Source organism: Lepus europaeus, chromosome 1, assembly GCF_033115175.1.
Source record: "Lepus europaeus isolate LE1 chromosome 1, mLepTim1.pri, whole genome shotgun sequence".
In the NCBI taxonomy this organism is placed as follows: Eukaryota; Metazoa; Chordata; class Mammalia; order Lagomorpha; family Leporidae; genus Lepus; species Lepus europaeus.
The window spans coordinates 168325586-168462875 of record NC_084827.1 but is presented as its reverse complement, the minus strand read 5'-3'; the positions used below and the strand labels follow the sequence as shown (position 1 = coordinate 168462875).

The 137290-nt window shown below is 42.0% G+C and overlaps 1 protein-coding gene and 1 pseudogene across 2 annotated transcripts; both read left to right on the top strand.

The window, feature by feature from the left end:
* The first annotated feature begins 23698 nt into the window (after positions 1-23698).
* AP1S3 (adaptor related protein complex 1 subunit sigma 3) lies at positions 23699-93771 on the top strand. Of its 2 annotated transcripts, XM_062202115.1 has the most exons (6): positions 23699-23838; positions 74567-74745; positions 76365-76473; positions 86671-86808; positions 87556-87626; positions 91793-93771. In XM_062202115.1, the coding sequence occupies exons 1-5, from the start codon at positions 23836-23838 to the stop codon at positions 87586-87588; spliced, it is 462 nt and encodes a 153-aa protein (XP_062058099.1). In that variant the 5' UTR covers positions 23699-23835; the 3' UTR covers positions 87589-87626; positions 91793-93771. The 2 variants fall into 2 exon arrangements, with proteins under 2 accessions (XP_062058099.1, XP_062058093.1); XM_062202109.1 differs by lacking the exon at positions 87556-87626 and having other exon boundaries at positions 91793-93769.
* A 14768-nt stretch (positions 93772-108539) lies between these two features.
* LOC133763523 (ELAV-like protein 1) lies at positions 108540-109350 on the top strand (annotated as a pseudogene).
* The last annotated feature ends 27940 nt before the right edge of the window (positions 109351-137290 follow it).

Below are 137290 nucleotides of genomic sequence, written 5' to 3'. Positions count from 1 at the left end.
TCTGGGTATATTTTAAAGGGAGAGCCTGCATGATTTCCTGATGTTGTGTATGTGAGGTGCAGGAGAAATCAGTGAATCAATGGAGACTCCAAGGTTTTCTTTAAGCAACCGGAAGGGCAGAGCTGCCAGAAAGCTCAGAACCTCTAAGATAATCACGGGTTGAGCTGAAGAATTGATGCAGTGGAACCCTGACCCAAATTTGTGCTAGCAAAAGAGACCAGCATACTCAGAACAGACCATACACCATCTGTATTTCATATGTGTGTCTTTTGTTCACACATCCACCCAACATACAGAGATGACCCCTGTTTTACAGACAAGAAAACTGAAGTTCAATAAAGTTAAGGAATTTGCCCATTTTTACTAAAGAGCCAGGATTCAGTTGCAGCCCCTATTATCTTTATCTGTCTATTCTTTCTGCCATAGCAGTTCAGAAACTGTCCTTTCAGCTGGAAGCTCATCAGCTGGTATTCTTACCATTTGCTTAATTGCTTTTTATAGAAGACACAATTTTCTAATTATAGATCCATTTCAAAGTAGGTATTTAAATATCTATGGTTTCCAAGTATTGTATACAAGTGAAGAATAGTTCCTCTGTTTTTTAAAAATTATCTATTTATGCATTTGAAAGGCATAGTGATGGGAGAGGGCAGGAGGGAGAGATTTTTTTTTTTTTGGACAGGCAGAGTTAGTGAGAGAGAGAGAGCGACAGAGAGAAAGGTCTTTCTTCCGTTGGTTCACCCCCCAAATGGCCGCTATGGCTGGCACGCTGCGCCGATCCAAAGCCAGGAGCCAGGTGCTTCCTCCTGGTCTCCCATGCGGGTAAAGGGCCCAAGTACTTGGGCCATCCTCCACTGCACTCCCAGGCCACAGCAGAGAGCTGGACTGGAAGAGGAGCAACTGGGACGGAATCTGGCGCCCCAACCGGGACTAGAACCCGGGGTGCCAGTGCCACAGGCGGAGGATTAGCCTAGTGAGCCGAGGGCCAGCAAGGGAGAGATCTTGTATCCGCTGATTCACTGTCTGGATGGATGACACAACAGCTGTCTGGCCCAGGCTGAAGCCAGGAGTTAGGTTCCATCTAGGTCTCCCACATGAGAGACAGGGGCCCAACTACTTGGGCCACATCCTGCTACACACCAGCAGGATCAGAAGCAGAGTGGCTGGACTCACACTGGGATACCAGCCTCACAAGCAGCAGCCTCAGTGGTGGGTACCAGCCCCAGTTTCTCTGCATTTTTGCTACGCTGAGCCATTTGAGTTTTGACATCAGGACTTAGCGTAGTGCCAGATTATGTTAATTAGGCATGCCTAATAAAGCATGTTATGTTCGCAAGAGCTCTGTTATATGGTGATATTTAATTGAAGGAAGATACTAATGAAATATGGAGATGTTAGCAGCTTAGTTACTGCCACGCAAATGCCTGTGCCCGTTGGGATCTTCAGCCCTAGGGGTGTGGTAGGTGTAAGGAACGGGGTGGAGACCTATTTGGGAATAGTTTGTTAGGTGTCCATAATGTTGATTGAGAAGAGAGGACTGCACATATTGTATTATCCCCATGTGGAACAGCCATTCTAAATGTGCTACTTTGGGAGGGTAAAGGTGTCCACTGATACCTTTATCATTTAAAAGTTGATAATACACTACTTGGTGTTCCAGCTGTGTGCAAACTTGCAACTGTCTGAGAAGGCCTGGAAGGTTCTTTAATCTGGAATTCCAATGAAAACTACAAGGAGGCGCTCACCGTCTGCAGCCTGCAAGGGCAGGCTTAATAGTGCGTGGCTTGGACTCGACTCTTCCACTCTAGGAGCCTCACTTTCCTGAACCCAATCCCAACTCTGAGTCCTGCATGGTATTTGTCACCCTCCAAAACTATCATTTTTATTTATTTACTAATGTCAGTATTACTATTTATCTCTCACAAGGAGCCATAAGCACAGTGAAATATCAACTCTGTCACAGGTAGAGCCCCTCCATGTGCAGTCAGCGCAGTGTCTAGGACCCAGGGCACTTTTAGGGACCCATAAACATAATTTCTTTTGGAAGAAACAGTAAAATAAATTCAACAAAGATAAATATGTAGTAATCTAGTCTGGGATTACTTGTCATGACACCAATAAAGTCATGAAATATATTTTTAATACGTTTTTAAGGAAGCAAGGGCTGTGAAAGCAAAAGTGGTGTGGGGCCCATGGAAGTCCTAAGGCATCCTTGGTACAGAATATGGAACCTCCTGGCACGTAGCAGATGCTCAGGGAGATGCTGATCCAGTGAAAGTAACATTCAACCAAAATAGAGATTCGGAGTTGCACTCAGATGTTGGGCACATAGTTTTGTCTTAAGGTTTTCCATTCCTAATATTGCCTCTAATTCCAGGTTTTAATCCGTGTTGAAAGGGATGCCCAAAACTCTTAATTCCATCTCACATTCCTTTATGGGCCTCACAAAGCTATCTGTGTGGTTCACAAAGCCTGCATGGGTTATGAGAACTCCTTTGTAGAGCAGCCCAGCATTTTCTGACATGGAAGATCATTATTTTTTCTGCTTTTGGTGAAAATAATTGGCTCCTTTGCTCTCTGATATTATAGGTTTTAGAGATTTGACAGTGAGTTTTAGCCCAGATGAAAACAATTTCAGTGGCCCTCTATTTTTAAAATGATGGAGATAGCTTTATTGATTAATTGATTGATTTGAGAAGCAGAGAGACAGAGAGAAAGGGTGAGCTCCTATCTACTGATTTATTCTGTAAATCCCAGGGCTGGGCTGGGGCTGAAGCCAGCAGCTGAGAACTCAATCCAGGTCTCCCACATGAGTGGCAGTGACCCAGTTACTTCAGCCATCAGGTCACATACAAGAAGCTGGAGTCAGAAGCTAGAGGTGCTTCTTCACCAAATTCTCTAATTATTATTATTCAGCAATATTGTGTCCCCTGTCCCCAAGGAAACCTGTACCTTAGTGGCACAGTTTAATGAGTTATTTGAAGGTATTTTTTTGCCAAAACTTTTGAAAGGGGATAAATGAAAATAAAGAAATGCATATTCTAACATACTGCTCTTTTTCAAATCTTCACATTAGATTATGGAAAAATGATCAATTTCTAATTATATAATGTTACATTTTTACCCGGTACCTTGGAATATGAAGTATGTATCTTTCACATGATTGTTTTTAAAACCATTTTAAAAAATCAAATATTAATAAATATTAAGCAGATTATAGTTACATGAAATTTTTTCCTTTCAAAAAATCTTGAGACAGGAAGGGTGCTCCTCTCCATTGCTTCACTCCCCAGATCATGTAATATCTGGCCAGGACTGGGCTGGTGCCAGAGGCAGGAGTCAGAAGCCAGTTCTAAGCCTTTCATGAAAATGGCAGGAAACCAATTGCTGAAGCCATCATGGCTGCCTCCCAGCGACTGCATTATCAAGAAGCTAGAGTTAGAAGCTGGAGCCAGGAACAGAACCCAGGTCATCTGAGGTGGGCCACAGTATCTTATCTGACAAGCTAAATGTCTGCTCCTATCTGTGTGACTCTGAGCCATTTAAAGCTTTAGAAACATAAAGAAAAGAGAGTAAGGAGAAAACTATATGTTTTTTCACATTTCCAAAAGGCAGTAGGCAAAGGTAGTTATTTTTTGAAAACATCTAATTTTAACATCTGTGTTAAAATGCATTAACTAAGGCTAGCACACAGTTAGGCATCTAATTGTGTTGAAAATGCAATTGCACATCTAGGAACATTCTCATGAGCTGCAGAAATTGCTTGCATTTTCTCCTATAATCATTTCAAGTGCTCTTTAATCTCTGTATTTAAACTATTTATTTGCATTCTCATGAATGCAGTGGAGGCGTCTAAGTTAAATCATAGTGCTGGGTTTATTTACACCTTTTGCCTATCTCTCAAAACCAAGTCACAGCAGGATCCAGAGAGGCAGTTCCATTTCAGAATCAAAGATACCATGGAAGAATTTATCTCAGTGTTTGTACTTAGTATCTAGAAATCAAATACTAAAGGGAACATAAAAGTAAGTGTACATTCTTCAAGGAAGTGTTGAAGCATAGTTACTGTTTCTTTCTGGCACCAGGGACCTTATTACAGTAAATTCAGTGAAAAAAAAATATGTCTCAGTATATCCATCACTGGTGAAGGAAAATTGGTTATTTAGAGCCAATTGGTGATTTTAAAAATGTCAAATGAAAGGATAAGGCATTGAAGAAACAAGTAGCAAGTATCAAGGTGTGTGAATATCTATTTTTCATTCATGTATTCAAATATCCTCTTTGAATTTCTAGGTGCTGACATGGGTTTAAGCAAAACACTAGTGCTATAGTAGTGAGCAAACCAAATGAATTCCTGTCCTTATGGCCACTACCTTGCAAAAATGAAACAGAGAGATATATTTAGCTAAAACATTGATATCAAGTGATTATTGATAATCAATCTGGACATTCATAACAATTCCAGAGTCCTTTCTTCATAAGAAAAAGTCCTGGGAAGCTGCAGTTAGAGGCAACTCCTTAGCTGGGCTGGGTGGGGAGCACTGAACAGGACACAAAGACAGTGGAAGACTAGTTGGATAGATTGGCGAGGAGGCCCTAAGGGTTGTGGTGGTAGTAGCAGGATTTATTTAAGAGGAACCAAGCAAAGTAGTAGATGGACCAACAGCTGAGGTAGCATCGCTGTGGTTTGTGCAGGCAGACAGAGGTTTGGAGGAAGAGGAGGAGATTTCTCTGCTGTGTCCTAAATGGGGAAGACAGCGAATCAGCGAGCTGTGGCCTCGCTTGTGCTGGATTGTCTGTTTGCTCTCCTGCCTCCCTCTTCCTGCCTGCATGGCTCCCTTGCCCCATCCACCTCTCCCTCCCTCTCTTCCCTCCCTCCCTCCCTCCCTCCCTCCCTCCCTCCTTCCTTCCTTCCTTCCTTCCTTCCTTCCTTCCTTCCTTCCTTCCTTCCTTCCTTCCTTCCTGTGGTAGAACATTTCTTCTAAGCTTCTTAAGAAAGGACGCACAGCAGGAGATCACCTTATCAGTCCTAAATGTCAGTGAGGAATATTTCCCATCGCATCTCACAGCATACCCAACTAAGAGCAACCTACACAGAGATGCATTTTTTATATTGTACAAAGCCCAGAGGCAGGCATTTCCTCTGTGCGACGGTGCAGCCAGAGACCCAGGTGTTTTTGGAACTTAGCCTTCACCATCCTCAACAAGTTGGGCTTTGTGTCCTCTGGCTGCTCAGCTCAAGGTTGCAGAGACCCAGCATCATCACTTGATGATGTGCTAATGTCTGACAGGGAAGAAAAGGTACAGGTAGAAGAAGCTTTCTCTTCATAAGCCCCTGCCATTCTCCCCTCTCTACCTTTCTAAGAAGAAAGCTGCTTTCCCAGAATAGCCTGAATTGCTTTCTACTCACAGGTCATTCACCAGAACTGGGTTGTACACTCATTTCCAGCTGAAACAAGGCCCAGGGGACCTCACTTTCCTGAAATCAAGAGATCTTCACACACTTCCTGAACCATACTAGAATCTATGGCCTGGAAAAAGAGCAATAATTGGTTTTTGAGAAGACAAAAGATAGGACCTATCATTCCTTGAACATGAGGAAATGTCTGTTTTCTTCCCTAATATACCCTATAAATTTTAAAAACTTACTTGTTTTCATTTTATTTGAAAGGCAGAAAGAGAAATCTATCCATTGGTTCACTCCCCAAGTGCTTGCAACAGCCAGAGCTGGGCCAGGCCAAAGCCATAATCTGAAACTCAGTCAGGGTCTCCCATGTGGGTGGCAGGGAGCCAAGCACTTGAGCCATCACTGATGTGTCCAAGGGTGTGCATTAGCAGGAAGCTGGATTGGAAGTGGAGCAGCTGGGACTTGAACCAGGTACTGTGATATAAGATGTGGATGTCCCAAGTGATGACTTAACTGCTATGCCAAATGCCCTCCCTTTTCTCTAATGTTTGAATGATTGGTTGGTTGAGAGCCTAATTTTAGGATTGAAATTTCTTTGTCAAAGTTCTGGAGGGATTTCTACATTGCTTTCTGAGTTCCCATGTTGTAATGACAGATTTAATCTATTTTTACCTCCCCTCCCCCCTCTTGGAGGTTAACTTGTTTTGTTTTCCTTGAAGATTTTAGGATCTTCTCTTTATTCTCAATATTTTGAAATTTCCCAATGAAGTTCCATAAGTGAGTCTTTTAGTCATTAGAGAGGACATTCAGTGGGCCCCATAACCTGACAACTTGTGTCTTTAAGTTTTGGAAAATTTTCCTGGGTTATTTCCTTCATAATTTGCTTCTAGACATTTTCTCTGTTCTTTCTGAAGCTTTCATTTTCAGACATATCTTGGACCAGTCCTATAGTTTTCCTGTCCTTTCCTGTTTTCTCATTTTTGTCCTTGGTTCTGCTTTTCAGATAATTTCCTTAATTTTACCTTCCAACTTTTCTGCTGAATATTTCAGTTTTTGTATGTATAATTTCCAAGAACCCTACATTGCTTTCTGAATTTTTTAAATGTTACGCCGTTCCAGTTTAGTGAATGAAAACTCTTCTGTTCTTCTGCAGATTTAAAAATTTTTAATTTGTTTGTTATTTTTTTTGGGGGGGGGTGTTACAGAAAAAGAGAATGAGCTCCCATCTCTGGTTCTCTCTTCCAAATAACCACAACAACCACCAGTTAGAATTGAGGCCAGGCACCCAGAACTCAATCCATGTCTCCCCTTCAGGAGATGGGGACCTCATGGACTTGAACCATCATCTGCTATTTGCATTAACAGGAAGCTGGCATCAGGAGCCAGAGCTGGTCATGAACCCAGGTGCTCTCTATGTGGGATTGTGGGTTTCTTAACCAGTAGGGCAAATGCCTGCCCTTTCCTGCAGATCTTCATGACAGCTTCTCACTGTGTTGTCTCTCCTCTTTGATTCCCTTCCTTATTTATTCTTGCGTGTTTCTGTTTCTTATTCACGGAAGAATCTATCCTGGAGGCTCTGGGGCTCCTAGTTGTCTGCTCACATTCAAGAACAAAGCACTAAGAAGTTGGCATCACTCTAACTGTATTGTAAAAAACTTTAATCAAGAATGTTCCAGTTGATTGTATTTTTTATAAAAGCAAACTTGAAAGTGTCTGCCTTCAGAGCATAGCCCATTGCATGCTGAAAAATGAAGAAAATGGGCACAGAATATGATCTCCTGACATTCGCTTTTTAATTCATCACTTGTGGGCAGCATGAGGGGCGTTAGGCCCATTTGCTTTGGCACATGCTCTCTGCAGTGCCCCATATTCTTGTTATTTGTTGCTTTCTCTTGCACTTGAGCAGGTTTTTCTGGTTGATTTTAGGTAGTTTGCTTAAAAATCTGAATCAGAGCTGAACTAACCCCTATTTTTAAAAAAGCGGGTGTAAGAATACGATTTAATTTAAACAGTTTTTAGTTATTTGAAATGGAGAGAGAGAGAGAGAGAGAGAGAGAGAGAGAGAGAAACCAGAACTCCACCTGGGTCTCCCATGTGGGTTGCAGGGATTCAAGAACTTGAGTTATCTCCTGCTATCTCCCAGGGTGCATATTTGCAGGAAGCTGGAATCAGGAGGGGAGCCAAGGCTGCAATCATCAATCCTATATATGATACTGGTGTCCTGAAGGGCAACTTAAACTCTGTGCCAAAGTCCCACTCCAGCAAATGGCTTTAGATTCTGTTCACTGAGTCCAACCCTGTGTGGGTTTGATGTCACCACATTTACCACCATGTGCTGCTGCCTCACCTTCCAAATGACCTGGCATTGCTGCTCCTGATGTGCAAGGCCCAATGGGGGTTCCCTGGGTCCAGAGTGGGGAGAGGAAGTCAAGGTGAAGAAGAAGATGGAGGAAGAGGATTGCTAATATGTATTATTCTTTTCTAATACTTTTCCTGGAATATTTTAGTTAATCTGTTTTAAACCCCTGAGGAAGGAATTGGTTTTAGTCTTCATTTTACAGGTTACAAAATCATCTTCAAATTCCAGTTTTTCTGCCTCCAAAGGACACCCTCTTACTCTCTGTGCAAACAGCAATTCTGGGATCCCAGAGGAAGCCAGCAGGAGGTGCTAACAAATACTGTGGAGACTGCACAGGGCAAAAGAGCTTGGACTTTGGCCCTAGCCTTATCTAGGCTTGACTTCCAGGGCTGCAGATCCAGTTAGCTGTGTTAACATTTGCAAGTTATACAAACATTGTGTGTATTCACTGGTTTCATGACATGTAAGATGTGTATAATAATATCATCTATGTAAAACAGCTAGCCTAGTATCCATGGTAAATAGTGGTTCCTTTCTTATCCCTTCTTTCAGTTAGAAATGATGGAGATCATGGTAGCTTGAGCCTGCTTTGGGAAAGGAGATGGAGGGGAAGAGAGGGCTGGGTAGGAAGAGCCGTGGGCAGCAAAGCTCACTCTTCAGGAAAAGCTGAGATGTGTGGCTGGGTCCCATCCTGAGCTCCTGGTTCATGGCTTAAAAAGAGAATGAAGGGTACTTTCACAAGTGGCCAATTCTAGGTAGCGAGACTCAAGAGGTCTGGAATCCGCTCCCTGGGGTGCTTGTCACTGAGGTTTTGAAAGAAAGAACCTATAAGGACTGAGGAATAGGGCTGCAGATGTGGTGAGGCCTCTCCAGAGTGGCCAAGATTGCTCAGCAGGGGAAAAACTCCACCAATGTCAGGGGATTTATAGAGCTGCTGGGCTAAGTTTCAGGGCTCAGAAAGGAAGGGAAGGCCCTAGGAGAGCTTGGAGCCCAGAAACACTCCTCTTGAAGTGAGTTCCATTTCTATCCATTCAACATGTATTCTTCGAGCATACGCTGGGTAGCAGCTGCTGGGAGGAGGAGCGGAGGAGCTAAGAGCAAGAGCCATGGAGACCCCACCGGATCAGAATCTCCTGAGGAACTGTGTGCTCCAGGGCTGATTACCAACCTCTGGTCTCTGCAACCGGGGGGGGGGGGGGGGGGGGGGATAATAACCTCCAGGGAGTGTGGTGGTGAGACTAGGTGATTAACATACTCAGTGTGCTTTCAATAGCACCTGCCACATACACAATGCCTGGTAAATTTTGGCTTTTTTTTGTGTGTGTACCAGATTGGGCCAGAAGATCAGAAATTTAAAGCCTAATACGTCTCAGAGGCCTGGAAGGTTCTCAGAGGTCTCTCCCCGGTGGCTGGTGGAGACTAAATATCCCTGTCTGAACTGAGCTTCCAACACTGCCTTGAAGGGTGGATTTTGAAATGTCCAAGTTGCATCCCGTGGTTTCCTGCCTGAATTTCTCCTCTCTGATGCCTGACCTTGTTTTTATGTCATCTCTTTTGGTGGAGTGCTGTGTAATAGGAGTGACCCCCAACCTCAGACTCAAGCTTGGGCAGGGCCATGGACTTGGAAAAGGTGCATTAGTGAACTCTTTCAAGCCTGTGAAGTTGGATGGAAATGTTGAATACCATACATTTTCTGTGCAGCAGAAGTAACCAAGGAAACACTCAATCCACTCTCCCAATTTTTCCATCTCAGGACCCTAGGAGCAGGTGAGGGGCAATACTGGATCACTAAGTCAAAGGCAAGGCAAAGGCCAAACTCTGGTTCTTACCACAGACTGCCAGGACTTTAAATCTGATAGCAGTTGTTCCACAAATCTACCAACTCCAGAGATAACACTTGGAGCCCAGTGAATGGACTCCTTGCTTATTAAGTTATCTTAAGAAAGCTGTCAGGGCCGGCGTCGTGGCTCAGTAGGCTAATCCTCCGCCTGTGGCGCCTGCACCCTGGATTCTAGTCCCGGTTGGGGCGCCGGATTCTGTCCCGGTTGCCCCTCCTCCAGTCCAGCTCTCTGCTATGGCCCAGGAGGGCAGTGGAGGATGGCCCAAGTCCTTGGGCCCTGCACCCGCATGGGAGACCAGGAGAAGCACCTGGCTCCTGGTTTCAGATCAGCACGGTGCGCTGGCTGCAGCGTGCCGGCCACAGCGGTCATTGGGGGGTGAACCAACGGAAAAACGAAGACCTTTGTCTATCTCTATCTCCTAAGAATGGCTCTGTGGCAAAAGAACATTTCCTCACATAAAACCTTTAACTTTCTTCTGACCAGGCTAAAAAAAATAAATAAAAAGGTTTTTACTGGGAGCTATTACTCATAGTGGACACAGGAGGTCTCCATTGCCATGTCTTGGCCTAAGATGACCTTGGTCTTCAGTAGAAGCCACTTACAAGGAACTCTTAGAAAACTGTGAGAATCTAATGTTAAAGTTCAGGAAGAAAACAGGAAAGGTTTATTTACTGGGATAGGTGACACCATTTAAAAAAGATTGCAAAGAGAAAGGGGTGGGGTAGTATATAAAGAGGGTCCTGACAATGAATTCTTTAATGATGAGAACTAATGAGATTTGGGCGCCATTTTGCACAGAAAGCTAAAATAAAGGTTTTTTTTTTTCCCTAATAAAATCCCACCTCTTTACGGAGGCCAGAAGACCTGCCACACCTAGGATCAAGACCTCCTACCACCTGTTCTCTCCTATGCACTACCCCCACCTGCCTCCACTCAGCCCCTCAAGCACCCACCTATCCCCCACCTCTCCCCTTGACCTGGCTTGTTCCCCTAAACCTTCAAGCTAAATCTCTCTCCATCAGAGAGTTTCCTCCTGGATCCCCTTCTCAGCCAGTTCCCAAGTATTCTTCATCAGTGATCTCCAGTTTTACCCATCACAGAACTTACTATCTGCAGTCATCCTATTTTTGCTTGTGTACTGGTCTGTTGGGCATGGCCATGGACTTGGATAACATGCAATGATGACTCTGCTGCTAGACCGGGATTTCACCAAGAGCAGGAGCAACTGTTTCATTCCCTGGTGCATATGTCCTTAACACAGTACTCAGCACATAGTAGGTACTTAACATAGAATTGCTAACTTGGGCTCAATAAAGAAATAAATCATGGTGTATGGATGTAGAGCTTATGAATAAGGAAAGTGGGTGTAGGACTTTCTAATCATTTAATAAATAAGCATTATCAATAAATTAAATGATCATGCAAGTTGTCTTGCCATTTATGTTAACAAGGTGCATCTGTTCTCTGCCTTCAATCTGGAAATCTGGGTAGCCTTTAGGAATTCCCTTCTTTTGGAGAACTGAATATAAAGCAATTCACTAGGGGTTTGGGACTGAACTGAACAGAAAACTAACTCCCTTGGGAGCCTGTTGAATGTGGTTGTCATAAGCAGAGTGAGAGTAAGCACTCTACCCTTTCCCATGGTCCCAGGACAGATGTAATCTAAGTGAGATCTTTGTTTGCCTAGGACAATAGTTCACAAACTTTGGTATCGAGAACAGTTAATCTTTAATAAGTGCTTACAAGGTACCTGGCACTGGGTTAAATGCTTCTTAGGTGTTTTCTGTTGTGGTTAACTCACACAACAAAACTATGAGTCAGGTGCTAATACCATCTCCATTTACAGATGGGGAAACTGAGGCATAGAGTGGTTAAGAAGTTAGGCCAAGGCTGCACAGGTGATAAGTGGGGAGGCAGGACTAAAACCCAAGCCCCCGGTTAACCTCTACATGGATCCCTTGAATCTGCACTTCTGAGTGGATAGGGCTGGGCAGTATCTGTGGGTAACAAAGCCTGAGCCCACTAGCTCTAGTTGGGGGAGCAGTCTGATGGGTCCCCCAGGACCTTAGCAGGGTGTTTCCCAGGTTCAGCTTCTCTCTTTTCATCAGAAGGGCCCTGACCTAGGTGCAGGTGGCAACTCCACACCTTGGGCTGGAAGAAGAGTGTGGTGTGGTGGAATGAGAAGGCCATGCCAAGATGGCCACTGGCAAGCAAGCGTCAGTTACTCAGGAATGGCTTCAAAACCCACCTGGCAACGGAACCTGCCTGGCAACAGGCTGTGATTGGATGGCTTTGGAAACCACATGGTAATGGAGCCTGTCTGGCAACGGGCTGTGATTTGTTAGGGCATAAACCGCCCCTTGACCAGATTGGCTGCTTGGCTATTTAAGCTGCTGTACCAAGTGAAATAAACAAATCTGCGGGAGGCTCGCCTCTGGCCTGCTTTCACCTGACTCCTGGGGTCTGTGTGGTGACTCCGTGCCTCTTGTCCCCACCACGCTCCTCCTCTCAGAAGGAATCCACAGCAACAGTGTGGGACAGGGACATTCTTCAGAATGTTGCCCACAAACTCAGAAAGGTTGAGGCAGCGTTAACACAGAAAATGAGCTGGGAACTGAAAGGACAAGAACCAAGGAAAACTCATACGATAACAACCCATGCAGGAGGCTGCAAGTAATAGCAGTAGAAAGACAATGGGCCTGGGGGCCAGGGAACCCCCAACTGGAATTCCAGCACTGTCCGCATTTTACTAGAAGGTGATTTTTCTATTGTTTAACCTTTCGAATCAGTTTCCTCATCCACAAAAGAGGGGTAATAAGTTACACAGAACATCTGGAACAATCTCAATAATTCGAGTGTGACAGAAAAGAATGTGCTTGAAGAAAATAAAGTGAGGATAAGTCTGCAGAGAAAGCTTATCCTGCAGAGTGAATTCCTGGCAACTGTTTGCTTCATCTACACCTTAACATTAGGTCAAAGGAGCAGAATGTTTGAAAGACAGATTAGCAGGGCCGGCACTGTGGCTTAGCCGGTTAAAGCCCTGGCCTGAAGCACCAGCATCCCATATGGGCACCCGTTCTAGTCCCTGCTGCTCCTCTTCCGATCCAGCTCTCTGCTATGGGCTGGGAAAGCAGTGCAAGATGGCTCAAGTCTTTGAGCCCCTGCACCCATGTGGAAGACCTAGAAGAAGCTCCTGGTTCCTGGCTTCAGATTGGCACAGTGGCCATCTGGGGAGTGAACCAGCGGATGGAAGACCTCTCTCTCTGTCTCTACCTCTCTCTGTAACTCTGTCTTTCAAATAAATAAAAATAAATTAAAAAGAAAAAAGATTAGCGGCTGGATGTGGTGCAATGAGTTAAGCTGTAATGCTGTATTCCCATATGAGCTCTGGTTCAAGCCCCAGCTGCTTTGCTTCTGACCCAGCTCCCTGCTAATGAGCCTAGAAGAGCAGCAGAAAATGGTCCAGGTACTGGGGCCCATGCCACCCTTGAGAGAGACCCACATGAATTTCCAGGCTCCTGGCTTTAGCCTGGCCCAGCCAAGGATTTTGCAGAAGTAAACCAGCAGATGGAAGATCTCTCTCTTTTGGTCTCTCCATCCTTTAATTCTGCCTTTCAAATAAATAAATCTTTTTTTTTCTTTAAAAAGATGTAACACCCAAGAATTATTACTTATTAACAGTGCTCTTAGATTGACACTATAAAAAGCCAACATGTATGTAGATTTCTATGACAGAATAAGACATTAGAAGGAACTGGAATGCCAAGTGTCTGATCACGTTAAACGAAGTAAATGAATGCATTTTCACACACATTCCTAAACATAGGAAACAGACAGCTGCTGACATTTTCACAGCTGACAATTAAGCCCTGCCTTTGCAGGTCCACCAACACCAGCGTGCACTCAAGGATTCTTGGATCGTGGACTCACCCAGATCCTGCTCTGCACACAGATCAACGTTGTATTGGAAATTCAAGCATGGCTAGCAGAGCTGGTGACAGCCTGTTCCATCCTGCTCAGCTCTCACCACTGCTTTCAAACCTGCTCCCACCAAGGTGCCTTGTAACATGCTTTGGAAAAGGCACTTTGATCAGTGAGGGTGCAGGGCAGCTTTTTAATAGGCTAATACTAACATTTACTACATGTAGTAATAACAGTTATAACTATGGAATTACTACTTAAATCTGCGGGCGTCTTCAAGAGGCATGAGAATTACCCTCATTTTATAGATGAGGACACTGAGGCACCATGAGATTAACTGTGTTACCTAAAGTCACTTGGCTGGTAGGACAGGCTGGATGGGGACTCAGGGTATCTGACTGCAGACAGCACCCTCCTCCTGTGAGACAATTCCAGGGCTCAGCACTGGTCTATGGAGCCTCGTTGTCCTGGGCAGGATCCCACCCCTTTGGCTGTTCTGGTTCACTCGAGGGCTGGATCACTGTTTCTACTCTGCTCCCTCCATGCTTTGGATTTTGAGCCACAGCCTGATATAGCTATCCATCCAGTGATTCTGGGCCTACACATGGGAAATTTATTTAAAACCCACAAAACCAAAGACTGTTACTAATTAGAAGCACCAGGGCTGGTATTTCTCTGGTTGATGTTGAAATGTAAAAACACCAAGGAGTCCAATATAAGGGACTTTGGAGGCTGGGAGTGTAGGACACCAGTATGACATAAAGCTTCAGACCAAACTGAAGGCCTCTCATGTGTGAAGCTCTCTCCTACACAGCTCTGAGCCTGGCCCCAAACATCACTTCTGTGTTTTGGGTGATTCATCAGCATCACCTGGAGCTTCATTCCTGGAGGTGTAGACCACTGGATCTACTAAAAAATCTCAAGAGCTTCAAGGAATGTGGCAATTGTTTGAGCATTCAGAATTCCAATGTAGAATGGATGAGGGTAGTGAGAAAATGGTAGCAAAAATCAGATGTAGCAGGCCCTGCACCCGCATGGGAGACCAGGAGGAAGCACCTGGCTCCTGGCTTCAGATCAGTGCAGCGCGCCAGCCGTAGTGGCCACTTGGGGGGTGAACAAATGGAAAAAGGAAGACCTTTCTCTCTCTCTCTCTCTCTCACTCTCTCACACACACTAACTCTGCCTGTCCAAAAAAAAAAAAAAAATCAGATGTAGCAGTCAGAATTGACACTAATCCTTTCAAATCAAGACCTGCCATAGGGCAGGCAAGTCTATGGACACCAACTAAGGGATTGTATCAAAGGCTGTTCTTACACATGAATACATTCTGATTGTTTCAAAGTATCTAATCTTTCTCAGTACCCTGAAATTTACTGCATTTTAAATTTGTGACTATAATGGCCTACTAGTCTCATGTGCACCTGCCTGTGCTGTCTTCATTCTGTGTTGCTGTGATAAGCATGGCACGCTTTGTTCAAGTACTTTGTATTCAACAAGACTAAGGAGATGAAAAACTCAGAGCTGATCCTCCTGGGTCTGTTTATCTACAGTTTAGTTAGTCTTTAACCAGATGACCATTGTGACCTGGCTGTGTAAGACCTGGTTCACTTCCTGACAAGTTTTCTTTAATGAAGCCAAGTAAGCCTTGTGTATTTGTAGACTCCAAAGTTACTGTTAAGAATTCAGGAGCCATCAGGAAGAGCTTTGCAAATGATGCAAGAATGCCCTCTTTGCCTTTGATCATGCACCCTTTGTTTCCTAAAGACAATCTAGTATTCAGAGTAGGACAAAAAACATTTGGATAGTATTAATTAGTATACACAGGTCATCTGGGTTGAGATGCCATTATACCTCTATAGCAGAGACGAAGGTAACTCTAGGGATATTGGCTTCATTCTTTAACAACCCACACTCTCATGGGTCTTCTATATCCGCACAAATCCTCCAGGATGTCAAGAACAGACAGTGCATTGTAATGGTGATATATGTATGTATGATTTATATATGTATGATATATATGTATATGTTTTATATATGTGTGTGTGTGTGTGTATGGGATTTTTTTCCTAGCAAATTTGTGGTCTCCATAGATAATGGATTAAAATTAATTTAAAGATGGAGCAACTAACCTGGATAGTCCAGACATTTCCCTGATGAAGGAGGAACCCACTCTGTGTATCCACCAGACAACATGCCTGGATGACTCCAAATCTTCAGTATTTGACCTGCTAGTTTTCAAACCTTCCTCGAGGAACTATCTCACTCCTACCATGTCTGGCTTTGGGGCTCGCATCTATCATTTTATAAATCTTAACTGCATGAAAAGCATGTTGTAAGCATAATCCTGTAGAAATGAAAACAACTCAAGGGTTGTGTACTGCTTTCCCTGTGGGAAAAGCCAGAGCCTAGAGGAAATGAGTTGCTCAAAGGGCACATATGTGTGTGCACATGCACATGCATGTCTATGAATGGAACCACACACACACTCTGAGTTTGCTTGCCAGCTTACCAGTTTCTTCTCCCATTTCGAAAATTCATTTCAAGTCCCACCATATTCGGCACACAGTTGTTTGAACCTTTCCTTCTGGGAGTGTGTCTTTATGCCCTGCACCCAGCTACCTCTCCAGTTAATCTCCTTTCAGTACAGTTTCACTCCAGCTATGCACCACCCCTTGCCCTGAAGCCCAATTTCCATTCTTCTGCTAGATCCTCATTGCTTAAATTATTGGATTCCATATATGCCTTTCACAGACTGGTCTAAACTAGCAGCTTTAAAACACTCAGTATTTGTACTAACTTACTCTACATTCCAGCTATGCTAGGACAAGTTTGGTACAAAGACTGAGCACTGGTATAACACATATACAGGTTTGGAGGATGAAGCAATTCTACAAGGCAAAAAGACAAGGACAGGGGCCCAGTGTGGCATAGTGAGTTAAGCTGGCACCATCTGTAACATGGGCATCCCATATGGGTATCAGTTTAAGTCCCATTTGCTCTACTTCTGATCCAGCTTCCTGTTAATGCTCCTGGGAAAGCAGCAGAAGATGGTGCAAGTACTTGGTCCCCTGCTATCCATGTGAGAAATACAGATGGAGTTCCAGGCTCCTGACTTTGGCCTGGTCCAGCCCTGGCAATTGCAGCCATTTGGGGAGTGAACCAGTGGATGGAAGAGCTCTCTCTCTCTCTCTCTACATATATATATATATATATATATATATATATATATATAATCCTGCCTTTTAAATAAATAAATAAATAAATCTTTTTTTTTAAAAAAAAGAAAGGCAAAGGGGAAAGAGGTAGAAGGGGGACTTCAGTTGCCTGGAAGTGGTCAAGAGCTGTTGCCCATTGGAATGGGCCATTGGAGCTCACTGTTGATCTTGTAAAGGCAGGTTGGTGGAGTGGTAGAGACAGAAGCCCAATGAGGTGGAGTTAAAAAGAATGTAGGGGTGACATCAAAGGTAGGGGGCCATAGGTAACTGAGACATTACTATAAAGGGAATCATAGATACACTACAAAAGGAAGCAGAGAAGTAGGGCAGCAGCTACAAAGGAAATGACGCCAAAGGAAGTTATGTTTGTTTTTAAAAGATGGGAGGATCTTACCCAATATTTAGATATTGCAGGAGACTGATCTCGTAGACAGGGAAGAAATGTCATTGAAAAAGAGCAGCAATTTTTAATAAGATCCTTTCTATGTGAAAGAGCATGGGACCTGGTGCCCAGTCCTACAGTAACAGGCAGGAGAAGCAAATGGGAGAGAAGGCAGGAAGGCTTGGACAGTTAATGTTTTAAATATGAGGAAGTTTTCTTTCGATTGATTTTGCTTTCTTGGTGAAAAGCTGATAGGGAGGCAGGGAGAGGCAGTGCTGAGGTATGAGGAAAGTAGAGAAGAAGACGGACAAAGTTGAGATTGCCTAAGGCATTTCAAACTCAGGAGCAAGAATGTAAAGTGAAACCAGCCAGCACTGATGTGAGTTTTCTCCAGCTAAACTCAATCGGAGCCATTTAAAATTGAAATTTATTCTTAGGAGTCATATGGGTTGTTCATTACTGGTAGGAATGTGGTGAAAAGGGACTCTTATACCAGTGTGAACTAGTACAGTCTTTCTTGACGGAAATATGGGTAAAGACAGTTAAATAGATATTGAGGCCTTAAAGGGCTTGCTTTTTAAACTAGTAATTTAATTGTTATGAATTTATCCTGGTTAACTAGAAGCTTGGGCGCAAATATTATATGCATTATTTCTGTTACAGTATTTGTAAAATGCCAACTGGAAACAATCTCTGCATTTAGTTATAGGGATAGACTCTAGGACATCTGTTACTATTCCTTTATAAGGTGACATATCATAAATGGATTATTAGATGTCCTTTAAGTATGACTTTTTAAAGGTAATTCTCAACTCTTGCTTTCTTTTTTTTTCCAAGTTAGAGGTCATTCATTTATTTGAAAGCCAGAGAGAGAGAGAGAGGGAGAGAGAAAGAGAGATCCCATCCACTGGTTCATTCTACAGATGACAGCAACAGCCAAGGCCAGGCCGGGTTGAAGTCAGGAGTTAGAACCCATATGTGGGTCCCTCACATGAGTGGCAGGAGTCCAATCACCTGGGCCATTATCTACTGCCTCCCAGGATATTCATCAGTAGAAAGCTGGATTGGAATAAAAAGTGAGACTCAATCTTAGGCAGTCTTATATGTGATACAGGCATCCCAAGTAGCGGCTTAAACTGTGGTGCCACAATGTCTGCCCCTGAGTATCATTTAAAAAAAAAATAGAAATTAAAATGGGGGAAATTCTCAGCATCTAAAACTAAGTGAAAAATCCATGACAGTCATCCTTGCTGAAGCCACCATTATCATCTCTTGGTTGAAGTATTTAGGCCTCTTAATGAGTCTCCCCTCTCTCATACATCCTCTCTCCTCTGCCACTCATTGTGCTCTCTGGACCACAGCAAGTGGATCAATAAACATCTCTAAAACATGATCTTGTCATGTTTCTGCTTGTGCAAGCCTTGAATGATTTCATGCTTCTTGGTCTCCTATTCTGGGGAGTCAATGAGACCTGCAAAGGCCTATGTGATCTCCCCCTGCCCAAACACTGATATTCTTGCTCAAGTAATCTACTCATGCATGTGGCTGTTCTGTTCCATGGCTTTCTGAACTTGCCTCCTGCCCTGGGCCAGCCTACCTATTACTTATCCTCCAGGTCTCAGTTTACATGGCCCTTCCTCAGGGAAACTTTCCATGACAGGGTTATGTTGCAAATGATCTTGATTTCAAGTAGCAACTCAAACTGGTTGAGGTAACTGTGAAATTCAGGGTTACCGTTAAGTTTGTCTCAGAAAGTGCTGACAGGACCTGCTCACCTTTTCACCTTTTGACTCGATTTTCTTGAAATTGGCTTCATAGGGAAACTCATCCATCAGGGAGATAAAATGGCAGTACCAAGGGTAGGCATTGGTGACTCAATGAACTAAGGTGTCACCTGCAATACAGGCATCCCGTATGAATACCAGTTTGAGTCCTGGCTGCTCTACTTCTGAGAAAGCTCCCTGTAAATGCACCTGAGAGGGCTGAAGAAGACGACCCAACCACTTGGGTCTTTGCCACCCATGTGGGAGACCCAGATGGAGTCTGGGCTCCTGACTTCAGCCTGGCCCAGCCTTGGCCATTGAGGCCATTTGGACAATGAACCAAGATGGAAGATGGGAGATAGAAGATCTCTTGCTCTCTCTCTTTCTTTCACTCTCCTCTTCAAACAAAGAAAATAAATAAATAAATAAACAAAACTTTAAAAAAGAATGTCACAGTAGCTCCAGCCTCCTCTTTCACATTTAAACCTAGTAGGAAGAGTAGAAGAACTCCTCAAATAAGGTCCTAAAAAATGTCCCAGGCTTTAGTCTTACAGGTTTGGGCTACTGCCTACCGCCTGTTCCTCTGAGCATATGCCCATTTCAGAACCAATCACTGTTGCTGTGGAAAGGCAGTCTTCTGCCCAGCCAGGACTGGGTCATGTGCCACTCCTAAAGTCAAGAGTTTGTGTGCAGATTGGTTCCTCAAATCCAAACTGGGAAGTGCCGGAAACAGAGAGGATGGGTCCTGGAGAGGCAAACAACAGGAATTCCTGTATTACTTGTTTGCACAGCACCTAACTTTTCCTTCCCTGGCATTGGTGACAATTACATCTGACAGGTACTATTTGTCTAATCTATGTCTTTCCCACAATACTGTACACCACCTAGAGAGGAGCTACATCTCCTCTTTTCCCTGTTTAATGTCCAGCACAGTTCTTAGCAGAGAACGGATGCTCAATAAATGTTTGTTCAATAGCTATGCTGCTAAAAAGCAAAACAGTAGGATGCCCAACGGCATACAAGGTAGTATCTCAGTTCACTGGGGCTCTTTAAAAATACTTGATACTAGTGATTTATAAAGAACAGAAATTCATTTGTCACAGATCTGGAGACTGGGTGTCCAAGGCACCAGTAGGTTTGGTGTTCAATGAAGGCCCAGTCACTGCTTCTAAGATGGCGCCATATCGTTGTGCTGTCTGGAGGAGATGGACATTGTGTCCTTACATGATAGAAGGGACGGATGGTAAAACAGGGGCTAAGTTAATTTAAAAAACCCCATTTTTTAATACCCACATAGTGGGGATCAGTTTCAATATGAATTTTAGAGGGTACACATTCAAACCATAGCAGTAGAATTCCAATTTTTATTTTAAAAGTGAAAACTCTCTCCCTCCCTCTTTCCCTCCCTCTCTCCCTTGCTCTCTTCCTCTCTCTCTCTTTCTCTTCCTCTCTCTATGTCTTCTGTGCCTCTAGAGGATACAAATCTAGAAGGAAACATGCAAAATATGAACATGGTTATTTCTCTTTAGTAGAATTAAGATTTTTTTTTTATTTTTTTATTTTTTTTATTTTTTGACAGGCAGAGTGGACAGTGAGAGACAGAGAGAAAGGTCTTCCTTTGCCGTTGGTTCACTCTCCAATGGCCGCCGCGGCTGGCGCGCTGTGGCCGGCGCACCGCGCTGATCCGATGGCAGGAGCCAGGTGCTTCTCCTGGTCTCCCATGGGGTGCAGGGCCCAAGCACTTGGGCCATCCTCCACTGCACTCCCGGGCCACAGCCGAGAGCTGGCCTGGAAGAGGGACAACCGGGACAGAATCTGGTGCCCCGACCTGGACTAGAAACCGGTGTGCTGGCACCGCAAGGCGGAGGGTTAGCCTAGTGAGCCGCGGCGCCGGCGAGATTTTTTAAGATAATACTTTTATGTATTTTCCAAATCCACCATGAATCTGTATTATTTTATAATTGGAAATGTTCTGAAAATATCCTTCAGATATAGGTAGGGTTTTTCCATTTGGAATGAAAATGTCCTATTATTTTAAAGTAAAGGAAGTTTTGAAAGAACAGAATAAGGCCTGATACTAAAAGTTTCACCATGATAAGAGGAATTCCTGAACACTGCAGAAAGGATTACTGGAGACTTTGATTTCTTAAGACATTAATGGGAGGGCACTGAAGAACACCAGGGCCAGGTTTCAATTAAATATGTGTACTGCTGGGAAGGCATTGCATAAGTTGACTTTGAAGTCAGCCTCTCCTTTGCTTCACTTCTTTTTTCAAACTTGTAAATTGATAGTTCTACATTGTTAATATTTTGGCTTAAGGCCTGTCATCACTTTACTATCACATCTCTAATTTGCCCATCTCCCTTGCTGTGGACTTGATGGTGACCTTTACTGCACTCCCTCTGTACCTCCTGTTACTATGTATTCATGGAATGATCTGCAGAGTGAAAAATTCTCAATCAAGTTGACTGGGCATTGTATTGTACTGTATTGGCATTGCATTGTACGTGTGCAAATGCAGAGCCACATGCACCGGCTCAGACATCCTCACCTGAAACACACAACACACTGTGCACCCATGGCAGCACACATTGAATCTGAAAGCCCATTCAGGATCTAATTGGGAACTCCTCTCTGCAGTGAGCTACAGAGCTACTGGCCCAACCTGTGCTTGGCCTACCTGCTGGTGAACCTGATATGGAACCAGGAGTTCAAAAGGAAGCAAAGGTAGCACAGCGAAGTCAAGACTCAAAATTACAACTTCCTCTGCTGACACAAACAGGTATTCAGAAGCCACTGCTTCCCCCACTGTTGTGTCCTCAGAGAGTCTGCTGGGTGTGGGGCCCCAAGGAGAATCAGCTTGAGTCTTGGTGCCTTGATTGCAGCCTCATTTCTACCTCTCATTAGTGATCTAGCCTACTTTGGTCTTGTCATCTCTGAGCCTCAGGTTGTCGTCTACACAATGGGCACCGTGCCTATTTCTTACAGGTTCTCTGAAGGGCAGGGGAGATAAGTATGTGAAGTGTCCAGCTCACTGCAGGCCTCTGTTTTAGGATGATTCTGAGTGTGGTGTGAGAACCTGGAGGGAAGAACTCAAATGACAGAAGCCCAGGAGAACTCTCACTGCTCACCTCCCCGAGGCTGGGAAGGAAAGCAAAGGTTGGGACTAGTTAAGTTCCCACCCTGTCTCTCCTTCTCCAGTCACATCCTCTCCCACAGGGGCCACACAGTGAGGGAACTTTCTCCTGCTTGAATCTTTGACTTACTCGACATGGCAAGAGCACTGGGATTTCTTTCCCAATGAAGCTCCCCTGCTGTAATCCCATCTCTGTCCCACTAGGGCTAAAACTCTCCAAGCAGAAGGCTCTGCATGTTTTACACAGGGTCAGCAAGGTGGGTGGCATGGAGTTGGACCTTTCCTGGCACCAAGGTTAGACTGCTCAGGTAAAGCCGAAAGGTCTGAGAGAGGGAGGGAAACAGCCTGCGGGAGAGCGTAGGCGTTTAGAAAGCAGCTCTCCTAAATACACTTCTCTTTCAGCAAAAATCACCCCATAGCTTGGGGTTTAAGAGTTGTCAAATAATCCAAATAATGCTTCAGGCAGATACCATTACACCAGGTGTGGTGACAAATGAGGACAGCAGGCAGCTGGACTTTTAAAAGGCTTTGAGGCTGGACTTGCTGCTGTCTTGAGTGCCTTGATGTAGAAAAGACTGATTGCCTGGGGCTCCTGCCTACCTCTCAGAAGTCTTTTAACTCCAGCACAGAGGTTTTCTTTGAGATCTTTCCAGAAGGCTGGCTCTCTCCTCTCTCTGACATCTGGGTGTTTCAGGCAGGATCCAGAAGTTCCTCCCATAGCTTGGCGCGGGAAGTCAGTACTGATAAATATTTGTGGCATGAATGCGTGGGTGGATGGATCTCCCCTTACATTCCGGTCACCTGAGTTGGCCCACCTCCTGCAGAAGGTGCATGACAGATCCCGGAAACACTTTCACCTGTTTGAGTGCCACGGCAGCCCAGGCAATTGTTCTTAACTGTTTCAGGGTCACCATTCTCTTTCTCCAAAGAACCTAAGTATGCATTCATTTTTATGCTCACAGTTCTGCTTAGAAATTGGGGCTTGGCGCCTCACCCCCCACCCAAAAATAATAATACTCCCCTGATATAAAAACCAGGGGAGCACAGAAAATGAAGAAGCAAGGCTCAACACCACAACTTCTTAGTGACAGAACAGTTTAAAGGAACTTCCACGTTCTTGGATTGCAGGGTTTACTTTAAAAAATCACTTCTAGTTCTTCTACCAACCGCTCGCTCCCTCCTTATCCTGATTAGGAAAAGACACAATTTTCTCCAAGTGTATCAGGAAGTTTTTTTTTTTTTTTTTTCAGGTCTAACAAACGTTTGTCGAATGAATGACGGGCACACTTGCACCGCCTCATCTGTGAAAGCTGATGACAGCTCCCAGGAGGTTTGGGTGCAGGTTGGTCCTGGTGGATACCTGCGCGATTCTGGCCCGCCCTGGCCACGGCCCCAGACACGGCCCCAGGCAAAGGCGCGCGCGCGCGCGCGCAGGTGCATTCGCACCTGCTGCTCCTGCAGCTGCTGGGGCAGCGCGGGGCGGGGAGGGCAGGAGGAAAGGGAAGGAGGAGAGGACGGGGAAGGGAGGAGGGGAAGAAGGAGGGAAGAGGAGGAGGAGGGATAAGAAGAAGAGGGGAGTGAGGGGGAGAAGGGAGGAGGAGGAAGACGCCGGAGAGGAGCGGCAGGGGAGGAGGCGAGCGGCGCGGGGAGGAGTCTGCAAACTTTCAGTTCGAGGGCATTGTGGGAGGCAGCCATGGTCTGAGGCGGCCGCCTCACCTGTCAGCCGCGCGGGCTCCTGCGCTCGGCTCCGGCCCTCGGCGTCCACGGCGTTCGCTCGTCACAGGGCGGGGACGGCGGCGGCCTGGCCACCATGGTGAGTGCGGCGAGCCGCGGGGCGGCGCCGGCCCGGGGCGTGCGCGCTCTCGGGAGGCACCTGCGGCCGAGTGGGGGTGCGGCGAGCCCCGCCCGGGCTCCCGAGACCCGCACGGCTGTGTCCCCGCCGCCCGGGACGGTGCGGGAGCGCGGGGGTGCCGGGGCGGCTGCTCGGGATTGCCTAGGCAACCGCGCGTCCTGGCTCCATTCATTCGTTGGCGGGGCGCGTAGCCTGCCAGGCAGCGTGCGGGGCTCTGGGGAAGTCGCGGGGGACCAGTCGGGATTCCTGCTCTCAGGGAGCTTGTGGTTCTAGGAGGAGGCAGGATGCCCTGGGATGTACGCGCCAAATAAAGGTAGCTTCCGAGAGTGAGGAGGGCTCCGAGCACAAGGATGTGAAAGGAAACTTTTGACTCAGGGAAGGCCTGCTTGGGGAGACAGCATCTAAACTACTGGCCGGTGGCTGCAGGTAGAGCTACCACCATCTGGTAGGGAGCCCGGTGGAGGCACAGCCCAGAAGCTAACGTAAGGACTTTGGTTTTTATTCCAATGATGTGGGTAGCATTTCAGCAAGCAAACTGACCTTGTTCGTTCGGTGCTTTGGAAAGATCCCTCTGGCTGTTGTGATTGGATTGTGGTGCGTGTGTGTATGGGGTGGGGGGCGGGTAGGACAAGCAGGGGAGAGATGCTGGGGGTGCGTGTGGGTGGCAGCAATAAGTAAACCGCCCCTGCCTTCTGTGGGACAGCGGTTTAAGAGTGCAGTGGTGTGACCTGCACCAATTCCACTTCCCAAACCCCAGCAAGAGACCCACTCTGCACAATGTAGGTTCAGCTGTCCCACCGCAGGCCCAGGCAGCGAGCAGGCGGGCCCTCGGGTTGAGTGATGATTGACATGGAGAGCGGTGGGGTGCCGAGCCCCGGGACAGGAAACCCACAGATGGTGATTCCCAGGGCACTTTGGCCACACACACAGGTGGTGCCGGTTTTGTAGGCTGAGGGTTTACAGCTTGATGCAAAAAAGAAGCTGTAAATATAGGGGCAGCTCTGCTGACTTGCTGAGGTTTCCCAAGGAACAGTGCGGTGGAATGCTCAGCCCACCTTGCTTGTCTCACAGAGGTCAAATAGAGCCCTGAGTTTCTGAATGGTAATAGGCTGTGGGTTGGGGAAGAGTATGGGAAAAAGGGTTCCATGTTCCACCTGCTGTGCAGTTTTTTCTTTTAAAAAGATTTATTTTGTTTATTTGAAAGGCAAAGTTAGAGAGAGAGAGAGAGAGAGAGAAAGAGAAAGAGGTCTTCCATCTGCTGGTTCACTCCCCAAATGGCCACACAGCTGTGGCTGGGTCAGGCCAAAGCCAGGAGCTTAGGAGCTTCTTCCTGGTCTCCTACATGGGTGCTGGAGCACTTGAGCCATCTTCCACTGCTTTGCCTGGGCAGATTTGTGGAGCAGCCGGGACTCAAACTGGCACCCGTATGGGATGCCAGTGTCACAGGCAGCAGCTTTACTCGCTGTGCCAAAATGCTAGCCCTAAGAATTTTGTTTCTTCTTGTTGCTGACATGTGATGAGTTGATTAGAAATGCAGGAAATATTCATGTTTCTGGACACTTGTGATAAGCCAGGAGTAGTGTGATATCTCTCTGCGTTCATGATCTCAGTTTGATCCTTTTGATAAGTGAATGACATTAAGAACTTTGTGCTTTGTATTTTGCCTACTCTGACCTGTTCTAGCTGTGTGACCTTGGACAATTCCTTCATCTCACTCTGTCTCTGCTCATTAAAAAATATTTATTTAGCCGGCGCCGTGGCTCAACAGGCTAATCCTCCGCCTTGCGGCGCCGGCACACTGGGTTCTAGTCCCGGTCGGGGCACCGATCCTGTCCCGGTTGCCCCTCTTCCAGGCCAGCTCTCTGCTGTGGCCAGGGAGTGCAGTGGAGGATGGCCCAAGTGTTTGGGCTCTGCACCCCAGGGGAGACCAGGATAAGCACCTGGCTCCTGCCATCGGAACAGCGCGGTGCGCCGGCCGCAACGCGCTACCGCGGCGGCCATTGGAGGGTGAACCAACGGCAAAAGGAAGACCTTTCTCTCTGTCTCTCCATCTCACTGTCCACTCTGCCTGTCAAAAAGAAAAAAAAAAAAATAAAAAAAAATAAAAAAAAATATTTATTTAAAAGAGAGGGAGAGAGAAATCTCCCATCTTCTCTGGATCCTGCAATGGCTGTGCTGTGGCTGGGCCAGGCCAAAGCCAGGAACCTGGAACTCAATCCAGGTCTCCAACGTGTGTGGCAGGGACCGAAGAGCTTGAATCATCCCCTGCTGCCTGTGAGGAGGTGCGCTGGGAGGAAGTTGGAATTGGGAGTGGAGGCAGACCTCAGACCCAGGCACTCAGATTTGTGATTTGGGCATCCCGAGCATCATCTTAACCTCTGAGCCAAACGCCCACCCCATTGCTCATTTTTAAGTGGAGATAAAAATTTCTCTGAACTGATAAGGTGGGGGTTTTCCCAATGTAACTCAGGTACCTTAGAAGTACATAAAGCCTTTTCTGAGGGTCACAACTATTTTTCTTTTCTTTTCTTTTTTTAAGATTTATTTATTTATTTGAAAGAGTTACTCAGAGAAGGAGAGGCAGAAAGAGAGAGAGAAAGAGAGGTCTTCCATCCGCTGGTTCACTCCCCAGATGGCCGCAATGGCCGGAGCTGCGCCGATCCGAAGCCAGGAGCCAGGAACCTTCTCCAGGTCTCCCACGTGGGTGCAGGGGCCCAAGGACTGGGGCCATCCTCCACTGCTTTCCCAGGCCATAGCAGAGAGCTGGGTCGGAAGTGGAGCAGCTGGGTCTCGAACCGACACCTGTATGGGATGCTGGTGTTTCAGGCCAGGGCGTTAACCCGCTGTGCTACAGCGCCAGCCCCTCTTTTTTTCTTAAGATTTATTTTTTTTATTTGAAAGGCAGAGTTACAGGGAGGCAGAGATAGAGAGGGAGAGAGAGAAGTCTTCCATCCACTGGTTCACTCCCCAAATGGCTGCAACAGCCAGAGCTGAGCTCGTCTGAAGCCAGGAGGCCAGGAGCTTCTTTACTTCTTAGTCGTCCACGTGGGTGCAGGGGCCCAAGGACTTTGGCCATCTTTTACTGCTTTCCCAGGCCACAGCAGAGAGCTAGGTCGGAACTAGAGCAGCATGCCCATATGGGATGCCGGCACTGCAGTTGGTGGCTTTACTCACTATGCCACAGAGCTAGCCCCAAAACTATTTTCACAACAGCACCATGACATTGATTTAGCCATTGCATTCTCACAAGACTAAGGTGAAATGTTCTTGAGCCTACACAACAGATTGAATGCTGAGATAGGTAGGAGAGCCCACTGTCTTCAATGAGGTCAGACATTACGAGATTTGTATAACTGCAAAACAATGCTCCTGCATTCACTGAAAAAATTTTTTTGGCTTTGGAACATATTGCTATCGGTCATAAAAATGTTACGTATAATAGGTTTATTATAACTTTAAATGAATTAATAAATACCTCCCTAGTTTTTTCCATTTTAATAATATCTAACACAATATTAATGGATTAATATATAAACAAAAAGTCTTTTGGGGTCTCAGCTCTGAAGAGTGTAATGAGTCCGAAATGTTTCATAATCACTGTCATGGAGTGTGACGGGTACCAGAGTGAATCCGTATGGAAGTGCTCTGAGCAGCTTTCCTGAGTGTCTCTCATCTGTCATTACTGCCATGTGCTAGGGAAGAATCAGTGGCCTTTGCCAGTGTCCAGTAGTTGAAGATCCTTGCTGAGGGCCAGTTTGTGGTTCCCTCTTACTCCTCACTCCTCTTGGTTCCTGACTATTGTCTGCTTTTACACTAGGGAGCTGGAAGAGGCTTCAGCTTGCTACCAGTGAGTCTGGTTTCCAGCACGGAGATTTCCAGTTTCATGCACACTGGGGCTGTGCTGGTATCTGATCTTACTGTTCACAGCAGCTGTAAACATCTTCCGCTTACCTTTGTTTCAGAAATCTCTACCTTGTTAAACAATGCTAAGAATCCTAGGGGCTGTGAGCCCCCTGTGCTTAAAATCTTATCAGGAAAAATTTACTTTGCAGTGGTTGACAACACTGATGGGTAAGGGGGGATTTTGTTATCACTGCGCCTTTATTTTTTTCCCTTAAGAAGATAGCTTGAGGATTGACAGATGGTTTTGGGAACACCATTTGGAAAAATGCAGGTGGACTTTGATAGATGCATCCCATGTGCTTTGGAAAAGTTGAGATGACTTTTTAAACCATGTTGTGAACAAAATAGAAAAATCACTCACTGGAAGAAACTCAAATGGCTACCCCTATGAAAATGCTTCATTTTGTGTTGCAAACCCAGTTATAATATGTTATTTATATGAAGTGAGATAAACATCATGCTACAAAGATCAAGTGTGTGTGTGTGTGTGTGTGTGTGATTTTAATTCTGAATTAGAACTTTTCAGACTAAACTATGAGGTTGTCTCCTATTAGCTGGATACAGCCTGTGTGTGTATTTTCCTAACTCAGGATAAAAACAAAAGCCTCCCCATTCATTGTAATCTCAGCACCTTACACAGAAACAGGAAAGGTACAAAGGAGTTGGGTGGAGCAATTGAACTATGGACCTGTAGATCCTGCCTCACCCCCTTCCCCCTCCAATTTATCAATTTTATTGTCTGAAGCTTGAATTCTTTGGAATAAGTATGTAGTTATTTTGGCAGTGTAAATTCTAGTTTGAGAGTGAGGGAGTTTATTATAGTAATGAGTGTTTTCTTCCTTTAAGGTTTGGTCTGGGCTGCTGGCCAGGAGTTGCTGTGGGGTAGGGGATTGGGAACAGGAGAGAACTAACCCTTTGCGGTACTCCGATGTCCCAAGAGGGCCCACCTGTAGCAGGGCCTTCCTGTTGGTCTCCTGACAACTCCACTGAGACTGTGTTTCCCCCTCACCAGGACTATGACTTCTGAGTTCCTTGATTCATCTTTTTGTGGTGACTATTGTCAACTGCCTGCAATTTTTGTAAGGTGTTTTACTAACAACTGCAGGAAGCAGACTATAGGCATGCTATTTGCCACACTGTGTTGTCAATGTCTGTTCTTTTGGGTCCTGTGAATTATTTTATTGACTAAGGTGTAATAGATGAAGTTATTTCTCATAGTTCCCCAACAAACACATACACATAAACAAACTCCTTTATCAGTTCCGAGAGACAAGGATTTCTTGACATCTCCATGAAACACTCTTTCAGTTTTATTTGGTTCTTACTATAGCCTGAGGCCTGAGACCACTGTGGTCCCTTTCTTCCAAGGGATATGTGGGGCTGGCCAGTGGGGCTGGGAGTCTGTGGGCTCCTTCAGACATAGGTAGAATGTTCTTCAAAAACAAACTGTCAGCTGTGGCTGCAAAGCCTGTCTCCAGGCCAACTGGCATCTCCCCCACTAATAGCTTCTTGGGCTGCATGTGTGACCTTGCAGCCTTCAATCACAGCTTCAGGGTGGCTGCAAACTTTTACCCAAAGCTAGCAGAGGAGGGGGTCTGAGCCCCTAAGGAGGCAGTCTCCAGGAGATCCCCCGCTATCTCCATGAGCTCCAAGCCAATCAACATACATATGTGAAATCCCCTGTCCAATGGGCACCCCCAACAAGATAACCCAATGAACAGATAGTAATGCTTTAGAAACCCGGACACTTCCTCAAAGCCAGTGTCTTGCTCCAGCACTCCGCCTGCTCTCCTCTGACCAGACGCTTTCTCTGTTGCTTACCAGTTATATAAAAGTGTCTGCCTCTTTGCAAATTGTTTCCCGGCTTTTTATTTCTATACTAAGCTGAGGAAAAGAACTCACGAGACTCGCTCCGGCAACTGCCCTCCCCTCTGTGACCTGTGACAATATGTCCTTGCCTCTACCGTGGAAGCTCTCTGTCTGGCAAACCTCGTGCTTCCCTGACACCTCTTTCTGCTGGGATTCTCTTGCGTAAGTATCCTAGGCACTTACAAAGAGAAACTGTGAACCATTGGGGGCCCCCACACCTTCTGGTGTAACATAACATCTTCAGCAGCAGAGGCAAGTGCTGCTCAATTTTTCTCCATGACGTGCTGTGGTATCCAGCCGGAGGAATGTGTTTTCAGCATGGTTGCTAGTTGCAATGAATTAAGAATTTGTTTTTTTTTTTGACAGGCAGAGTGGACACTGAGTGAGAGAGACAGAGAGAAAGGTCTTCCTTTGCCGTTGGTTCACCCTCCAATGGCCGCCGTGGCTGGCGCGCTGCAGCCGGCGCACCGCGCTGATCTGATGGCAGGAGCCAGGTGCTTCTCCTGGTCTCCCATGGGGTGCAGGGCCCAAGCACTTGGGCCATCCTCCACTGCACTCCCTGGCCACAGCAGAGAGCTGGCCTGGAAGAGGGGCAACCGGGACAGGATCGGTGCCCTGACCGGGACTAGAACCCGGTGTGCTGGCGCTGCAAGGCGGAGGATTAGCCTAGTGAGCTGTGGCGCCGGCCAAGAATTTTAGCAATGGCAAGTGTTAGGCGATCACAAAACACACCAAACACCAGAGAAGGGAAAGGGTTTATTGGGGGAAAACCCAGCAGACCAGAGGGAAGGGGCGAAGAGGGCAAAGAGAGAGAAGGAGAGAGAGAGAGAGGAGAGGAGCTAGCGAGGAGAGAAGAGAGCCACCTGTTCAGGAACAGGTCCTTTTAAAACTTTGCTAGAGGGCGGGCAGGGAAGCAGGAGCAGTGAATCCCATTAGGATGGGGATAGGGCTGACACCGGTGGTTGGGCCATGGCTTCCAGCAATGGTGAGGTGGGGTGAGGAGGGGAGGGCGCTAGAGCCTAGGATGGTGTCAGGGTATAGATTGCGCCATAGATAAAACTGCACCATTTTCCTAACAGCAAGGGACTATCACAAATCATTCAAGTTAGAAATGGGATGCCAATGACCAGTGGGAGGAAGCTGGCCTGGGAAAAATCTGTGTTCCAGGACTGTAGTCCTTGTGCCAGGCAGAGCTGGATTCTGAAGTAGCTCTCTCCAAGTAGTTTCCAGGGAAAAATAAGATGATCACATGTTAGCAACAGGACCTGGTGCAAAAATATGTTCATTCCAGTATTAAGAGTATTAAGAATCCTACATATATTTTCATAAATTTTTTAAAAAATATTTATTTATTTGAAAGACAGTGCAACAGAGAGGGAGAAACAGAAAGAGAGAGAGAGACAGATATCTTCCATCTACTGATTCACTCCTCAAATGGCCAAAACAGCCAAGACTAGGCCAGGCAGAAGTCAGAAATTAGAAACTCCACCCTGGTCTCCCATGTGTGTGATAGGAGGACCAAACACTTGGACCATCTTCCACTGCCTTCCTAGGCACATTAGCAGAAAGATGGATTGGAAGTGGAGCAGCTGAGACTAGAATATGTACTCTAGTTTGGGATGCCAGTATTGCAAGCAGTGGCTTAACCACAGTGCCAACTCTGGGATCCTCAATTTTAATGTCCTCATTGGATCTGCTCTACCAGGGTTTCTGGGCTCATAAGAAATGATTGGTGTGTATTGAAGCTCAGTGGACACCCAGATGCAGGAGCTTTCCTTCCACCCTAGGTCTACCAAAAAGGAGGAACTATGGCTGTGGTTTGCGAACTTGGGTGCCAGCTCACTTTCTGTACTCATCCTTTTAGAGGGAGATGCCAAAGAACAAACACGACTCATCCCTAGGGCACTGTTTAGATTTGAAAGTAAAGTAAAGTAAAGTAGATTTGGATCGAAGATACAAAATTCACATGCACATTAAAGGTAAAACCCTAAGGCATATCGTTTATGGTTAGTTGCGCAAGGTCAGACCTTCAGGCTTAACTGCCATTTCTGCTGTTGCTGTTCCCTGGAAAGGAAAATTTGAATGTTCTGAGACAGAGGACAGCAAGCTTTGTCTGTAAATATTTTAGGCTTTGAGGACTCTACAGTTTCTGTCATTATTTCTCAAGTCTTCTGTTGTAGCACAAAATCAGCAATAGACAAGATGCCAATGAATGGGGCTGTGTTTCCATAAAACTTTATGTACAACAAAAGGTGGAGGGCCAGATTTGGCTAACAGATTGTAGTTTGTTGACCCATATTCTAAGGTAACTTTCTCTGATTTGTATGGTGGGCAAATAAATTGGATACGTATACCTCACAGGCAGGACTGGCTATGTCATTTACAGAGCCCAGTGCAAAGTGCAAACGTAGAGTCCTCTGTTAAAAAAGCATTGAGAATTTTAAGACCATGACATTAAACAATAAACACATGTGCATGCACACACACACACACACACACACCCCTATCTGTTTATTTGTCTAGCCAGCTAACTATGCAGCTACCTACCTGTCTGCTTACCTAACATCAGCCATAAGCCTTTCAAAGTACTGCCTTTTCATTTGGTCTCATGACCTTAAGAATGCTGATAGTCTAATCTACATCAATGATCTTTTAAAAAATAAGGGCGAAAGGGAGAGGCTTGATCTATGACAAGGCAGTTTCATCTCACATGATGTTTGCAGTTTGTTGGTGGTAAGCTTTGAAAAGGTGTGATGGATATGGTTGCCTGCCTCTAAACACATTTTATTTGCAAATGAGGATGATTTTGTTAAGGTATAAAGGTCTTGGGGACAGATTTTTAGTGCTGAGTAGGTTGCAGTAAGAAGAAAAATTTAAGTTCTTAATAAACATTTAAGAGACCATCACCATACAGGAGTATAACCTCTTGAACAAAGCTTTTAAAAATTCAGATTAAGAAAGATCAAATAAGCATGCTATGAAATATGAGCAGGACCCTTAGTTATTAATGTTGTATTCAACTTCAAGGTCACACTGAAAATTGCCTGAAACTTCCTGCTCTCTATTACCAGTGTCTCTTTTCTCCTTGGATGATTTGAAACAGAACAAAACTCTAGTCTGCCTCTCACAGGACTCTAGGAGAAAATTCAATCAGAGCAAATTTCCCATTTTTCCTATAGGAAAAAAGTTAATAAATGAGGAGATGTCATTGGCATATTCAAAGTTGATTATTCTGTCCAGGGAACTTGATAAATGGGGAAATAATCTATTGGCCCCCATTTCAGGGCATTTTTTGCTTGTTCATCTTGGTATTCTTTTTTTTTTTTTTTTTTTGACAGGCAGAGTGGACAGTGAGAGAGAGACAGAGAGAAAGGTCTTTCTTTTGCCGTTGGTTCACCCTCCAATGGCCGCCGTGGCTGGTGTGCTGTGGTCAGCGCACCGCGCTGATCCGATGACAGGACCCAGGTGCTTCTCTTGGTCTCCCATGGGGTGCAGGGCCCAAGCACTTGGGCCATCCTCCACTGCACTCCCTGGCCACAGCAGAGAGCTGGCCTGGAAGAGGGGCAACCGGGACAGAATCTGGTGCCCTGACCAGGACTAGAACCCAGTGTGCCAGCGCCGCAAGGTGGAGGATTAGCCTGTTGAGCCACGGCGCCGGCCATCTTGGTGTTCTTAACTGCAATGGTTATTAGGAAAGGAAACCCCATGAGAATAAGATCTGCTTCTTGATTGGAAGAGACTTGTCATGCTGCTGGGGAGAAATTTCTTATATGCATAGTAAATCTAGACTAGCATAACAGTGAAAAACTCTGAAGGATGCTGTTCAAGTCATGTAATTGCTACAAGAGTTGAGGAGGAGACAGGAGGGACATGGGAGACACGGGCTTTGGGCTGAGCACAGCAGGGTGGGGTGATCCTGCATTTAGCTTTTCAGAGAAGAGCAGGTGCGTGAGTGTCTGGACATGGATGTGAGTGGGAAGGGGCTAGTTAGCAGAAAATAGAGGAAAATAGAGGAAGGAAGTGTAAATCCTGGAAGTGACCTGGGTGAGAGTTGACTGCAGACCATAGGAACAGCTTTCTTCTGATCTCCCACCTCTACCTTTTCTTCCTCTTGCTCTACCCTTCAGTCATCCCCATAAGAAATTATCCAGTATATGAGGGAGTGGTATTTCTCACAAGTGGATTTACCAGATAGCTAAAGAGCAAACTTTTGAAAATATGAAGTTCTTAAAATATAAATATTAATATTCTCAGGCATTTGGGGGAATGGATCAAAAGGAGCTTGAGGCTCGTTCAAGGAAGAGCCTTACTTGATTCAGCTGTGTTTGCAGATGACCTTGCCTTCTTACCAGACAAATTGCAATGCTACTGATTCTGCAGGTGTGTGCAGGGTCTCTGTGTGTGCATATTTTGTCTCTGAGTTCACTGGTTCCTCTGCATATCTCTAAAAAGTCATCTACTCTTATCTCCCTTCACTGCCTGTGTGTCTGCCCACACCATGTTCCTGTACCACTTCATTGTGTGGTTTTGACAAGAGGAGCTCAGTTTTTGTTTTTAAGTTGACAAATAAAAATTCAATGTATTTGTAAAGTACAACATTGTATTTTGATACATGCCTTGTGGAATGACTAAATAAAACTAATTAACATGCATTACCTTGTTGGCTTTATTTTTTTGTCGTGAGAACACATAAAATCTACTTTTTCAGCATAATTGAAGTATAGAATAAGTTGGTTTATTTTTAAGGTTTATTTATTTGAAAGATGGATTTACAGAGAGGCAGAGGCAGAGGCAGAGGCAGAGAGAGAGAGAGAGAGAGAGGTCTTCCATCCTCTGGTTCACTCCCCATATGGCTGCATCGGCCAGAGCTGGGCTGATCTGAAGCCAGGAGCCAGGAGCTTCTTCCAGGTCTCCCATGTGGGTGCAGGGGCCCAAGAACCTGGGCCGTCTTCTGCTTTCCCAGGCCATAGCAGAGAGCTGGATTGGAAGAGAAGCACCGGGACTTGAACTGGCACCCATATGGGATGCCAGCACTGCAGGCAGTGGCTTTACCTGCTATGCTACAGCGCCGGCCCCAGAATAAATTGTTCATACCTATAGTTACCATGTTGTACAACAGGTCCCTTGAATTTATTCCTCCTACGTAACTGAAATTTTATATCTTTGGCTGACATTTCCATAGTTTTCCTCCTCTCAGCTTCTACTCTCTGCTTTTATAATGTCATTTTCCACATATGAGAGAGACCGTATGGTATTTACTATATAATTACAGATTATAGATAATCCGCACCTCAATTATTTTGCTTAAAATAATTGGGGCCAGAACTGTGGCATAGTGGGTAAAGCTGTCACTTGCGACGCTGGCATCCCACGTGGGCACTGGTTGGAGTCCAGCTCCCTGTGCTTGAGAAAGCAATGGAGGATGACCCAAGTGCTTGGGCCCTTGCACCTCCATGGGAGATCCAGAAGAAGCTCCTGATTCCTGGCTTCAGCCTGGCCCATCCCCAGCCATTGCAGCCATTTGGGGAGTAAACCAGTGGTTAGAAGATTGTGTGCGTGTGTGTGTGTGTGTGTTTCTTTCTCTCTCTGTATAACTCTTTCAAGTAAATAAATAAATAAATATTTTTTAAAAATGTCTTCCAAGTTCATCCATGTTTTGCAAACAACTGGATTTCCTTCTTGCTAAAGGCTGAATAGTATTGTATTGTGTGTATGCAGCATATTTTCTTTTTCTGGTCATCCATTGATGGACGTTTATGTTGGTTGTATACCTCACATATGGTAATGCTACAGTGGACATGAGGGGTGAAAACATCTCTTCAACACACTGATTTTGTGTCCTTTGGGTATCTACCATGTAGTAAGATTGGTGGATCACTTGGTAGTTCTGTTTTTAATTATTCGAGGAGCATCTATACCTTCTTCCATAATAGCTATACTAATTTATAGTCCCACCAAGAGTGAGCAAGGGCTTGCTTTTCTCTCTCTCCCTCTCTCTCTTTCTCTGATGCAAGTTAACACTTATCTTTCATCATTGTTTTGGTAGTAAACTTTCTAACAGGTTTGAGGGTGTGAGGTGATGTTTCACTGTGGTTTTAATTTGAATTTCTTTCTTTCTTTTTTTTTTTTTTTTTGACAGGCAGAGTTAGACAGTGAGAGAGAGAGAGGTCTTCCTTCCATTGGTTCACCCCCCCAAGTTGCACCAATCCAAAGTCAAGAGCCAGGTGCTTCCTCCTGGTCTCCTATGTGGGTGCTTGGGCCATCCTCCACTGCCTTCCTGGGCCACAGCAGAGAGCTGGACTGGAAGAGGAGCAACCGGGACTAGAACCAATTTGCATTTCTATGGTGATTGGTGATGTGGAGAATTTCCTTCATCTGCCTTTGCGTATTTGTAGTTCTTCTTTTGAGAACTATATGTTTGGGTCCTCTGCTCATTTTTTAATGAGATTATTTGTTTTCTAGCCATCGCATTGTGAGTACCTTGTATTTTTGCACCTTAGCCACTTATCATATATATGGTTTGCAGCTATTTTCCCCTATTCCACAGGTTGTGTCTTCACTCTGTAGATTTGTTCTTTGCCATGGAGAATGTTTTTAGTTTGATGTATAGGGAGCTTAATTTAATAGCAGCTTAAGACAAACATCAGTAGACATGTAGAAGAGCAAGCTATTGCTTGGAAAGATTGTTGGACTGGAAAATAAGGAGTTGCATGTTCTGTTCTTGGCTGTGTTGATGGCTTCACCAGGTCACTCAGCTTCCTTGGGACCCATTCTCAGTTGTCAAATGAGAATTTAGGCCTGTGGTGCGGCAGGTTAAGCTGCCACCTGCAATGCCAGCATCCTATATTGCAGCACTGTTTTGAATCGTGGCTACTCTTTTTCCTGCTAGTGTACCTGAGAAAGCAGTGGAAGATGATGCAAATACTTAGGCCCTTGCCACTAAAGAGGGAAACCCAGAGGGAGTACCTGGCTTATGACTTTGGCCTGGCCCAGACCTGGCTGTTATGGACATTTGTGGAGTGAACCGGTGGATGGAAGATCTTTTTCTCTCTATCTTCGCCTTCCTCTGTCACTCTGCTCTCCAAATAAATCAAATAAATCTTTTAAAAAATCCTTTACAGTTCTGAAAGTCTATTACCAACTACAATAAGATGATAATAGGGGTCAGCATTGTGGCACAGAAGGTTATGGTATAGCTGGTGTCCCATATGAGTACCAGTTGGAGTACTGGCTGCTGCACTTCTCACCCAGCTCCCTGATAATGGGCCTAGGAAGGCAGCAGAAGATGGCCCAGGTACTTGAGCCTCTGCATGAGAGACCCAGTTGGAGTTCTTTGCTGCTGTCTTTTTCTGGACCCAGCCTCAGCCGTTATGACCATTTGGGAAGTGAACCAGCAAATGGAAGATTCATTCTCTCTCTCTCTCTCTGTCTCTCTCTCAATCAAACTCTGCCTTTCAAATAAATCAATAAATCTTTAGATAATAGTAATATATTTCCCCAAGCCTGGTATACATTATTTCCTGAATGGATCAGAATTGGAAGCAAGGATGGTCTGATGATAAACTGTTGAACATTGTGTCCTGCTGTTGCTCTTGCTCCAGAGCTAGGCTTGTGCGGCTTTCAGATAAGCGTTTTCAACTGGCATGAAGGTACAAAGGCTAAGCCAACACACAGTGCCTGTAGCTATATACCAAGTCCTTGTGTTGCTCATAAGGTGTGTGTGTGTGTGTGTGTGTGTAGGCATCCTAGGAAGTGCAGGTTTGGTTTCATCAGCTCAAGTGTTGCTTTGTTGTAGCTGCACATTTGTTGAAGACCTATTAGAACTTCTGATTATTAAGAGATATAAACAAAACTGATTGTTTCTGCTCCTACAAGAAAAAACCCATAAATAAATTATTTTGTATGCCATCCTGAGTGGTAGACTTGTTTCAAAAGCAGAGAAAATGAAGCTCTGGTCACAGTAAATGGGGAAACATGAATTTTAGAGGGAGCTTGAAAGTATATTCTGGACTTGGAAAGGGAGGCATGTTTTTTGGACCTGAGGGACGAGAAGAGGCTGGAGTGGGGAAATGGGTTCTAATAAGATGTGTTTGGGAGCCAGCAAACAGGTTGGCTTGGCTGTGTGTAGGAATAAATGTGGAAAACGTGCACACGCATCCCCAGGGCCCCAGAATTGAGTCCCTAAGAACAAACGAAGTCGTTCGGTGGAGGATATTGAAAGGCAGATGCCGTTTTCTTGTGTGATCTGCAGAGCAGTTGAGGAGGGTCTGGCTTCTCTCCTTCAGTTCCCAATCACCAGTTCATAGACGTGGGATATGAACAACTTAAAAGGCACAGCTTGGGACCAACACACCCAGACTGAATTGTCCTTTTGTGTTTTCTCAGATGGTAGAACTGTATGACGTGCACAGGTATTGCTGACTTTAAGTTCTAAGTGAAGCTAAATGTTTTAGGCTCATTTTGTTTTGTATTGCGCAAGTTAAACAACCACACACATCAGAAAAAAACTTGAGCCGCTCTTTGTCCATGCCCAGTTTGAAAGAAAATGCGGGTGATAGCTATTTATTGCACGGTTATATGTCAGTCCATGACTATTAACTTCCAAACTATTGAGCTTACTTAAGAAGGCAACATCTTACGACATAATGTGATGAAGATGAAAGCCATAGCTCTGGTTTGGGTGTAAAGTGTTTGGGGAAAGACCTTTATCCTGCTAATTGCAAGGCGAATTACTTTCAGTCTGAAGAAAAACTTTTTAAAGTGACTTTCCTTCAAACAATGGACTTGTCTGGTTTATTAGTAAAAATCAATATCCAAAGTGCCCTTTAAACAATGATAAAAAGTAATTTTTGGAGCAACTAGCTTAGCAAACATTATACCATTAAAATTTGCATTGGTGCAATTTTTATCCCACATTAATTAATTAGAGAGTGAAAACACTGGCATTCTAAATATCACATCAGATCTTCCTAACAAGAGTTCCATTGAGACTTTTTAGCAAAATCAGCTTTTAAAACACAAATCTCCAGAGCTCACTTTTATAGTTTGTGAATATAACTGCATTCTATCAGCTAAGAGTTTAAAGGCAGATTATATAATTAAAATTTCAGTTATCATATTTTTATAGTAATCTTTGCATCATGGATGCTTCTGTAATATCATTCCAATTTAGAATTCTATTCTGTAGTAGAGTGTTGGCTATGGAAGCTAGACATTTAAGACCTTGAGCAAAAGTGACCAAAAAGACAAAATATTTCTTTTTTGTTACCTGTGAAGTAAGGCAATCACAATCAGAGTGGCACCTCCCTTTCTTTGCAAAGCCTCTTGAAGCAGTATTTTTGTCGCACTCTTGATTTATAATTAAATGTCAGTTTTACTGCCAACTATGATTATTTATGGATGCCAATGATTTTATAGTTTAGTCAGTAGCTGCACATTGCTAAAATTAGGTTAGAGTTCTGAATTTTAAAATAGTTATTTAAAATGTTTGGCCAGAGAAAGAAGTGAGAAAATAGAGTGTGCTTTTCTCCTCTGAGTGACGTAAAGCACGGTTATTTCTATCAAGAAGAACCCCAAAACATCTGTTGCATTCTCTTTCAAAAGCATTTTATGCAAGTTGGCTATTTTGGCATGTCTGATTAAAACACCACCACCACCAACAACAAAAATCAAGTGTTCAGAATTGAACATGTTAAGTCCCTCTGCACTTCACTGGTTGCTGTGTGCCTCCAAATGGGCCAGGGCCAGTCCTTGTTTTGGTTGTTACTTACTGTGTGAATTCTGTGTGAAGAGCTGGAAGCCCCAGGTAGAGAACAGATGTATGTCTATTTCACTGCCCACCATTGCACTGTGAAAGTCGAAAACCTGCTGGAAGGAATCGCACAATGTGATTTGACCATGAGATGTGGTTCACTATCAAATGATTAGCCCTGGAGTTTACTTAATGGTGATTGAAATAGTTTTAAACTGTTTCCCCACAACTGAAACTTAAATGAATGCCTATTTAATAATGTTACCTGCAAAGCAGATAGTAGTTCTTAAAGCTTTTTGGGATGAGAAGAACTTGGAAAGTCCGCTAAAAGTTTTGGACATTTTCCCTAGATCAGTGCTTATAAATCCAGACTTTTTGCATATATTTACAGGAAGTTGACAGATTCTCCTTCTCCTTCCACATTGTCCCTGGGCCCTGGGCATTTCTGATAAGGCTATGGAGTCCAACCTGCATTTGATATACCTCATCCTACTGCCTTTACCTTGATGATTCTTGGAAAGCCATTTAGTTGTCAACAACTCAATTATATTTCTCCTCCTCCTCCTTGTTCTTTTTCTTCTCCCTCTCCTCCTCCTCCTTGTCTTTAACATGATAAATTGACTAGGTTTGTGGATTAAACAATATAATGCAAGCAGAGGTGCTCTACACCTTGCCTGCTGTGCAGTAGGGCTTTAGATTGGGAAAACAATTGTCTTGTGGAGTACCATGTCATGTGATGCGCAACATATTTGAATTTTCTGAAGGAAAGTCTCCCTGAGAAGTTAGATGATGATCAGAAGATTTCTTGGGAGAGCGTAGAATCAGTAGCAAGGGTTAGTGTTCCCTAACTCATTGCTTGTTGCATGTATTTCTACTCCAGGTAAATGAGTCAATGTAAGATACTCCGAGAAGACAGGGCACTTTTCTCCCCTGGCGATGTTCACAATTTCTTCCAAATCATCGTCTTTTCTAGCACTCTAAGCAGATCTTTGCTGCTAACACATTTTTCTTCATACAGCCTTCTATAGAGTAGATCCTAGCGCTACAGGTGTCATTCCAACCATGTCTTACTAAGATTATACCATGGTAGTGTTGATCTGTCCACCTCTTCTGAAGAGGACTAATCTCAATGCCTGTGGGACACTTTACAGATAGTCCCCTTAACTTGGCAATGAAAATAATCTTTGTGAATAGTCTGTAGTGTGTTGACTCTAGTGCTATGTATCTATTTAACATAGACCCAAGAAGTTCACGTTAGTAATCAACTGTCCCATTTACCCTGCACATATGTGAAGACTGCATTTGATTGGTGGGAGAAATTGGTGTTTGGATGGTGGGAAGACTTTGGCTTAAGAGTCAGACAGATCTGAGTTGGAATCCTCTCTGCCACTTACTAGCCTTTGAACTCCGTCATTGATGTAGGTTCCTGTCCATGGCCTTCTATGCATACTTGATATCTCCTATTGGATAATGCTATCATGACTGTTGTGACTTGTGGCTTATCACGTATCCTGCTTCTCTTAGCAATGCTGGATATTTTGACCTGGAACCCTGGTTTTGCTCAGAAAGAGTCATCTGATTTCTGGATTTGTTCTTGGCAAGTGCCCAATGGCAGTAGTTTTTTCCAAATGCACAGGGATGGAAGGAAAGGATAATCACGTACGGCCTGTCAAAGAGGTTTATCATCATATGTATTACTTTAGATTCCTCATATAATCCAACTGGTAATAAAGCTCATTCCTATAATGTTGTACACTATGAAATGCAGAGTAACATATGCATAAGCATTGTGGTTCATATGCTTAGATTATTTGCTCTGGCATTTAGAAAAATTACAACCCACTACTTCAGTTTTTCTTATGGGCCCACAGGTTAGGTTAGTTTTACAGATCAATGAATGCATTCCTTTTAGGTTAGTGAGCACCACGGTCCTCAGAAATCTAAGATGGTTCATAAACTTGAGAGAGAAAGTGATTGTTATCTTGAGAGGTGGGTCACACCCTAAAGAACCATTACTGGGGTCTGTCTGGAATTAATTAACTCAGTCTCTTTGCTTGCATTGGATGGCATCCAAAATCAATCCTGGATGGTTTCTCCCTGAATTAGCTCCTCCAAATTCTTCCTCTCAAAGAAATATATCATACACTGGAGCCCATGATTGAAATTTACCAAGTAAGGAGAACCAGTGGCTATGTTCTTAGACTGATAGCAAAAAAAAGGAAAATACTAAAAAGCTTTCCAATGTGGTTTATAGAGTAATGATATTTATTTTCAGAATCAGTGGTATTGTTTTACTAATTTTGTCAACACTATTGGTAAAATGCCACGGATACATAAATTAAATACTAAATCATATCTATTTATGATAAAGATTTGGGTCATTGTTCTGTCAGCTTAAAATCTGTGTAGTTTTAGAATTCATTAGTTTAATATGCAATCTTCATTTTGATTGAAGTGCAGCTAAGAGTTTCTGTGTTTGAAATGAAGCAAACAGTGATTGTCACACGATCGGTGAGGATATTGTTTGTGAATTTGTTAGGGTTTTTGGACAGCTAGTCTTTCATGCTCATGTACTGACAGTTTTGGCCTGGGAGATCAGGAGTGGTTTAAATGTGACCTGTTTTTGTTTTTGTTTTTTAAAGATTTATTTATTTATTTGAAGGGCGGCATTACAAAGAGAGGAGGAGGAGGAGGAGGAGAGAGAAAGAGAGAGAATTGTCCATTCGTCCGTCCACTGGTTCACTCCCCAAATGGCCACAACAGCCAGGGCTGGGCCAGGTTGAAGCCAGGAGCTTCTTCCCGGACTCCCATGTGGGTGCAGGGGCCCAAGCACCTGGGTTGTCCTCCACCGTTTTCCCAGGCACATTAGCAAGGAGCTGGATTAGAAGTAGAGCAGCTGGGACTTGAACCGGCACCCATGGGATGCTGGCACTGCAGGCAGGGTTTTTATGTGGTATGCCACAGCGCTGGCCCCCTAAATGTGACCCTTCGAGCATATTTGGTTTCAGAATTCAGTGGTATCTGATGAGAAGACACACTTTGTCATGCTTGCTTCCTTATTAAGCATATTAATGAGTGTCGGCTCTGCTGGGGCTGCCAACTGTGAAGTAGATGGGGCAGAACAGAAAATGACAGGCAGCTTCCCATTGTGAACAAAAGACAAAGAGCAGAGCGGGAGACACCCAGGGATGCCCAGCGTGTCCACCCCTTCTCTTTCCTGTGATTTTTCTCTGACTTACTTAACAAAGACTTCTTCCCACATCACAACGGTCAGGGCTCCTCAGGATTGGGAAGTCCAGGCCACTTCCTCTTCTTGAAGCCGCTGTATGTGAAAAACGAAGCATCCAAACAAGGCTGTCCATACTGTGGCGTGTTTTAAAGCTTTTTGCTTAACAAGTTCATTCTTACGTCATGCATAATATTCTGTGCACTTTCATTTGGCTACTTAGAAACTATTTTGAAGATTTATACAGATGTACTGATCCAGTGGGCATGCAAAGAGCTAGGGCTGCTAAAGGGAACACAGACAAGGACGTATGAAGAATGTCTTCCTGCCCCCTGGGGTTCCTGGGTGACAGCCTGAAGAATGTCACAGCTGTACTTTTCAGACGTTTCTGGACGTGAGGGCTGCTCTGTCCTTCTCCCCGCTTCCCTCAGAAGGGCTCCTCTGATTGAGGATGATTGCTCATCATTGACCCATACACTGGCTCTCACAGAGTCCGTCTTTTAGAAAAGGACACGCAGTGGGGACACGGGGCCTGTGCTGGAGTAGATTTAGTCTGGCCGTGTCCTCCACAGAGGGCTATAGTTGGTAAAATATTCAGAACTGAGTCTACTGCTAACCTGCTCGGCTTTTTAGTCCATTTCTACTTACAGCTATGGGAAGCTGTGCAAGCTCCTTAGCCCCTGTGAGTCTCAGTTGCTTCAGGTTAAAGGTGAAAAGTCATTGTTATTCAGCTCATGTTCTTGTTATGGGGGTTAAGTGATAAACTACTTAGCACGAACCTTGATGTGTAGTAAATGATATTCCAAATAACACATGAACTTAGTGCTGTTTGCTGTGCTTTTCATTCCTTCTCCACCATTTACGCTCTTGTCCTTTGGCTCAAACAGGCAGTTGGGGCCCTTGAGTGTATGGCGTGGAGATGCTGTCCTCCATGGTTAGGCAACAGTTCAAAAAGACAGACTTGGAAGCCAGAGAAATCATTCATTGAGGTTTTAAAAATGTGTGTTCTGAGATCAAACTGAGAAACATGAAGCAATAATGGAAGAATAGTGAATTTGTGTTGTGTTTTTTCTGATACTTTTGAGCTCAGTTTACCCATTTTTTTGTGAATTTACTGCACATGCCTAAGTTTATTTCTTCCCTTTCCCTGTGCTACTGAGTAACAAGATGCTGGCCTCAAAGGCAGTAGAATTGAGACCAGGCTCCATGAGTGCTCAGAAGCCCCCAGACTGTTTAACCAGAGCTGCTCCAATTTTACTTTTTACTCTTTGTACTTAACTTTTATTCAGCTCTAGAGTTTCTATTCTTTAAAAAAAATCCCCCAAACATGAAAACCACTTCTCTAAGGTCAAGTGGTAAGAAAGGGAACCAAAATTTACCGCCTTTATTGTACACTTAGGAACCAAAAAAGTCAGAAAGGGAACCAAAATTTATCACTTCTACTCTGTAAAGGATTACGTATCTACATACATAAACAGGTCAAGGCTTTGGCCAATAAATATGATGTTTGTGTTATTCTGTAATATTTGTCTCCTGACTGCTGACTTGAGAATTCTCTGTATTCCATGATTTTAAAGAATATATGGTTATTATTGCCTTTTGGGTAACCAACATAATGTCAGAGTTGAAAGGAATCTTGGAAGTCATCTCAGGTCCATACTCCAGAGATGCTAGTCTACTTACATAATGGCATAGAACTGGTTCTTGGCAAAATCTAGGCTGTGAAGCACATTTTATGCCACTGTGCCATATTGTTTTCTGTGGCTATTATTTTACTGGCTAAGTGGTAATCAGGCAGGGAATAACCAGGCCTTAAACCTCTTATAGGATACCTCAAAACTACCAAATTGCATTTTCTTATTATCTACGGCCTATGCCCAAGAGGCCTCAAGACACAATCACCACTCCTAAATCCCAAGTAACCATTAACTTAGAATGTCTCTAATGGAGATTGTTGTATAAGGGTGCTTCAGAATGTTCCTAGAAAGGTGGGCATTTTGGAGCAGTGAGTTATGCCACCACTTTGGATGCCCTCATCCCATATCTTCGGTGGCTTATTCGAGTCTCAGATACTCTATGCTTCTGAGTCAGATTCCTGTTAATGCACCTGGGAGGTAGCAGATGATGGCCCAAGTATTTGGGTTTCTGCCATCCATAGACCTGGATGGAGTTCTTGGTTTCTGTCTCAGTCTGTCCTAGCCCTGGCTGATACATTTGGGGAGTGATATTGTTTTTTCTTTGTTATTCTGCCTTGCAAATAAATACATATTCTTTAAAAAGTTCATGGAAAATAGAATTAAATGATGTTTATTTTGGTGCAAGAAAAGTTTGAAACATACATTATTTTTTCATAATATATATTTTCCAAGAAGTTTATGGAGACCCCTTGCATGACTTTCACAATTTTTTGGCACCAAAATAAACATAATAAATCTTTTAATTCCATTGTCCACAAACTATTTGAAGTCCCTTAGTACACAGATGAAAATGTTAAAAATGGAGCTAAAACAACATGATGAAAAACTGGGCTAAGGGCTTAGATAATTCTCCAAAGAAGATATGCAGATGACCAGTAGGTTCCTAGAAAGGTTCTCAGCATCACTAATCATTAGGGAAGTACAAATTCAAACTACAGTGAGATAATATTTCATACCCTTTGGCATGGCTACCATTAAAAAATTAAAAAAAAAACAAATAAACAACAACAACAACAACAAGGCAGGGGCCAGCACTATGGCCTAGAGGGTAAATGCAGTGTTGGCCTCCCATATGGTTACCGATTCTAGCCTCAGCTGCTCCACTTCCCATCCAGCTCCCTGCTAATGCACCTGGGAAGGCAGCAGAGGATGGGCCAAGTACTTGTGCCCCTGCACCCACATGGGAGACCTGCTGAAGCTCCTGGCTTTGGACTGGCCCAGCTGTGGCCATTGCGGCTGTTTGGGGAGTGAACCAGCACATTGAAGATCTCCCTCTTTCTGCCTCTTCTCATCCTCACTTCCTCTCTTTAATTCTGCCTTTCAAATGAGATAAATAAACCTTAAAAAAAGGCAGAAAGTAACATGTTTTGGCAAGAATGAGGAGCAATTAGAACCATTGTACCCTGCTGGTGGGAATGTAAACTGATATAGCCACTGTGGAAAACAGTAAGGCAGGGCCTTAAAATATTAAACATAGAATTATCATTTGATCCAGTGATGCCACTTCTGGGGATATGCCCAAACATGTTGAAAGTAGGAACTTGCAGGTAAATTTGTAAACCCAAGTTTGCAGCAATGTCATTCACAATAGCAAAAATGTTGAAGCAACTGGGGCATCCATTGAGTTATGAATAAACAAAATGTGATCTGTACACGTGAAATGGAATGTTATCCACTATTGTAGGGAATGAAAATTAGCAACCACTTTGGAAAACAGGGGAGATATCTCTAAAAACTAGAAATAGAACAGTCCCACTTCTGGGATATAGCCAAAAAAACCATGAAAGCATCATGTCAAAGAGATATCTGACTCCTAAGATCATTGTAGTGCTTTTCACAATACTCAAGGTATGTACTCAGCCAAGGGGCCCATCATCATTGAGTAGGTAAGGAAAATGTGATATATATGCACAATACAATGGAATACTATTCAGTCATAAAAATAGGAAATCCTGTCCTTTGCAGCAAAATGGATAGAACTGGTGAGGGGTGGGGGGAGGTTATCACTTTAAGTGAAATAAGTCAGAAAGACACATCATGTGTTGTTCCTCATATGTAGGAGGTTAAAAAAATCTTCAATCTGAATGCAGAATGCTAGAGCCTGGGAGGGTGAGAGAGGGATAGAGGAAGTTTGGATAAAATAATAAATGAAGCTGGATGTGGCTCACTAATTGTGACAAATATACTAATAGAAGATGTTAACATTAGGGGAAGCTTTGAGTGTGGTATATGGGAACACTGTACTACTTTTTGTTTTGTAAATTTAGAACTATTCTGATGTAAAGTTTTTTTAAAATTCTGCTGCATGCTACAACATGGATGAAGCTTGAGGACAATGTGCCAAGGGCAATGAACCAGACATAAAGGACAAATACTGTACAGCTCCATGTGCATGAAATACTTGAGGGATCAGATTCATAGAGAAAGAAGGTAGAGTGGTGATTGCCAGCTGGTAGGGGAGCGAGGAATTCAGTTTGAGAAGAGGAGCAACCTTAGAGATGGATGGTGGTGAGAGTTGCAGAACCGTGGATGTGTTTAATACCACTGAGAACTGTACACTTACAGAGTTTAAATGCTAAATTTTATGTATATTTGACCCCAATAAACAAAGCACTTTTAAAAATTGGGCCAGATCTTAAAATATAATAGATAATACCATCCTTAAAAGAATATTACAATGAATAAGTCTATAAGGGGAGAATTTGTTAATACCATAAATAGTCTATTATAAGTAATAACCACCTAATTGATTAGGAGTTCAATTTTCATTACAAGGTGTTTATTCACCCTACTGTTTTTCAAGAGGTACAGCACATGTTTGCATTCATATATGTGTATATCACTTCATGTGTTTTTTCCAAGAAAGGGGAAAATATTGTTTCTTTGGACCAGGTAAAAACTTAAGAGTGGTGTACGATTTAGAAAACTGTTAGAGAGGGGGTTGAGATGGGACCAGGCATCATTTGTTTCCTCTATATCATGTATTAAGCCACCAAGTCTAAATTTTCACGGGCTTTGCTATTTTCTTTGGTCAGAAGATAACTGGTTTTGAGGTCTGGATCCCCACGTCCTCATTCTGATTCACTGCTTCCCCAGCCATGCAACTCTGGTTACAGATTTTTCTAGAACTGTGAGAGAGCAAATTGTCGTCCTGTAGAGCTCACTTTGTAGAGTATGGAATAATGGCAATCACGTAGTAAATGAATAAAAACATGGGCCACAAATGCTATGAAAAATAATGGGGGGAGTTGGATGAGTCGGAGTGTTGGGGTCTGGCAGTTAAGCTGCACTGTACATAGGATGGTGGAGGTAGTCCTTACTGAGAAGCAGGTATGAATAGATTTGATGGAGGTGAAGGAGTGTGACCAGTGAGATATCTGGGGGAAGAGTTCTGAGCAAAGGGCATCGCTGGTACAAAGGCCCTGAGTTTGGGTGCCAGGAAGGCTGAGGAAAGGTGGGACGAGGAGCAGACGTGTCGAGGGGTACAGGGTTTTGTAGACCATGGTAAGCGCTTGACTCTTCCTTGAACAGAATGTTTTCAGCAGGGGAGTAATGTGTCTGACCAAAGACAAATCTGGTTGTTGTATTAGAGGGCATTGGTTGAAACAATTATTTTCCCAATGCAGTCTCTTAAAACTTCACTAACCTGCCAAATTTTAGTAAATAATAATGTATTAAGCATTTTGAGTGGAACTGAGTATTTCTAAGGAGGCACAGTTGTCTAATTTTTTTTCTATTGCATTTGCCTCATGTGCCAGAGTATTAAAAACTAGGGGCCTGGGGCCGGTGGTGTGGTGTAGCTGGTAAAGTTAAGCCTGCAGTGCCAGCATCCCATATGGGTGCTGGTTTGAGTTCCAGCTGTTCCACTTCTGATCCAGCTCTCTTCTTGCCTGGGAAAACAGTAGAAGATGGCCCAGGTCCTTGGGCACCTGCAGCTGAGTGGGAGACCTGGAAGAAGCTTCAGGCTCCTGGCTTTGGATAGGCCCAGATCTGGCTGTTGTGGCCATTTGGGGAGTGAACTAGTGCATGGAAGACCTCTCTCTGTCTCTCTCTGCCTCTGCCTCTATAATTCCGCCTTTCAAATAAAAAATCTTTAAAAAAATTAGGAGCCTGTTTAGATCTGCCGAAATGGGCTGAGTCATTTAAAGTTAGGAGTCACACACCCCACAACTTAATGTAAAAAGGATGGCAAAGAATCCTTTCTACAGTGTTTGCAGTTGGCCTGTGGATCGGCAAAACACAACAAACCTTTCATGTCATGTTAGCTTAACTTCCTTTTACTTAGCCCCAAATTAAAAACTCAACCGAAGGGTGGGCTACTCAGGGAGCTGCAGAGAAGGCCTTTATCAGCCACCCACTAGGTCCTCGGGGGTCATGCTGGCAACAAGCTGCCTGTGCTGCCTTCAAGAAAGATGGGGCTCTGAGTCCTGATGTGCTCCGTGGTCTTATAGCAGTTTGAGAAGAATTTATGTAAACAGTCTGTTCGTTCTGATGCAGGGAGTGCTTACACACAGGGCTGCTTCTTCACCCAAACCCAGGATATCAGCAAAGCCGTATCCTGTTGGGGTGGGGTATATTGGGGCAGTGTCTCTGGGCAATGACCACCTCTAGCTGCCAGCAATTCGCACAGCCCAGTTCTGCTCAGCCTGTGCTGGAGTAGATACTGTACTGTGCGTTTCTCTAGCAATCTTTGAGTTTTGGAAAATTATGACAGTAATACATAATTTTTACAAGAAATTTGGAAAAAACCAGAAACATAAAGAAGAAAATAAAAATCAACTCAAGTTATGCCTTGAGAGAGGTATAAAAGTAAACATGAGTAATATCTCCAATTATTTGCCCTCAAAAAGAATTTATAATCTCAGTGTTACACACATGAGAATGGATATTCTAAATATACATCTTTTAACTACTGATAGTATAAAAGCAACCTCAGAATATAAGAAAAATAAAAGGGAGAATTTAGTTTATATACAACAGAATGACATAAAAGTAGTCCTTTGTTTATGTCAAAAACTGAAATGTGCCCATGAGTTTCACGTAGCTTGCATGTTGCCTTTATTGGCATAATTACCAGGAGGGGTTATCTGGGCACGGTGCTTTCAGTGATGAGTGTATGTGGTTGTGTACTCAATTGGAAACTGTCTGGTTTCCTTTTAACTTGTCAGACATGTCTGCTGGAGAGCTATGCTGCTTTTCTGGTGTGAGGCACAACTTTGTATTTTTATTTTTCTAGAGATTGAACATTTGTTATTCTTGGTTCTCTCTGCAATTTGGTAGGATCTCTACTTATTGAAGTGCTCACTCTCTAGTCCACTTGACCAATCAGAAATGGAATAGTCTGAAAAACTCAGATTGGTAAAGGTATAAACAGGTTTTAAATTTGCCTCAGAATTATTCTTTGCAAAAATTTTGAAAAAAAGATAACTAAATTGTGTGCAATACATGGATAAAAGTAAATTAAAAGGAATAAAAACTCATCTCACTGAAACTTTAAAGTGAAACACTCTGAGGACCAGTCTTCAAGAAACATCACCTATTTGCAAAATATGTTTTTGAAGTATAAGAAGTTAGACCCGAATCTGAACTGCAAGGAGGCATGGGCAGATATTGGTTAAAATAATTTGGAACAGTGTTGGATAAAGCATTTACCTCTCAGAATAAACTTGGACTAAATAATATGTCAGAAGTGTAGCACCAAATATTGTAAGATAAGGCAGAAAACACAATCTTCTGGAATATTTCAGGAAATAATACATAAACATATTAAAGCTGCAGTAGTTTCTATTTCATTCTTCCTAAGCCTATGGACAGATTTTGAAGGCTTCTGCCCAATGCCGACGTTCTCTTTGCTGGGCCCTTCAGAGGCAAGTTCGTTTCTGCTGTTGTTTCACCATGAATGTTTGCTTACGGGTTCTTACCATTTGACTCATAATTATACACTCCTGAGTTTTAAGCCTAGATCATCATTTCAGCTGATCGTGCAAGGTGGTTTCAACACATTAGAACCAGAACTGCCTATTCCCTTTAAAGCTGCTGGGAAATTAATTTTTTCCTAAATACAGGTTATTGAGGTGAACACACAAATGAAATTCACATACTTTAATGTTAATAGTAAAGCTCTCTTTTCTTTCATTTGATCTTTTCTGTCTTCCCATAGTTTGGAATCCATGACCTGGAAAACTAGAAGAATGGAAATTATGGCATTGGCAGAACAAGCATGCTCACTTGCAGGTGCATTGTGAAGTTAATTAGTGGGTCCACCTCTGTGCTGACAACCTAGGTCTACAGCCAGGAGTCTGCAAGGCTTAGGATATGTGCTTGGCCACTGCCTGCTGATGTTCTTTCATGTAAGAATCAGGCGTGGGACTGAAATTTAGCAGTTAAACCTGGCCGTCGATTGGGAGGTTCCCATGTCCGGCTTTACCTGACTCTCATCACATCATTTTCTTCCCTCCATCCCTCCCTCCCTTCCTTTTTTTAAAGATATGTTGTTCAACCCATGAGGAACACAGATGTGGGGTGGGATGGTCGCAATCCAACATTCTACAGCGATCCTCCTTTATCCATGTGGATACTTTCTAAGACCCTCAGTGGATACCTGAAACCTCAGATCATATTGAACCCTATATATTATACTTTTTCCTATACATAAATGGATGATAAAATTTAGTTTATTAATTAGGCATTGCAAGAGATTAATAATAAATCATATGCTGATTTATTGTAGTTATATGGAGATGTTCATCTTTTCACTTAAAGTGAGCACTTTATAGCTTCCCTTTGGCATGCTTTTGATACAGTATTAAATTAACTAAGGGGGGTTGGCGCCATGGCTCACTTGGTTAATCCTCTGCCTGCAGTGCCGGCATCCCATATGGGTGCTGGTTCTAGTCCTGGCTGCTCTTCTTCCAGTCCATCTCTCTGCTGTGGCCTGGGAAAGCAGTGGAGGATGGCCCAAGTTCTTGGGCCCCTGCACCCGCATGGGAGACCAGGAAGAAGCACCTGGCTCCTGGCTTCAGATCGGAGCAGCTCCAGCCATATCGGCTATTTGGGGGGTGAACCAACAGAAGGAAGACTTCTCTCTGTCTCTCTCTCACTGTCTATAACTCTACCTGTCAAATAAATAAAAAAAATTAAGAATAACTTGAATGCACACACTGTAATACTTTGCAAGTCACTCTGATAGCCAAGATGGCTACTCACTAACAGGCTGGTAACATATGCAATGTGGATACAGTGTAGATAGGCTGGACAAAGGGATAATTCATGTTCTACTTAGGATAGAATTGGATGGCATGAGATTTCAGCATGGCGCCCAGGTCAGTGAGCACTTTTAAACTTTCGAGTTGTTTATTTCTGGGTTTTCCACTTCATATTTTTAGACTGTGATAAACTGCAGGTAAGCTTGTAAAAAGCAAAATGATTAAGAGAGGTCTTCTGGGGGATGGCACTGTGGCATCACTGGTAAAGCTGCCGCCTGCAGTGCTGGCATACCATATGGGTACCAGTTCAAGTCCTGGCTGCTCTACTTCTGATCCAGCTCTCTTCTATGGTCTGGGAAAGCAGTAGGAGATGGCTCTAGTCCTTGGGCACCTGTACCTGTGTGGGAGACCTGGAAGAAGCTCCTGGATCCTGGCTTCAGATCTACTCAGCTCCGGCCGTTGTGGCCAATTGGGGAGTGAACCAGCAGATGGAAGACCTGTCTCTCTTTCTATCTCTCCTTCTTCCTCTGTGTAACTCTTTCAAATACATAAATAAATATTTTTTTTTAAAAAAAGAGAGGTGTACTATATATGGAAGTTTCCACGAACACATCCTTGCACGCAGACATTTATGCTGTCCACTTTACCTTTCAAAGGTTGGGAAAGCTGCACTTGTTATTACCTATCGTTTGGAGCCTGGACATCCATCTTCATGTTACTGGGTGGTGTTTTAGTCACTCAAATTTCTCTCATTGTTTTCTAAACCTGGGTGAAAAATTCTCACCCGAAGGTAATAAGTGACCTACCACCATTTTTTAAGGAAAGATTTTTTTTTCATTCCTCCACCTCTGATACCATCATCTCAGGTGCCATGCTGTGAGGAGAAAACAACTTTGTTGTTACATGCAGTTAAAAGCAATTACATATGGAATTCTGAGCAATAACATTTAGTAACACCGAACTTGTATCATAGGATCCAGGCACTGTTAATCTTATTAACAGCATTCAATTTTTGCATGCCCCTTTAGTTCCTTTTCACTCATTAGGATCTAAGTAAATAATTAATTGGCTGCATTTGACTTTGAATAAATCTCAGCATTTTCATTATTGGTGTGTAAAAATGCTACTGACAGGGCAGATGTTTGGCTCAGCAGTTTAGATACCATCCGATGTCTGTGTCTCCTGTAAGAGTGCCTGGATTCGTACCTGTCTCTGCTCCTGACTCCAGCTGTTTTCTACTGCAGACTCTGGGAGGCGGTGGTGATGGCTCAAGTAATATGGTGGCTGCCACCCTTGTGGGAGACCTGGATTGAGTTTGCTCAACTTTGGTTCCTGCTGGGGACTATTGTAAGCATTCTGGGAGTGAACCAGAGATGGAAGCACCCCTCACTCTGTTTTTTGGCTCAGACTCTGTTTGTTAAATAATAATAATAAAATGTGCTCGCTTCGGCAGTACATATACTAAAATAATAATAATAAGGAAGCCACTATTTTTGTATGTTAATTTTGTATCCTGCAACTTTACTGAATTCATTTATCAGTTCAAACAGTTTTCAGATTTTTCCATGCATAAAATCACATCTTCTGCAAACATGGATATTTTGACATCCTCCTTTCCAAACTGGATGCCTTTGTACCTTTCCCTTGCCTAGTTGCTGGTGTTAAGAATACAATACTATACTGAGCGAGAGTGGTAAAAAGTGAACATCCTTGCTCCAGAATAAAGCTGTTCCTTTCTGAAAGAGTGAATTTAGAAGTGAACTTATGACTGCTTGAGGATGGAACATCATGGAGTTGGGGTGCACCGCCTTGACTGAGTAGCCATGATTCACAAGAAGGAAAACGATTCTTCCTTCTTGGCTGCTGGTAGATATGTGTGTTCTCAGTTGGTATCATCATTACAGTTTAAAGTTGCTTTAAACAGGGTTCATGCAGTCATAGAAAAAGGTTGGCCTGTACTAGCAATCATTACAAACATTTTGAAAAATAGAAATATTCAAATTTTAACACAATTAAGCAGCTTAAAGTAATGGGAAAAACATCTTTCTTTGGTTCTAGTGTATACTGGCTTAGTTAGGAATAATATAGATTTATTGAAGTTTTATTTATAAAATTTCTTCTTTGTTCAAAAATATTCCTAACCTGTATGGTTTTCAGAAATATACCTTTTCTGGGACCTATGAATGGCGGCATAGAATCAAAATTTCAGAAAAAATTTCCCTTCCCAAAACCACTGAGGAAACTGTTAAAAATTTGCAGTGTGGTCAAACATGCTTCAAAGTAAATGAAGGGGAAGTGTATTATTACGTATTATACTTTAATGCATTTGAGGTTCATGTGGTTATTAAAATTGCTTTACTATATCTTTAGCATACTTCCATATATTGCCTAGAAGTATAGTTTATAATCATAAGAGTTCTTTTTTAAAGACAGGATTCATTATTAGGGATCAAAAAGGCAAAGTACTGATGAAGTTTATAATGTGCTTTATTTTACTTTTTAAAAATATGATGTGTTAACTGTTGTGGAGAAAGAGCCCATCAGTTTAGCCTATGTGTTTTCTTTTTTAAAGATGTATTTATTTATTTGAAATTCAGAGAGATAGATGAAGAGACAGAGAGAAAGAGAGATCATCCATCTGCTGATTCACTTCCCAAATGACCTCAATGGCCAGGGTTAGGCTTGGCCAAAGTCAGGAGCCAGGAGCTTCTTCTGTGGATGCAGGTGCTCAAACACTTGAGCCATCCTCTGCTGTTTTCCCACTAACAGGGAGCTGGATAGGAAGTGGAGCAGCTGGGACTCAAATCAGCGCCCATACGGGATGCCGGCACGACAGCCGGTTCTTGACCTGCTGTGCCACAGCACCAGCCCCTATAATGTGCTTTATAAGGAAACATATTTATATGCCCTTTATTTGAACATCTTTGAAATCATTAAAACAACCTAGTGTATTATTGATACTAGCTTTTCCTATACTATTAAAATAATATTTATTAGAATTCACTACCGCCGGCGCCACGGCTCACTAAGGTAATCCTCCGCCTGTGGCACTGGCACCGGATTCTAGTCCCGGTTGGGGTGCCAGATTCTGTCCTGGTTGCTCCTCTTCCAGTCCAGCTCTCTGCTGTGGTCCAGGAAGGCAGTGGAGGATGGCCCAGGTCCTTGGGCCCTGCACCCGCATGGGAGACCAGGAGAAGCACCTGGCTCCTGGCTTCGGAACAGCACACCGGCCATAGCGGCCATTTAGGGGGCGTGAACCAATGGAAGGAAGACCTTTCTCACTGTCTCTCTCTCATTGTCTAACTCTGCCTGTCAAAAAAAAAAAAAGAATTCACTATATGAGTAGTTCTGATTACATGATTTGTTATGGGAAAATATTGAAATACTCTCAATCTACATAGGATAGATACTTGTTGGCTTAAGGTAATGTGATGATAAATTGGAAATATTGTTAAGTGGGGAATGCATTAATACACTTAACCAAGTGAGCACCATAGCTTTACCAACACAGCACATTGTGAGTTGGTTTCTCTTGTGATTGACTGGATGACTGGGAGTTGGGGCTCTCTGCCATTGCCCAGCACTGCAAGAATAGTATACCATATATCACAAATTCCAAGTGGAAAGTACAATTTTTATTGAATACACATTGGTTTTGCACCATGATAAAATAAAAAATTAGTAAGTCAAACGAAAGTGGGAGACCATCTATATGATTTTTTTTTTCTAAAAGGTTTAGAAATGCTCTCCTTTAGTGAATTCAGTATTTAAAAGCAGACAAACAACACAGGGTGAAGCTAATGCTCTTCTCGCCAAGTTGGACAGGTTTGCTCTAGGGAGGTGAGGAAAAATAAGAAGTTTGGCTCTTGCTCCATAAGAAGCAGTGTAGGGTGATGAGTATGGGCCAGAATCCTACATAGGGTTTTATTCGCTTCTTTTGTGATCTTGTTGAATCACTTTCCTTTTTGTACCTCAATTTCCTTATTTATGAAATATGGGATTCAAGGATATGATTTATAAGGATCTCTTCATATTAAATATATATTGTTTTTTTAAAAAGATTTTAAAAAATTTATTTGAAAGAGAGAGAGATTGATCTTCCATCTGCTAGTTCACCCCCCAAATAGCTGTAATGGCTAGGGCTGTGCCAGACTGAAACCAGGAGCATGGAACGCCATCAGGGTCTCCCACGTGGGTGGCAGAGGCCCATGGACTTGGGCCATCATCTGTTGCTTTCCCAAGTGCATTAGCAGGGAGCTGGATTGGAAATAGAGCAGCCAAGACTCAAACTGTTGCCCATATAGGATAACAGTGTTTCTGGCAGCAACTACAATGCTAGCCACAGCTTGGATATATTCTGATCTGCTGTTGCAGGATGGTCTCTGTCTTCAGACATCCCCTGATAGAATATTCAAGCTTGTTAACCCTGCATAGGTGCTCCCTCCCTATTATTTTATCTCCAGTAGCTTCTTGTGCCTTCCATCATGCTCAGATATTGTTGAACTGTTTGTCTCACCCCATTAGAATGTAAGCTCCTTGAGGATAGGAGCCCATCCATCCTGTTAGGGGACAGCCTAGCTTTATCTCTTGGCACAGTGCCAGCATTTGGGAAGCATTAGTAAATACTAAGTAAACGCATGAAAGCAGAAAGGAAAGGAAGAGAGAAAAGTAAAACTAAATGCATTTTTTGTAAGAAAGGCAGTGGGTGTTGTGGCACAGTACCCCACTGCCTGGAACTCCCACATCCCATATCAGAGTGCCTAGGATTGAGTCCTGCCTTTGCCTCCACTTCTGATCCAGCACCCTTCTAATTGCCCCTGGGAGGCAACACATGTTGGCCCAAGTATTTGGGTTCCTGCCACCCCCTAGAAGATCCAGATGTAGTTCTTGGCTACTGTTTTCAGCCTGACCCCATCCCATCTGTTGTGGACATTTGGGAATGAATTAGTGGACGGATATCTGCCTCTCCCCCTCTTTCTTATTTACTCTACCTTTCAAAAAATAATTAAAACTTAAAAAAAAAAAAAAAGGAAGGCAGCCCAGCAGGCAGCAGCTGTATCTTCTCCCTTTCCTTTCATCCTATCTGCTGGCTCCGGCTCTGTTTTAGTTAGTCACAGAGTCTTCCATACCAATAAGGGGCCTGTTTAGTTATCTTCTGATAACAAAGGAAATAACAGTTCCTCTTCTCATGAAAGTTAGAGACCCTTGGGAGACTCAGCAAGTCTAGCTGAGTTACTTAGATGACCTGAGATATCTTTTTTTCCAGCAAAAAGTTGTCAGTTCAATAAATTTTGCTGAGAGCTTTTCTTGTCCTCTTACTGTCACTTCTGTGATATGTATATAAATAGTGGTGATTCAGAGCGATTTAGTGCTAATGCCTTTATTGTCTTCAGCTGAACTCTTAGTTCTTCTTAGTCTCTGCAAGCACAGGCCTTTTGACATCTCCTGGTTTTTTTTTTTTTTTATTTATGATTGGCATTGAAACCCTTGGTATTGACTGGGGCATAGGAGCTTTAAGAACTATCCTCTCTGAATGGCTCAGTATCATTGACTTTAAAAGCAGAGGAGCCGGTCTAATTAGTGCCAATGTATATGTCTTTGCTTTCTCTTCAAAGAGGCTAAGTTTTGTGTCCCATTAGAGAGTGAATTCTGGAATTAAACACTTCTGCCACTGACCTGGAAAAAGCAGCTTAGCTTTTTTGGAGGGTGGAGTGGGGATGGATGTGGCTGAAGTTTCTTTATCCATCAAATGTGGTAATAGTGGTGCGTCCCTCTTCCAGTTTTGAGGAAGATTAAAATGGACCGGGGCAAATGTTTGTCGCAGTGGTTAGGACACCACTTGAGTTGCCTGCACCCCATAATGGGATGTCTGGTTTGGGTCTGAGGTCCTCCAATTCTGATCCAGCTCCCTGCGAATGTATATAATAGGAGGCAGAAGGTGGTGGCTCAAGTAGTTGGGTCCCTGCCACCCACCTACATGGTAGACCCAGATTGGAATCTAGGTTCCTGGCTTTGTTCTGGCCCAACCCTGGCTGTTGTGGGCATTTGAGGAGTGAACCAGAGGGAGGAAGATCTTTTTGTCTTATTCTCTTTTGCTCCTAAAATAAATAAATACGTTATATACAGATAGACAAATATTACATGTGAGGTGCTTGGTGTAGTGTCTGGCATTTGCTCAGTCCATCAGCCATTATAAGTAGGTCTCTAGCATAAGACTAGCCTGGCTATAATTATCTGTATAAATGGAAAAAAAATGAGGAGCAGAGTAGTTTTAGTTTTGCTGGACAAGGAAAGATAGTTAGGCATTGTAAGCAAATAGCACAGGACTGGGAGTGCAGAAATGACTTTAACTCTACCACTTAGTGGCCACACTACTGAGGGTACACTACTGAGGATGGCCACACTACTGAGGGTACAGTTTTCAGATTTGTGGGTCTCCCGTTTTCTCAGGCTTTTTCCTTCCCAATATGTACACCTTTTATTTCATTTCTTGTCCTGTTGCATTAGGTAAACCTTCCAGGATAATGTTGAAAAATAAAGGTGAGGGAAGTCAGCCTTGCCTTATTCTTGCTAGTTTCTCACTTTTCAATATGTTAGCTGTAGTTTTTTGTAAGTACCTTAACAAGTTGAGGGTGTTCCCTTCTATTTCTAGTTGCTGAGAGTTTTCCTTTTGTAATTTTCTTTTTGGTTTTTGTTTATTTGAGGGACACAGAGGCAGCCAATGAGGTCTCCCACCTGCTGGGTTCACTCCACAAATGTCCACAATAACATACCTTGGTCATGCTGAAGTCTAAGACGCAGATAATGCTAGCATTATAAAAGAAAATAAAGCTGAGTTAACCCAAACTTTCTCATGTCAAGAGAAGAACTCCTCTCACAACTTACATGCAAAAGTTTTTAAGAAAATATTAGTGACTTTAATCCAACAATATATAAATAGATTTCTACACCATTTAGAACTTATTTATTCTGGGTGTACAAGCCTGGCTTGACATTCTAGATTAATGCAATCCATCAAATCAACAGGCTAAAGAAGAAAAATCACGTGTAGATAGGTACAGAAAAAGCATTTGGAAGGGCCTGCATTGTAGCACAGTGGCTTAAACGACCACTTCCGATGCCAGCACCCCATGTTGGAGTATCAATTCCAGTCTCAGCCACTCTGCTTCTGATCCAGCTTTCTGCTGTTTTGCCCGGGAGGGTAGTAGAATGTGGCCAAAGTGTTTGGGTCCCTGCCATCCATGTGGAGACCAGAATGGAGTTCCTGGCTCTTGGCTTTGGTCTGGTCCAGCCTGGTTATTGCAGCCATTTGAGGAGTGAACAGCAGATGGAAGATCTCTCTCTCTTCTTTCTCTCTCTCTCTCCCTCTGTTGCTGTGCCTTTAAAACAAAGCTATCTTTAAAAAAAAATTAGCAAAATCCCAAGCTCACTCATGATAAAAATTCTCAGTGGTGCAGGCATTTGGCCTAGCACTTAATTTACCTTTGGGGACACCCACATGCCATACCAGAGTTCCTGGATCCAAGGACCCATTCCACTCCCCATTCCAGCTTCCTGAAAACCTGCATCCTGGGAAGCAGCAGGATTAAGGATTAAGTCCCTGTGCCCACATAGGAGACCGGGATTGAGTTCTTGGTTCCAAACTTCAGCTTGATCTCTTCCTCTTCCTCTCTTTTTCCTGATTCTTTTCCCTTCCCCATTCTTATTTTTCCTTCTTCATGGAATATTTCACTTGTTCTAAGCAGACAGTTCTGCCACCAGATGGTGTGCAAGGATTGGGAAAAGGCTTGAAATATGTCAGCCAATGAGATTGCTTTTCTACATTTTGTTTCAGGAAAAAGGTTGATAAAAGAGGCTACGAGTAAGATGCTAAAGTTGTGTAGGTGTTAATTATTCATATAAAATTTCTTTTGGTTTATTATGGAAACAAAAACCTAAATTGGAAATCTGGGGACCTTATGAAGTTTGGTGAGTAAATATTAATGGGATAATTTGACATTAGAATAGATTTGACAGTAATGTTGGGCTGAGATGTGGAAGCAAAGTTTTGGGTCAGAGGACCCTTCCTTGAATAGGCAGCTTTAGAAACCACAGAAAGGTGAGATTGTGAGAGCCCTATAAAGCTGTAGAATGCAAGTACAACAGGGTCTGTAGCCATTACCTAATTCAGCAGCCTCAAAGGAGACCTGAAGCCAAGTGCAGCTCTCAGACCACAGTGTGCTTTGCTTAGCTTGAACATTTTTTAAACTTATAATAATAATTAACTGCCAACATTAAGACAATCACCATATTTCACATCATCATCCAGACTGCAGGCTTCTTGAAGACCTGGCAATAGTGTCTGCCGAGCTTTGCCTTGGCAGCCACTTCCAGTGGCTGAGTTGCGGCTACTGTTTTAGTTGGAACTTATAATTTATAGTCTGCTTCCATCTCTTCCACCCCTCATTACAGTACAGTGAACCTTTACTCACATTTAATATGTTACCTGCCTCTGCCCAGCCCACGAATGGTATTTGGATTTGTGACCCTGCTCTTGTACTTCATAGTTGGTGATATGAGGTCTGGAGGGGAGCTGACATTGGGTCAGTGCCACACCTGTTTTCTGACTCCCACGAACCCATGCTGCCTCTGTAAATAGAAACGAGTGGGGGAAAGAGCCAGTGATTCACTATCGAGGAATGATGCAGTTCAAGTACAGAATCAGAAGGGAGGGTAAAAATTAAAAATTAAACAAATAGCTGCTTTTATTCAATGGTAGAAAAAGACACAGGAAGAAAACACACATATACCTGAACAAAATGGGAGCCTTAAAGTCAAACCCTTTACAAGGAACTTAGAGACTGAATATATAACCTGATAAGAACACTGCTGGTCCACAGTGAGAAGAAAGGAAGCTTAAATGGTTTGTCTGAAAGCTTGGGCTGCTTCTGGGGTAAGCTCCTTCTCTGCACATGGATAGGTGATTGAGAGAGGGGTTTGCAGAGACAAGGCACAAGGCTGACTTACTAGTGACAGCAAGCATTTACGGAGTGCTGATTCTGTGCCTGATGCAGAGGTTGATGTCTGTAATATCTCTTCATCCTCCCAACATCACTGACGTTGTGACTGTTGTCATCCTGATTTTCCAGATGAGGAGACTGAAGGCCAGAAACATCAGGTAACTTTTCCAAGTCCTCTTAGCTCACAAGTGATAGAGCTAGGATTCAAATGCAAGCTCTCAAACGACCCATTACCCAAGTCTTCCCACTTAGCCAAGCTGCTCTACACTCCCTACCCCTTGCCCCACCAAAATGTGGCCTGGTTTAGTGAAAAATGATCAGATCTGAAACAGCAATTGAGTTAACTGGTAACCAGCTTAGAAGAACTAAAACGTTTATGTGTGGCACGGAGGAAGTTTGTTTTGAAGGACCATTAAACTAGAGGACGTGCAGAGAGTGTCGGCAAACCTCCCACCCAAGAACGTGTGTGAGTGACATCTGGGAAACCTCGATCTGATGAATCTTCTTTCCACTCTGAGCATGCTGGTAAAACCTATAACAGATCACAGAAGGCTTACCAAATGGCTTTATTTTAGGGAGAAGGCAACTTGGCTTAGGCCTAGCCTATATATGGCTGGAGCCCTTTGAGGAGGTGTTTTGGTTTTTTATTTTTTAAGATTTATTTGATTATCAGAGCTACACAGAGAGGGGAAAAGTCACAGAGAGAAACAGATCTTCCACCCTCTGGTTCACTCCCCAAATGGCTATGACAGCTGGAGCTGGGCCAGACCAAATCTAGGAGTCAGGAGCTTCTTCAGGGCCTCCCATGTAAGTACAGGGGTCCAAGTACTTAGGTCATATTCCATTACCTTTCCAGGCCATCAGCAGGGAGCTGGATTGAAAATGGAGCAGCCAGAACTTGAACTGGTACCCATATGGGATGTCAGTGCTGCAAGCATTAGCTTTACCCACTGTGCCTCAGTACCAGCCCCATGGGCTACTGCTTCTTTACCAGCATAGTATAAACATCTTGATATTCCTGGCTTTGCACTGGCCCATCTCTGGCTATTGTAGCCATTTGTGGAGTGAATCAGCAGATGGAAGATCTCTCTCTGTCTCGCCCTCTCTCTGTGACTCTGACTTTCAAATAATTAAATACATTTAAAAAAAAAAAAAAGGAACAGTAGCCCTCCCATCAGAAAAACCCCTCTGATAGGGCCCAGCCCACTGCAAGGATAGTCTTGTGGCTCTCAGAGTGGGTGTAGAGAAAGAAAATCAGGATCACTGTTAAAAGGCTTATCTTTGCAAGCAAATATAAACTCGAGTCATGAAGGAGTGCATGCTCCGACCTGTCATGTGTGACATTTTTATCAGTGATTATTTTTATAATTGATCTAGCAGAAAGAAGAGAGCAGCTGACCTCTTGGTTATGCAGATTCTGTTCAGCTCAGAGAAGTCAGAGTCAGAATAAGCCGCTGCGAGATCTGGCAGGTGCAAGCCCCAGGCAGGGTTATTCCCCTGGGGAAGAGTAAGTGCAGTTGTGAGTTTATGATGCCAGCAGGACCCTGTGCTTTTGAAGGAAGACTGTCAGGAAACCCAGTGCTCACCAACCCAAGGCAATTTTCTGCCCAGGCTCTGAATATGTGATTATTTGCCTTTGCTCAAAATTCAACAGTTCCACCAATATTTGAGTCCCTTTTGTGAGCTAGCAATGGAGTGAGGCCCGATTCAAGGAGAAACATACAAAACGGTAAGGGAATGAAGAACCCCAGGACAGGAGAAGCAGCTTAAGAGGCAAGAAGTCTTTAATCCAGAGGGGAAGGCTGAGGGGAATTTGTGGTGACTGACAGAATCAACAAGAAACTTCTGTCAGTCCCCTTTCCTTCTAAACTGTACTGGGGTGGGAAATGGAGAGATACTGGTTTAAGTGTACACAGTTTCAGTTACAATGAACAGATCCTGGGCACCTAATGGATAGTTAGTACTCATGCCTTATATACTTGAAAATGCCAATATTCTCAATACTCAAACTCTCACACAGATAATGATGTGAAGTGATGGTCATGTTAATTAACTTGATATTGGTAAGCATCTGACAATGAATATGTAAATCAAAACCTGTGTATCACAAATATGTACAACTTTTGTCAAGTATACTTCAGTAAAGTTGGAAAAATTGTATTAGAAACCCTAGAATTCGTGCCAAAATGAAATGATGCCTTGAAGTAAAATCAGGACATTTATTAAAATGTATTATTTCTCCTGGAAGATAGAAAAACAATGGCACCCTTATTTCATGAACTGGATAGTTCATAATAATTGATAATTGATGAATAATTGATGCATTTAAGGATTTTCCCTATAAACTTTTGAGTTTAATTTGGGGAGAGAGAGGAGATAATAACATGCCAGGAAAAGTTTTTAAAAGATTTATTTATTTTATTTCAAAGTCAGAGTTAAAGAGAGAGAAGGAGAGACAGAGAGCGAGAGAGAGAGAGATCTTCCATCTAGTGGTTCACTCCCCACGTGGCCACAATGGCCAGGGCTGGGCCAGGCTGAAGCCAGGAGCCAGAAGTTTCTTCTGGATCTCCCACATAGGTTCAGGAGTCCAAGCATTTGCGACATCTGTTGTTTTCCCAGGTGCATTAGCAGGGAGCTGGATCAGAAGTGGAGCAGTGGGATGCGAACCAGAGCCCATATGAGATGCTGGCATAGCAGACAATAGCTTAACCTGTATTGCCGCAGTGCTATCCTAGAAGAAGTTTTTAATGTCACTGTCAAATAGATACTCCAGCACATCTTATTTATTCTTTTTAAAATTTCTTTTTAATTTTTTTGAACATTTATTTATTTGAAAGGCAGAGTTACAGCAAGGCAGAGGCAGAGATACAGAGAGTTTGTCTGTCTGCTGCTTTACTCCCCAAATAGCCGCAACAGTCAGAGCTAGGCTGATCCAAAGCCAGGAGCCAGGAGCTTCTTCTATGTCTCCCATATGGGTGCAGGGGCCCAAGGACTTGAGCCCTCTTCCGCTGCTTTCCCAGGCCATAGCAGAGAGCTGGATCAGAAGTGGAGCAATCTAAATTCGAACCAGCGCCCTTATGAGATGCTGGTGCTGCAGGCGGTGGCTTTACCTGCTACACCTTAGTGCCAGCCCATCCTTTTAAATTTTTTAATCCAAGTAATATGTATACATACACATGCACACATACACACTCACACCACATAGTTTCAAAACATTGAGTTAAACAATTAATAGTGAAAACAGTAACTTCCTCTCATTTACCAAGTTTTTCACCCAGAGGCAATTACTTTTAATAATTACAGCCTTTTCTTTGACTGTTTACTTCTATATTTCTAAATAATAAGCTTATGCTGATAGTCTTCCATTCATCATGTTTTGCCTTATCTCCTGAGTTCCTGTTATGGTAAATGAACATTTACTTCAGTTTGTTTTCTCAATTTTTAAAATTTTAATTTTTAATTATTTTTAGCAGATTCAACGTGGTTTGTAGGTACAATTCTAAAAATACAATGATATTCTCTTCCTCCCTGCCTCACCGCCACCCTCTTCCTTTTCCCTTTCTTTTTCTAGTTTTTAAGATAACACATTTTAAGTTTACATTACAGTAAAAAGACTTAATACTTCCCTGATTGGTTTGCCATCCCCAAGCCAACATATAACATACACGTGTGCACATACACACACACGTGCTAATGCACATACCTACTTCCTCTCTTCTCCTTTTCTTCTCCAAAAATAGTTTTAAGAACCATGATTATAACTTTTGTTGTGTTATTTCTTTTCCTTTCCTGGAGTTCATGGTTTCCTCATTTTTCTACTTGCCCAGCTTTCTCTAAATCTATTATTATCTTTTTCTTAATCCACTAGCACAGCTTTCAGAAAGCCCGTCAGGACATTTCCCAACTATACAAATAAATCAACTGGTGGACACATTCTATTCCTCCCTCCCCTTCACAATGGATCTGCTCCTGCCTCACCACTTCAACCGCAGTGGTGGCCTTCCTGGCCTGAGCGCTGTCATTCAGGACTTTCCTTTCATTACCTTTTGCTTTGCCCCAGAGGACGTAGCTAACACTTTCCTGCATTTACTCCTGCATTTATGAGGTATACCCTGCAGTGGCTTCTTAAGAAATATGCCACAACGCTGGCTCCACTTTTTACCTTTTAGGAGCTTTTTCTGGTCTCTTTTTAAAAAACAGGCCACTATTTTTTTGTATTGTTAGAGGAACTCTTTTACTCAGAGTGTGTGCGTATGCGTGTGTGTGTAAATGTGTATGTGTGAGAGTGGGGGTAAGTACGTGAGTGTGTATATGTGAGTGACCTATGTGTGTGTGCCTGAATGTGAATGTGTATATGTAAATGTGTGTGCATCAGCATGTATATATGTAAATGTGTTTGTGCATCAATTTGTTCTGGAAAAATGCTTTCCTACTGTATCCTGTGCCTTATTTTTTTCCTATTCTTTTTTGTCTCTTTCTCTCTGTCTAGAGTCTGTTCTCAAATGTGCAGTGACCTTGGCCTCTGTGAGTGATTAGAAGCAGTGCTACTGTGGCAACAGACAGTTCTGAGGGCACAGGCAGCCTGCCTGGTTGACTTCACTGTTAGTATGTAGAAGTCTTTTTTCTGCTGTTTGGTGTCATTCAGTCTCTCAAATGAAGAGAGAGGTTTGTTTTTGTACAACAAAGCTACAGATGGAGCACAGGAGCATGTTTATGTCTTGCTTGAAGATAGATGACTTTGTAGGCTCTGAATTCCAGGCGGACTGTGGGCATCTATAAATATTTCTTCTACAAGGCACAGATGAAGTCCTCTGAGTGGTAATGAAAGCCAAAAGTGTGTAAGAACTGTGGCATGGCACAGATTTAACCTTCTCAGATTAGGTGAGACCTTGATATCTGTGGACAGTGTCAGAAGCACCCACCTGCTGCCCATTACACTGGGGCCAAAGCAAGCTGGGCTCAAAGTTGCTCTAGAGTTTAACCTTTGCTAATTTTTTGTGTCCTTGAATAAAGCAGTTGGAAACTCGTGTGCGTGTGTGTGCGTGTGTGTGCGTGTGTGTTGTATGTATGCCTATGCACATTCATTCTCACTTAGCCAAAGCACCTGAAAATGCGGAAAGTGGCAGGTGCCACTACTCTAGAGGTAGATTTTCAGCTGGTTTCTGCGTCTTCAGAACATTGCATTATTCTTTATCTTTTAGAGATGTGGTACCCATAAGCATTGCACTGAGACATTCTCTGGGGGGAGTTAACTTATTTCTCTTTCCCTACTTTGCTAATTCACTCATTATATTTCTGTCTCCCTTCCATCTTCCAAAGATTGGTAGAGACTTCTTTATTTTTTTTTTAAGATTTATTTATTATTTATTGGAAAGTCAGAGTTACACAGAGAGAGAGGTCTTTCATCCGCTGGTTCACTCCCCAGATGGCTGCAATGGCCGGAGCTGCGCTGATCTGAAGCCAGGAGCCAGGTGCTTCTTCCAGGTCTCCCACATGGGTGCAGGGGCCCAAGGACTTGAGTCATCTTCTACTGCTTTTCTAAGCCATAGCAGAGAGCTGGATCAGAAGTGGAGCAGCCAGGACATTAACCGGTGCTCATATGGGATGCCGGTACTGCAGGCAGCAGCTCTACCTGCTTGCCACAACGCCAGCCCCTGGTTGAAACCTCTTAACAACTGTTGTCTTGGGTGCCATTCTCTTTGACTTTGGGGCTTCACATATCTTTGAAAATTATGCTATGATAATAGTATTTTGAGAGGGAAACGAGATCAAGGCTGGCGCTTAATTCAATATGTTGACCTTGAAGTTTCTTTTGGTTCCTTTCACAATTATAAGGCCTTAAAGGCATAGAACCAACTCTTACATTTGTGTTTTATGGTGCACATACCAGGAACTCAGTAGATACTGATTGAAATAAATGATCTGTGCTGAGAAGTCTCTTGGAAAGATGATTATTTTAGCTGCCGATGTGATGATTTCCCCTGAGATCATCTTTGGTTAATCTTGAAATGGGGGAGGAGTATTGACTGCCAAGTGGAGGGTTTCAAACTGACACCCATGGCTTTGGGAGATTTTAGTTCTTCATTTGGTTTGTCGGCATTAAGAGAAAGAAATTTGAGTTCACTCCTGTTTAAAAAGAGACAACTTTCTATTTTTCATAAGTGTTCTTGGCTGCCTCGTCTCATTCTGCTCTTCTTGAAGGTCAGCTTTCTGTTTAAAATGCAGTGGTTTGACACACCCAGAGTCCCACCCAATTATTTCTAATACTTGGAAAAAATTATATATATGAACATTCTTCCTGGTAAACAACATTCCTTGAGTGTTTAAATATTAACACTAAATAAAAAGCTGATTTTCTGTTAACATTTATTTACTGACCAGCCTTGGTTCTGCTTGTTTGACCTCATGAATGGCTTCGTCACTGGGCCCATAGTTGCTGTCCTTGTCATCTTCCTTCTTCCCTTCCTCCTCCTCCTCCTGCAACAGCGAGAAATGTACTTTAAACCACTACCCAGTAAAAGAGATGCAGTTGAAACGAACATCTTGGAATAAACTAACCTTAATATATGTGATTGCTTTAAGTATGCTGTTCTGTTCTGCTCTATTTCATTAAAAATAGGTTGATTGTGACCCATTGTTTGTTTTACAGTCTGCTGGATTGCAGCCTGGTGTTGCAAAAACAATGCTCTAGTTGGTGTAAATAAAACCTAAACCATAGGGCGTGCTTCCTTGCCCTCTTACTTTTGTCACTTAATTGCTTTGAAACTAGAGAAAAATACCATGGCTCCCCCTGTTTAAGTCAATGACGATCATTTCTGTGTATGCCTAACCTACCTGTTTTATTGTCAGCATAGCAGGCTGGCATCTCAGCTGGCTAGGAGACCTTTTGTCTTTTTTGCATAGTTCATACCCTTTTAGTTTTAAGGCTTTATTTTTATTTTTTTAAAGCAGTTTTAGGTTCACAGCACAGCTGAGCAGAAGGTACCAAGACAGCCCATGTATCCCCTGCTCTGCATGTTCATAGCCTTGCCCCTTATACTATTCCCTACAAGAGTACTGCACTTGTTAGAACTGATGAACCTACACAAAATCATCACTATCATCCACAGTCCATGGTGTACATTAGGCTTCACACCTGGTGTTGGACTTTCCATCGGTTTGCACAACTGTATAATTACATATGCCCACTATTACCTTACAGGGTATTTTCATTGCCTTAAAAAGCCCCTGTGCTCTGCCTCTTAACATGCAGGACATCCCTCGACAACAACTGGCTGGCAAAATCATGACCTTTTTGTCATACTCTAGGGTTTCCTGGACAGTGTGCCATCTCTTTGAGGTGTAGTTTTATTGAAAGAACTTTGGCATTTACTTAGTATTAGGTCTTCAGATAGAAAGCTGACTGATTTTTATTGAACTCATTCATATCCTTTGTTTTAAACATTTTTTCTGATTATAGAATCATACGTATAAACTTTGGAAAATCCAGGTAAGAATAAAGAAGAAAGTAACATTTATAATTCCACTATTCCAAGATGCCTGCTATTAAAAATTAAGGTATTTTCTTCATGTAATTCCTTTGCAAGTATGATTTTACATTGTTGTATAATACTGTACACACAATTATGTATACATATATTTAACTTAATATTATAGCTGAGGAACTCTTTGTTGAAATATTACTTAACAAATATTACTTAAAATGTATTTATTATTGGATATTTAGGCATTTTCCAGTTTTTTGTTTGTTTGTTTTATGTAATACTGTAAAGAACTGCTTTGAGGGGCCGGCATTGTGGCTCAGTGGGTTAAGCCACCACCTGAGATCCAATATGGGTACTGATTTGAGTCCTAGCTGCTCTACTTCCAATGCAGCTCCCTGCTAATGTGCCTGGTAAAGCAGCAGAAGATGGCCCAAGTACTTGGGTTCCTGCCACCCATGTGGCAGACCTGGATGGAGTTCTTGGCTCCAAGCTTTAGCCTGAGCCGGCTCTGCCTGTTGCGGCTTCTTGGGGAGTGAACCAACAGATGAAAGATCTCTCCTCTTCTCTGTCTCTCTGTCTCTCCCCCTTCCCGTAACTCTGCCTTATAAATAAAATAAATATTAAAAATATTGCCATGGACATTGACTGCCTAAATATTTATTTGCATTTTAAGGTACATTTTAAATATATATTTTATTTATTTTTATTTGAGAGAGAAAGAAAGGAGCTCCAATCTGCTAGTTCATTCTGCAAATGCTCATAATGGCTGAGCCTGTGCCAGGCTGAAGCCAGGAATTAGGAGGAAGCTCAATCCAGGTCTTCCATGTGGGGTGGAGGGATCCAACTACTTTATCATCTGTTGCTTCCCAGAGTACACATTAGTAGGAAACTGGAATTGGGAACAGAACTGAGATTTGAACCCAGGCATTCTAATACGAAATATGAGACCACTAGGCCAAACACTTACCCCTAAGATAGATTAAACAAATAGACCTACTAAGTCTAAAGGAATAGACATTTTAGGACTCTTAACATTGTTGAATCACTTTCAGGAAAGTTAGAGTTCTAGAGAAAGCTATTGTTTGTTTGCTTATTTATTTATCTATGTAAAATTTATTTGCACAACAACCAGACACAGAGATGTTCTATTCACTGGTTCACTCACCAAATGCCTGCAACAGCCAGGGCTGGGCCAAGCTGAAGTCAGAAGCCAGGTCACCCATGTTGGTGTTAGGGACCCAACTACCTGAACCATCACCTTCTGCATCAGAGGGTGCACATTATCAGAAAGCTGGAATGCAGGGGGCGGATGGAACTGGGACTCAAATCCAGGCATTCTGATATGGGATGTATCAGAAGGCCACTTGTATGGGATGTATCAGATGTATCAGCTAGGCCACTGAGAATTTTTATCATGAGTGAGTGTTGAATTTTGCCAAGTGCTTTTTAAGAAGTATTTATTTATTTATTTTAAAGGAAGTGCAAGAGAAGGAGGGAGGGAAAGAGGAAAGGAGGGAAAGAGAGAGAGAGAGAATCTTCCATCTGCTGGTTCACTCCCCAAATGGTCACAACAGCATATGATATGTAGCAGATGTCTCAAGAGCAGGTTAATGGCTGTACCAAACTTCAGCCCCAGAACACTATTTTTTCTAAAGTGAGCAAAACTTAGCATTATTCAGCATCTGCATGCATGCCTCGGGAGTGGGGTCACGGATTGGCAGCGTGGGAATGATGAAGGTATAGTCCTGAAGAAGTAGGTGAGAGTTGAAAGCCAAAGCATAAGATTCTGGTTCCCCAGCACAGGAAGACAATACTTCATCTTGAGGGGTAGCTGTTTGTGTGCACCAAGTTTGTGTGCACAGGTGTGGGAGAAATTCTGGGGATATCCCCTGAATGTCTGAGTCAGGGAGTGAGGGTGGAGATAGGGTATATGAGGGGCATGGTGGTCATGGGTGGATTAACCCATGAGGGAAAAAAACGGGACAGTGCTTGGAAATCCTATGCAAGTGTCCAGGTAAGCTGAGCTTGGCCATTGTGCATTGATGGTACTAGCAAGGTGCAAATTCCTCTACAGTTTTTCTCAGGAATGCTTGTTGCCTCCTTTTAGAAACGAAGATAAGAGTTTGTTTTTGGGTAAGGAATTTACAAAAGTGCTGCAGAGGTTGGAAATGAGACTGGGGAGGTAAGGATCACAGAAATTAGGCCGTTGAAGTAAAATATCATGTGGTCTGGACCATATCCGGAGGGGCCCATCTGGTTGATGGAACTGGAGGAAAGGAACATATTCTGTGTATTTATATTTGGGACTCAGATTCTGAGATCCATGTGAACCCTGAGAAAGTGATACTCATAATGTGACAGTGTTGGGGACTGGAAAAGGTTCCTGGATGCCTCTCTTCTTGAATCCTGGTTGTGCATCCCTTTCATTGGTCCAGGCAGGGAGCAGAAGGAACCGCAAACACTAAGAACCAGTGCTGCTGTCAGAAGCCTTAACTCTGCACCTCGTACTAGAAGGAAGATGCTAACACTGGACAGTTGCCCATGCAAACGCATTGGTATTAGCCTGTCTTGCACTTCCCTCAAAGGCCTAAAAGTATCCCCTGGACATGCTTCAGAGACGTATGATTGATTCAGGCTATGCCCACTTAGGATTTCTCTGGTGGATACTTTAAGGACGGGATGTTTGGTGCATATTTGATTTGAGGGATCATCTGTGACTGAATTAGGCCCCTCCAGGTGGCAATGAACCCAGTGACTCCTTCTGAGGTGGGATGAGAGGCATTGATGGAATCAGATGCCCACCTGGGGCCAAAGCATTTGGCCCAAATGTAAGAAGTCCAACTCTGCTCAACACACTTTGCAGGATTTAAAGTTATTGCTGGGGGCCGGTGCTGTGGCGTAGTGGGTAAAGCTGCTGCCTGCAGTACTGACATCCCATATGGGCGCTGGTTTGAGTCCTGGCTGCTCCACTATCCATACTGCTTAGCTCTCTGCTAAGGCCTGGGAAAGCAGTGGAAGATGGCCCACGTCCTTGCGTCCATGCGTCCATGCATCCCTGTGGGAGACCCGGAAGAAACTCATGGCTTCTGACTTCATATCAGCTCAGCTCTGGTTGTTGCAGCCATTTATTTGAAAGACAGAGTTACAGAAAGAGGTAGAGACCAAGAGGTCTTTCATCTGCTGGTTCACTCCCCAAATGGCTGCAATGGCCAAACTTGAGCCAATCTGAAGCCAGGAACTAAGAGCTTCTTCTGGGTGTCCCATGTGGGTGCAAGTGTCCAAGCACTTGGGCCATCCTCTGCTGCCTTCCCACATGCATTAGCAGGGAGCTGGATTGGAAGTGGAGTTTCCTGGACTCAACCGGTGCCCACATAGGATGCCAGCACTGCAGGCCAGGGCTTTAACCCACTGTTTCACAGTGCCAGCCATGATATTAATTTTAACTTAAGGTGACTCTTGGAAACTATTCAAAAAAATCTTCTGATTGCCTCTTTTTCTACTCAAGTTAATGCTAATCAAGAGTGTTATTTGACTAACCTCTTGAAACGTCTTATTCAAGTGTTCCCTGAATGACTAAGCTGATAAATTGGATAAAATTAATTGTTGTGGGTGATGGGCTGTTCTGAATCATTGTAGCTCATTCTGCCAGTTCACTCAAGCTGCACTGTTAAATCAGGGGAGGCCACAGATGCCAAAACAGAAGTTCTCCAGCACAGCAGAACTCAAAAAGACTTTCAACACTGTCTTATGCAATGCAATTATTGGGTAAATGAATTTATTTGTTGCTCCTTTTGAACTTGGAACTCATTTTTATATTTAATATGAGCTTATACAGGGTGTATTATGTTCCTACTCATCCTTCGTCTTTGAATTCATTGTAAGAATGAAAAATTGTTTGACATTGTTGACTCATGGTAGGGTGGCAGGCATCTGATCCCGAGATAAATTTGCAGCTCAGATGAGCTGAGTAGTTTCAGCCTCTCCATGAAGCTTTGAGCATCAATTTGGGTACCCTGAATTTAAAGTAACACTTAACCTATGGAGAAATCCCGCAAGACTCTCAACAATGATGGTTATGAAATCTAAAAATGGAACAAATAAGGAGACAACATAGAACCAGGGATTTTCCTCTGCAAGGAAGAGTCTTGGGAGGACTTAAAAGCTTCAAATGTGTGAAAGGTTAGCTATTATTTAAAGGATAGTGATTTTTCTCCTTTTATATACACTGTGGATAAACAGGGAAAACTGGTTTAAGTTGTAACAGAAGAGATGTAAGTTAGTTGGGAAGAAAAACAATTGTGACTGGAAATGCACAGTAAACATCAAGCAAATGTGTAGATTTCATTTCTCTGGTAATAATCGAACATTCACTGGACATTGGATTTAGTAGTCTTGTCTGATGGCAATGATCCAAAACTGAGCCTTATTCTCAAGGTCTTAAGGTTTTGTGTTCCTGAAATCACTCAGTTTTGCACTTGTAGAATGTTACTTTTATGAGGACCTCTTTTTAGAAACAAAATTATTGTGTCCCATTATTGAATTATTCTAAACCAGCACTGACAGTGAAATGGGCATTTAAGAAATGCTGCATTCTAAGGAGATACTTAAAACTAGACTGAGAATGATTTTTCTTAAGGCTGCTGGTTGGGCAGGGCTTTTTAACTTGATTTCTGTGATGTCTTGGTTCTCACATCCTCCTTGAACCCTTGTTCCCTTTCTAAGACAAAAGATGAACTATTAAGACCTCAAATTGTGTCATTGGGGGCAGAAATAGTGCTGAGGAAGGATCCTGGGGTTGGTGGCCCCTCAGATATTGCCACCTGATAATTTCCTATGGCTTAGCCGCAACATTCAGAACCAAACCTCTCCACCAGAGTTGAAGATTTTATTTGTAAAAAGTTTTTTTTTTTTTAAATTAAGTATTGGTTACCACTATACAAGCATACTTTAAAATATTCATGGAAAATGGAATCAAATGAAAATGCCTGTTTTCCATGAACTTCTTGAAGACCATTCACATATCCCTCCATACTCCAAATAACTGCAACAAAGCATTTTACTTATTTATTTGAAAGACTGAGTTATGGACAGAGAGATCTCCCATCTGCTAGTCCACTCCTCAAATGGCTACCACAGCCAGGGCTGGGGCAGGCTGAAGCTAGGAGCCAGGAGCTTCATCCAGGTCTCCCATGTGTGTGGCAGGGGCCCATAGTGCTTGGGCCATCCTCCGCTGCTTTCCCAGGCACATTAGCAGGGAGCCAGATCAGAAGTGCAGCAGCCAGGACTTGAACTGACACCATATGGGATGTTGGCATTATAGGAAATAGATTTACCTACTATGCTACAATGCCAGCTCCTATTTTACCTTTTTAAAAAATCCAAATATAGTTATGATTCTAAACCTGATCTTGTAATATTGTGAGTAGAGAAAATCAAAGCTCTCAAAATAAAGTTCAGACCATCTGATACTTTCTGAAAATCAAATTTACCATACTTCTCAGGTACTGAAGTAAAGCTCTAGATGTTACAGTCTCTTCCTTCATTTAAAATTTATTAAAATATGAACTTTCTTTTCAAATGCACATTTTAAACCTTACTTGAAAATAAAATCAGGTTGCTTCCTCCTGTAGCCCACACCTTCTCACCTCTCAAAAATCTCTTGTGGTGCCAAAGACAATTGTAACTTGAAGTGGTTGATTCTCAGGATCTCAGCCAGGTAATCCACAGAGTAAGGAGTTTATACTTAAGACTTAGAATATGGCCCCCTTATTACTTTCTATTTTTAAATGATTTATTTATTTGTTTGAAAAGCAGGGAAAGAGACAGAGACAGAGAGAAGGGGAAGAGAAAGAGATGGGAAGAGAAGAGGGGGAAAGGGGAAGGGAGGAGAGTGGAAGGGAGGGGAGGGGAAGTGGGGGAGGAGAGGAGAGGGAAGGGTGGGGAGGAGAGAGGAGACAAGGATATCCTCCTTCTGCATACTGCATTCTCCATATGGCTGCAGACAGCCAGGGCTGGGCCAGGCCAAAGCTAGGAGCCAGGAACTCTATTTGGGTCTCCTACATGGGTGGCAGAAACTTAAGTACTTGCTGGTGCTGTAGGCCTGGGCTTTAACCTGCTGCTCCACATCACTGGCCCCTCCTTTATTTCTATATCGTCATGGAATTGGAATGTAATTGCTGACTGAAATCCTTCCATCATTCTTAACTTTTTAAAAAATGTTTTGGCTTGTTAAGGAAGAATTTAATGTTTTCTCAAAGGGATGCCACTGCTTTCTTGATATATTTTTATCCCTATAGTGGGTTTACAACCTTAAAGGGAATTAAAAAAATGTTTCTTCCCCCTATAATACAAATAGGCCATCCTTATGATGTACATATTCCTTTTCCTTCTGCTTTGCTAAATGCCACTGGTCAGATGGTGTAGTCCTCACGCTGGTAAGTGGTTTCTCATCTGTTTGAACTCATCCCTTCTTACCCCAGCCAGTGGATTTCAGTATCTGTGCAGAATGATTGGATTGATCGAGCTCAGATTTCCCCTCTCCTTTATGTGTTCTAGATACATTTCATATTGCTCTTCAGTCGACAAGGGAAATTACGGCTGCAGAAATGGTATACCACTCTCCCCGACAAGGAGCGGAAAAAGATCACGCGGGAAATTGTCCAAATCATTCTCTCTCGTGGTCACAGGACAAGCAGTTTTATTGACTGGAAGGAACTAAAACTGGTCTATAAAAGGTGTGAGTAGCTTTATGAGGACGGAGTTCCCCATTATTGCATTGGTTTGTTCTAATCCGAATGATTTAGATTGCAATTCCAATCGCAGTGTTTGCTGGAATCTCTGAAGATGGGGTCCTGGAGATATGTATGAGCAGAGACTAAGGCATCGGTTACTTGGGACCTCATCGTCAAAATGACCACTCTGCCGCAGTTTCCTCATGTGTTAATTGAGATTCCTGCCTGGTAAGGTCTTGCTATGGCAAACAAGTACAGTAAAAAATGTACAGGCTTTGAAGTCAGAAAGAGACTCTCAATTATGGCAAGACCTGTCATGAGCCAACATGGGTTTTTTTTTTTTTCCTCTGCTCTAGTATACGAGCAAGACTTGTTTGTTTATTTATTAGTTTTTAACAGATTCTGTGTAGTTTGTAGATAGAATTCTAAGACTATAATGATACTCCCTTCTGCCCTATAGGGGTTCTTAAACTACTTGATATTGCTTAGTAGTACTTAAAGTACACATTGATAGTACACATATGCACTATTTAGGAAATATTTCATGAATTCCTGTTGTGTCCCTGGCATTATTCTAATGGCTGAGGATACAATGGTGAAAAACATACCTAATATTCCTGTTGTCATGGAGTGGACTCATTTTCTAAGTAAGCAAATAAGGTATTTTCATTTAGTAACAAATACTATGGAAAAATGCAGTTTTGTATGACAGAGAGATGTATGGCTTTGTTCAAAGCAGCTCTTTATAATACTTATTGCTCAGATTTGCAGGTGGGTAAAGTGAGGACACAGTTTAAGCAGTTAGTCCCCAGCCATAGTAATTGAGTGGTAGTTAGTAGGGCCAGGATTCAAATCCACTTCTTTCAAACTTTAAAACCTATCTACTTTTTTACTGTACCTGCTTGCCAATGGCAAGACCAGCCGAGAAAGGGACCTAAATTTATAGATAAGGAAACAGGCTTGAGATGTCATTTTGCCAAGGAAGTCCCAAGCAGTTGATGCCTAAATCAGGACCAGAACACAGACCACTTCGCCCTGCATCCAACATCACACTGCATCCAGCATCCACAGGGAACACGCATATGAGAAATGCTTTTGCAGAGGGCTTTGGTGAAAAACTGGGAAAAACAGAGGTTTTATCTGCTGACTGATATTCAAGGTAGTAAATGAACAACAAGAGCCTGGGCAGAACTCCTTCTGCTGGATCCAAGGTGAGACATGTACAGAATGACTGAAGTAGAGTGTGCAGTAGGAGGTGTTCAGGGTGGACCTCTGAGAGCACCGGACAGGGGTTTGGATACTACACAATCTACAAAATGCACAGGGTCTGGACAGACACCCTGATTACCATGGGCCAAAAGATTCTGTCCCCTGATCATAGCTCTTTACAGTAAAATCTTTTCTGGGAGATTTTCACATCATTATCAGAAATAATCAGAGTATTTTTATAGATTCTGTTTCATAGTTGTGGAGGGTATTGGGTATGGTGGATGATGGTTTCATTCTTCATTCTTCATGATGGGGATAGCCACTGGGGAGGACTTTGCATATTCATTGTGAAAAACCATCTTCAGATTGTTTAATAGATCATCATTTTTTGCTTCTTTTTTTTCTTTTTTAAGGTACGCTAGTTTATATTTTTGCTGTGCAGTAGAAAATCAAGACAATGAGCTGTTGACACTAGAGATTGTGCATCGTTATGTGGAGTTGCTGGACAAATATTTTGGAAATGTAAGTGTTGTTCTTTTCTTTTGGAATTAGACACAGGCAGCATCCTGGCTCTTACTTCAGATCTTTCTCTCATCACATTGCTTCTCTCCCTCAAGTCTAAAATTGAAATCGCATCAGTACTGAGGATCACATGAGTCCACCTAGGATCAGAATACAAGGCTTTTCTCCCGACCCGTAATTCTTAATAAATTAAAGACCCAAAGCCTCCCAGAGGCAAGTGTGTCTTTATCTACAAGGCCATGGACATGAGAGACCTGTTGCTGAACCAGAGTTTGTGAAGCCTTCCTTGATATTTTGTCCCATATTCCTAATTTTTTTGTCATGTCTCTGCTTTTTTTTTTTTTGGTTTTTTAAAATTTCCTTTCTCATTTTTTCATAAGCTCTAGGTATCTATTAATATTATTTAAATGTGAGGAAACAGCGCCAAACAAACCCCCTAAATCCTTTCCCTGCACATTGCTATCTAGCAGTTGTTCTGCATTTACTGACAAATAATGCACCATGTCAGCTGGCCCAATGCTCACAACCCCTTTCCTCTGCAACAGGTTACAGTGTGGCTCTCCTCTCTGCCGCTCTGAGGTCGTAGTTACTGTAGGGGCCTCCCTGCTGCTCAATACCAGTGACCCCTCATGGGTCGTCACTGTCTTTACCTTTCCTTGCTGATCTTAACACTTTAAGTTTGCTTCTCTTCATTTTGCCATGCCATTGATTCTTGCTGATTCTTGTCCTATGTTTCTGAAGACCTCTTTGGTTTCTGCCTCGGAGCTCCCCTTCCCTTTCCTTCCTCTAAATACCTTCTTTCTCCCCCTAGCATCCTGTGTATCCTCTGACTTCCCTGTACCAGGTGACTCTTCAGTTTGTTGGTGACTGTCTTCATTGGGCTTCCATGGACACGAACTGGTCTCTTCTGACAGCCTGTTCTGCCTGTGGTTAGGATCTGTTGTATTCTAGGATCCTTCAGTGCAAAAGAGCAGTGTTTGCTTCATCCTTCTCTCCCAGCCTGCCTCTGGCTATTAGACTAAAGTTCCTCTGCTTCTTTCAACTTTTTTTGAAAGAAGATTTATTTTGAAAGTCAGAGTTACAGAGAGAGACAGAGAACTATCTGCTGGTTCACTATTCAGATGGCTGCAAATTGAAGCTAGGAGCCAGGAGAGCTTCTTCAAGGTCTCCCACATGGGTGCAGGGGCCTAAACACCTGAGCCATTTTCTGCTGCTTTTCCCAGGCCACTAGCAGAAAGCTGGGTCAGAAGTGAAGCAGCCCGGACACAAACTGGCACCCATATGGGATGCAGCGTTGCAGGTGGTGGCTTTCCTCGCTCTGCCACAAGGCCGGCCCCTGCTTCTGTCAACATTCACCGGTTTAGATTTACCTGGGACTTCAGTTTTGCTTTTCTTCTAAACTTCTTGTCTGGCTGTTTCTGCATCTGGACTCCTCAGCTTCTCTTCTTGGCTGCTGCTTCCCATCGTTCATACAAACCCAGACGGAGGAGTGGTGTGTTTTGACAATCGCTTTCTATTATAGATCATGAATAAAATGTGAACCTCTTAGTCAGGTGTTTAAGCTTTCAGGACGCTGGTCTAAGATCATTCCTCCAACCCTGTTGCTTTTCTTTCTTTGTATTCCTGATGTAGCCAGGGCTCCAGTGACATGAAATAGCCTTGTAGTATCCCTAATTGGTTCTCGATTTGCTGGGCCATCAGTTTGCCGATCTCTTAAGGTCATGACCTGTGACTCATTGGTTTACTTTTCCTTTACATTTGTAACCAGTGCTAGGTCAGATTATAGCAGATATTACAGAAAATTTTAATCTGGGGAATAAATTATTAGATTTGGAAAATGTTTTCTGCTCAGTGATACTCACCTCCCTATTCCTTTGCTCACTGACCATTTCTTTTTTTTTTTTTTTTTTTTTTAGTGGGAGGTAAAATAGCAAGGTTTATTAGGAAAGGACATCCATAAGGATGGATGGGCACCTCTCCAGACAGAGCCTGAGAGACTGGGGGGTGGGGGGGAGGAGGGAGGTTATATGTTGAGTGGAGAGATTACACCTGACCAGGCCAGGCGGGCGGCTCAGCAAAGATGCAGAGAGCTGAGCGCGCAGTCCAGTTGAGGCTGGGGGTTTTTAAGGAGATGGGTCTTGCTTCCCCACCTCTGCTCCTCTTGGAACAAAGGGCTTTTTGGATGTTATGAAGTGGTTGTGAGAATCTGTTTCCAGAGGGGCTCTTGTATTCTTTTCAATGGAATGAGCAGTACGTGCAGTACTGGTTGGGATGTTAACAGATTTGTTGCAACACTTTTCAGTTTCTGAAAGAGTCCCCCACTCCCACTCCTTTCCCCTTGTATAGGATGTTGGCAGAATTAGAGCTGCTTCAGGCACTTCAGGTCGTTGATCAGTGTGCAGCTGTAGTAAGGCAGCTGGAACATATTTTTTTGTCCTTCTTCTGGCTCACCAAGTTTACTGGAATTTTAAAGAGAAATTTGCAAATGTATAACAGTGCGATTTCAAACATGAGATTATGTAATTTAATGTTTTCTATTATTTTAATGAACTTTGACACGTTGGTTTTTTTTTACAAGGTTTTATTTCTGTTAATGTTTAGTTATTTTCTTTATATATAGATTTATTTTATTTAAGGTATACAAGTTTCATGTATTTCCTATATACAGATTCAGGAACATGGCAATACTTCTCACCCTACCCTCCCTCCCTCCCTCCCACACTGCCGCTCTTTTTTCTCCTCCCTCTCCTATTCCCATCCTTATTTTTTTACAAAGATCTGTTTTCAGTTAACTTTATACTCATAAGACGAACCCTACACTAAGTAAAGAGCTCAACAAATAGTATGAAGAAGAAAATACTGTTCCTTAACAGTCAAGACAAGGGCTGTTAAAAATCATCAAATTTCAAAATGTCGGTTTCATTCCTATAGATTACATTTTAGGTACTCCATTAGTTACCACAGATCAGTGAGAACATATGGTATTTGTCGTCGTCGTCGTCGTCTTCTTTTTTTTTTTTTTTAATAACCTGCAGACTTGGCCTTTTCGCAAGGGCCTGAAGAGTTACCTGAATTCTGACCTCTCCCATCACCTGCCTTCTCTTCTTCATTTTTGAACCATGATTTGAACCATTGTGTTTTCCTAGATGAAGCCAACTTTGATGATGTGAATTGTGGCTGAATTTTGTCTCAGTCTAGCTGACCAAATTTCAACCAGGTGTTTCAAAGCGAGCTGCTTCTCAAGAGAATTTGGATGACCTTCACCAATGCTAAGCCCAGCTGAAGCATGGGGAGAATCAGAACGAGTTCCTATTTCTCTATCATTCATCTTCCACCCTATTCTGGTACACCATTAGGAGTTCTGTCTTTGTCATTAACTAAAATTTAATTCACTAAAAATGTCAATGAATCTTTCATTAAGCTATGAGTGACTGAGAGCAGTTCAAGGCTGTATGCTCAGTAGGTGTTCACTTCTTATTAATTAACAGGGCTGAGCAAAGCCTCCCTTTTGATTCTCATTGACATCATCTCAGGAATAAAATGTTTCTCTTTGGTTTTCTTTACCGCTTGTGTTGTTAATATTAAGGGTTTTCTTGAATTCTGTCCTTATTTCTTTCCAAAGGAAAACTTTCTACTGAGCTTCTAACACTGGGAAATATTACCTTCTGAAGACAGATAAGTCAAAATCTCTGGCTACTAATTTAAGTTATGTATTTTTGGCACTTTTCAATTTCAAAGAGATTTACAAGGATTAACTAGTTAATCTTTCAATCTTCAGTAAGTAGCATTGACCCCAATTTATAGAGGCTAAGAGGAAATGCCTCAAAGTCTCACAGTTGATAAGAGTATGTTTGAGGATTTAGACGCCTGCCTTATTTTCCCATTAAAGACTGTTGTGTGAATTTTCCATGATGCCCTCAGTGTGTGGATGCTGTTGTCCCAGGGAGGTTTTGAACCTGATTTAGGGAGTTTTTATTGTTGTAAAAGATGAGACGTGAGTCTTGTCAGATGCTGGGGTCAGTTTGCTTCCATAGCCAACCCATGATTTGGGGCCTGCCACCTGTGTCCATTTTACAGATTATAAAAAGGAAACTCAAAAAGGTTAATGTAAAAATTTACTTTAACTCATTGGGCTGCCATGAGGGCCAAATATGTAGGGTGAATAGCAATTCTGTATAAACTTCTAATTGCTGTATAGTTGTGCATTGTGTTATATTTACTTTTGTTTTATTTGTGACTTTATAGTATTTATGGAGTTTCTTTTTACCTGAAGCAGTTACTGCATGTAACTTGAAATGTTTTGTATTTTCTTTAGAATAGAATTCAGTAGGTAAGGGCATGTATTAATCCAAAAGGATTTAGTTTGTGAAATGCCAGAAGTAATCTCATGGCATCAAGTATTCTGCTATAAGGAAAGACTTCCAAGCCAAATTACAATAAAGCACATGGCTAAGAAATTGAAGATAAAGTTAAATGATCAGTTTCTGTATTTTGTAAGCTTTATTCCGTAATCTAGATACATGAGAAAAAAATAAATAAAATGACTCCTATATTTATTAACATTGTGATATGGAGGAAGCCATGTGTATTTGCAAAATTGGATGGATTGGAGCCATTTGAACATTAAGGTGATATTTCTGATGTACTGAGACAGAATTTAAGGTAGAATTTTTGAAGAATTTGAGTAATTAGAAGAAATGCGAATATGATTTAAGATTCTTCTAGCATGTTTTCTCTTCTTATTCTCAGATGGTATTCAATTCAAAGAATAATCAGGAGTAGCATTTTAAAGTTGTGTATGATCTGTCAATGTGTAATTGCTCATTGGTAAAGTTCTCTGTCATGCCAGTGGAGCTTGTGGATCCATATCTCCAATTATCTAGAGATAGGAAATGCATATTAATCTGTGTGTGTTTTTGTGTAGCGGACTGTGTACCACCTTACTTGATGCTTATCACTTACTGGGTGCTAAATTAGTAGCCCCAGGCTGCTGGGGATGGATTGCTGCTCTCGGAGTAGGGTACAAGAAGTTGCTAGAAAACTTGTATTAGTGTCTATCAGGTTCACTTTGCAGGATTCTGATTGCTGGTTTGTCCTAATGAGACTGCTGTCTGTCTTGGATTCCTGGTGTGCACCTGCCTTGACCTCTGAGGTTCCTCAACTAAAGCTACGCTAACTCCTGACTTCTGCCTCTTCTGACCTCTGGTAACTGCCTGCTTCTCGTTGTCTTCTTTCCTGTGCATGAATGCCTGACTTACTGTGATTTCTTTGTGTTTAAGTTGTTCAACCTTGTAGAACAATGCATAATTTTATATATCCGTGTAGATATGTAGGTTTTAAAAAATAAATGGGACTGCTCTATACATGTTATTTGCAACTTTCCTTTTTTCCTTTATAAGTCTGCATTGAAGGTCTTTCCACATCTGTCTGTATAAATCTACTTCATTCTTTTCAATTTCTGCATAGGATTAAATGGGGATATATCATACTTTATTTAAACCATTACCTTATGAGTAAACTTTGGTTGTATCTGATTATTATAATTGATGAAATTATAATCTAAATTGTTCATATGTTATTGTATACTAATTTGAATGAAGTATGGGAACAAATGCCTCATGGAATTGTTGGTCAAAGGAACTCTATGTTTAAAATTGGTAAATACTTGGCCGGCGCCGCGGCTCAATAGGCTAATCCTCCACCTGTGGCGCCGGCACACCGGGTTCTAGTCCCAGTCGGGGCGCCGGATTCTATCCCGGTTGCCCCTCTTCCAGGCCAGCTCTCTGCTGTGGCTAGGGAGTGCAGTGGAGGATGGCCCAAATGCTTGGGCCCTGCACCCCATGGGAGACCAGGAGAAGCACCTGGCTCCTGCCATCGGATCAGCTAGGTGCGCCAGCCGCAGCACGCCAGCCCTGGCGGCCATTGGAGGGTGAACCAACGGCAAATGGAAGACCTTTCTCTCTGTGTCTCTCTCTCACTGTCCACTCTGCCTGTCAAAAAAAAAAATTGGTAAATACTATACTACAGTTCAACTCAGTACTCTATAAAATTTACAAATTCCACTAACATGAGCTTGAATATCTATTTGTTCAAACCATCCCTAGTACTGAATATTGAATATTATCTCTTAGTTTTCAGATGAACATCAATTTAGCTTGCATTTCTCTGATTACTGGCGAGGCTTTACACTGTATAAGATGTATTGGCCATTTCCATTTCTCGCATCGACTATGAATTGCTTCTTGACAGCATTTCCTTGTTTTTGTGATGTTTGTCTCAGGGTTTTTGAGAATTCTGTCTATAACACGGATCCTATCTCTTTTTCCCCATTATGGACATTGCCCACTTAGGGGTACTTTATAAAGTGCATAGAAAGTAGGATTTAAAAATGAGCTTACTTTTATAGAAAAAATTTTTGAAATCCCTGTGTAATTTTCTCATACTGTGCATTTTCTATGAATTTTTGAAGACCTCTATTATTTTCCCCAGTCTGGGACTGTAATTTTAAATGCCCAGTTCACACTGTGCTGTGCTTTACCACATTTTTGCCTTGGGGAGCTTTGTTCCATGAGCATCCAACTTCCCGGAGTGAGAAGTAAAAGAAAAAGTTCATTTGAAAATATGTGTCCTTTCATCACACCATGCTCTCCTGGATGCCTGTCCTCAAGAGTAAAACCTTCTGGTCCTGGGAAGTCTTAGGTTATCATTGTTCCCAGTGAATATATTCTTTTATTTGAAAATTGGCCATCTGTTGGTCATGTGTGCATATACATGTGTGTGTGTAGACACACAGCTGTATATGCATGCTTGTGTGTGTGTGTATACAGGTATGTATATGCTCATACATGTATACACAAGCCCACACATACACACAGATATTTTAGGGAGGAGGATTTATGTGTGTATATGGGTATATATGTGTGTGCATATATATGTATGTATGTATGTATATGCTTATTGTTGCTTTAATGCTATTTTCTAGTGAACGAAGAGTTTGTAACCCTTGTAGATGAGTTGTATGAGTTTTTCTGAGCTGGCCATCTATTACAGTGGTGTTGTATTCATTTGTTCATGTGCTTCTACATTCAATTGAATCTGTCAACATAAACCATGTTCCTCGTGGAGTCTGCAAGTTTATTGACCTAAATCCTAAATATATGGAGCAATTTGCAAGACTATTGGCATCTATTTTATGTAAAGTTATAGCGTTCAGTAGAGTCAGAAAATTATCTGGGAAGCCATTAATCCTCAGCATGATAGAAACAAGACCTATTTGGTGGCTGACTTGTTTGTTTACCCTGCAGATATATATTCCATCTCACTATGTGCAAGATAACAGGGACATAAAAGTGATGAAGACAAGGTCCCTACCCTGAGCTCCCAGTATGGGGGATGGGGTGGAGGGTGATTAGTGATCAATAAGTGAGTATGTTCTAGCACACAGAATATACAAGTGAGAACCCAGAGGAAATGATAAGAAATCTGAAGGGGAACCCACAACCTGGGCAGTCACTGTGCCCCTGACTTTTGAATTTGGCCTTGAAACATGAGCATGGTTTCACTAGCAGGAGAGGAGGAACATTCCAGGAATTTCTGGAATGTTCAAAGGGTGAAGGCATGCAAGAACACAGCAAGTTTATGGCACGTATGGCTATAGCATGGGATAAGCCCTGACCAAGAACCAGCGAGCAGGGCCCTGGTCAGTTGTAAAGATTCCTCTATTCCATGCTGAGGAATTAAACTTTGTCTTGGACAGGAGAGGAACAAGATCAGCAGTTTAGCAAAATGTCCTTGGTCAATGGCCTTGAGCAGACACAAACTTCACACAGAAGATCATTGCCGTAGCTTAAAGGTGAGGTGTTTCGGGCCTGACCAAGGACTGTGAAAACTGAGAAGAGGGCAAGGATTTGTGATTTAGAGGGTAGAATCAGTAGGAATTTGTGGGATGACTCCAAGGGAGAGGGAGGAATGAGGGGTGGAGGTAGGGGGAATAAGTTGAACTCTAGGATGAATTATTGAGCAATTAGAAAGATGTTCCAGGTGTGAGAGTTGTGGTACAGTGGGTTAAGCTGCCACTTGAGTTGCCAGAATCCCATACTGCAGTGCTGGTTCAGTCTTGGATATTCCCCTTCTAAGCCACCTCCCTGCTAATGCACCTGGGAATCAGCAGACTACGGCTGAAGTACTTGAGTTCCTTCTACTCACATGGGAGACTCACTGGAATGGAGTGCCCTGGCTCCTGGCTTCAACCTGTCCCAGTCCCAGCTGTTGTGGCCATTTGGAGAGTGAGTCATCAAATAGAAGTGTGCTCTCGCTCTCTCTCTCTCTCTCTCTCTCTCTCTCCCTCTCTCTCCCCTCCACCCTCACTTACTCTGCTTTCAAATAAGTAAATAGATTAGTAGCTGCAACCTCCTTTTAAAAAATACTTAACCAAATAGGAACCAAAGGAAAAAGAATAAGCTTGACACCAGTTTGTGATGTGACAACATGGATTGAGACTATCCAAACTGAGATGTCTAATTAGCAACAGCAGATATGGTGAACTAGTGCCCCAGAAGGAGATAAGGGCTGGACATGGAGGTCTGTTGAGTCCCCTGAATGCTAGACACAGCTGCAGAATGTCAATACGATTGTCTGGAGGAACAGGTGTATTGCAAAGGGAAGAGGCCCTATTGTGGAACACCACTCTCGAAGGAGAAGATGGGTTTCCAGAATGTAAGGAGCACATGGCAGAGATGTTTGTCTGTTCTGCTGAGTGATACATCTTGTGCACTCTATAAATCTTTCCTGAGTGAATGCAAGGTGATAAGGAGCTAAATCATCCAGGGAGTTAGAGGAGGTATCATCAGAGAGGCAGGAGGAGAACAGAAATTAAATGGTATTGCCGAAGTTGGAGGAACAAGAGAAAAGTGCTTTCCATTGGCCAGGTATTGATGAAGAGTATCAAGTGCTGCTGAGTGGTAAATGTGGGGAAGGATTCTAAACTTTGAGCAAAGCTTTTAACAGAGTAGCTTCTGTTGGGTGGCTAGTATGCAAAGAAAAGTTAGGGGTTGGTGAGTTGAGGAATAAATAGGAGGAAGACAGCAAAGAAAATGCCTGAACAGCTGTCTTGTTGGGGCATTGGATTAGAGAGGGTGGTCTTGCCACTTGCTGCATTTAAACACCAATGTCTATCAGAGAGTGATTTTTGATGAACATTTGCAAGTCCAGCAGTAGCAGCTGCACTTGGGAACCTGTTACAGGTGCGAACTCTCAGCCTGACTCAGACCTAGTGAATCAGAAGCTGGGGGCAGGTCCAGCACTGTTTTAATGAGCCTCTGGGTGAGCCTGATTCACTATAAAGGTCCCAAACCACTGGTCTCTGATGTAATTTTGAGAATCATTAGCACAGTTGAGCTAATATGTTCCTGATAAGCGAGCTGCAGAGAGAATCTTCATGCTAGGAGCCAGGATTTATAGACCAGAGAGCAGAGAAATGGAACTCTGCACTTGTTCCTAAAACCCAGCTGGGGGCTCAACTGTCCTTTGTGCAGGTGGAAATAGGAGCTGAGTGACCATGTTCCTCTATTGAATCTCAAGTGTCTTACTGCAACATACAACATTATTATCTAAGGACCTTCTCTGCTTTAATAGAATGTGATTTTTCTTTTATTAAAGACCCAGAATTCCCTGGCTCTAGCTTTCTGTCTTTAAAATACTATAAGATATTTTAAAAAATACTTATTATTTGAAAGGCAAAGTGATAGGGGGTTGAGAAAGAGAGAGGGAGAGAAGGAGGGAGAGAGGAGAAAGGAGAGGGAGAGGTAGAGAGGGAGAGATATCTTTTATCCACTGGTTCACTCTTCAAATGGCCACAATAGCAAGGTCTAGACCAGGCTGAAGCCAGAAGTCCAGAACACTATCCAAGTCTCCTATGTAGATGACAGGCACTCAAGTATTTGAGTTATCTTCGGCTATTTTCCCAGGCACATTTGGAAGGAACTGGTTTGGAAATGGAGCAGCAGGGACTTGAACTTGTACTCTGATATGGGATGCTTGCATTGCAAGTTTAACCTGCTGTGCCACATTGCTGGTCCCAATCAGATATTTTTATATTTGGTATGGCATATGGCTGTAAACTTGGGAAAGCTTGAGATATCGGCAAGTGTTTCCCCTGATCCTATTTCAAGTTTATCAAAATATTTTTTTCCCTACCAGGTCTGTGAGCTGGACATTATTTTTAATTTTGAAAAGGCTTATTTCATCCTTGATGAGTTTATAATAGGTGGAGAAATTCAGGAAACATCCAAGAAAACTGCTGTCAAAGCCATTGAAGACTCTGATATGTTACAAGAGGTCAGTACAGTTTCCCATTAATATCATGGGTAAATATGGTGATAGTGGTGATAATAGTGTTAATATTGTATTAGCCAACATGCACTGAGTACTTACACCATGCCCACTATAGTTTTCAAGCAATTGACTGTCAGTAGCTCATTTAACTCTTACAGCAATTCTAATAGGTACGTAGTGTTTCTACCCCATTTACCAAATAAGCAAACCAGACTTCAGGAGGTTAAATGATGCACTTCTCAATGTCACACAACTAGTTAAGTGTGGAATATAGATTGGAATCCAGGAAGTTGGCTCCTAGAATCTTTGCTCTTCATGTTTGGGTGAGATTTTTAGTTGAGTATATAGCCCTATTGAAAAGGTGCTATTGCTTGGTGCTACTCTTTTCAAGAATAATGAGATGTATTAAAAGACTTTCATTAAAATGTCTGTGCTGCCCTGGGAAAGGAGAATAGTGGTACATAGTTACTTCATTTGCCAGAAATATTAGAGCTTTATTATTGAAGATGGCATTTATCATTTTAATTAAAATTTCTTGCACCTCTGGGAAAGGCTGTATGCATGTTCCTGTTTGCATAAATAAAGCGGCTTGCTTGCAGAGGTTAAAATGGGTCCTGAAGCATACATTTTGTACCACTTCTGTTATTCTGATATAAAAACATAGCAGGACTTCTCTGTTAGAAACAGCCCTTATTTGCACACACCTGATCAGGGAGCATAAACTACATTAGACTCTTCTGTCTTCCCAAGGACTCTGAGAGATCACACACTCCACCCTGCTGACCTTTGCCCTCCAAAATAAAGATGTGACCAGCCCCAGTGTAAGTGTCTGCATACACACACACATGTGTGTGTGTGTGTCTGTGTGTGTCTGTCTGTCTGTGGGCCTGGGTTTGGCCAGCTCTGTCATTTCTAGGTACTTCTTTTCACCATGTAAGTGGATCTTTCCATCTTCCTATCTTCCACCCTTCCTGCTCTTGGGAAATAAGAGGCCAAGTTTGGAAAACATTAGGCTTAATTTCTCAGCAATTGCTTTGAGCTGCTGACTTGCTCCTGCCCATCGAGGAGATCAGTCCCCAGGTGGCTGGCTGGTCCTGAAGATGTCTATTTGAGAAGGAGTCCATAGGCAGCAGCTGCATGTTCCCATTGAGAGGCCAATACATTCATTGCTTGAAGTGTTCTCGCCTCAACAAATGCATTTAAACTCCCTCTTATTTACTTGGCTCTCTCAGATGCCACCAGAAGGGAATTTTACAAGGTACTTCAGAAATCAGTGGTTTGGAAATTCCACAGAACAGCATTTCTTAAAATATACCAGGGATGAGAGGTAGGCAGTGGAGGATGGAGGTTATTTATAATTCTATCCTCAGGATCCTTAATCTCCTTGTAGGAGAAGCAGACGTTTAACAGGGTCTTTGACACTTCAATAATTAAAGCTCCCTGAATTGGGGCCAAGACACACCTGGGCTATTTTGCATCACTAGGAGTTTTAAAGAGCTTGCAGTAAATCTGGTGCTCCTGGTTCCATTTAAATCTGGGAAGCAGGTGTTTCAAGAGAGATCCTTCACAATTCACTAATTGGTAGTACGTGTAACTGATGACGGAATGGAAGGTATTGAAGGGTAGGTCCCAGGGTGCTCAGCATTTATCTTTTGTGTTCCCTGTGGTGAGCAGGCAATGTCATGGCTGCCCTCTAAAACCCCCTTGTTGGATTAAAGTCATCTGCCAAATGGAGAAAGTGTTTTTAGGGTGTCTGGGGCTATGCAACTCACCTTGTTGAAGTCAATGAACGTGTGGGGGTTCATATTTAAAAACTGACCTTGTATATCTTGTCTGCTTCAGAAAAGTTTAGAGTGGATAGGTTCAAATAATGTAATTGCATAAAGGAAAAACGTGACTGCCATTTCCTTCCTGTATTTGGATCTAAACACTTATTTGTAGTGACTAAAGGTTAAGGGAGGCTGTTGTGACTTGCCTTTACTTTCAGAACAATTTTAGACTTTGAAGTAGCCCCTGGGACTTTCCCCAATCCCTCCTTAATAAATGTTTCTTAGAATATTAAAAATTTGGGGGCCGATGATGTGGTGCAGCAGGCTAGACAAGTTAATAATATGAGATGACACCTGTGAGCCTGTCATCCCATGTTGGAGCACCAGTTTGAGTCCCAGCTGCTCTGCTTTTGATTTAGTTCTCTGCAGATGGGCCATCATCCACTGATTTCTCAGACACAAGTGCTTAAGCCCTTGCTCTTGGAGACCAGAGTGGAGTTCCTGGCTCTTGGCTTCAGCCTGGCTGTTGTGGTCATTTGGAAGAATCAACCAGCAGGTGGAAGATCTCTTTCTTTGTCATTCTCTGTCTGACACTCCGCCTTTCAAATGAATATAAATAAATCTTAAATTTAAAAAAGAATATTAAAAATGTTTAAAAGCCTATCCTCACATATTTAGTATGAAGACACATAGTCTCAAATTTCCAGGTACTCACAGCTTATTCTGGGTGTACTAGGCCTAGATGTTGAAAATAGGAAAATAAAGGCACAGTTTGGTTGTTTGGGGATGACCTTTTTTTGGGAGGGCAGAGCATCCATGTGGACAATGGCACAAAGGTGTTTGGAGGAAAAAGAAACTGAAAAGAAGATTAATGGTTAACTGCAGAGTGCAATTCCTGAGATCACCACGGAGGGCATCTGTTAGCAGGTGTTCTAGACCAAGAAAGTGTGTTCAGAATGGACAGTCTAATGCCGCCTCTGATGCTGAAGCAAGAGAGTGCCTCATCTATGTGTGTGGATGCAGGAGAAGCTGCTAGATGCACACCAACACTGTCACCTTTTAAAGCATAAACACATCGACAGCTAACACAAACCATGATGCAATAGAGAATTGTGTATGTGGACAGTGAATGCATGAGAAACACCACAGTGTGAGGATCCCTAGATACAGTATCGAGCACTCCTCTTATGAAGACAAGGGCTGAGCTCCTTGGTGTGGTGCCAGTTTTCAAAGTCTGTCCAAACCTTTGAAGTAGCAAGTTCAAGAACATACCAAATCTTACATTATTAGTTCACGTAGTTCAGTAACAGGATGGCTGAGACAGTGCAGCCTGTGTAGTGTTCAGCAGGCATCCTCATCTGCTGCTTATTGCTGTGAGAAGTGGCAGCAGCTACAGGCCAGTGAAGCGCTGACTCCAGGACCTTTGACTGGTCCTGCAGCTAATGATACTCTCAGAGTTATTCATTTTTGTCAATTTGACAGAAATGTTGTATTTCAATTGCAAAAAATATCTAGCAATACAATGAAGTTAAACCATTTTAAGGGAGTATCAAGCCATTATTCAGAAGTTTGTGATCCCAATTTTGTGTTTGTAACTTTGTGTTCCTTTTTGAATGGTATAAACTGTAGACTGCATAAAACCAGCATGGGATGCTCTGGCTAAGTTAAGACATGTGGGCAGTGTCTATAGGAGGAGACACAGGGCAGAGATCTTAGGGTGAGGGTGTCTCTTGGCCCATGTTCATTTTGGAGGTGGTGAGCCCTAGGAGTATGGAGTAGTCATCACAAGTACCATCAGCGAAGGAGCACTGGGTTTCTAAACAGAGCTGATGGTAAGCATTTAAAATATCTGATTCATAACCTTGGTATCCCCTTGGCAATCTTGCTTGAGCAGCTGCCTTGTTCTCTGTGGCCCATGCTGCTCAGTGTCTTTCTGGACAGGTTCAAATAAGTCACATACACTAGGGTTTAAGCTTAAGAACACATCAAGCATTGCTGGCTGGATGAAGTGACAGTGACGCATATTGAAGAAGCAGGGTGTATCTGAGGATAACTTTCTGCCTCTTCGAGTTCTCTTACTGATTCAGCCTGGAGCCATGGTACTACACCAAAAATATGTGGTTTTATGTTTTTTATTTTTTAAAATTATTTATTTGGAAGGCAGAGTGACCGAGACATGGAGAGAGAGAGAGAGAGAGAGAGAAAGGGGCAGGGGGGAGAAAGAGAGAGAGAAATGTGTTTCTATCCACTGATTCACTCCCCAAATGGCTGCAACAGCCAGGGCTGGGCCAGTCTGAAGCCAGGAGCCAGGAAGTGCATTGGTGTGGCAGGAGCCCACGCATTTGGGCCATCCTCCTCTGCCTTCTCAGGTACATTAGCAGGAAGCTAGATATAAAGCAGAGCAGCAAGGGATCAAGCTGGCACTTTAGAAGAAAGTGCTCATATGAGACGAGCACTCAGATACTGGATGCCAAGTTGCAGGTGGCAGAGTAACCCACCGTGCCACGACATCAGCTCCTATGTATGTTTTAGTAGAAAGAATGCAAGAAGTCCATCCATCTTGCATGCTATTGGGCTTACAAAATTACTGTAAGTTTTAACTCTGCTTATACTTGTGAGACTGTTCAAGTATGTATGTTTTCAAAAGTGCTGGAAAAATATCTGGCCTTGGTAATTGATGAAGAGGCTGAGGAAACATGATTGGTAAATTGCGTCCTATTTGGGAGGGTAGCCTTTTCAAAACACACAGCAGGAATTCTTCACCATTATGGTGTGTTTATCTTTTATGTCTTGGCAATACGTGTAATAAAGATGTTCTGCACAACGTAGGAGCCAAGACAATGTCACACAGTGTGATTCAGGCGTCTCTGCCACAGGGGCCTGGGTGTGGGCTTCTTGATAATTTCAGAAGGCTCATTTATCTTTCAGTGATATCTGGCAGATGTTGCTTGGGCATTTCTCTTCTTAGGCATTCATTTTATGATCAAGTTTTGCTTTTTCTCAATTGAAAAGCATTTAGTTCCAGCTGTATGGTTATGCATACAAATTATACTCAGACTCTGAACCACCTTTCTTGATTAGAGTGCAAAGATTTATGTCTACATATACATTTGGAAACTTCTTAATAATGGCACAAAGAAAAGACTAAAAAAAAAATTGCAGTCTGCTAAAGGATGTGATTAAAAAGAAGACTGTTCTAATTTGTGGTTCTCTTTCAGACCATGGAAGAATACATGAACAAACCAGCATTTTGACTGTGTTGATACTTGAAGATTCCGAGTGCTACATGTTGGGAACTTTGTGAAGAAATAATGCCTTGCATCCATCTTTTTGATAAAGCCTCTGGCGCTATGCCAAAAATAACTTGAAGGGATTCTTGTTAACTAGCAAAATTTAAAGTTGTTTTCATAACATATTTATAATTACTACATGTCTGTATTATATTGTACATGAACTTACTGTCGCTCTGAATGCTTAACCACTGCACAGATTGAATATTTGTTTGCACCCTTTTAACTCCATGTGCTGTTTTTTTCAGCTAATTTTGATAAAAGAGTTGCAATCTACTGGCTGCATTTCATCCTCAGCTGACAGGCTGCAAGTTACATTGTACTAATCCATGGTTTTGAATGTAAAATTCATCTCATCACTAGTATCTTTCTAAATGTTCAGTTTTTAAAATTGTATATTAATTCAAATTTATGTTAATAGTTCACAGCTCATACATGTTAGACATTTTAATACACTCAATAATACCCTGATTCCAGTCCAGACACAATGTATCTGTGTTTAATGTCCTGAATTGACTTACTTTTTTTTTTTTTTCAGGATTGGAATTAAGGAAAATAACCAAAGATGGTATAGAATTTAGTGTTTCTGAGCTATTAGTACTGCCATATAGGCTGAGGTTTAATTGTACCTTTTCATTGATTATAAAGGACATTTCAATAAGGTTACATTTTTTCTACAAACTACATATTTATTAATGTTTCAAGAGATACAGTGCCTTTGACAACCTTTATTGTATAAAACAATGTAATAAGGATTTATAACATAGCAATAATTATTATTGTTACTGCTGTTTTAAAAATCCCTAGGCGATCTTAGTTGCTTGAAAGATTTTCTTGCAAATATACTGTAATGTATGTGTAGTATGTTTGAAGACTTATTAGGTTTTTTCAAGCATTGAATATTCTTGCCGCTTGTGTAGTAGGTGACTTGCTTTTTTTTTTTTTTTTTTGTTACATGACTCCCGACTGCCTGTCCTAAGAAAATATTTGCTACTGACAATTATTGTTGTGAATATGTCATCTTTGTGCTTCCTGGAATGAAAATTCTATGTTAAGTAGGTACTGAATGTGTTCAGACATATCATGGAGAAATTGCTGTGATACTCTGTCTGTGTGCCTGTTTTCATTGTTAATGTTAATGTCTGGTATCATTCATACTGGAGTGATTAGGGACCCTCTGGCATCCTCTGGCACTTTTTTAAAGAGAAGAGTGTGCTGGCTGTTAAATTCTATGGGAGGTCCTGTATGTAGACCTGTAGGAAATGTGATGGAAAAAGTTTTATTTCAGCAGACATGTAGGGAAAAATGGCAGTATAAGAACAGAGAGGAAAATCAACCAATTCCTCAATGTAAACATTATTCAAAGGAAGGAATTCAGATTAGCATATGAAATAATCATTGGGCTTTTACCATGTACTTTTCCCTCAAATTAATGATGTAATTACAATCATGGCATCAGACTGAAGGTTATCATTTTTGATTACTTTAGCTTTGTGGTTTGACTTTTTTTTTTTTTTTTTGAGATGGTAGACCTCTTTATTTTTCAAGACAGGTTGGTAAAGATAGACTTCGTGTAAACCCACTGCATGCTTTCTGATTCTTTTCATATTTTCACATTTTGGGTGAAAGTATTTCTTGAACCTCATTCAAATGTACTACCCAGGGTGAATAATTTCATATTAGACACTGCCTAACTATGCACAGGGATTCTCAGAATTTTTTATGTCAGTGTCATACATAGGAAACAGTCACATCTGTGTGGCTCACTGGGGTAAATTCAAGGGAATTGGGAGACAAGGATAGAGACCGTGGTGAAAATAATCACTTTTATATTGTATAATTGTAATAAAACTACAAAGCAAAAACAAAGATTAATAAATAATGAATTTGTATAAAACTTCCAAATGCTTTGAAAAATTTTAATGAGTAACTTGAGTGTGTTTTCATGAACATGATTTTTTTAAACAAAATCAGATTTTATGCTTGAAATTGATGCCCATAATTCTTGGTGAAGTCCCATTAATGTAATCTCTTCTGGCCCGCGCCGCGGCTCACTAGGCTAATCCTCTCCCTGAGGCACTGGTACTCTGGGTTCTAGTCCTGGTTTGGGCACCGGTTCTGTCCCAGTTGCTCCTCTTCCAGTCCAGCTCTCTGAGGTGGCCCGGGAAGGCAGTGGAGGATGGCTCAAGTGCTTGGGCCCTGCACCCGCATGGGAGACCAGGAGGAAACACCTGGCTCCTGGCTTCAGATCGGTGCTGCGCGCCGGCTGCAGCAGCCATTTGGGGGGTGAACCAATGGAAAAGGAAGACCTTTCTCTCTGTCTCTCTCTCACTGTCTAACTCTGCCTGTCAAAAAAAAAATGTAATCTCTTCAATATCTTGGTACTTATGAAGGAGAACCTTCACACAAAGGTGAACATGAATCCTAGATGATACATTTATGATTTACACATTTTTTAGACTAGAAGTATTTCCATGTCTTTTATATGTCCTTGATTACTCTTCTAACACTATTGTTCAAAGGTGGTACACTCTCTGCTTTGGGAAATATTGTTTCCAAGCAGGACAGACAGATGAGCAGTTCTGCAATTGTGAGTTGTAGGGCTTTTGCTATTGTTAGCATGACTTCATAACTTGCTTTATGAACAACACCTGATGTTGTAATAGTTTCTATAAGAGGACATTTAATACTTGTGCTTAAAATGTTAATCTCTTGTGTATAATGGGTGTCTAATGGAAATATGCCAATGTAAGTTATTCAACATTGCCTTACATGGTAACATTTTGAAGTAAATAGGCATTTTTGGCTAACAACTTTGTCCCAGATGTGAGATATTCCTCTTACTGCATCAATAACTTTGAAAATGCTATTATTTCTTTGGGTGGGAGGCATCTGTTGAATTTGTAAACATTCAATTATTAACATTTTTTCTAGTTATGGACAGATATCTATAAAACTTAAGACTCCATAAATATAAACAATAAAGAATTAAGGAAATTATAGATATTTTTAGTCAGAAATTTTTATAAAAATACTTTGACATTTATTTGCATTATTTGGAATGATATAAATAAATTGAAAACTTAAAGAGCAATAAAATATAATTTTGCAAATAGATACATTTAAAAATTGGAAGTATTGAAATATCGATATTCATTAGACAAAATGAACTTCTGAAAAGTCTTAAAATTATTACTTTCACTTATATAGCATTAAATAGACTTTGTAGACCGTCTTCTATAATGAATTGATTTAATTATATTTTTGTTTTTAAGCATGAGCATCTTTTTGTTTCTGAAAAGAGTATTTTAATGAAATTTTATCAAGAGTCAGACTTTGACTAATTATGATATTAAAAGCTAAAACTGAAATGATGGATAAAGGAATGAATCAGCCAAAGCATAAATGAGAATAATGAATAAAATCAATTATGGGTTCTAGTTAGAGCATCTAATCTCACAAATATAGTAATAGTCCCAAAATAATTTGTACATACTTTATTAGTAGAAAAAATTATAAAATATAAGTGCATAGATCAAATTCAGTTCAGATAAAATTTAAATCTTTTACACCCAAAGAACTTCAGGAATGATAAATGATTAGGTAAAAATTGTACTGGCTGATTATTTTAGGAAATGCTTCATGAGAAGACATTTTTATTCTAGCTGTCTCTGCTTTCTAACATTACAGTCTATATTCAAAATCCTTTGAACCAAAGTACATGATTATTTAACTTAGGAATTTTTCAAAGGAGGCCATCCAAATACTATTCAAATATAATTTCACTCTTGTGAACTCTTTGAATCAATGGGAAATAATCACTTACTTTTCAAAATCTCTATATATGATTTTTCGTCATAAATCTCAAAGCAAACAAGTATGCCCTAGTGTACTGGGTGGGATGTTTTGAGACGCAAGGCTGAGGATCCTTTTTATGTTTAGTAAATGCATCAAAATAGATGAGGAATTTAGGCCTTCATGCTGGTCCCAGCATCCACAGACAAGTCTCATGAACATTCTCTTTGGGTAAAGAACAGAAAGTCTGAGTCAGATGAGACCAGGGAGGTGAGAGAGTCTGAAGCACTCATTATACAGAGGAGGAAAGAAAATCAGTACATTCATGCTTTGATCAGGTCCCAGCACTAATTATTTGTTTAATTAAATCTTGTTTTGATCAAAGCTGTTACCTCATGAAAGCACTTGATGAGCCTGTTTTCCTGGTGTAAAATACAAGCTAATGACATTCAAGCATGGTTTTCACCCTTGTAAGTGACATAAGTGAAGCATGTTGACTGCACTTTATATGAAGGATGCCATTATAGGGGCAGATGAGGGGCCACTCCTGGAGTACAGATGAAAAGTGAGTTACCAAGTGTATCTTGCTGAGCTTTGGAGGTGAAATTTCTCACGTGTTTCAGAGGGAAGGAGAGAGCAATAGAGAAAGAATAGACACTTTGCTGGTGTTGAATAATAACCTTTGAATTCTGTGGCTGCTTCTAACATTTATTTCAACCTTGCTTGTACTTAACTATGAAATAAGACCTTCATATTCAGATCTGAGATGAGGAGATGGTATTGGGTGAAAATGAACACTGCTTGAAAAAGAATGCAGGGGCCAGCCTGCTCGCTCCAGAGTCCCAGCCATTCTGCTTCCAGCTCAGCTCCCTGGTATTGTGTCTGGGAAGGCAGTGGAGCTGGCCCAAATACTTGGTCCCTACAATCATGTGGGAGACCTTGATGGAGCTCCTGGGTCCTGGCTTCTGCCTGGCCCAGCTGTGGCTGTTGTGGTCATTTGGGGAGCGAACCAGTGGCTGGAAGATATTTCTCTATCTCTCCCTCTTTGTCTATAACTCTGCCTTTCAAATAAATAATTTGTGTCTTTCAAAAAGAAGACAGGCAGCAGATCATTAGATGTGGCTCATTTTCTGTTTCCTCCTGGGCATACATCTTGACTTCATTTCCCAGCCTCTCCTGAGTTCAGTTCATTCACGGCAGTGGAACGTAGGTCAAAGTAACATGTGCCCCACTGTGGGTCTGGTTTATAAAATTCTCCCGTATATGATGCTCCGTTCTTTGGCTTTCCTTGTCTATGGTGAAGGAGATCAGAATCCAGAAAAGTCTCAGCCATGAGATGGAAGGAACCTAAATGAAGGCTGACATGAAAGACAACCAACAGCCACCCTGAATTGTTATGTGGGACAGAAGCAAACATCTATTGTGTTAAGCTGCTAAACTCATCAGGTTGTTACAGCACTGAGCCATTCTAATTCAGGAAACAACTATGGGCTACTGTCAGCAAGATCAGGATCTGTGAAATCAAGGTTATTTTTTCAGAAATGCAAAATATAACACCCTTTAGAGCTCAGACAAGCAGCTCATTATCTGAGGGAGGGTGTATAATAAGCCTGATTGGGAGAGTAGGCTGTTAGTAAATAGGCACTGGAATGTATAAGTAGAAAGATTGTAATGTTGCCATCCACACTTTGTGTCATTTTTGTAGTCTCACAGGCTACCCTTAACCTATCTACAAGTTATGTGTGACCCTTACTAAGTGAAACATTGAATCAACTCTGTGATTCCACATAAAAGTTAAATTATTTTCCTGCTCTCAGAAATTTATAACTGGCAATATTGAACTGGGATTTTTGCATGATGAGAGTCAGCTGGAGCTGGAGAGCTTGCACTGCTGTTTTATTAACTGCCTACCACTGTGCCCACCCACATCACTGATTTTACACTGGCCCAATCCTGGCCCTGTGCTAATTTACACCTGGTTCTGTGTTTTGAGAGATACCAACCTGCCTTCATGGTCCTTCCAGATTAACACATTGCTCTCTTCTTTTTTGCTGTTGCTTACTCTAGTTTTTCTTTTTTATCTAAACTGTCATTTTCTGTTTCTCCTATATCCAGATTTTTGATACCCAACTGAGGTAACACTTTCTTCCTGAGTCTGTTCTTGTTCTTCCGTTCACTGAAATCCTGTAGCATTTGTGTGTATGTGTGTGTGTGTGTGTGAGACAGAGAGAGAGAGAGAAAGAGAGAGAGAGAGAGAGAGAGAGAGAGAGAATTTAGATGTTTTGAATCTCGTAAGTGGTCTATTGTGCCTTATAGGCAGTGATACAATTATGAATAGTTATCGGATCAGAATCTGAGAAGTTCCCCTTTAAAGAGTTGTGATTTTTTTCAACACTCCCAGATTGGAATATTTTTGAGGAACCACAAGAAGTTCATGACACAAGCACATGCTCATTTCCAGATAATATCACCAGAATAGTTTTCAATGGTTGAGAGGGTTTTTACAGCCCTTACATTGTCTTGACTTTAATGATAGCAACACAACAAATCCCAAAACTTCAGTGACAGGTGACACTCTATACCCAAGACTGCTTCTGTTCTCTTCCACTCCTGAGTCCCCCCACCCATGCCTGTGCCTGACACATGGTGAGATACCACGGTGCATGTTTGCTGAATGAAAGTTTGGTAATGAAGACTCTCAACCTGGTGATGATGACTTGGCTACAGTTGTTACTTTGATAAAGTGATGAAAATTAAAACTGAGCACTTAGCAGTGGCACCACAGTTTGTTTCTTGTGAACATCATATTTCCAGGCCATCCTGGACTCAGTGTCATATATCAGAATGACACACTAAGCTTTCATCTGAGTGGCCAACCCATTGTCACCTCCTGCTAGACATAATGAACAAGGACCCTATGGTCCACTGAGGTGTTGTGAAAAGAGAAATTGCCTCTTTATCAAAATGTGGTTCATATCTATACAATAATGAGCATTTTTGTGTTTTAATTGTGCCACAAGGTTTATAACTTCAGTACATTTTTTCTTAGAATGGAAGCTCTGTCTGATTTTTTTTCTAATTCATGAAGTAGGAAGCAATGGCATGTTAATTCCTCTCCCTCTCCCTCTCTCTCTCTCTCTCTCTCTCTCTCTCTCTCTCCCACCTTCCAAATGGACTTTACTAGAAAAAATGTGTTGACTTTCTCTTTAGATACAATGTAAGATTTGTGCAAATGTAAGTGATATGAAAAACTTTTCCAGGAAAGTATTTTTGTAAATAAATACAGAAAGGAAGCTTGACTGTAGATGAAAATGGTAGTTACCATGGGAATGAATAAAAATCACATTATACACCAGACCCAGCTAAATGAGAAGGGCAATTTGTTTATTTTTAAGATTTAGAACAGATGAGCAGGTGAGGAAGGACAGACAGCAAAGTAGAAAATGATATTCCATGTTGGTAAATGTAAAGATACTCCACTTATTCTCTCATTTCATGAACCTGTTGGTAGATGGGAACAGTGAAACAAGTTTCAGAGTAAGCAACAATTGTGAAAAAGGTTCCCAGAACCAAATTAAGATCATTATTATTGAACTCTCTCATTTGTTCTTAATAACTGGCTTTTAGTAACAAAGGAAAATTAATAATTGGCAGTAGAAAATCACACTTAGTGAAAAGTAGGGCATGTTATAACCAAGTATCCCCTTCTAGAATGTGTAGTATTCTTCTAATTACTTTGCTGGAAATCACAATGCAAAGATTAATATTTAGAAAAATAGGGGTGCGTGTTTGGTGCAGCAGTTACGATACTGCCTTGGGACACCCGCATCCCATATTGGAGTGCCAGTGTTGGAGTCTTGGCTCTGCTCCTGATTCCAGCTTCCTGCTAATGCACACTTTGAGAGAAAGAGGTGCTCGAGTACTTGGGTCCCTGCCACCCACATGCAAAACCTGGATTGAGTTCATGCATCCTGGCTTCAACAACCGTGACGGCTGTGGTCATCTGGGGCATGAATCATCAGATGAGAGATTTCTCTCTCTCTCTCTCAGTCTCCTTTGAAAACAAATAAAAATAAATATTCAAAAACAAAAAGGTAAAAATAAAGATGAACAGGAAAGTGATCGTGAAAGCATACATGGTCGGTCTCTCTTTTGCTTAATTATGCCTGGGGATAGTACAACATTGACAACAGGACTCTCTCACTACTGCCTCAGCTTTGCCGTACACCATGACTTCCAATGTTGTGGAAGCCTTCTTCCTGATCGAACGAAGTGTGCCTGAGATAGGATTATTTTCTGGGTGCCATGGCATAGTAAAGGTTGGGGTGCTCTGGCATAAACAGCCTTGTAACAGTGAGCCTTGCCATCTAGACCATATTGAGAGGACTTAGAGAGTAACCTTGATATGACAGTCCAGAAACTTCAAATACACCATGTCATGTCTCCAGAGCAGTGCTGAGCACTCAGTAGGGAGTAGCCCACATTTTCCTATCCGACCTTCAGAGTGCTCCTCTCACTGTTAACTTGGTAGCTATTGGTCACCATCGTGGTTCAATGTCAGTTCCTGCGAAACTACCCCATCCCTCTTTCTTTACAAAATAATGATTTTTCTTGGGTACTTTAAGAGCAGGAAATATTGTTAATCTTATATGAGGGAATTTCAAAATGTTTGTGGAAAGTGGCATTAAGAGGTAAGCTAATTTTGGTGCAAGATTTTTAAATCCACACATAGGAGTGGTATTCACAAAGCACATGGAAAATGAATATTATGTGAAATTTTGCATGCATTTCATTTTTTACTCCAAAATAAACATATCTTTTAACTATTTTTAAAAAGGATTTATTTATTTATTTGAGAGTCAAAGAGAGAGGGAGAGACAGAGATTTTCCATCCACTGGATCACTCTCTAGATGGCTGCAACAGCCAGAGCTGAGCCAGGCTGAAGCCAGGAGCTTCATCCAGCTATCCCAACTGGGTGGCAGGAGCCCAAACACCTGGATCATCCTCCACTGCTTTTCCCATGTCATTAGCAAGGAGCTGGATTAGAAGTGCAGCAACTGGGACATGAACCAGAGCCGGTATGGAATGCTTGCATTGCAGGCAGAGGAGTTACCCACAATGCCACAATGCCAGCTCCTAATTCTTTGCATACTCCATTTTACAAAACTGAGAAATGAGCTCCAATAATCTCCAAGATGATTGGTAAAGTGGGTTTTAGGCCTGGAATGCCAGGTGCATTACCTGCCACTAGCAGACTGTGTGACTTTGGGTAGGTAACATCTTCCTGTCTCAGTTTCCTTGTTTGTGCACAGGATGGATTCTGGAACCTAGTAAGTGCTCAATAAATGCTAACTCTGCCATTGGTTTCTAGATTCTATTGGATAAACACCAGAAGAGCTATGCTCACTTTATTGTAGGGGAGAAAATTTATGTTGCCTAAAATAGTTTCATTGAATAAAAACAACAGGGTTCAGACTGGGTCAGCATTTTGTGAGATGATTATAGAAACAGAACTTTAAACCCATTTCTTATATATCTTGGTCAAGGAAGAAGATTTCCTTATGGTCAGTAGGTTGGGAAGTGTTCTGTTCTGCTCGTCCTCCACCTCTACTTCCCCATGGGCTCTGGGCTGTTAGTAGCAACAGTAGCCATGCAGCGGGTCAGGATGAATGTCTTTCTTTAAAGGATAAAACAAGTATGAGACTAACAACACCCCTGACACCAACAACCACGTCCAACAAAATAGGAACCTAATCATAGACAAATGCTATTTTGAAAAGATTGAAAAGAGTCTCTTTGGCATATTCAGGATAATCCCCAAAGGATAGTATTCATTTTTATCAGATTGGAAAGGCCGCAGGCCAGCTGCGACCCCTGAGACAGAATAGCTCCAGTGTGCTGGATCTGCTGCAGCCTGACCACTCTGTGCTATACCACTAGCCTATCTTCCACATCATGGTAAATGAGATATAATACAGTATTTTTTTTTCTTTGGGGCCATGGACTCCATTTCTATACCCTTAAAAGTCTGGGTAAAATTTAAACGTTTAAGTTAAATGAATGAAAATTCTTAGTGAAATTTCTTTGTCGTTAACAAACCTTCAATGACACTTAGCAAAAAGTGAAAACCTAAAGTTATATCCAATCTAGAATGGCACAGATAAGTGGCATATGTTGCAGTTGCTATACATAAAATACACCACGATGAGCCTCTCTGTTGGTGTAGGAACTCAGAGAGTCTAACCCAGGGCCCAGCAAACTCTTTGAAATCTACCCTGTGGGCTGTTTTTCCCAGCCAACAAGGTAAGAATGGCCTTTACATTTTTAAGGGTAATTAAAGAAGAGCAGAGGGTGGGGGAGGGAGAGAAGAGAAGGGAGAGAAGATAGATTATATGGTCCATGGAGCCCACACTTTCTACTTACTGTCCTTTTCAGAAAAAAAATTGCCTGCTCTTAGTGCTACCTAATAAATGCAAGCTCTGCTCTATCTGCCTCAAATAAATATTTAAATATTTATTTATTTTTTTGAAAGGCAGAGTTACAGAGAGGCCATGGCAGAGAGAGAAAGAGAGAAAGAAGGGGGGGGGGAGAGTGAGAGAGAAGTCTTCCATCTGCTGGTTCATTATTTAGTTCTTCATTAAGATTTGCTTTTAATTAACTTTATATACAGAAGACCAAATCTATACAAGTAAAGATTTCAACAATTTATACCACCCCCCAGAGCATATAAAGTACTGTTTGAAAACAAGTTTTGCAGTTAATTCTCTTAGTACAACTCATTAAGGATAGAGGTCCTACATGGAGAGTAAGTGCACAGTGACTTCTGTTATTAATTTAACAATTAAATCTCTTATTTATGAGGTCAGTGATCACCCAGGGCTCTTGCTGCCAAGGCTATGGAAGCCTCTTGAGTCCACAAACTCCATCAGAGATAAGTACCTTCTTCGATGGCCCCTTCTTTCCACTGGGTCTCACTCACAGAGATCCTTCTTGTAGGACTTTTTTTTTTTTTTGGTTGGGCCATCTTCTACTTCTTTCCCAGGCCATAACAGAGAGCTGGATTGGAAGTGGAACAGGCTGGAGTTGAACTGGCACCCATATGGAATGCTGGCACTACAGGTGGCAGCTTTACCTGCTATGCAACAGTGCTGGCCCCTCAAATAATTTTTACTAAGAGAATGATAATCCAAAAATATGAAAATCTGCATGAACAACGATGAGCTTTGCAATGATATAATCATTCAGATAATTGGGGAAAACCTGATTTCCCAGGATAGAAGAGTGGTTATATACTTTTAATTCATTTGAGAGGATACTTTTCCACCAGTAGAGTGATGGCTAGTAAAGGCTACAGAGAGGTGCTTCTGGATCTATGAGCCTGTCTTAGGAAGCCTCTATGGACTGCCCCAACTCTCAGGCTGTTCCTAACTCCTGCACACTCAACACAGGTGATGATGGCACCACACTTTAACAAACGTGGTGATATTCTGCCTTGAGCAGAAAGACCTTGACTTAAAGGAATTGACTGTGGTTAATTCCTGTCACCTGTGCTCTTGCTCAGGACCCTTATAGCAAGAAGGTGAGACCCAGCGTCACACAGTCCACTTTCGGAGGCATGTTCTAGCTCAGGACACTCTTTTCTCCTCTCTTAGGGAAGCTTCTCTGTTCCTGGCAGCCTGCAGGATTCCTGCTTCCACATTCTGCAGAGTGTGGCATGGGTGGGTGTGATCTTAATTCATTGATTGATTTACAGCTCTTTTCAAAGCTAGATACCATGAAGCATGTTCACTATGTAGATCTCATTGTTTGTGATTTTTGTGGTTATTTCTATATATCTGGCTTCAAAGCTTTGGACAGGAATGTAATCAGGGACACATCAGTGTTTTGAGATGTAGTTTATATTGTTCATCCAATGACTATTTTTTAAATCTTTCCAGTGGAGAAGAACTTGAGAGGAATTTCCAAACCTAGGTTCTTGGCCAATGATTTCCTCTGGGTGGAGCACAACACAGCTACAATACAAATCAAAGCTGTCCCACCTGTTATTTTAAACCATGGGATGGTCCTTCTTGCTCCTTCTTGCCTTCTTGTAACACCCATACTCCTTAGCATGGAAGCACACTTTTTCAGGGTCTCTGCAGCCTCACTGAACCCAGTATTCCAGTCACGTTCAGCTGTGCTCAGAAAGGTGATGTGACTCCTTTCCACTGCATTTCTGCATTTTAGAACCTGGGGCTAATGTGTTACCTCCAAGAGCCCTTCCTTAATCTCTCCAGTTAAGTAGCTGTCCGTTTCCCCATTCTCACTTTCTTTCCCATACCTGCTTTTTTTTTTTTTTTAACACTTACATTATCTGAAATTACCCTATTGGTTTGTTTGTCTGTTTACTGATTTATTTACTTGTGTGTTGTGTATGAATACATTTACTGTATTTTTCTTCCTCTGCCTCTTCCTCACTAAAATTTATGTTTTCTGAAGGCAGGAGACTTGTCCCCAGACCTACAACATTTTTTTGCTTAGCAGAGAACTTGACAATTAACATGTTCTCAAAAGGTCCTTTTTCTCGTCATTTGCCCAAGGATACTTTTTTCTCTGTAGGACCCAAGCACTACCCTCTCCGACATTCTCAGGTAGAGGTAAAGGTAAAGGAAAGCAACTCCTTTTTGTTTTGATAGCTTAGCTCTTTTTTAAAAAAATGTTTTATTTAAATTATATAAATTTCGAGTATTTCATATCTACAGATTTAGGAACATAATGATACTTCCCAGCCTGCTCTCCCTCCCACCCATGCTCCAACCCTTCTTTCTCCTCCCTCTCTATTCCCAGCCTTAATTTTTACAAAGATCTATTTCAACTGTTGTTGTCAGTGTATGTAATAAATACTCCATTAAGCTATGAGAAACTCCAGACAGCAAGGATTTGGGTCTCTGAACCCACAGCTCACTGTCTGGCACGTTTTTATCACTTAAATGACAAATAAATGAATCTATAATACTTTCACAATGAATATGTATAATGTTTTATTGATTTAAGTCTGCAATTTTGCTCCCTTCTTAAAAAGGAAAAACAAACAAAATATATTTCCATTGCTATAGTATAATCCTGATATAATCCTTATTTGTCCTAAAGTTTATAAATATGCACCTTTATGGAGAAGATTGCCTTGATTTATAGTTGGTTTAGACTTTGCTTTTCTCTTTCTCTCTCTGTTCTCAACTTGGTGGACTAACATAAAGTCTTCATGGGCAAGCATAACACTTCTGTCCATACTATCACTGTATACACTTTTCCCCTCCATATTAAGGGTATTTTATAATGCTATGGAAAACAGAGGCCTTCAAACAAACTACAGTAGTTAATTTGATGATTCCAGTAGATTAAACTCAGACACAAAGAAATGAGAGTTAATTATAGCCAGGGCTCAGACACCTCAGGCCCCCCCAAATAGGAGTTAATTAGAGCCAGGGCTGGATAGCAGTTAACATAAGCTAAGGGCTTGAGTGCAGATATTGTTCAAATGTTCAGGGGGTTAAGACCCAGGGGTAATGAAAGACTCTCCCTCCCTCAGTCCCTCAGTTCCTTCCTTCCTTCCTTCCTTCCTTCCTTCCTTCCTTCCTTCCTTCCTTCCTTCCTTCCATCCTTCCTTCCTCCACTTGTCCCTTTGTGTATTCCTATGGATCAGTATCTCACTTGGGCCCAAAGAGGACTTCTAGCAGATCACACAAACAGATAAGATTGAACAATCTTATAATCAAGCAAGTGGCTTGGAATAGGAGAGGACTATAAGGGCTCGATTTCAGCTCAAAGCTCGTCCTAAAGAAACAACCACGGGAGCATTTTTTCTCACTTGCTTGCTGACAGGTGTGGCAAGGCCAGGGAAGGGACACAGACCCATGCACGAGACTGGTCAGATCTAGACTCAACAGCCACTTTGTACACCTTTTGTTTATGACTTTTTAAAAAAGATTTATTTATTTATTTGAAAGGCAAAGTTACAGAGAGGGAGAGGCAAAGGCAGAGAGAGAGAGAGAATCTTCTATCCACTGATTCACTTCCCAGATGGAAGCAATGGCCAGGGCTGGTCCAGAACCAAAGCCAGGCACCAGGTGCTTCATCTGGGCCTCCCATGTTGGTGCAGGGGCCCAAGCACTTGGGCCATCCTCTGCTGCCTTCCCATGCACATTAGCAGGGAGCTGATCAGAAATGGAGTGGCTGGGACTCCAACCAGGACTCCATATGGGATGTTGACACTGCAGGCAGTGGCTTAACCCATTACAGCACAGTGCCAACACCATTTATGACTGTTTTTAAAGCAGAAATGCCAGAGCATAAGACCCAAATGAACTTGGCTTCAGTGGGGAGAGATCCAGACTTCATCCAATCCTATCCTGCTGTTGCTCATGTCTGTGTTGGAATTTCTCTACTGGAACTCGCTTCAGGGATGCCACATTTTATTCATTTAATGATGCTGTGAGTACTCAGCTCCCACGGCAGGATAGCATCAGTGCTAGGAACCCTCACTCACTGGCCTAACAGGCATTGTTCCCTGTTGCAGATGGGGTAACGGAGGCACAGGAAATGACTGATTTGACCAAGGTCACACAGGTGTTAAGTGGAAGAAATAGGAATTCTTTCTAAATCTGACTTTAAAACAGCAACTTGATATTTGAAAACATTCTGAAGTCAAGCCTGGAGGTGATTGACTTAAATGAAACCCTTTTAGGTAAAAATAAAGGCATGCCAATTTAATGATGTCAGTCTCTTGTGTGAGTTGTAAGAAAATTTGAAGGCTTTTTCAAAGAATTAATTTCAGAAGAATCAATTTAGAAAACATTTCAAACACAAGGACATACTTGGCATGTAGACTCATGCCTGCGTGTTAGTATTTTTTTTAAAGATTTATTTATTTATTTGGAAGTCAGAGTTACACACAGAGAGAAGGAGAGGCAGAGAGAGAGTAAGAGCGGTCCTTCACCCTCTGGCTCACTCCCCAATTGACTGCAATGGCTGGAGCTGTGCCAATCCGAAGCCAGGGGCCAGGAGCTTCTTCTGGGTCTCCCACGCAGTGGGAAGGGGCCCAAGGACTTGGGCCATCTTCCACTGCTTTCCCAGGAAATGGATCAGAAGTAGAGCAGCCAGGTCTTGAACTGGCACCCATAAGGGATGCCAGCATTATAGGCAGTGGCTTCACCCACTATGCCACAGTGTTGGCCCCTGTTAGTATTATAGAGTTGTATAAGCAATGGTTCTAACAGAACAGGTGGGGAGGAGTGAAAAGGGATAAAATCTACTGGAAGGATATCATAAAGTACATTACACTGATGAGGAATCCAAAAATCAGACTGGGAACAAACAGGACTCAGGGCAGCTCCAGAGAGCTCAGCAGCAGGACCACAGCCAAAATCGCTTTACAGAAACATTTTGGATGGGAAGCTGTTGCTGGCACAGATGCCACACTCTATTATAGCTCCTGATATCCCAGAGCTGTTGTTTCAACTGTTGCTCAAAGCACAAGATTTTCTGTGAGATCAACCCTGGTGTCTTGTGTCCTGAAGATGTGTGAGCTTCAGCGTGAATGACTCTGATGTGCTCACATGTTCACCCCCAGTTTGTCAGGGAGAGAGTTTACACAAAGGAGCCAGTTAGTGTTCATAGACAGAGTCAATGCTTAGGGTCACTGCATGGCCAAGAGCAGGCTATGTAGCCCACAGGGCAAAGTAAGAATTGCCAGCCAAATTAGAGTGCTTTAAGGAAGGGTGATGGAATCTAGGCATGAAAATACAGAAGAAAAGAATCCAGAGACATGCCCAATACGGTCTCAATGGACAGAATGGAGGTGCGGAAAATCATAAATTAAAGTGACAAATATCTCATAAAGAAAAACACATCAGTCCTTTAATTTATGTATTGCATTTAAAAACATAAACACAAGAACTGTAGACTCTTATAGTTGAAAGGGCTTTAAATATGATCGTCTCATAATCAATGCCTCTTTTTTAAAGGAGAAAAAAAAAAAACCCAGTGAGTGATGTTCCATTTGAATAACGAATTGAAGAGATGGCACTGGAATTCACATCTCCAGATGCCCATTTCAGTGGTGAAATAGACTAGGATTTCTTATTTAATGGTGTCTGTAAGGTCGTGGAGTTGGCCCTGGGTTTGAATTCCAGTGCTGGCATTTATTCTCTGTACAACATTGGGTTTTGCTCAACATCTAAGTTTTTTTCATCACTAAAACTGGAAATAAAACTTCCTTTTCCTTTAAGTTTGTTGGGGGAATTAAATGAAATAAAGCATGTAAGATCTTAGTTCAATGTCTGACAATTAGAAAGCGGTCCGAAAATGTCACCTAATCCAGTTATGGGTACTTGAGTGGAAGTGAGACACACACACCCCAGTCAGAAAACAAATTGGTCCAGGAGAGTGATGAGTGGGTGGATGATGAATGCATTGAGGAACTTTGCCAAGGAAACAGCTGAGGAAAAGGCCAAATTCCTGGCTCGTGCTACTTGTAAAAATGGACTTACGCCTGTTCCTAGATTGGCCAAGAATGTGCTCAGAATGGAGGAGTGGAAGTCAGAGCCTGCGAAGGAGACAAGAGAAGAATATGCCAGTGTCTTTAAGAAACTTCAAAGCCTTATATTCTTGGAGACAAGGAGAGCTTTACACAGGGCTTCTCTGTGAACTTGCGGTCATGAACAAGAGAAATTGTGTTGGGCGAGAGCCTGCTTCTCACCATGCGGCACTGAGAAACTTTGCTGGCTTCTTTCAGTGGCTCCTCTCTCAGCACTCCTCCTTGAAAGGTCCCCACTCCAGCCTCTCCAAGGACCTCTACTGCGTCGGCACCAAGCAATCCATTTTTGTCTAGTTGGCACATTCATGCAAACATCCCAATCCTCCAACCTGAATTTGCCTTGCCCAAGCTCCGAGGTCATCAAAGATGCCAACTTGTATATCAGTGGGCTCCCGCGGACCATGACACAGAAGGATGTGGAGGACATGTTTTCCCACTTCGGACGCATCATCAACTCCCGGGTCCTTGCGGATCAGACCACAGGTTTGTTCAGAGGGGTTGCATTTATCCAGTTTGACAAACGGTCGGAAGCAGAAGAGGCAATTACCAGTTTCAATGGTCATAAACCCCCAGGTTCCTCCAAGCCCATCACAGTGAAGTTCGCAGCCAACCCCAACCAGAACAAAAATGTGGCACTGCTCTCACAGCTGTACCACTCACCTGCCAGACGGTTTGGAGGCCCTGTACACCACCAGGCACAGCGAGCGATTCAGGTTCTCCCTTATGGGTGTAGATCACATGAGTGGGCTTTCTGGTGTCAATGTCCCAGGAAACGCGTCTTCAGGCTGGTGCATCTTCATCTACAACCTCGGGCAGGACGCCGACGAGGGGATCCTCTGGCAGATGTTTGGCCCCTTTGGCGCCGTCACCAATGTGAAAGTGATTCGAGATTTCAACACCAACAAGTGCAAAGGGTTTGGCTTTGTGACCATGACAAACTATGAAGAAGCCGCAATGGCCATAGCCAGCCTGAATGGCTACCGCCTGGGGGACAAAATCTTACAGGTTTCCTTCGAAACCAACACCCTCACCCAGAAAGAATACACCAAAGATAGGGGGAGAGCTACAGGGCGTCCATTCCATCTAAGTCACAGATTTGCCTTGAGCCAAGATTGAGCTGTTCTCCTTCTCTTTCGTCCTGTTTTCAATCCTCAGCTCCATTCTCTGTTTTCCTTCCCATCTCTGAGCTCTGCTCTCTAACCTCAGGCTCCCTACTTGCCTTCCCTTCCCAGTTCCATGTTTTGCCAACACCTTCCCTGGTATTGGATCTCTTGGGCTTGGCCTCAGGTTCTACTCTTCTGAACTCCACCTCCTCGTAGCTCTGAAGGCTGGGCCTGGATCTTGCTAAACTCACTTCCCTCCAGGGGGGGCAGGTGAGCTAAGTGGTTATTTTTCCTAAGCATTTACTAGAGGTTTTTGGAATACAATGCTTTTACTCTTGTCATTTGCAAGAAATGAAACAATGAAGTCTTCTTAGGCAGTATTGAAGAAAATAAGGGGCCCTTGTTGAAAAATACTTTAGGAATGTTTAGAAAGTTTGTATGCCATCTTCTTCATAGAGAGACATAGCACATAATAGCCCCTTGCAGATTCTGGAACTTCTGTAAATAGAACTTTTAATTTTGTGCTTTATAATTTTATTTGAGTAACAGAAATATATTTCCAGAATATATTTATTAATAACTTATGCTTCATGTTGAAACACCTTCATGCATATGCTTTCTATATGGTTTCCCAGTCTTTGCAACAATCCCACAAAAACAAATTTTATTACTCTTGTTTTAAAAAGGAGGTTGGGACTCAAAGGCGGACAGTTTTGCAGAGCCTGCACCAGCGATAGCTAGGGGAGCCTGACTTCAACCGGAGACTGCTGACCTCTGAGACTGCTCATGTCTCTCTATGTGTATGTTTTGTGGTTGCATTGGTAGCCAGGGGTGAGAATAGGCCATCTCATGTGGACTCTGCTGGTACTGCCTGTCAGAATGGCAGGACAGGGGCAATGTCACTTCTCTGGGCAAGAGTCTGGGGCAACCGAGGGAGCTCACATTGCTGCAGGAGCTGCCTGTTGAGTTCAACATGCAGAATCTACTTCCGAGATTGACTACTGATGCCCCTCCCTCACTGGCCCACTTCCAGCCCACTTAGGAGACTTGCCAGAGGTATCTTCCATGTACCTTAAAAACTCTGACTGTTCCCGCCAATCGATGGTTAGGCTATCATAAAGGCCCTTAGCTAGTCACTTCTACTCTAATTCACAATAGTCTGTCCTAAAGTCACAGAATGATCTTTTTCAAATAATAGTAATGTCATGGCACTTCCTTTTTTAAAAGTCTCCAATAGCTTCCCATCACAATTTAATTCAAACTCCAATAAGTTGCTATGACAGCCATGGATTTAGCTCCTGCCACCTTCTCTGTCCTGTTGCTCTCTTCTGTGTCTGCTTTCATCTGGCCATGTTGCTTTCTACTAGACAGGGGGTACACCCAACCAAGATCAGCAGAGCCCCAGGCACCCCTCTGGTTGACAGCTGAATTCCTTGCTGCATTCAAGGTCAATGCCCAAACGCCTCCTATTCATAGTGGCTGCTCCTGACTGTTCCATCATCTTCTGTTTATTATTTAATAAAACACACTGTATTGTGTTTTACTTTGTTTCTATTTCCTTTTCTTTTCCTTAGTATCTTTAAGCAATAACCACTAGCTAAAGCTGTCACAGATATTTAGTGTTACTTTTTGTCAGTCTTTCTCAATAAGATTTTTGGTCTCATTATTGACTACCATCCCAGGGTCTATAAAAGTATTTGTTCAAAGTAGGTGCTCAGTAAAAATTTGTTTAAAGAAAGAGTTGACATTAGAGGCTGGCACTGTGGCATAGTAAGTTAAGCCTCAACCTGTGGTGCTGGCATACCCTATGGGAGTCAGTTTGTGTCCCAACTGCTCCTCTTCTTATCCAGCTCTCTGCTAATGTCTTGGGAAAGCAGTGGAAAATGGCTCAAGTGCTTGAGCCCCTACACCTTCGTGGGAGACCTAGAAAAATCTCCTGGCTCCTCTCTTCGGATCAGTCCCAACTCTAGCCATTGTGCCCATCTGGGGAGTAAAACAGTGGATAGAAGACCTTTCTATCTCTTCCTCTCTCTGTCTGTAACTCTATTTCCCAAATGAACAAATAAAATATTTTAAAAAAAAGGGTTGGCATTAAATACTTTTGACTGTTTGTGGCATCCCAGAGGCTTATCTGGTCATTGCCTACCCCCACCTTATATAATCAGACTTGGCACTTCCGTATGGACTTCCCTATCTCCACACTTTCAGGCTACCTACCTATTTATCTGTATTCCTCTTTGGACTGTACTTTTCTTGAATTCAAGGGCTCTGGCTTGCTCATCATTTTACCCCTAGAACTTAGCACAAAGGTTAGGGATAAGACAATGGTCATTAAATAGTTTCTCAAGATATGAATGTCTATTCAGGATCTTGTCATTCCATGCTGACTTTTGCTGTTGGGCCAAGGGAGGAAGTAAGTAGAGGAAAAACTCCTCCATGGGAGAAAAAGACTTCTTTATGCCCATTTTTATTTTTTTATTATTAAACTTTTATTTAATGAATATAAATTTCCAAAGTACAGCTCATGGGTTACAATGGCTTCCCCCTCCCAAAACTTCCCTCCCACCCACAACCCTCCCCTTTCCCGCTCCCTCTCCCCTTCCAATCACATCATGATTCATTTTCAATTCTCTTTATATACAAAAGATCAGTTTAATATAAATTAGGTAACGATTTCAACAGTTTGCCCCCATATAGCAACACAAAGTGAAAAAAAATATACTGTTGGAGTACTAGTTATAGCATTAAATAAGAGTGTACAGCACATTAAAGGCAGAGATCCTACATAATATTTTTTTAAAAATTAATTAATTTTCTATGCCATTTCCAATTTAACACCAGGTTTTTTTTTTTTCATTTCCAATTATCTTTATATACAGAAGATCGATTCAGTATATAATTAGTAAAGATCTCATCAGTTTGTACCCACGCAGAAACACAAAGTGTAAAAATACTGTTTCAGTACTAGTTATAGCATCACTGCACATTAGACAACACATTAAGGACAGATCCCACATGGGATGTAAGTACACAGTGACTCCTGTTGCTGACTTAACAATTTGACACTCCTGTTCATGACGTCAGTAATCTCCCTAGGCTCTAGTCATGAGTTGCCAGGGCTATGGAAGCCTTTAGGGTTCGCTGACTTTGATCTTATTCTGATAGGGTCACAGTCAAAGTGGAAGTTCTCTCCTCCCTTCATAGAAAGGTACCTCCTTCTTTGATGGTCCCGTTCTTTCCACTGGGATCTCACTAACAGAGATCTTTCATTTAGGTCTTCTTCTTTTTTTCTTTTCCATGGTATCTTGGCTTTCCATGCCTACAATACTCTCATGGGCTCTTCAGCCAGATCCGAATGCCTTAAGGGCTGATTCTGAGGCCAGAGTGTTGTTTAGGACATCTGCCATTCTATGAGTCTGCTGTGTATCCCACTTCCCATGCTGGATCTTTCTCTCCCTTTTTGATTCTATCAGTTAGTATTAGCAGGCACTTGTCTTGTTTGTGTGATCCCTTTGTTTCTTAGACCTATCCAAGCCATCTAATGTGAACTGAAATTGATCACTTGGACTAGTGAGATGGCATTGGTACATGCCACCTTGATGGGATTGTATTGGAATCCCCTGGCACATTTCTAACTCCATCATTTGGGGCAAGACTGATTGTTTTATGCCCATTTTTAAAGCTTTATCAGGATTTATTTTATGAAAATAAAATATTTTAGTTGGCTGAACTGTCTACTCATAGATGATTTCAAATTGCTCCTGGAGAGTGAGTGTCTCAGACAAAGGAGCATTGTCGGCCTTGGGTGGATGACAGCCCTCAAAGCCCAGCCGCAGCCCGCCATGGGTTACATCAGTCTCCTTGCGGTTACTGTGTTTATGGCATGGACTTCTATTCAGAGGGCTAAATAAAGTGTCAGGAGCTCCAGGCAATTTAGAGGAATCATGACCCCAAATCTATCTCATGTTTTCTATCCAGCTCCTATTTCAGCCTGTTCTTCTTGTCCTGGCTTTTTTGATCTGACTTTATCCGAATGACCCAGGAGCAAGGAACATTTTATTAAAGATTATCTGAAGCTAACACACACCACCACCTGTGACTTGCTGTGCAAAACACATTCAAGGCAGAGCCTACCATCCTCTTCTCTAATTCCTTTCTCCTTTCCTTCTTCTCTTCCTCTTCCTCATTTTTTTTTTTTTTTAGGTGGAGGCTGAAGCTTCATTGAAAGAGAGTAATAGCATACCTGACAGTAATTAGATTGCTTGGCAGTGAGATTGCTGTCTGAGATCAGTGTGGCAGTCGTTATCTATTCCAAAAGGCAAAGAGCAAAGCAGGGCTCGGCTGCCTGTGAGGGGTTTAAGCTTTTGTCTCCTCTGGGGAAAAAGGCCCAAGGTCTTGGTGTTAAGATGTAATCTGTGCCATTATTTTCTAGGTGAAAGGATCCAAAAGAATTACAGAAATGAGTAGCTAATGGAATAATGAATTATTCATACCTATCCACACTTGCCTTTTTTTTTTTTTTTTTGATGCAGGACTGTGAAAATGGAAACTAAAGCAGTTGAAATTAAAAATCTCATCCTCATTAGTTACATCTGGCTGGGAGGGTGATTGACATAATCCCCTGAAATGCCTTGCATCGTACCTGGCGGAGGGAGTGTTCATGCTCCTTGCTGCTGTTTTCTGTTTGTTTGTTGTTATCATTGTTGTCACTATTTACTGAGTTCTTACTAGGTGCTAGGTACTATCTTTTCACCCATTTAATTTTTATAGTGATGACTTTCAGCAAGTGTTCATTTCCATTTTACATTTGAAGAAACTGAGACAGAGAGTTCATATGACACAGCAAGTAGGTAACAGAGCCAGGTCATTATTGGATGGATCATGATTGCCAGCACCAGTTACATCTGCTTTGGAAATATATAAGAAGGAGAATTACTGAGCAGCTCCTAAAGGGAGTAGGACTTTTATTTGAAAAGATTTTAAAAATAGAATTTATTCAAAGTAAGAAACAAGTTTTAAAAATACAAAAGTATAAGGATAAAACAAACTTACCCACTATCCCATTTTAACACTGGCTTCCAGTCAACTCCAAAATATTTTTTTAAAGATTTATTTATTTGTTTGAAAGGCAGGTTGGGAGAGAAATCTTCCATCCACTGGTTAACTCCCAAAATGGCCGCGAAGGCTAGGCTGAGTCAGGCTGAAGCCAGGAGCCAGGAGCTTCATGTGGATGCAGAGTCCAAGCACTTGGGCCATCTTCCACTGCTTTCCCAGGCACATTAGTAGGTAGCTGGATTGGAAGTAGAACAGTTGAGACTTGAACTGGTGCCCAAATGTGATGTGGGCATCACAGGCGGCAACATTACACACTGTGCCACACTCCCGGCCCCTAAAAGGATGTGTTTAATGCTTTCTTAAGTGCCTTCTATAAAAATCATAGGTTTCATTTTGTATGAAGTACTCTGACATTGCTTAATTTTGTATTCTGTTATGCTACTTAATGATTGTACTACAATTGATCTGTGCACATCAACTTGTTTGATTTCATTCAGAAAAACAATCACTCCCTCAAGGTAGCCCTTGGCCTCATCTTTTCATTCCATGTTCAATTCCATTCAGAAAAGATGATCATTATTGATTGACTTAAACATGCACACACACACACATCCCTCATAGTCACAAGTATATACTCTGAATCTTTCTGTAATCCTTTTATCAGAAGAACCCCAAGAACTGGGAAGATGCAGTGGTGGTGAAAATTTTCATATCTACCTGGCTTGTGCAGAAGAAAGGTAGATGTTGGAAAATGTCTGTGATTATCATAGACATGATCAAATATGACTCTAACTGTAAATCTCTTCCAAGTATAGTACTGTGTGATTCATGTCAAAAGCCAAAGCCAGGAGCTGGGAACATCTTCTAGATCTATGCAGGAGACAGGAATCCGATTACTTGAGCCATCACTGCTGCCTTCCAGGGTCTGCATTTAGGAAGTTGGAGTCAGAAGTTGGAGCTGGACATCAGATCCAGGTACTCTGTTGTGGTTTTCTGGGTATCTTTTTTTAAAGATTTATTTATTTATTTATTTGAAAGGCAGGTTTACTCTCCAAATGGCTGCCACAGCCAGAGCTGGGCAGATCCAAAGCCAAGAGTCAGGAGCTTCTTCCAGGTCTCCCATGAGGCCACAGGGGCCCAAGGACTTGGGCCATCTTCCATTGCTTTCCCAGGCCATAGCTGAAAGCTGGATTGGAATAAGAACAGCTGGGATTTGAACCAGTGCCCATATGGGATGCCGGCACTGCAGGCGATGGCTTTACCTGCTACGGAAGTCCATGGAAACACAACTAATGATTTCTGGAGTTGGGAGGCATCCTTACTTTCTTGACACACATTCAAATTTGGGAGATTTCAGACTGAACAACAGAAAGGGGTAGAGAGTGCTATGGCTTCAAAATTATTTGTCCACACACACACACACACACACGTTGAGACTTAATTTCAATGTAACGGTCTGAGGGGGCCTTTAAGAGATGTTGGGTTCTTGGAAAAGGGCCCTCATTAATGGATAAATGCTTTACTTGTTAGCATGAGTTTGCTGTTGCAGGAGTTTTGGACCCCCTTTTCTCTCCTCTCCGTGCAACTTCCTGATTGTTCACTTTCTGTCTTGATTTGAGTCTCCATGAGGCCCCCATATGAAGCCAAGCAGATGCCAGCACCATACTCCTGGAATTCTAGAACCATGAACTAAAGTAAACCCCCTTTCCTTATAAATTACCCACTGTCAGTTATTTTGTTGTTGCAACATAAAGTGAATTAAGACAAAGGGCTATCAGGCATGTATCTGATTGACATTTCCTCCAGGATAAAGACTCTCAGTTAGAGTGTTATAACAACAAGCATAGGGAAAACATCATAAAGACAAAGAGGGGAAAGCAGCAAGTTTTGAAACAACAGGAAGAGATGGAATTCAGAGGTTGTAGATTTATTTAAAATTCAGAAAAGGGAGTCAAAGAAGAAAATTTTATCAGAGTGACTCTAGATTCTAGGACAGGGATTCTAATTCAAATTACCAATGTTTTATCCTTCTAGATAAAGAAATATTCATTAGCTTCCTAAAGTTTTTTGAAGAGATATTTGCTTGACCGTTATCTAGTATCCATGAGACATCTTCTCATCCTAATTGACTTTTCTTAGCAGATTTGCAGGCTAGGAAGGAAGTGCCCTCTGCTAGTGAGATAGTTCATAGGCCAGGCCCTTCTCTCATTATAATTTGGTAAATTGTAATTGGCTTCCTGTTAGTGATCATTCTTCTGTGAATTTGGGTGATAATGTTACATTGAGGCCCTAGCTGGGCCAAGACTAGCATCAAACTAATTAGTGTTGGCTTTCCACTTTAATAGCATGTATGCAGATATGTAAAAGCGTTCCTGGAATGCTACTATTAGATTTATGACAACAGAGTATAGCCTCAGAGGTTATAATAACGTAACTTCATTCAACTTAATAAACTCTTACAGAGTAAACCTTTAGTGCAAGGTATTGTAATAGGTACTCTTAGTAAAAGAACAAAAGCAAAAACCGAAATGATGATAAAGTAAGTTTGGCATCTTCAAAAGCCACCAAACAAATCCTAAGATGCAATGAAAAGCTAATATATCAAAGAATGGTCAAAGGAGTGATAAAACTCTCATGCAATAAAAATGCAAAGAATTAAATGATCAGTGGTGTTGGAGTAGCTAGCACTTGAATTGGAACTTCAGAGACAGACCAGATAAAAATTTACGTTTGACCTATTAATAAGATATTGGGGAAAAAGAGAACTTTTTGAATTTATCCCAGGGAGTAAAAGGATAACTAGTGGGAGTCCCCATGACAGATACCCAGGGAGCTGGCTGTAGCCAAGAAATTCCCAAGCAAAAAAATTTTGATGACTTTTATAAGTATGTCAGACTTCACTGGATAGTACCCTGTGAGTTCCTTGATACACTTGAACTTCTGTTTGGATAACTGTCAGAGTGAGCAGATGAATGGCCCTAGTGCAATCTGGTGAAGTCCTTGGAAATTCTGAAGACAAACTGGAAGTGGCCACTGTGGAGATGCTGTAAGTTATAGACTGTGAAGGTGGGGCACTCTCAAGTTATTGCATGGAAACTCTAATCACCAGTGGATGGCATTTGCAGGAGGGGCTTTTGGGAAGTAATTAAGATTGGATGAGAACATGAGGGTGAAGGGTCTTGATGGATATATTGTCATTATAATAAGCGAAAGATACTAGCGTATTCTCTCTCTCTCTCTCTCTCTCTCTCTCTCTCTCTCTGGCTCTGGCTCTCTTTCTCTGCCGAATAAAAATACAGCAAGAAGACCACCATCTGCCAAAAAAAGAGGCCCTCTGGTACCTCAGTTTCAGACTTCCAGTTTCCAGAATTATGAGAGATAAGCTTGCTGTTTTAATCCACCCAATTCAACTGGAAAGAGACAAATCAATACAGAACACCTTTTGGAAGATACTGAATGCCTTCAGCCTTTTCCAAAGGAAAAGAACTCACAACAAACATTTGGTATTGCTTGACAGAAAGAAAGACTTCTGTTTATAGTTTTCCAGGCAACTTGACAGTGAAATTGGAGTTTTCACAGTCTGAACTTTCTTTGTGTTGAAATCATCACTGCCAGGCGGGGGAAGAGGAAGCAATTATGTCCCACATGGGTCTCGGGAGGGCATTTGGGTCATCTACTCAGGCCATTACAATTCTCTTCCTACTCCTCGGAAAGGAACAGAGGCTTTGACGTCAGGTGTGGGTGAGTCATCCTTCCTCCCAGGGCCTCCGGCTGGGATTTGCTGGCTGCCTTTGCTGCAGCTCTTCCCTTAGTCATTCACGAAAAAACACATCGGGAAGGCTGAAGGGAAATGGCTGAATGAACAAGTGATTAAATTTCTATTTTCACGGCAGAGAACCCACCGGCTTACTCACAAAAGCAGCTGCATCCAGTACCAGCCACCCCAAGGGCACCCGGAAAATACTCGAGGATTGACTGATAAGAGGAGCTGCTGGTTCCTTGTAAATCTTGGTGTTGAAACTGAATTTTCAGATACGATTTTGTGGCTGGTAGATACAACTTTGCGCCTCTTTACTCCTCTCAGCTATGGGATGTCAATCAGCTTGATTGGATTTATTTAAATAGGTTAGTGACCTTGCTGGCGGCACTGATGTGAGCATTCTGCAAATAAATACAAAGGGCCCTCCCTGGAGCTTTATCTGCAGGAACCATGTGAGACTCAACACTAGGGAAGACGAAATGTGATCATTCTCCATTGTGTCCCAGAAAGCCCCAGGTAACAACTTCATCTGTTTTGAGAACCTGTTAGGGAGAAGAATAAGAATATTCCTTACCTGTTAGAGATGGGAAGGAATAATCAAAAGCGAAGAGGAAATCCTAGATTTCTCCAGACAGCGAAAGGCTGTGTCATTATTGCCTCATTAACAGGTAGGGAATCTGAGACACAGACATGGTCAGCTCATAAGCCAGGGAGGTCATGGAACTACGGTGTAACCCTCTTCTCCTTTTTCCCTCCTTAGGTTACTTTTATGGCACTCTAAATAAATAAAGAAATACTTTAATAAAAAAGGGTTGGCGTTTGGCCTAGCAGTTATGAACTCAGTTGGGACACCCACACGTCCTATGGGAGTGCCTGGGTTTCAGTCCTGGATCTGCTCCGAATTCCAGCTTCTTGGTCAAGTGTGCCCTGGGAAGCAGCAGGTGATGAGTCAAGAAGTTGGTTACCTTCCTCTTATGTAGGAGACTTGGATGGAGTTCCCAGATCCTAGTTTCAGCTCTGGCTGTTGCAGGCATTTGAAGAGTGAGCCAGTAAATAGAAACTATTTCTACCCATCTGTCTTAGTCTCTCTGCCCTTTGAATAAATGAAACATAATAAACTTTTAAGTTCATGGACAAGAGAATCAAAAGATGTTTATTTTGGTGTAAAATTTGTTGAAATCTATGCATAGTTATCTCATAATATGACTTTTTCATGAACTTTTAACACCTTTCATATGTGTGGATTTCAAATTGTTTTGCACCACAAAACTTGTTTTTATTCTATTTTTCCAAGAACATTTTAAATACCATCACATACAACTTTGTGTTTTGAACTCTAATGTGAAGGGCTATTATGTATTTCAAACTTCACATTTAAACTGAAACTCATGACTTTCCTCTTAGAACCTGTTCTTCCCTTATCTTCATTTGGAGGAACCACCATTGATACTTACCTAATTCAAAACATCTAGCCATCCTCCTTTATTCCTCTGTCTTCATTCCCTACATCCCATTTCTCAGTACGACTTAAATTCTCACTCCATTCCCTGCTCTGCACAGCCACTGCTAACACCCTTGTGTAAACTATTCTCATTTCTCACTAGATCAACTGCAGTCACTCCAGTTTTTTCTTTCAGTCTTTTAAACATATTTATTTATTTATTTTCATTTCGTTTCAAAGGTAGAGAGACAGCAACAGAGACAGATGGATAGAGATCGTCCGTCCTCTGGTTTACTCCACAAATGCCAATAACACCTGGGACTGGGCAATGCTGAAACCTGGAGCTTGGAATTCAGTCTGGACTCTCTCACATGGGTAGCAAGGACCCAATCACTTGAACCATCACTTGCCGCCTCTCAGGACTTGGCATTAACAGGAAGTTGGGATTGGAAACAAAGCTGAGTCCCAAACTCAGGTATCCCCATATAGAATGTGAGTGTCCTAAGTGGCGTTTTAACCACTGCATCAACCCCCTCCTCTCTCACTCTTGAATCCTTCAATGTTTGCGTTCTCTAAGCAGATGTTCATGTGAAATTGTAAAAACAAGATCAGATCTTTTAACCACACCCCTTACTTTAAAATGTCCCCTGACTTCCCACTGTGCTTGAACCGACTTTTCTAACTCCAGACTTGACAGCAGCCTCTGACGTGATCTGGCAACCACATTCTACAGTCCCCTCTTTCCCTGGCCTCTCTTAGTGGTCCCAGCAATATCAATCGCCTCCTATCTCAAGATCTTCACAATCACTGTTTCTTTTGCTGGAAATATTTTCCCCACCTCTTCATGGAGACCTTCCCTGGATGCCTTTCTAAAGCAGTAGTGCCCCTATGCCACTCTCCCTGCCCCATAACTGTATATCACATCACTGTTTAATTGTTTTGTTACATTAATCACACCCTGAAATTATCCAGCTCATTTGTTTACTTGCTTATTAATTTCCCACCATTCTGCTGTGTCTTTCCAAGTACGTTGTGAGCTAGCTCTATGTGATCAAGGATCTTGTCTGAAGAGAGCAGTATAGAGCAGTGGTTATCCTTTCAGACTTAGTTCCTGGATTCAAAGCCAAGGTTGGCTGTTTGCTAGCTCTCTGTGGGACCATGGAGAAATTTTAAATTATCCTGTTCCTTTTATTTCTCATTGGTAAAACAATGGTGGTTAAAGCACCTGCTTCTTAAAGTTGTAAGACAATGACTCCACATGTCACTTCCCTAACACAATAGTGGGTACTCAAAGTTAACTGTCACTGTTGATAATCACATGGTACTTGCATGTCATGTAGTTATTGAATGACCAATACATTAATCTTTTTCATTCAAGGAACACTGTTCCTTTATTACAGTCGAGGTTTTAGAACACCCCTAGAAAGCAACCCTGCTTGGGAGAGCAGTCACGTCCTTCTTGAATGGCTGTTTGGAAGTCAAGCTAGGCTGAATAGCAGCTGTGGACAGGGGTGGGACATAGTGTGTTGAAATGATGACAACAGAAGCTGAAGGTTATTTTGTACTTATTCTGTGCTAAATACCGTGACCCGCTTTTCTGTTTTTCCTCTCAAAATTACTGATATATTTCATGAGAAATCATATCAGGAAACTATTCATATGGTTCCTCATGCCAACAACAACCCTCCACTTACTACAGACTGCCTGAGGTCCCCTCCTCTGTCTGACACCTTGTCTACACTCATGCCTCCTCCCCATCTACCCATCTTCTGCCTCCGACAGAATGCTCCAGATCTCCTTGTAATACTGCTCAATGGCCCCTTGCTTTCCTTCCTGGCATGTAGAGTCATGTACATTAATTTGCATGGTCATTTAATTCATCTGTTTTCCTGGTTAGGTTGTAAACTTGATGGGGGTCAGGGCTTGGCTTTGTTTTTCTCACTGAGCTGAGCAACACCCCTTCCCTATAACTGGCAAGGAGGAAATTGTTGTTGAATGTAAGTGGATGTCAGTACTGCAGCAGAACAAAGCTCCCCCAAACTTAACTGTGTCTCTGCTTTGGAGATGGAAAAATCCAAAAGTTTGGGCTCATCAGCTATCGTGCATTTTATTTCCTTTGCTACTAAATTTAGCCTAGGGTAATGATGATATGTCTTAACCCTAGAAGAAAAGAAAAGTAATGAAAAAAAGGAAATTGAAGAAAATAGCAGTGGTCGTGAAAGATAAAAACAACACACGTTCTAGGATCTTTCAACTCTCATTGCATTGAGAACATTTAAAAGAAAATCATAAATAATCTTTTTCCTGAAACCAAGTTGTTGCAGTCTCATCTGACCCCTAGTCAGAGCATCTGTTCATTTGCGATAATAGCCTCTCTAGAAGAAAAGCTCAATGTTGTTCAAAAATTTACGTTATATTGAAGAGAAGTTCTGTTAGATGATCAAACTTATTAATGAGAAAAATAGCTCTGATCTGATTGACATTATTTCTTAGGAGTCTGGCTTAACAACAACAAAAACAAGTAAATTCAAGATAGAAGAAACATTAAGTAGCAGGGTTTTAATGATCTCTTGATGAGAAGGGTCCTTCAGCACTTTATTTTCTTATTAAAATAAAAATGACGTTAACTCATCATGAGCCACAGTCATGATGACAGCTTTTGATTATTTAAGCCAGTGTTTTCCACTAAGACTTATTAAGAAACTAGCTGAAGTCTGATGGGATTCAGATTAAAGCAATATTGCACTGATGAAAATATCTTCAGAGATGACACAGTTGAGAAAGGACCAAAAGAAGCTATTGTTTTACCCACTCAGTTGACAGTTTATGAAAAACAGAACTACTTATGAGGGGGAGATCAGAACACTGGAATGGTACCTGAGAAGGTCAGAAAAGAAAATGGGATGAGTTCGAATTCTATGATAAATTGTAAGTCATTTGTCAAGTTTGATTGTTGAGAACTATTTCAAATGAAATATAATGCTAAATCTCGTTTGGAATTTGACATTTTCCCAGCCTTTAACAAGGTGATATTTGAAGCAGAAATAAGATTTTTCAGAAAGGTGTGTGAAGGGTATGCTTACCATTTGGGATTAGAAGTAGAAACAATAAACTGGAAGGACATCATTGATGAAGTTGCTGGAAGATCTCTGAATATGGAGTCAAAAAGAGACCTATACAGAAGAAAATTCTCCCGAACTAGTGTTCAACCTGAGACATGTAGGCTGATAGAAAGGGAAGAAAGTGAAAGTAGAGCGTTAACAGATGAGAATAAAAATGAAACAAATAAAAATGAAGCACTTCTTCAGCATTTATCTCTCCATTCTTTCTATTTATTTTTAAAGTTTCTTTTTTGTTATTTTTATTTCTTTTACATTTTAATTTATATGCAAAATGCATTTTAATTTATATGCAAAATGCAGGAACTATATTTCTTCTATAAAAAGTTATTTCTTTGAACTCTATACTGAATACAGTCCATTTTGCTATAAATGTAGACTTACATAGGTCTGAAAAGTAGTTTCATCAGTTATTGTATTTAAATAATTATTTTCCCCATGTAATTAATTTTGTATACTTTTACTTTCTCTGTTTTTCCCTCAGTTAGGTTAGCTAATGCTTTGTCTATTTTGTTGACTTTTTAAAAAAAATAAATATTTTGTTTCATTTATTAGATCTGTAGTTCTTCTATTGTCTTCCTCATTGGTTTCTGCTTTTATATTTATTATTTCTTACCTTGTGCTATATTTTGGTTTATTTTATTGTTTAGATTCTAAGAGTTAGGAATTTAACTTATATTTTTCATTTTTTCCTTTGTATTTATAAAGCACTTAAGGTTATAATTTTTCCTCCAACAATAGTTTTAAATATGAGAGGTCTTCAAAAAGTTAATGAAAAATATGTTTTATGAAAAAACTGTGCATGAATTTCAAAATTTGCACAAAAATAAATGTATTTTAATTCCATTTTTTCATAAATTATTTGAAGTACATTTCTATATCTCATAGATTCTGAAATGCAGTATTTTTTAATCATCATTTTTAGAAGATTTGCTATTTTAGTTGCATCTTTCCTTTTTATCTATAAAACAGCAGTTTAATAGAAATGCTTTTTCTATTTAAAATTTTATTTACTATTTGATTTCAACATATAAAATATTTATTTAGTCATATTTTACAACCTTCCATTAATGATTCTTACAGATTAGCTATTTAACATATCATCACCTGACATAGTTTTGTGTGATAAAATCCACTCCATTAGTAACTCTCAAGGACATACTATATTATAGTCATTAAATAAAGTCATCTTACTGAACATTAGATCATCATGCTGTACTTATTCATGACTGAAAGTTTGTACCAGTTGACTAATAAATCTCCATTTACTTTATTTTTTTTATAAATTTTATTTTATTTTATTTTATTTTTTTGACAGGCAGAGTGGATAGTGAGGGAGAGAGACAGAGAGAAAGGTCTTCCTTTTTGCCGTTGGTTCACCCTCCAAAGGCCGCTGCGGCCAGCGCATCTCCCTGATCCGAAGCCAGGAGCCAGGTGCTTCTCCTGGTCTCCCATGCGGGCGCAGGGCCCAAGGACTTGGGCCATCCTCCACTGCCTTCCCGGGCCATAGCAGAGAGCTGGCCTGGAAGAGGGGCAACCAGGATAGAATCCGGCGCCTGAACCGGGACTAGAACCCAGTGTGCCGGCGCCGCAAGGCGGAGGATTAGCCTGTTAAGCAACGGCGCCGGCCTCCATTTACTTTAGAATAATTTTGTATTTATAGAAAAGTTGCAAAGATACTACAGAGTTCTCATATACTCTTCAATTTCCCCGTTGTTAATAAATTATATTATCATGGTACATCTGCCAAATATAAAGACCAGCCTTGGTATATTATTATCAGTTATACTTCAGATTTTATTTGACTCCATGCTATTTTCCAATTAATTTCCTCTTTCTGTCCCAAGATCCAAGCCATGGTACAACTTGTATTTAATTGTCATGTCTCCTGAGAAATCTTTTGCTAGGACACATAAATAATTTTTTAATTTCCAAGAGAAAGAATATTTTAGCTTCTTTTTTTCCAAGTCAAACTGTACCCAGTTTTATTAAAGATTCTTTTCATAAACAGTCACAGTATTTCAGGCAGGACATGGGCATAGAATTATGAACAAGTATACAACTCCCTGCTTCAATGGGCTACCAAAATCAGAAAGCCAATACAAAACCCAATGAAGTCTCCATATGATGCTCTGGAAAGGGAAAGCTTAGAGTGAGGGTTTATATTTCACATTTATATTGTTCAACAACTTTTCACAAGCCGACTCTGACTTTCAGGAAATTAAATGACAATGGCAGAATGATCAGTTTGAAGATCCACAGTCTAGAAAAGAGACACCAACTCAGTTCAGGCACTGTGTCACACTGTACCCATTTTTTAGGTCTCTGGGTTTAAGGAAGTTAAGTCTATGCTACAGGCAGACAAGGAGGAGGAATTAAATTTCATTTTTCATGCCATTAGGTTTTGTGCCCGGGTTGGCTGTGTGTCAAAGGTGGGGAATCCCTCCTGGGAGCTGAGAGGAAGTCTCCTAGAGCTGCAGGGGAAGGTGTTTTCCCCAACAACAATTCAGCTTCGGAGACCTGTTAGTGATCCATGCCTGTCTCCCAAAACAACAACGGAGTGCTCCGTGTGCTAACATCTTAAAAAAAGCAATACAAAGTTCTGCCATTTTTATAAAACTTGTTGAAAAATAGTGTGTCATACTGTGCAGTCGCCTGAAGTACACAGTTACAGAAATGCACACACTTCTCTTGGTGTCTCCAGCACCTTCAGCTTTGTCTGCCTGGTCTATTTTGGCATCTCCAGTGTCTGCAGGATTATTCCTAACCTTGCCAGCATCAGCTTTTCCCTTTTGCTTTCTCTCCCTTTGTTGCAGGGGCCTTTTTAGGCTTAGGTTCTGGCTTTGAAGGAGCTGGTTTAGCAGACAACCACGCAGATCTTGTCTGTGTTTCATCCTTCACCTTGACCTTGTCTCCTTTAGCATCCCTTCAGCTTTCCTCTTGGCCATGGTGGGAGTGGTGGCGGCAACTGTGGAGGTAGATAATGGGCGCTGGGAGGCAACAGCATGCGGGTTTTGGTACACTGGTTGTTCCAAGAGGTCATTCTTTTTATTTATTTATTTATTTTTAATATTTATTTTATTTATTTGAAAGGCAGAGTTACAGAGAGATGTACAGCCAGGGAGAGAGGACTTCCATGCACTGGTTCACTCCCCAAATGACCACAACAGCCAGAGCTGAGCTGGTCCAAAGCCAGGAGTCAGGAGCTTCTTCCAGTCTTTTCACTCAGGTGCAGAGGCCATCTTCTACTGCTTTCCCAGGCCATAGCAGAGAGCTGGACCAGAAGTAGAGCAACTGGGACTTCAATGTGCCCATATGGGATGCCGGCACTTCAGGCCAGGGCTTGAACCTGCTGTGTCACAGAGCCAGGCCCCCAAGAGGTCATTCTTGCCTCTTCCTCACACTGCTCCTTTTAGCTTCTTTAAAAATATATCTTATTAATAATTGTTGGTCTTATTATGCTACCATCAAAGAATATAATTTTTTTATTTTATGTAACTTACTGTAATTCTCTTTGTAACCTATGTATGATTTATTTTGTGAATATTCTGTCTATGCTTGAGAAGAAACTGTGTGCTCTATTAGCAAGGGGTAAAGTTCAGAATAATCAATAAAATCCATCTTATTGATTATGTGATTTGTCTTCAATATCTTTATTTTCTACCTGATCTATCTTGTGCTGAGTGGTGCACTAAACCTTCCTGTATGTTTCTATATATTTCTTTTTGAATCTGCCATGTTTTTTGCTTTACAAAGGTAGTTTCTACTTAATTTGTCACACTGACTTTTGAAATCATTTCATCTTTGTGAATTACAACACAGCACTTAAAATTGTACTTTGCTACATTTAATTATTTTTGGCCTGAATTTACCTTTGATGTCAGAATCTTAGGTCATACGTTTTCATTACTGCCAATTTCCTGACATATCTTTGCCCATCGGTTAATTTTCAAACTTCTGCGTCATTTTGTTTTCAGGGTCTTTTGTATGTAGCAAACAATTAGGTCATTTTTTTGCGTGAGTTTAGTGGAGATTGTTTTCTTTTAATAGATGAGTTAAATTCACTTACATTTATTGATACAAATTTTGTGTTTGGTCTAAACTTGTCCAAGTTATTTTATGAGTATTATGTCTACTGCATTATGTTTTTGATGCTTATCTCTCTATGTGATGTATTTGCTCTTTAAATTTTTTTCTTTTGATTTCTAGGAGGATTTATATTTTTCTACTAGTTAATTTTACTCATATTGCTACCTTTAAAAATGTTTTCAGTTCCACACTATTATCTTTTAGCATCTGATTTGTGAATTTTAAATCATATCTAATGCCTACTGATTGCTTATTCAATAATCAGTGAACTTAATCTACCTTCTTCAATACTACTTCCTTGACTTGTAATGGTTTAAACTTTTTAAATTATTTGTTTGAAACAAAAGGAGAGAGTGAGAGAGAACACACAAGCTCATTTACTGGCCCACTCTTCAAATGCCTGAAACAGCCTGGTGGTGGTAAGGTAGGTGGAGGGAGTGTGGCAAAACTGAGAACCAACAGCAGCAGAGGATGGCCAAAGTATTGGGCTCCTGCACCCATTTGGGAGACCCAGAAGAAGCTCCTGGCTTTTGGCTCCTGGCTTCAGACAGGCCCAGCTCTAGCCACTGCGGCCTTCTGGGGAGTGAACCAGCAGATGGAAGATCTCTCTGTCTGTCTCTCCCTCTGTCTCTCTGTAATTCTGATTTTCAAATAAATAAATCTTAAAACAACAACAACAACAACTGGGAACTTGGGTTCCTACGTGGGTGAGGAGCCCAACTGCTTAGCCATCACTGCTGCCTCCCATCATCTACATTGACAGGAATCTAGAGTCAGGAGCCCAAGCTGAGTATTCCAACATGGGATGTGTTTCTAATGTGGAAACTGATGTCTTAACCAGTAGGCCAAATGCTGCCCTCTCCCCTTGACAAACTTTGACTGCATTCTTTCTATTTTTCCAGAATAGAAAAGCTTTAAATATTTTCCATCTTGTTGCTATCATTTTTGAGTCTTAAATGTACAAGTAAATATATTAAATGCTCACCACCCTTTTTTTTTTTTTTTTTTTTTTTTTTTTTGCTTTCTTAATTGCCTCTTGGTTGGAGGAAGCCTGTCCTCCAGTAGATCCTCAGGAAGGGCACAGGTACACACTATACCCTGAGTCCTTCCACCTTGGAAGCTATTTTCTATACCTTGCAGTTGTTTCCTTCAACTTGTGAACTCTCAACTGAGTATAAAACCTATGGTTCCCACTCTCTTTTCATGACAGTGATGGGTATGACTATGTGCCCAAGTGTCTGTCAACTAGAGAATTGGGTTTTGGTACAAGGCTGATTATAACTACTTTTATTCCTTATGGATGTCCTCTAGTTTACAAGAAAGTCCTAAATGAATATTCAAGGTATGTGTTAAATAGTAGTTCTCTTCCTTTGTGGAGCCAGTTGTTTTCAGTTTTTTTTTTTTAAAGATTTTATTTATTTACTTGAGAGGTAGAGTTACAGACAGAGAGGGAGAGACAGAGAGAGAGGTCTTCCATCCACTAGTTCACTCTCCAAGTAGCCTCAATGGCCAGAGCTGGGCTGATTGGAGACCAGGAGCCAGGAGCTTCTTCTGGGTCTCCCATGTGTGGGCAGGGGCCCAAACACTTGGACCATTGCTTTTCCATGCCATAAACAGAGAGCTGAATAGGAAGAGGAGCAGCTGGAACATGAACCAGTGCCCTTATGGGATGCTTGTACTGCAGGTGAAGGCTTAACCTACTATGCCACAGCACCGGCCCAGAGCCAGGTGTATTATGTGCACAACCTATTCACATAGGCCTCTATATGTATATTATTAATAGCATATGATGAAACAGAAGCTCAAAAATGCTATGGGTCACAAATTCACACAGCTGGAAAGTGGCTATATCATGACCTAAACTCTAGATCATATCCATTATGCCATGAAGGGTTGTTCAGTGGGTTGGCTGAGATCAGACTGTGAGGCCAGGCTGCTTAGCCTCTGTATTTACTACCTACTTTACTTTGGGAAAGTCACTTAATCTCTCAGTGCTTCAATTTCCTCATGTGTCAAAGGAGGATAAATACAACCTCTGCCTTATAAAGTTGTCCATGATGAGGAAATAATGGAATACATGCAAAATGCATAGAACAATGGCCCTAATAATGTAAGCACCTGGTATAAAGTCAGCATCATGTGAGTGCTGTATACACCACTATGCAGAGACTCTGGAAGAGATGTGTGTCTATTCAACCTCCATGAAGAAACCTGGACAATCTTTTGAACTTTCTGAATGCATACTTCAATATGGACTGACTGCTACAGCATTTAGTGATAAGGGGATTTTCATGAGAACCTTTTCCCGTCTCTAGAAAGATTTATCTGGTTGGTGAGGAAATCCTAAATGTTTATCTGTCTTCTTTGTAGTCCTTAATAATATTCTTCAAGCAGTCAACAAGTTTAAATTACTGAATTGAATTGTTACCTGAGCTTGGAATGCATGGCTAATGAGTATTAGATAATTTTAAACCTCATCTTCCTCTCTAACATCAATTTCCTTGGAAATTCACCACATGACAATCCATCCCCCATTCATTCATCTATTCATAGTGTCATTATTAAATTTTATATTGTTCCCAAGTGCACCGCAGTCTTTCACCTCTATTCTTTCCCACATGTTCTTCCAACTGATCGGAGAGCCCATAATGTCTCCTTATTGTTCAAAGTTGTTCTGAAGACAACTTATTTGTGAGATTTCCTTTACCTTCTCTCCCACAGCCTGGATTAGGTGCTACCCATATACCCAGCCCTTTAGGATGACGCTCAAAGTCTCCTAAGAAATCTGTTCACAAATTTACCTCCCAGCCTCATCTCTCACTATGCTTGATCCCAAGTTTATGGGAAGAGTGGCATAGTGGTTAAGAGACCCAGCTCATCGTGATAGAAGACCACTGGAACTAAAAGTTTGGTTGTAGTATTTCTCCCATCGAAGTACTAACCAAGCCTGACCTTGCTTAGCCTCCAAGATCGGATGAGATTGGGTGCTTTCCAGGTGGTATGGCCATAGATGGTTCTATTGTTTGTAATTGTGTGATCATGAACATATTAACTAATTCTGAGCCTATTTTCTCATTTTCAATATGGAGATTTTAATATCATCAACCTCCTGCTAAAATCAGATGTAATGATGAGATGGGGTAATCAGTGATAAAGTAAGGGAATTCACTTAGTGCTTAGTTAGACAATGCGCTGTATAGGCTACTAATGTGGTTAGTGTATGTCATGATGCTGGACTTTTTTTTTTTTTTTTGCTTTATCTAAACTCTGATTGACATTGGGAGCTCAAATACTGAAGTACAGTAACTTGCCATTATGTAAGAGTTTAGCCATAAATATGCCAAAGAAGGAGGTCAAATATGTATAGTGATGTAGGAAAAAGGTAGTGAACCGAAACTTGAGAAAAATATTAATAAGAGGTTAGAGCATAGAAAGAAAGTGAAGAATAAGAATAAGAATAAGACTTACTGTTGTCCAGCAAGGGGAGATTTTGCAATCAATGCAGAAATAGAATTTACAAAAAGAGCTGCACTAAATTATCTTTAGAAGAAACGTTGGGGCCGGCGCCGTGGCTCAACAGGCTAATCCTCCGCCTTGCGGCGCCGGCACACCGGGTTCTAGTCCCGGTCGGGGCACCGATCCTGTCCCGGTTGCCCCTCTTCCAGGCCAGCTCTCTGCTGTGGCCAGGGAGTGCAGTGGAGGATGGCCCAAGTGTTTGGGCTCTGCACCCCATGGGAGACCAGGAGAAGCACCTGGCTCCTGCCATCGGAACAGCGCGGTGCGCCGGCCGCAGCGCGCTACCGCGGCGGCCATTAGAGGGTGAACCAACGGCAAAGGAAGACCTTTCTCTCTGTCTCTCTCTCTCACTGTCCACTCTGCCTGTCAAAAAAAAAAAAAAAAAAAAAAAAAAAAGAAAAAGAAGAAACGTTGGATTAAATTATACCAAGATTTATTTTCAGGGACTAAAAGGAAAACATCAGAATATATTGATTTTTAAATTTTATTTCATAAACCAAATTACGGATATTGTGTAGTATGTGAACTTTGTGTTTCAAAACCCTCAGGTCATTCACATATACAGATAAATTTTCTTTCTCCACGTGCCAAGAATCTGTAAAACAAGATGGTTGAATGGGGTGATCTATGGTTTTCAAGATCACCTTATCTCTTACAGTTTATGACACGTTAAAAATTTTATCTTCCTAAGAAGATTTCTCTGGTAGGGTAGGAATAGTAATACAGCAGTAGCCTTCTTAATGAGCTTCCTCAGTGGAAGGTCACATAGAGTTTAATGGGATTAATTTGGCAGACACGTTGGATTTTAAATGGAATCTCTATGCTGGTGCCAGACGGCACAGATTTTGACAGGCAGAAAAGCTCAGCTCCTGCCAATTTCACACAGGAGTATGGCTCTTAATCCCTCGTTCTGGCTGCAAAGTTACTCATAGATACTGATTGCCTAGCTGATGAATAGATGATTCCATGAAAGAGTTTCCATATAGAGCAAATCCTGCTTGACCTCCAGGTTACACCAGTCCTGGCACTGGGATCCTTTTTAGGATCTGTACTAAAAGAGTAATCAGATTTGGGGGGATTAGTATTCTTCCACCCTGGGATTTGAGCAGAGTTGAAGATGAATTTTACTCTAAGAAAGTTCCTTCCAAAAGGCAAAGCAAAATCTATCACAGGGGTGATATTGGTAGCCCCGTGATTCCCCCTCTGCCTTTCTGAACCTGTCTTTCCTGTATCTTCAGGCTCAAGCAGAAATAGCTTCGTGTTGGCAACACTGGCGTTCTCCATAGCAACTGCTCCTTTAGTTTCCTCCAGTGCTGGCAGGGTCATTTCAGACTCCAGAGCTTTTACACTTTTTGCACTTTATACACTTCTTCCTATGGATAAGAATGGCCCTGGGAACTAAGGGCAAGAAAACTAAAAACAATTAGGGGTAACCAAGCACAAATGGAGCGTCCACTGGGATTCATAATAGATTTTTTTCCCTTTACATTGCCAGTTAGCTAGGTAGTTTCCACTTTTATATTTTCTCTGAAGCTGTGAGTAATAGCGAGCCTATGAGAGTAGACCAGATACTGGTCCATGGAACAGATTTCCGTGACTGCCATGTCTAACAATTTATTTTAAAAGGTCACACCATAGAGAAGAGTCACAGCGATCAAACTACCTAACGGCTGCAGTATCTGGCTCTGGAAGCCGATATTTGAACTGATGAAGATTTACACATTTGGCTCAGACTTGTCATCCATTGAGGCCTCACTTGTTATTATTCATATCTGTGTTATCATACAAGGTGCCTTAGCCTTCCCCCCTGTGAATCCAGCATTAATACTAACTATATTTATCTGGTAGAATTGTAGTAAGGCTTAGGAGAAATAATTAAAATGTTTAATACCCACCTGTTATTATTAAGTGCAGACAATATTCTCCTTCCTTCTGCATTTCTTATCCTTAAATACAGGCTTCTTAGATTCAATTGAGGTGTTTTAAATCCTGCATTAGATTTGTGGAATTAGCAAGGGAAAGAAAAGGATAAATTTCAATATTTTGCCAAGAAAAAATAAGGTAAGGTAAATCCTTTATGAGGGGCGAGGGAGGAGCCAAAGATTATTTTTAGGTTTTGAACTTGAGACAAAGGTGGTAATATTATAAAATGTATATTTAGGAGAGAAAAATGTTTGAGACCAAAGATGAGGAGTTTGACTTTTGATTGTAGACATTGAGACATTCACACAGAAATGTCCAGGAGGAAAATTCAGGAACTAAAAAAACAAATTCTGTGTTTGTTTCTGGAAATTATTAAAAGAATCTGAATATAGTATTACATTTTTAAAAAGATTTATTTATAGCCAGCGCCGTGGCTCAATAGGCTAATCCTCCGCCTGCAGTGCCAGCACCCCGGGTTCTAGTCCTAGTCGGCGCACCAGATTCTGTCCCGGTTGCTCCTGTTCCGGTCCAGCTCTCTGCTGTGGCCCGGGAGGCAGTGGAGGATGGCCCAAGTGCTTGGGCCCTGCACTCACATGGGAGACCAGGAGAAGCACCTGGCTCCTGGCTTCGGATCAGCGAGATGCACCAGACACAGTGCTTTGGCCACAGCGGCCATTGGGGGGTGAACCAACGGAAAAGGAAGACCTTTCTCTCTCTCTCTCTCTCTCTCACTGTCCACTCTGCTTGTCAAAAAAAAAAAAAAGATTAAAAAAAGATTTATTTATTTATTTATTAGAAGTCAGAGTTACGCAGAGAGAGAAGGAGAGGCAGAGAGAGAGAGAGAGGTCTTCCATCCGCTGGTTCACTCCCCAACTGGCCCCAACAGCCGGAGCTGCACTGATCTGAAGCCAGGAGCCAGGAGCTTCTTCCAGGTCTCCTGTGTGGGTTCAGGGGTCTGAGCACTTGGGCCATCTTCTACTGTTGTGCCAGGCCATAGCAGAGAGTGGAAGTGGAGCAGCTGGGTCTTGAACCGGCGCCCATATGGGATACCAGCACTGCAGGCGTCAGCTTTATACGCTACGCCATAGCGCTGACCCCTATAGTATTATTTTGATGACTTTAATCTGGATACTACAGCTCCAGATTTTAGCTCTATATAATTTCCTTATTTCAGTCCACCAGCATTTGAAGACAATTTTTTTTTTAATGTTTTAAGCTTTTATTTAGTGTGAAAGATGCATCGAGAGTGAGAGCTTTATTTAAGAGAGAGGTGAATGGGGGTTCATACCGAACACAAGGAACCAACCACGTGGATGAGCTTCTAGGCCAGGAAGCCTAGAGCACATGGCCTGAAGGCCATGTGCCCTGGAGGCGCGGGGCTACAGCAAGCCCCTTCCTAGCAAGACGCCAGGGAAAAAGCAGGGCTGGGTACACCATACCCTAGGCTTTTAATCCACTCCAAAGGGGAGTGGTTAATTAACCTGATTAGCTGGTGGGCACCCCGGTGTGGCCAGGTAGGGGAATGAGGCCACACAGGGGCGTGGCGAAGCCATGGTCTTCCAGTTCACAAATCTGATCAATTTTAACCTGTATGCCTGCCTACTTCATTCCCCCCTCAGAGACTCCAGACCTTAATCTTAAGGGGATGTTGATGGACATCGAGTCTCCATCTTCTCTAGTTACTTCCTGCTGATTAGGGGCGCAGACCCTGCCTGTTCTCGGTCTGGAAGTCTCTGCCTGTCTCATCTAATGAGTTCCCTTCACGAGCTGGATCTCCTCCAGTCACCGCCATTCTCAGTGTATCCTGCATGGTCATCATTATTCTCAGAAGCTGCTGGGTTCTGCTGGGTTGTTTTAGATATAAATGAAGGTCCATTGTTACTCTGGAGTGACTGTGGGAGTCCAAAGCGTGGCACGATGTGAAGACAATTTTAATTGAGCTTTCAAATTATATTTTTTCTTTTATAGGATATTGACCTTTTTTTAAAAAAAACAATTTTTGAAAACTTGATTTTTATTAAAATTTATTTATATTTGTTTATTTGTAAGGCAGCTTTACAGAGAGAGAGGGAGAAGCAGAGAGAGAGAGAGAGAGAGAGAGAGAGAGAGAGAGAGAGAGAGAGAGAGAGAAGAGATCTTCCACCCATAGGTTCACTCCCAAAATGGCCACAATGGCTGAAGCTGGGCCAGGCCAAAGCCAGAAGCCAGAGATTCATCTAGCTCTTCCACGTGGGTGCAGGGGCCAACCACTTAGACCATCTTTTGCAACTTTTTCCAGGTGCATTAGCAGGGAGCTGGATTGGAAGTGAAGCATCCTGGACTCAAACTGCTGCCCATATGGGATGCCGCTGTTGCAGGCAGTGGCTTAACCTGCTATGCCACAACACTGGCCCCAGGATATATTGATCTTAGAATTTGTGTGTGTGTGGGTGGGGGATTGTAAGTTTTATTGTTTTTCCCCAAGAATTTTACCCTTACCTGAAGATGTTTGCTCTTTATTTTAACTTAAATGTCAACAGAATTTGTGAACAAACTTCTCTTCCTGGAAAGGAGGAGTTCTAACCACACAGCAGTGTGTTTAGTACTTACTGCTCTGCTGAGTATCCACTTGGACATCTCTCAGAATGGAAGACTGTTACGAAGTGTTCCCATTTTAAAAGAGATATTCAGGGTCCAGGATTGTGGCATACAGGGATAAGCCACTGCTTGTGGCGCTTGCATCCCATATGGGTGCCAGGTCAACTCCTGGCTGCTCCACTTCCAATCCAACTCCCTGCTATTGCCCCTGGGAAGGCAGCAGATGATGGCCCAAGACTTGAGCCCCATGTGGGAGACTTGGAAGAATTTCCTGGCTGTTGGTCTCTGCCTGGCATAGCGCAGGCCATTATGGCCATTTGGGTGGTGAGCCAGTTCATGGTTCTCTCTTTGACTTGCCTTCTCTCTGTGTTAACTCTGCCTTTCAAATAAATAAATAAATCTTAAAAAGAGACAGAGAAGTAGATTCAGAGACTTCTAAACTTGTCAACTTTTCTACAAATTGGAGGAACAATTTAAATACAATGAATGATAAGCCAATAAGTGGTAGAAAATACACATTTAACTTAATAAAATAATGACCACAGTCCATCCAGGTATCAGGTTCATGCCAGGAAAAACTGGATGACTTTTTAAGACCTAAGATTGACATCATTTAAGTAAAAAGGAAAATCCAGTCTATAGTGAAATAATATAATTACCCTGATTATTTAAATAGTCATGTCTCTTTTAAAAACTAAGAGGAAAATAATATTTTGTAAATTATATATTTAACATTTCTGAAGTTTGTTATTTTCTGAAGATTCAGGTTTCCATCTGATTTCACATCCCTTTAAACTGAAGAACTTCTGGCCAGCGCCGCGGCTCAATAGGCTAATCCTCCGCCTTGCGGCGCCAGCACGCAGGGTTCTAGTCCTGGTCGGGGTGCCGGACTCTGTCCCGGTTGCCCCTCTTCCAGGCCAGCTCTCTGCTGTGGCCCGGGAAGGCAGTGGAGGATGGCCCAAGTGCTTGGGCCCTGCACCGGCATGGGAGACCAGGAGAAGCACCTGGCTCCTGCCTTCGGATCAGCATGATGCGCCGGCTGCAGTGCACCGGCCGCGGTGGTCATTGGAGGGTGAACCAACAGCAAAGGAAGACCTTTCTCTCTGTCTCTCTCTCTCTCTCACTGTCCACTCTGCCTGTCAAAAAAATAAAAAAAATAATAAACTGACGAACTTCTAGCATTTTTTCTGGCAGATTATGAAATCTTTTCATTTTCTATTATCTAAAGATGTCCTGATTTGACCTTGAGTTTTGATGTATAGTTTGCTAAAGATAAAATTTTGCATTGACTTAAAAATTTTTCAGTACTTTTAACATATACTGTCCTCTGGCCTCCATTGTTTCTGCTGAGAAGTAAATGATCATTTGATTCTTGTTCCTTTGTATACAATGTGTTATTTTTATTTGCTGTTAAAATTTTTCTCTTTATCTTTGGTGTTTGCCAGATTGACTATGATGTTTCTAGGAATAGTTCTTTTTATATTAATTCTCCTTGAGAGTCACTGTAATTTTATGTCAGTCATCAAATTTGGAAGCATTCAGCTATTATTTCTAAAATTTATAACCTGTATTTTCGCTCTTGTACGCAGGCATACAGGATAAGATTGATTAGGTTTGTGAGCTGGAAGGCCAGGCCCTCACCACACCCCTGTGTGACCTCATGCCCCTACCTGGCCACACCTTTATGCCCACCTGCCAATCAGTTTAATTAACCACTCCCCTGTGGAAGTGCATTAAAGGCCTGGAACACGGTGGGCCCAGCTCTTTTGGCCTTTTGCCTCTTTCGCCATTATGGGCCCTTGCTGCCCTGTGCCTTCCGGTGCGTGGCCTTCGGGCCTCCTGCCCCATGCTTCCTAGCCTGCATGCTCCTCCACATGGCTGGATCCTAGTACTCAGTATGAATCCAGATTTCCCTCTCTCTTTTAGATAGGGCCCTCACTCTCCTATTCATTTCTGTCACTAAATAAAAAACTTAAAACTTACCATGCTACCTCATTTATTTTTGCCACTATTTAGAATTCTTTGAATATTAGGCAAGAACCCACGTAGGCTTATTAATATTCCAAATCTATTAATAAGCACCCAGTAACATAAATGGTACCCGCAGGCTCATTAAGCACTCTCATTTCATTTAGGAGGCCTATTGATGCTGTCCCTTAGGTCTCTGAAAAGTCTGGTATGTTATTTGTTTTTTCCAATATTCTTTCCTACATTTCTTCAGATGGGATAATTTCTATTGATCTATTTTCAAACTGGCTTATTTTTCTTATCTCTGCTCTGATGTCTCCAAGAAATTTAAGAATGGCCTTGTGTAAGTGTGGGATAAAAATGTTTGAATAAATGACAGGAATGTCTCTGTTATTAGTTTAGTTATCTCTTTTTTTTAAAAGATTTATTTGAAAGTAAGAGTTAAAGAGAGGCAGAGGCGGGGGGGGGGTTGGTGGTGAGAGAGAGAGAGAGAGAGAGAGAGAGA

Excerpts from the sequence above, each read along its gene's own strand:
- AP1S3 (XM_062202109.1), top strand. Across the intron at positions 76,474-86,670 it reads TGGACAAATATTTTGGAAAT|GTCTGTGAGCTGGACATTAT; the intron begins GTAAGTGTTGTT and ends TTTCCCTACCAG. Across the intron at positions 86,809-91,792 it reads ACTCTGATATGTTACAAGAG|ACCATGGAAGAATACATGAA; the intron begins GTCAGTACAGTT and ends GTTCTCTTTCAG.